Raw genomic sequence first — 144,179 nt, 5'->3', positions numbered from 1 at the left:
CGACCGGATTCTGTGGTATCCTGGATTGGAGCAAAACCCGGACCGGATTCTCAGGACGACCGGATTTGGACTTTTTTTTTTTTTTTTTTTTAAGCCCTAACCCTGTTTAAGATGGACATTTTCATAAATCGTTGTCATAAACCATATATTTCAGATGGAAATTGTTTTCAAAAATAATGTGTTTCAGATGGACATTTTCATGAATCATGTATTTCAGATGGAATTTTTTTTTGAAATCATGTGTTTTAGATGGACATTATCATAAATCATGTATTTCAGATGGATTTTTTTTTTTAAATCATGTGTTTCAGGTGGGCATTTTCATAAATCATGTATTTCACATTGAAAATTGTTTTAAAAAATCATGTATTTCAGAAGGAAATAATTTTCAAAAATCATGTATTTCAAATTGAAAATGTTTTAAAAAATCATGTGTTTCAGATGGACATTTTCATAAATCATGTCTTGAAGCAAAACCCGGACCGGATTCTCAGGACGACCGGATTCTGCGGTATCCTGGATTGGAGCAAAACCCGGACCGGATTCCGAGGATGACCGGATTCTGCGGTATCCTGGATTGGAGCAAAACCCGGACCGGATTCTCAGGACGACCGGATTCTGCGGTATCCTGGATTGGAGCAAAACCCGGACCGGATTATCAGGACGACCGGATTCTGCGGTATCCTGGATTGGAGCAAAACCCGGACCGGATTCTGAGGACGACCGGATTTGGACTTTTTTTTATTTATTTATTTTTTTTAAGCCCTAACCCTGTTTCAGATGGACATTTTCATAAATCGTTGTCATAAACCATATATTTCAGATGGAAATTGTTTTCAAAAATAATGTGTTTCAGATGGACATTTTCATGAATCATGTATTTCAGATGGAATTTTTTTTTGAAATCATGTGTTTTAGATGGACATTTTCATAAATCATGTATTTTAGATGGATTTTTTTTTTTAAATCTTGTGTTTCAGATGGACATTTTCATAAATCATGTCTTGGAGCAAAACCCGGACCGGATTCTCAGGACGACCGGATTCTGCGGTATACTGGATTGGAGCAAAACCCGGACCGGATTCTCAGGACGACCGGATTCTGCGGTATCCTGGATTGGAGCAAAACCCGGACCGGATTCTCAGGACGACGGATTCTGCGGTATCCTGGATTGGAGCAAAACCCGGACCGGATTCTCAGGACGACCGGATTCTGCGGTATCCTGGATTGGAGCAAAACCCGGACCGGATTCCGAGGATGACCGGATTCTGCGGTATCCTGGATTGGAGCAAAACCCGGACCGGATTCTCAGGACGACCGGATTCTGCGGTATCCTGGATTGGAGCAAAACCCGGACCGGATTATCAGGACGACCGGATTCTGCGGTATCCTGGATTGGAGCAAAACCCGGACCGGATTCTGAGGACGACCGGATTTGGACTTTTTTTTATTTATTTATTTTTTTTAAGCCCTAACCCTGTTTCAGATGGACATTTTCATAAATCGTTGTCATAAACCATATATTTCAGATGGAAATTGTTTTCAAAAATAATGTGTTTCAGATGGACATTTTCATGAATCATGTATTTCAGATGGAATTTTTTTTTGAAATCATGTGTTTTAGATGGACATTTTCATAAATCATGTATTTTAGATGGATTTTTTTTTTTAAATCTTGTGTTTCAGATGGACATTTTCATAAATCATGTATTTCAGATGGATTTTTTTTTTTAAATCATGTGTTTCAGGTGGGCATTTTCATAAATCATGTATTTCACATTGGAAATTGTTTTAAAAAATCATGTATTTCAGAAGGAAATAATTTTCAAAAATCATGTATTTCAAATTGAAAATGTTTTTAAAAATCATGTGTTTCAGATGGACATTTTCATAAATCATGTATTTTAGATGGATTTTTTTTTTTTAATCTTGTGTTTCAGATGGACATTTTCATAAATCATGTATTTCAGATGGATTTTTTTTTTTAAATCATGTGTTTCAGGTGGGCATTTTCATAAATCATGTATTTCACATTGGAAATTGTTTTAAAAAATCATGTATTTCAGAAGGAAATGATTTTAAAAAATCATGTATTTCAAATTGAAAATGTTTTTAAAATCATGTGTTTCAGATGGACATTTTCATAAATCATGTCTTGGAGCAAAACCCGGACCGGATTCTCAGGACGACTGGATTCTGCGGTATACTGGATTGGAGCAAAACCCGGACCGGATTCTCAGGACGACCGGATTTGGACTTTTTTTTTTTTTTTTTTTTTAAGCCCTAACCCTGTTTAAGATGGACATTTTCATAAATCGTTGTCATAAACCATATATTTCAGATGGAAATTGTTTTCAAAAATAATGTGTTTCAGATGGACATTTTCATGAATCATGTATTTCAGATGGAATTTTTTTTTGAAATCATGTGTTTTAGATGGACATTATCATAAATCATGTATTTCAGATGGATTTTTTTTTTAAAATCATGTGTTTCAGGTGGGCATTTTCATAAATCATGTATTTCACATTGAAAATTGTTTTAAAAAATCATGTATTTCAGAAGGAAATAATTTTCAAAAATCATGTATTTCAAATTGAAAATGTTTTAAAAAATCATGTGTTTCAGATGGACATTTTCATAAATCATGTCTTGGAGCAAAACCCGGACCGGATTCTCAGGACGACCGGATTCTGCGGTATACTGGATTGGAGCAAAACCCGGACCGGATTCTCAGGACGACCGGATTCTGCGGTATCCTGGATTGGAGCAAAACCCGGACCGGATTCTCAGGACGACGGATTCTGCGGTATCCTGGATTGGAGCAAAACCCAGACCGGATTCTCAGGACGACCGGATTCTGCGGTATCCTGGATTGGAGCAAAACCCGGACCGGATTCCGAGGATGACCGGATTCTGCGGTATCCTGGATTGGAGCAAAACCCGGACCGGATTCTCAGGACGACCGGATTCTGCGGTATCCTGGATTGGCGCAAAACCCGGACCGGATTCTCAGGACGACCGGATTCTGCGGTATCCTGGATTGGAGCAAAACCCGGACCGGATTCTGAGGACGACCGGATTTGGACTTTTTTTTATTTATTTTTTTTTTTTAAGCCCTAACCCTGTTTCAGATGGACATTTTCATAAATCGTTGTCATAAACCATATATTTCAGATGGAAATTGTTTTCAAAAATAATGTGTTTCAGATGGACATTTTCATGAATCATGTATTTCAGATGGAATTTTTTTTTGAAATCATGTGTTTTAGATGGACATTTTCATAAATCATGTATTTTACATGGATTTTTTTTTTTAAATCTTGTGTTTCAGATGGACATTTTCATAAATCATGTATTTCAGATGGATTTTTTTTTTTAAATCATGTGTTTCAGGTGGGCATTTTCATAAATCATGTATTTCACATTGGAAATTGTTTTAAAAAATCATGTATTTCAGAAGGAAATAATTTTCAAAAATCATGTATTTCAAATTGAAATTGTTTTAAAATATCATGTGTTTCAGATGGACATTTTCATAAATCATGTCTTGGAGCAAAACCCGGACCGGATTCTCAGGACGACCGGATTCTATGGTATCCTGGATTGGAGCAAAACCCGGACCGGATTCTCAGGACGACCGGATTCTGCGGTATACTGGATTGGAGCAAAACCCGGACCGGATTCTCAGGACGACCGGATTCTGCGGTATCCTGGATTGGAGCAAAACCCGGACCGGATTCTTAGGACGACCGGATTCTACGGTATCCTGGATTGGAGCAAAACCCGGACCGGATTCTCAGGACGACCGGATTCTGCGGTATCCTGGATTGGAGCAAAACCCGGACCGGATTCTCAGGACGACCGGATTCTGCGGTATACTGGATTGGAGCAAAACCCGGATCGGATTCTCAGGACGACCGGATTCTGCGGTATACTGGATTGGAGCAAAACCCGGACCGGATTCTCAGGATGACCGGATTCTGCGGTATCCTGGATTGGAGCAAAACCCGGACCGGATTCTTAGGACGACCGGATTCTACGGTATCCTGGATTGGAGCAAAACCCGGACCGGATTCTCAGGACGACCGGATTCTGCGGTATCCTGGATAGGAGCAAAACCCGGACCGGATTCTCAGGACGACCGGATTCTGCGGTATCCTGGATTGGAGCAAAACCCGGACCGGATTCTCAGGACGACCGGATTCTATGGTATCCTGGATTGGAGCAAAACCCGGACCGGATTCCGAGGACGACCGGATTCTGCGGTATCCTGGATTGGAGCAAAACCCGGACCGGATTCTCAGGACGACCGGATTCTGCGGTATCCTGGATTGGAGCAAAACCCGGACCGGATTCTCAGGACGACCGGATTCTGCGGTATCCTGGATTGGAGCAAAACCCGGACCGGATTCTCAGGACGACCGGATTCTGCGGTATCCTGGATTGGAGCAAAACCCGGACCGGATTCCGAGGACGACCGGATTCTGCGGTATCCTGGATTGGAGCAAAACTCGGACCGGATTCTCAGGACGACCGGATTCTGCGGTATACTGGAATGGAGCAAAACCCGGACCGGATTCTAAGGACGACCGGATTCTACGTTATCCTGGATTGGAGCAAAACCCGGACCGGATTCTCAGGACGACCGGATTCTGCGGTATCCTGGATTGGAGCAAAACCCGGACCGGATTCTCAGGACGACCGGATTCTACGTTATCCTGGATTGGAGCAAAACCCGGACCGGATTCTCAGGACGACCGGATTCTGTGGTATCCTGGATTGGAGCAAAACCCGGACCGGATTCTCAGGACGACCGGATTCTATGGTATCCTGGATTGGAGCAAAACCCGGACCGGATTCCGAGGACGACCGGATTCTGCGGTATCCTGGATTGGAGCAAAACCCGGACCGGATTCTCAGGACGACCGGATTCTGCGGTCTCCTGGATTGGAGCAAAACCCGGACCGGATTCCGAGGAAAACCGGATTCTGCGGTCTCCTGGATTGGAGCAAAACCCGGACCGGATTCCGAGGATGACCGGATTCTGCGGTATCCTGGATTGGAGCAAAACCCGGACCGGAATCCGAAGAAGACCGGATTCTGCGGTATCCTGGAATGGAGCAAAACCCGGACCGGATTCTGAGGACGACCGGATTCTGCGGTATCCTGGATTGGAGCAAAACCCGGACCGGATTCTCAGGACGACCGGATTCTGCGGTATCCTGGATTGGAGCAAAACCCGGACCGGATTCTGAGGACGACCGGATTTGGACTTTTTTTTTTTTTTTTTTTTTTTTAAGCCCTAACCCTGTTTCAGATGGATATTTTCATAAATCGTTGTCATAAACCATATATTTCAGATGGAATTTTTTTTCAAAAATCATGTGTTTCAGAGTGACATTTTCATGAATCATGTATTTCAGATGGAATTTTTTTTTTAATCATGTGTTTCAGATGGACATTTTTATAAATCATGTATTTCACATTGGAAATTGTTTTAAAAAATTATGTATTTCAGAAGGAAATAATTCTCAAAAATCATGTATTTCAAATTGAAATTGTTTTAAAAAATCATGTGTTTCAGATGGACATTTTCATAAATCATGTATTGGAACAAATCCTGGACCGGATTCTCTGGACGACCGGATTCTACGGTCTCCTGGATTGGAGCAAAACCCGGACTGGATTCCGAGGACGACCAGATTCTGCGGTATCCTGGATTGGAGCAAAACCCGGACCGGATTCTGAGGACGACCGGATTCTGCGGTATCCTGGATTGGAGCAAAACCCGGACCGGATTCTGAGGACAAGCGGATTTGGACTTTTTTTTTTTTTTTTTTTTTTTTTTTAAGCCCTAACCCTGTTTCAGATGGACATTTTCATAAATCGTTGTCATAAACCATATATTTAAGATGGAAATTCTTTTCAAAAATCATGTTTCAGATGGAATTTGTTTTTTTTAAATCATGTGTTTCAGATGGACATTTTCATAAATCATGTATTTCAGATGGAATTTTTTTTTTTTTAAATCGTGTTTCAGATGGACATTATCATAAATCATGTATTGCAGATGGAACTTTTTTGTTAAAATGTGTTTCAGAAGGACATTTTCATAAATCATGTATTTCACATTGGAAATTGTTTTCATAAATCATGTATTTCAGAAGAAAATCATTTTCAAAAATCATTTATTTCAAATGGAAATTGTTTTAAAAAATCATGTGTTTCAGATGAACATTTTCATAAATCCTGTATTGGAGCAAGACCCGGACCGGATTCGGAGCATGACCGGATTCTGCGGTCTCCTGGATTGGAGCAAAACCCGGACAGGATTCCATGGACGATCGGAATTTGACTTTGTTTACATTTTTTTTTAACCCTAACCCTGTTTCAGATGGACATTTTCATAAATCTTTGTCATAAGCCATATATTTAAGATGGAAATTATTTTTAAAAATCATGTGTTTCAGATGGAATTTTTTTTTTAAATCATGTATTTCAGATGGAATTTTTTTTTAAATCGTGTTTCAGATGGATATTTTCATAAATCATGTATTTCAGATGGAATTTTTTTTTTAAATCTTGTTTCAGATGGACATTTTCATAAATCATGTGTTTCAGATGGACATTTTCATAAATCATGTATTTCACAATGGAAATTGTTTTCATAATGTTTTTCAGAAGGAAATCATTTTCAAAAATCATGTATTTCAAATGGAAATTGTTTTTAAAAATCATGTGTTTCAGATGGACATTTTCATAAATCATGTATTGGAGCAAAAGCCGGACCGGATTCCGAGGACGACCGGATTCTGCGGTCTCCTGGATTGGAGCAAAACTCGGACCGGATTCCGATGACGACTGGATTCTGCGGTCTCCTGGATTGAAGCAAAACCCGGACCGGATTCCGATGAGGACCGGATTCTGCGGTCTCCTGGATTGGAGCAAATCCCGGACCGGATTCCGAGGACTACCGGATTCTGCGGTCTCCTGGATTGGAGCAAAACCCGGACCGGATTCCGAGGACGACTGGATCCGATCAAATCCTGAACTGGATTATGATGGGTCACCCATGATTCTTTGTTCTCAATGAAAAGTAATTACGAAGCATATCTTAAAATCTAACCCTTTGAAGAATACCCCTCATAAAACACCATTAGAAATGTAGTAGATTAATAAATACAATTCATAAAACACATTTTGGAAATCTATTTTAGACATGATACATTAATGTCAGTATGGGTAGATGAAATAGAGATTCTACAAAGTACAAATGAGGCCTTCACAGATTCATGATAAGATCTTGTCTACATGCTGAAAGCAAATAAATGATTAAAGAGGAGAATGTGTGAATTTAACCAGAAATAATTAAATTTGCTGAAAGTCAAGGAACTCGGATGGGTGGTGGGCCCTGGGCGTGGGACCAGGCCTGAGTGGGACTGGAAAGTGGCCAGAAGGAGTGGAAGGACAGTGCACAACTAAAATTGGACTTTGTTTTAATTTTTTTTAACCCCTAACACTGTTTCAGATGGACATTTTCATAAATCGTTGTCATAAACCATATATTTCAGATGGAAATTGTTTTCAAAAATCATGTGTTTCAGATGAACATTTTCAAAAATCATGTATTTCAGAGGATTTTTTTTTTTTTTTAAATCATGTGTTTCAGATGGACGATTTGAACCTTGCTAAGGCACTTCCACTAATGCCAACAAAGTGTTCTAGTCTATTTAAGAGAAAGTTGTGGTCGATAGTGTTGAACGCAGCACTAAGATCCAGTAGAACTAATAAAGAGATACAACCATGATCAGATGATAGAAGCAGGTCATTTGTAACTCTAATGAGAGCAGTCTCAGTACTATAATACGGTCTAAATCCTGAATGGAATTCCTCACAGATACCATTTTTCTCCAAGAATGAATATAATTGTGAGGATACTACCTTTACTAGTATCTTTGACAGAAAAGGGAGATTTGAGATCGGTCTGTAATTAACTAGATCCTTGGGGTCAAGTTGTGTTTTTTTAATGAGAGGCTTAATAACAGCCAATTTTAAGGTTTTGGGGACATATCCTAATGACAATGATGAATTAATAATAGCCAAAAGAGGATCTATGACTTCTGGAAGTAGTTCTTTAGATAGAATAGGGTCTAACATACATGTTGTTGGTTTAGATGATTTAACAAGTTTATACAATTCTTCCTCTCCTATAGTAGAGAATGAGTGGAATTGTTCCTCAGGGGATCTATCTGATGCTATACTGTAGCTGACGGCTGAATGGTTACAATTTTATTTCTGATAGTATCGATCTTGGAAGTAAAGTAGTTCATAAAATCATTACTGCTGTGCTCTTGGGAAAAGCCTGTTGATGCTTTATTTTTCGTTAATTTAGTGACTGTATTGAATAAATACCGGGGGTTATGTTTGTTTTCTTCTAGAAGAGACGAAAAGTAATCAGATCTAGCAGTTTTTAATGCTTTTCTGTAGGATAGGGTACTTTCCCGCCAAGCTATGCGAAATACCTCTAGTTTTGTTTTCCTCCAGCTGCGCTCCATTTTCCGGGCTGCTCTCTTTAGGGTGCGAGTGTGCTCATTATACCACAGAGTCAGACTGTTTTCTTTGATCTTCCTTATGCGTAAAGTAGCAACTGTATCTAAAGTGCTAAAAAAGAGAGAGTCCATAGTTTCTGTTACATCATCAAGTTTTTCTGTGCTGTTGGATATGCTGAGGAATGGAGATAAATCAGGAAGATTACTTACAAAGCAGTCTTCTGTCGTTGAAGTGATGGTTCTACCATACTTGTAACAAGGAGTAGAATTTACAGTTTTAGCTATATGGAGTTTACACAAGACTAGATAATGGTCTGAGATATCATCGCTTTGCTTCTGTTGCAGAGAGCGTCCCTCTGGCTCCCTCTTCGGGCCATCAGAGGGAACTTTCTCCCGAATATTAGATTTCACTACATTTCCCATCTCTCCCCCGTACCTGTCACTGATCACTTGCTGCCCCACCTGCAGCTCATTACCTGGGCTATTTAACCAGCCAGCTTTTGGTGCCTCACTGCGAAGTCTTGTTTTGCCCCGGTGAACATTTCCGAGAGTTTTTTGATTGTTTTGACTACCCTGTGTGTGGCCTAGTTTAGTTTAACGTCTCCTGATAGATAGCCGCCTGCCTTTCTGACCTCCGCCTTGGATTAAGACCTCTCTCTCTCGGATTGCCGCCTGCCCTGACTCTTTGCATGTTCATGACCACGTATGTACGCTGCCTGACCCGATCTTGGAACTGTTTGACCATCCTGACCATCCTGATTCTGTCTCTGCCCCTATACTGCTCGTGTATATTTTCCTGTTTAATAAACAAGCTACAAATGGATCCCAGTGCTAGCAGTGAATCATTACAGAAGACTTCGCCACAACACGATCCAGCAGCGATTTATCAGCTCACAACCGAACTTTCTGCTCAGGCTCAAAAGTTGGCCGCTCACCATCATCAGTTACAGAAACTCACCTCGCTCGCCGAGGATCTAGTAAAGTCTCTTCAGAGCTTGCAATTACCCGCCTCTGCTCCTTCTGCTTCACCAACTCCTGCTGTCATGGCAGCTGCTCCCACACCACCCACGAGCGTTAATCCACGACTGGCATTCCCGGAAAGATTCGATGGGAGTCCAAGTCAATGCCGGGGGTTCCTTCTTCAGTGTACCTTGTTTGTTAATCAGCAGCCAGCCTTATACCCCACAGAGGAGGGGAAAATCTTGTTTGTGTGCTCACTACTCACCGGAAGAGCGCTTGAGTGGATAACTGCGGTTTGGAGCGGTAACAGATCTCCTTTCCTTTCTTTTGAGGAGTTCTTACAGCGGTTCCGTGAGGTGTTTGACCACCCAAGGGATGGACGGGGCGCGGATGAACTTTTGCTTACCCTGTCTCAGGGCAAGAGAACAGCTGCTGATTATGCCCTCACATTCCGCACTCTCGCCGCCCAAACTACTTGGACGGAGGACCCGCTCAAGGTTCACTTTCGACGGGGCCTGAGTCAGGAATTGCAGGCTGAACACGCTTATCGCGACGAGGGGAGGACCCTCAATCAATTCATTGAACTCACCATACAAATTGACAACCTTCTCAGAGCTCGACGATCAACCACTCGTGTCACGACCAGAGCCTTACCCGAGAGTCACGAACCCATGAAAGTAGACACCTACCATCTCTCAGCCGACGAACGAGACCGCCGCATTGCACAACGTCTGTGCTTGTATTGCGGTGAGCCCGGCCATCTACTTAACACCTGTCCCTCTCGTCCACCAGCCAACACAACCACCCGGGTGAGTGTGACTCTTGACTCCTTGAATACTGATCATTGTTTCACAGTACCAGTTACTTTAAAAACTGAATCTGAGATATTTAATATCACAGCCATAATCGATTCAGGGGCCACAGGGAATTTTATGTCTGTAGATTTTGCCCATAAGAACAGCATACCACTCATTCGTTGTCTCTCTTCCTTGGCAGTCGAGGCGGTAGATGGGCGCCTTTTGGGCTCAGGGAGAATAACTCATCTGACCTCCCGCCTCACACTCGTCACTGGAGCTCTTCATCAGGAAATCATTCAGTTCTACATCATATCAACCCTTCACGCACCCGTCATCCTGGGGTTGCCGTGGCTCCGCAAGCATAACCCAAGTATATCCTGGCTGGACTCACAGATCACGAGCTGGGGATCCAGGTGTTTTATACACTGTCTGCCGCAAATCCATCCTCTTCCCGTCCGTGTCGTCGAGATGACAGAACCAACCCCTGATACCCAAGGACTGCCAGTCACTTATCATGACCTCAGGGAGGCTTTTAGCGAGACCAAAGCTTCCCAACTGCCTCCTCACAGACCTTCTGACTGCGCCATAGAACTAATGCCAGGCACTAGTCCTCCCAAGGGCCGTATTTTCCTCCTCTCTCAACCCGAATCGGAAGCCATGGAACACTACATTCAGGAGGAGCTTGCGAAGGGATTCATTCAACCCTCCATATCGCCAGCTTCGGCCGGGTTCTTTTTTGTAAAGAAGAAAGGAGGAGATCTCCGGCCTTGCATTGACTACCGAGGCCTTAATGAGATAACTGTCAAATTTCGCTACCCTCTTCCGCTAGTGCCTTCAGCCCTGGAACAACTCAGAAAGGCTCGGTTCTTCACCAAATTAGATCTGTGGAGCGCCTACAATCTCATCAGGATTAGAGCGGGTGATGAGTGGAAAACCGCTTTCTCAACGACCACAGGGCACTATGAATACCGGGTTATGTCGTTCGGCCTGGTCAACAGTCCATCCATCTTTCAATCATTTATCAACGACATCTTCAGGGACATGCTCAACAGATTCGTCATAGTCTACATCGATGATATCCTCGTTTACTCCAAGACTCTAGAGGAACACATTCACCAGGTCAGGTCTGTGCTCCGCCGTCTCATCAAACATCAATTGTATGCCAAACTTGAGAAATGTGAATTCCATACCACTTCTGTCGCCTATCTGGGTTACATTATCAGTCCTGAGGGTATTGCAATGGACAACAGCAAGGTTAATGCTGTAGTAAACTGGCCTGTCCCAAGAACCTCAAAGAACTTCAACGCTTCCTGGGTTTTGCCAATTTCTATCGTCGCTTCATCAAGGGTTTCAGCTCAGTTGCAGCTCCTCTCACTAGTATGACAAAGAGGACCTCCCATCGGCTTCACTGGACTTCCTCCGCTGTGGAGGCGTTCGATCAGCTGAAGCATCGCTTTACCACTGCGCCCATCCTGCATCACCCAGACCCCGATCTGCCCTTCATCGTGGAAGTGGATGCTTCCAACATCGGGATTGGTGCTATTCTCTCACAACGTCAGGGGGCCCCCGCTAAGATGTACCCGTGTGCTTACTATTCACGCAAACTAACACCTTCTGAACGGAATTATGATGTTGGTGATCGAGAGTTGCTAGCCATGAAATCGGCACTGGAGGAGTGGCGGCACTGGTTGGAGGGGGCCAATCATCCATTTACTGTCCTTACAGACCATCGCAACTTGGAATATCTAAAAACTGCTCGCAGACTCAATCCCAGACAAGCCAGATGGTCATTATTCTTTACCCGATTTGATTTTAAAGTCACGTATCGACCCGGCACGAAGAATGTCAAGGCGGATGCACTATCTCGGCAATTCGCTGAGATCTTAGAACCCAACCCGCCTGAGAATATTATTCCCCCAACTGTCGTCATCACATCCAGTCAGTGGGACATCATTTCAGAGATCGAACAGGCTAATTCTGACCAAGATATTCCTCCAGACTGCCATGAAAATAGGTTATTTATTCCTGAAACTCTCTGCAACAAAACCATAGCACTGGTTCACACAGCCCTCAGTTCCGGTCACCCAGGTATCAACGCGACAGTACAATTGCTTCAGAATCGTTTCTGGTGGCCTACCCTAAGAAAGGACACTATCTCTCACATCAATCGTTGTCAAATCTGCAACACCCAGAAACCCTCACGACACTTACCTGCCGGCCTTCTTCATCCTCTCCCCATACCTGATTGTCCTTAGTCCCACATAGCCATTGATTTCATCACCGATCTTCCCAATTCTAATAGCCATAGCACCATTCTCACTGTGGTGGATCGTTTTTCGAAAGCCTGTCACCTCATCCCACTGCCCAAATTGCCTACGGCTTTGGAGACTGCTGAACTCTTGTGTAACCAGGTTTTTTGTTACTATGGCCTGCCCGAAGACATCCTATCGGATCGGGGTCCCCAATTCACCTCCCGCCTTTGGTCTGCCTTCTTCAAGGCTCTAGAGATCAACGTGAGTCTCACTTCAGGATACCATCCTCAATCTAATGGGCAAGCTGAGAGGCTGAATCAAGAGTTGGTGAGGTTTCTGCGTTCTTACTGCAGTAGTAATCGAATGGACTGGAGTCGATACCTGAGATGGGCTGAATACGCCCAAAACTCCCTTCGAAAACCAGCTACCGGGTTAACCCCCTTTCAGTGCATACTAGGCTTTCAACCTCCGCTATTCCCCTGGTCAGGCGAACCCACCAACATCCCTTCAGTTAACGACTGGATTCAACGCAGTGAGGAAACCTGGGACCAGGCCCACCAACATCTGCGTCAAGCCGTAAGATATCAGCAGACTCAGGCTGATAGACATTGGCGTCAGAACTCAGAGTATCACGCCGGCCAATGGGTGTGGCTATCCACACGTGATCTTCGCCTGCACCTTCCCTGTCGCAAACTCAGTCCCAGGTACGTGGGTCCTTATCAAATCAGACGTCAAATTACACCAGTGTGTTTTGAATTGGCTCTCCCAAGCATGTTGGGATTGGAGGTTTCTGACTTATGGCTGAGTAACGCGAGAACCCACGAGACCTGGTGCGTGATCTAAAATGGCGGCTCCCGTCTGCTAGATTGTAAACCTCCTTCTTTCTCTCGTCTTTTCATAAACTTCTTTCAACTCGTTTCAAAACTGGACTATACTGTTTACAACCTGGATTATCTCGAGGAGTATATCGACGCACACTACAACACACTCTGCTGCACCATGAACAGGGACAAACCAGATCACAACAAAAAAAGCAAAGGTAACCCCACTCCAATCTCCAAGAGACCTCGTCCCGATTCACCTTCCAGTCCAAGCAAAACACCATCCACATCACCTAAACCGCCGTGCTGCACTGAGGTAAGCGACATTCTACTCTCCATCGAAAATAAACTTTCCGGACTTGACACCAGGATCGCACTGATAGAAGTCATACACAAGGATCTCCAGGAATTGCGGCACAGTTTAGAATTCAGCCAAGAACAGATAGACACTCTCACTAAAGACAGAAAACAAAATCATGAAAGAAAACATTTTGGATTTGCAAACGCGCAGCATGAAGGACAATTTAATCTTCACAGGCATCCCGGAACAAACTCCAGACGACCCCGAGAAATCAGTCAAGGACTTTATGATAAAACAACTCAAATTAGCAGCCAAATCTGTACAGATCATCACCTTTCACCGTGTTCACCATATCCGATCTCAAAACAACAACAATAGACCACGACCTATCATCACAAAATTCGAACACTACAAACACAAATAACTGGTTCAGAGACAAGGCAGACAACTTAAAGGAACAAACTATGGTCTCAATGAGCAGTATCCAAAGGACATTCTCGACCGTCAAAAACAACTTTTCCCAATCCGAAAACAGAAAATAAATGAAGGAAAAAGAGCAATCATTACAGTGGACAAATTATACATAGATGGTCAACTATATTGCGATAAGGACATTACTCCCTGGCTTTTCTGAACATTTTACTCCCGATAACTGTCATTAGGACAATCTCTCTCTCTCTCTCTCTCTAATATATAAGATGTGATCTTGTTTTTGCACCTAGGTCTCGTGCCCCCCTCCCATATTCCACCTTATGTTTGTATTTAATGGTTTTTGTTTTGTTAGTGTTGTCCTGCTATGTACATTCTGTCAATTATGTATCTGTAGTTTTGTCAGTTTGCCAACAACATTGCACTGTTATACACACATACATATGTACTGCTGTATCCTTTCAAATACATACACACACATTTATACATATACAGTACTAACAGGCCCACACATTAATATTTATTTCTGTTTACTCTCTATTAAAACATGTCAACTATCAATTTTGTAACCTGGAACGTTCGTGGTTTTGGCTCTCAGACAAAGAGGATTAAAGTTTTGAATCATCTAAACAAACTACAAGCCGACATATGCCTTCTGCAAGAAACACATCTATCAGAATCTGATCATAACAAAATTAAATCATCAAAGTACAGTCATTTATTCTCGGCTCACTACAACACAAAACAGAGAGGAGTATGCATTTTAATAAGTAAAAAAAATCTAATTTGTTCATAACACTACCATTATAGACCCCGAGGGACGTTTCATTATCATAAACATCTCAATTAATAATAGCCCAGTTACAATTGGCAATTTATACGGCCCAAACATAGATGACCCATCTTTGTTTCAGACATTTTTTTCCACCATTTCAAACTTTTCTAGCTGCCCAGTCATAATAGCAGGTGATTTCAACACAGTTCTAGACCCTACAATAGATAGATTTAACAGTTCAGACAATACACGTATCTGGAAATCTGCAGAAACCATAAAACAGTTCATGAGTGATTTTGGTCTCTGCGATAGTTGGCGTACACAGCATCCTAACGTTAAAGAATATTCTTTTTTCTCACCAGTCCACCGATCGTATTCCCACATTGAATTCTTTCTCACCAGTAACTCTATCATATCAAATATTTCTGAATCAAAGATCCATCCAATAGTTATTAGTGATCATGCCCCAGTAACATTAAAATGGAACATAAATAGTCCACATAAACCCATTACTAGATGGCGATTTAACATATCCCTTCTGAGAGACCATGACTTCGACAGTTATTTTAGAAGAGAGTGGGCATGCTTTCTAGAGATGAATGACTCCCCAGAATTATCTCCTTCTGTTCTGTGGGAAGCAGGAAAAGCAGTACTAAGAGGAAAAATCATTTCATTCTCCGTTCACAAAAAAAAGAAAGAGAAGGAACAACAAGCAGAATTGGAACAAAAAAATCAAAGAACTAGAAGACTCCAATATAAATAATCCAACAGAAAAAACACAGGACACATTAAGAAAATATAAATTTCAGTTAAACGAATTAATCAATAAACACACCCAATTCTTAATACAAAGGCTAAGACAAGAAAACTTCCATCACAGTAACAAATCTGGTAAATATTTGGCAAATCAAATCAAACAAAATAAGGAAAAAACAACAATAGCAGTTATTACAGACACAGCAGGGAAGTCCACCAATTCACCAGAAGAAATAAATAAAATTTTTCACAATTTTTACAGTAAATTATACTCTTCAGAAAAACTCAGAAAGACATTATTTCATTTCTCAACAATATCAACCTACCTCAACTTAGTAAACATCAAATAAATACTCTTGAATCTCCGTTAACAGAACATGAATTTTTTAATGCCCTCAAACTTATGCCGAATAATAAAGCACCAGGTCCTGATGGATACCCTGCTGAGTTCTACAAACACTTTTGGTCCATCTTATCACCACTCTTTATCCGAATGACAAATGAATCAAAACAAAAATCAAAACTCCCAGATAACAAAATAAGATGGCGCCGCTGTGTTTGGACGCCGTCCGGGTCGCTCCACTGAGATTTTGCTTAAACTTACTTCTTTACCTACTTTTACTTTCTCTTTTTACACATTTCACGTCGGCACTGATCACCTACAACATAGAAACACTTTTGGACATTGGAAACCGCTACACCAACCTGCTTCAGGACACTTTATCCACGAATCCTGCGTGGCCTCTGGAGATTCTTCGGAACGCGGGGACGAACAATAACCCCCCGAGGCGACGGATCAAGAAACACCGCGGGAAGCGCGCTGGAATTCGAGTCAGACTCAGGAAAAGGGCTCACAGTCCTCCTCTTCCAAGCATTCTCCTTGCTAATGTCCAATCCTTGGAGAATAAGATGGACGATCTTAGAGCCAGGATTAGTTTCCAATGGGACATTAGGGACTGTAACATCCTTTGTTTGTCAGAAACGTGGCTTTCGTCCTCGGTTCCGGACACTGCTGTAATGCCGAGTGATAACTTCTCTGTCTTTCGGACGGACAGAACAGCAGAGGCCGGCAAATCCAGGGGTGGAGGAGTATGTTTCATGATCAACAAGAAATGGTGTGATCCCAGGAATATCTCCATTCTGTCGCGTTCCTGCTCGCCTCATCTGGAACATCTTTCCATTATTTGCCGCCCATTTTATCTGCCCCGGGAGTTTTCATCGATCATTGTTACTGCTGTGTACATTCCACCACAGGCGGACACCGGCTTGGCTTTGTCTAAGCTTCACAATGTGCTCAGCGGCTACATTAACAAACATCCTGACGCTGCCTTTATCATCGCGGGGGACTTTAACAAAGCCAACCTCAAGCAGGTCATGCCGAACTTTTATCAACATGTATCCTGTCCAACTAGAGGACCAAACACACTGGATCATTGCTACACTCAGTTCAAGGATGCCTACAAAGCCCGCTCACTACCGGCTTTTGGCAAATCGGACCATGCCACAATTTTTCTAACACCGGAATACAAACAAAGGCTCGTTCAGGAACCTCCGGTGCAGAGAGTAGTGACGCGCTGGTCCTCCCACTCAGAGACTATGCTGCAGGCGGCGCTTGATGACGTCGACTGGGACATGTTCCGGGCGAGTTCCTCTGACGTCAGCGAGTTCACGGATGTAGCATTAAGTTTTGTAAACACGCTAACCGAGCAAGCTACAGAAACAATAACGATAAAGACATTCTCCAATCAGAAACCGTGGGTGGACAGATCAATCCATGCCGCGGTTAACACACGCACTGCCGCTTACAATGAGGCTCTTCTGAGCGGGAATACGAGCGAGTACAAAGCATCGTGCTATGCTCTCCGTCGTGCAGTAAGAGCCGCTAAACACAGATACAGAGAGAGAATTGAGTCTCATTTCCAGCTCAACGACTCTCGACGGATGTGGCAGGGACTGAGGACCATCTGTGACTTCGGAAACAAATCCTCCGCGGAGGTGAGAGCAGATCCGTTGCTGGCCGACGAGTTAAACATCTTCTACAGCTGCTTCGATGGCAACGGCGGCGGTGCGTCAGGAAGCAGCAGGCAGAGCAGCGATGATCCTGTAATCACCGTATCGGAGGACGAGGTTCGGAGGGCGTTAAAGAGAGTGAACGTCAGGAAAGCAGCCGGTCCTGATGGGATAACCGGCCGTGTTCTGAGGTCCTGCGCCGATCAGCTCGCTGGTTTGTTCACTTCCATCTTTAATGAGTCCCTTGCTACCTCCGTGGTTCCCACTTCATTCAAAAAATCCATCATTATCCCTGTGCCAAAGAACAATAAACCCTCTTGCCTGAATGACTATCGCCCAGTTGCCCTCACATCTATAGTCATGAAGGTTTTTGAGAGACTTGTAAAGAGCCACATCTGCTCATCCATCCCTGATACTTTGGACCCTCTTCAGTTTGCCTATCGCCCAAATAGATCCACGGACGATGCCATTTCTCACGTTCTCCACTCTTCCCTCACACACTTGGACAGCAACAATGGGAATTATGTAAGGCTGCTATTCATTGACTATAGCTCAGCTTTCAACACTATAGTCCCCATCAAGCTCGCATCTAAACTCACAGACCTCGGCCTAAACTCCTCACTCTGTGACTGGATTCAAGACTTCCTCACCGGCAGACCTCAAGTGGTGAAAGTTGGCCAGTTCACCTCAAACTCCATCACTCTGAACATAGGAGCCCCACAGGGCTGTGTCCTGAGTCCCCTGCTCTACTCTCTCTACACGCACGACTGCGTGTCCTCTCACAGCTCCACATCCATTGTCAAATTCGCTGATGACACTGTGGTTCTGGGCCTCATCTCCAACAACGATGAGACCGCATACTTGAATGAGGTAGAGAGACTCTCATCATGGTGCCAGGACAACTGTCTCTCTCTGAATGTGGGGAAAACTAAAGAGACAGAGAGGGTCAACGGATTCATAATTGATGTCTGAAGCCACCCTCAACAACACACCATTCATCAATATCTACATAAGATTTTGGGGGAGGGGGGTTAGGAAGAGGTAGCAACAAAGGCTAATATCAAACTAAATCAAAAACTTAAAATATTTTTCTATTATTAATATTATTATTATTTATTTTTTATCTTTCTCTATCCTTTCTTACGGTCGCTTTCTGCTCTCTGTACTTTTTTTTTTTCTTTTTTTTTTTTCTTTTCTTCTCTCTCTTTTCTTTTCTCTTTCTCTTTTCACGCCTCTGGGCCTCGGTTGGCTGTGGCCCTGTGTGGTTGGGTTTAGTGGTTGGTGGGTGTGCTGTGGGGCCGGGGGCCTTGTATCTCCAACCTGTACCAGCTTTGGCCTGGTTTTCTTGCCTCTGGCAGGTTCAGCACTACATGCCTTGTTTCTTTTAATGCATCACTAGACGGTATACATACATCTATTTTAAAACAAGCAAGGGAAGAGGAGAGAGGAGGAAGGAGAAGAGGGGAAGGGAAAAAGAAAAAAAAGGGGAAAAAGAGAAAAAAAAAATAATGCATACATGTATATCAGACACACACAGGGTAAGTGGGACGTGAGCATGGGGGCCTGGGCTTTGCACTGGGCTGGCTCCACACTGCACGTCACACTTTTTTAATGCATCATACACTTAACAATACATATACAGTACATATGTGAGGTAAACATGGCATGTGAGTGGCGGCCGGGGGTGAGACTTTGGTCCTTGTGCCCTGCAGGTCCTCTCCTAGATGGCTCGTCCTGGGCCTAAACTATGCCTTGCCCACGGAGGGCCCAGAGGCAGCCTTACAATATCTTACTCTTTTTAGCTTTATTATTATTATTATTATTATTTTCTCTCTATTATTAATATTATTATTATTTTGTTATTAATACTATGATTACTACTCTTATTATTATTATTATTACTATTTTGTCCTCTTTCTAATCCTCCAACGTTCCCCACATTTATTTATTTTATTTATTTTTTTATTAATTACTATCCTCTAATTTTTGTTATTAATGTTACTATTATTATTATTATTATTATTACTGTTATCATTACTGTTGTACTTTCTTGGATTAAATTATTTAATTTTTTATTATTTTGTTTAGTTATAATTCCAAACCCAACACCCAGTCTCTCTCACACACACACACACACACACACACTCACACTCACACTCACACTCACACTCACACACACACTCACACACACACTCATACTCACACACACACTCATACTCACACACACACTCATACTCACACAAACCATGTTGGCTGTCATGTATGTTTTGTTGACCCTGGTTACTCTGTATCTGATTTGTCACCTGTAAATAGCATGTTTGTTTGCATAAAAAAAAATAATAATAATAATAAAAAAAAATAAAATAAAATAAAAAAAATGAATTGGCTCTCCCTAATCATTTCCGTGTTTCTCCTACCTTTCATGTGTCCCTCCTGAAACCTGCCGATGGTCCTGAGGAGGATTCAGAGGAACCGCCGGAGGATGAGGGCCCCCTACCCGTATCAATGGAGGGTGAGGAGATATACCAGGTCCGAGAACTTCTCGATTCCAGGCGCCGGGGGCGCGCTCTCCTGTACTTGGTCGACTGGGAGGGTTACGGCCCGGAGGAAAGGTCTTGAGTCAACGCAGAGGATATTCTGGACCCCAGCGTGGTGGAGGATTTCCACCGAGACCACCCGGGAAGACCGGCCCCCAGACCACACGGTAGACGCGGCGCCTACCACCTCCTTGCTTCCGGAGCTGCTCGCAGGGGGGGGGGCTCTGTTGCAGAGAGCGTCCCTCTGGCTCCCTCTTCGGGCCATCAGAGGGAACTTTCTCCCGAATATTAGATTTCACTACATTTCCCATCTCTCCCCCGTACCTGTCACTGATCACTTGCTGCCCCACCTGCAGCTTATTACCTGGGCGATTTAACCAGCCAGCTTTTGGTGCCTCACTGCGAAGTCTTGTTTTGCCCCGGTGAACATTTCCGAGCGGTTTTTTATTGTTTTGACTACCCTGTGTGTGACCTAGTTTAGTTTAACGTCTCCTGATAGATAGCCGCCTGCCTTTCTGACCTCCGCCTTGGATTACGACCTCTCTCTCTCTCGGATTGCCGCCTGCCCTGACTCTTTGCATATTCATGACCACGTATGTACGCTGCCTGACCCGATCTTGGAACTGTTTGACCATCCTGATTCTGTCTGTGCCCCTATACTGCTCGTGCAGTGTTCTGAATTGTGAGTGTATGTTTTCCTGTTTAATAAACAAGCTGCAAATGGATCCCAGTGCTAGCAGTGAATCATTACAGCTGCAGAATTTCAACACCACTAACATCAATTCCATGTGACAGTATTAAATCTAGAGTATGATTTCGACAATGAGTAGGTCATGACATTTGTTGTCTAACCCCAATAGAGTTCAGAATGTCTATGAATGCTGATCCTAATACATCTTTTTCATTATCGACATGGATATTAAAATCGCCAACAATTAAGACTTTATCTGCAGCCAGTACTAACTCAGATAGAAAATCAGCAAATTCTTTAATAAAGTCTGTATGGTGCCATGGTGGCCTGTATACAGTAGTCAGTACAAACATCACAGGGGATTTATCATTAACAATTGTTTCTCTAGAATCTAGATGATGTTATACGCAGCACCATAACTTCAAACGAGTTATACTTAAAGCCTTCCCTCTGAGAAATACTGAGAATATTTCTATAATAGAATATGGGGAAGTCGTGGCCTAATGGTTAGAGAGTCGGACTCGTAATCCAAAGGTTGCGGGTTCGAGTCTCGGGCCAGCAGGGGTTGTAGGTGGGGGGAGTGAATGTCCAGCGCTCTCTCCACCCTCAATACCACGACTGAGGTGCCCTTGAGCAAGGCACCGAACCCCCAACTGCTCCCCGGGCGCCGCAGCATAAATGGCTGCCCACTGCTCCGGGTGTGTGTTCACGGTGTATGTGTGTTCACTGCTGTGTGTGTGTGCACGTTGGATGGGTTAAATGCAGAGCACGAATTCCGAGTATGGGTCACCATACTTGGCAGTATGTCACTTCACTTTTCACTTTTTAAATAGTAGCAACACCTCCTCCTTTACCTTTTGGATGTGGCTCATTTTTATAGCAGTAATCTTGGGGGGTAGACTCATTTAAAGTAATGTATTCATCTGGTTTTAGCCATGTTTCTGTCAAACAGAGCAAATCTAGGTTATGATCACTGATGAAATCATTTACAAAAAGTGCTTTTGTAGAAAGGGACCTGATATTCAGTAAGTCAAGTTTTATCAATTGTTTCTCTGTATTGTAAATATTTTTTATTTGTTGACCATCAATTAAATTGTTACTCCTAATTTGGTTTGGACGTTTTATGTATTTTCTAGTTCGGCGAACAGACACAGTCTCTATAGTGTGATATCTGGGTGAAGGAGTCTTTATGTGCTGAGAATTAACTGACTTCTGTGACATGAGGCAGCTAGCAGACGGTCGGTTTAGCCAGTCTGTCTGCTTCCTGACCTGGGCCCCAGTTAGTCAAGTACCAACTCTAAGACTATGTGCCATATTTCTAGAGAGAAGAGCGGCACCACCCCAGGAGGGGGGAACACCATCTCTTTTAAACAGGTCAGGTCTGCCCCAAAAACTCGTCCAATTGTCTATAAAGTCTATGTTATTCTGCGGGCACCACTTAGACATCCAGCCATTGAGTGACAGCAGTCTGCTATGAATCTCATCGCCATGGTAAGCAGGGAGCGGACCAGAGCATATTACAGTGTCTGACATCGTACTTGCAAGTTCACACACCTCTTTAACATTATTTTTAGTGATCTCCGACTGGCGAAGTTGAACATCATTAGCGCTGACGTGGATAACAATCTTACTGAATTTACGTTTAGCATTAGCCAGCACTTTTAAATTTGCCAAGATGTCAGGTGCTCTGGCTCCCGGTAAACATTGGACTATGGTGGCTGGTGTCTCTATTTTCACGTTCCGTACAATAGAATCGCCAATTACTAGAGCACTTTCATCAGGTTTCTCAGTGGGTGCCTCACTGAGTGGGGAGAACCTGTTTGATGTTCTGATCGGAACGGAAGCACGGTGTTTTGACCAGCGACTAGGCCGCTTCACAGTCACCCAGCTGCCCTGCTGCACGGGCTCTAATGGAACCGAACAATGTACAGGACTCCCTGAGCTAGTCGCATCCAAGGCCGTATCTACAGTCCTCACATTCTTACTATCCTCAACTAAAGTTTGGATGCATGTTTCTAGTTCTAAAATCTTCTCTGTCAGCCTAACTATTTCCCTGCATTTATCACATGTGAATCCCTCATCGCTGACAGAGAGAGATAAACTGTACATGTGGCAAATAGTGCAAACAATAGCAGGAGAAGAAGCCATTACTCACCGTGACTGATGAATGATACCAACTTAACTTACCACTTACCACTGTTGTTTGATGAAAAATGGAGCGAGAAAAAAGAAAACAATAATAGGCGCGAATAGAAATGCGAATGGAACCACGAGTAGCAAGCTAACCGGCTAATGAATGCTAACGTGCTACACTCGCGGTTTTAAAAGTGAACGATCAAATTAGTTAGATTAGTTTGATAGTAAATACCAGAAATATGGTGGGAATTTAGTTATATATTATCACTTTAAACAATAGAAAGTGAAAGTAGGGTAAAAAGAAGAGCTACAATCGCAAACCTCTCAGCAGCACAACAGACAGGAACAGACTGAAGCAATCGATCAGGCAGGAGCAAAGTGGCACAGCAAAGTGTCGTGAATCATCTCTAATACTGACACTTAAGATGTAGTCCTAAACTTCGCTTAAATTACAACTGAGATGCTTAAAGTGTGTAACGGCTCCTATCTGCGTTGTGTGTAATAATTGCGACAACCGACATCTCACGCCTCGGGTGGATCATTTAATTCTGTTAAAACACATTCAAATGAAGTGATCAGTTTCACAGCATTCGTACACAACGTCGCACCACAGCCACTCTCTTGACTGGTGCGAATATTAATGACTTGTTCAAGAGTAAATATACAACACAGTTTGAAAAATACATGAATATGTAGTAAAGCATGTACCTTTTAAAACACATTCAAATTTAGTGATCAGTTTCACAGCATTCGTACACAACGTCCTGCAATGACGGGTGCACATTAACCATTGCAATATCATTTGGTAACAAGAAAGTAGAAAATATATAAAAAGAGCAACAAAAGAAATACTTTTTTTCAAGAGCACTCACCCACCACAAGCACTCTCTTGACTGGCGCGAATATTAATGACTTAACCGGAACCAGTTTCCAACATGGCGGGAGCCAATGAACACAGAGTGAGGGTCGATTATAATTAAAGGGCCATACACATGTAAAAATTAAAGCAAGTGGAAGCACCTTTTTTAACCTGTTACACTCCCCCCTACTGAATTCCACTTGCTTCCGCATAAAACACAAATGCTAGTACTACCACTGACCACAACATAACATCAGGTACATAAACACAACCATATACAGTAATAAGAAAAAAAAATGCATTAAGTGTTCAAAACTTCATGAAATTGTCAGTTCAATTCAGTGTAGACACTATTCCCCTCAGGAATTAAAGTGAAAAGAGGGTGGCCAATCCCCTGGACACTCATAGACAAACATGCCCATTACATGACAATTCATACATTTGGACACCAGAAAAGAGACTTAATTCCTGTCTCAAGTCAATACCGCACATTACACTTATTTGAAATATTCAAAACACGACAATAGAAACATTGGAGCAACATATTCATTAACTAATACAGCAAATATCATAGAAAGAAAACTGAAAAATGAGTTACCATGTAAAACTCAAGCAGCATATTCATGTTAACCCCAAAACATTTTGCTGGTTCATTATTTCAATAGATCTCGTAACTGGTTTAAACAGTCTACCAGCTCTGGATCTTACACGACTTAGTGAACTTTCAACTGGAATGTTGCGAACACTAATATTAGACACTGAATTGGCTTCAACAAAGTGACCACCATTAGGCAATGCAGCAATCAAGGGATCAGGTGCAGATAGTTAAATTTGCTCTGCAGTCGATTCAGGTACGCTCCTGTCTGTACCCTCAATATCATCATGACCCTCAGGTCCCAGCTGGACTGTATCAGAGCTGTTAAGCACATCATGCTCCAATTCATTAAACTGAGTCATGTCCACAGCCTGTATAGGCCCAAGAACATCTGTAGCTTCTTCCACATCATCCGTATCTGCGTCATTCATGCCATTAGAAGGAAGCTGAGACACCCACTCTTGTGTCCTGTAATTAGAAGCATCCTCAGACACATCAGCAACCACAGAATCAATGCTCTCTGAGTCACTCAGGTGATTTTCGTTTGTATCACCTTCCAAGTAATCATCAGGAAGTGGAAGAAAGTTGACTGGCATTATAAGGTTACGATGTACAGTTTTCACAACACCAGTACGACTGTGCTGAATTCTGTAGGTATGACTGTCTTTGTTAAGTCCAACGACAGTGTAGATCGTATCCTACCAAAGGTCAGCAAGCTTGTGTTTCCCACGTGCTCCCTTGTTGGCAAGCAAAACTCGATCACCAACATCAATTGGTCCACCTCTGACCCTCCTATTGTACAAGTCAGTATGTCTCTTCAGCTGTTTCATGGCAGATGCCTGTGCGACGTGCATTGCTTCCTTCATATCTCTCCGAAGGGCTTGGATATAACTGTCATAGTTCACAACATCAGGATTGTCCAGAACAGTTTCAAATATCAGGTCCACAGGCAGCCGCGGAACTCTCCTAAACATCAACAGGAAAGGAGCATATCCTGTAGTCTCGTGGATGGTGCAATTATAAGCAAAAGTTACAGATTTAAGTACTTGGGGTCATTTGTGCTTGGTTTTTGCTGGCAGTGCACGTATCATATTTCCCAGAGTCCTGTTCATCCTCTCACATGATCCATTACCCATCGGGTGATAGGGAGTAGTCCTTGATTTTTGAATTCCAGTGACATTTAACAGTTCAGCAATCAGGGCGCTTTCGAAGTTAGCTCCTCTATCCGAGTGAATTCGGACTGGAAAGCCATAAACACAGAAGTAGTTATGCCACAGTTGATGCACCACAGCTTTGGCAGACTGATTTGGACACAAGAATGCACTGGCCATCTTGGTGAAATGGTCGGTCACAACAAGTACATCCAGGGATCGGTTGGCAGAGTCCTCCGCCGACCAAAAGTCTATGCAGACGAGTTCAAGGGGCTCCGTCGTAATGATGTTCTCCAACGGTGCACAACCCTCTGGTTCTGGTGCCTTGCTGATCATGCATCGGCGACAGCACTTCACATACTCCTTTACATCCTTCTCCAGGCCATGCCAAAAGAACCTTTGCCGAGCAAGGTACAGGGTCCGATGCTGACCTTGATGTCCGGCTTGGTCATGCACACCTTTTAACACCACATGTTTCACTGCATCAGGCATGACATACAGGTAGGTCTTCCTTTTGGTGACACTATTTTTCGAAACCTTGTATAACACACCATTCTTCATCACTAGTTTGCCCCAGTGTTTCATAAATTTCAAGACAATTGTCAGTTCGTTCATTCGTTCCCTCCTGTTAGGTCTCCGTCCTCTCTCGACAAAGCAAATCACTCTGCTTAAAATATTGCCTTCCTGTTGTCTCTTCATTAGATAGTCATGGGACATCACATCAATGTCAGGCAATTCAGATGGCATTACTGCTTGTGGAAGATGAGGCAGCAACAAGGCATGTGATTTGATGTTTGTATCACTATGCTTACATGAGTGCAGAACCGCTTCCACTTCCTGCAACGGCCATGCCCTCAGTATCAGGAGTACTGTCAAAGGGGTGAGTAGACCAAAGAAAGACATCTTGGACATGGTCTGTGCGCACATCAGCAGCTTCTGCCAACAATTCATTATAAGGAACGTCTCAGTTACGTATGTAACCCTCGTTCCCTGAAGAAGGGAACGGAGACGTCACGTCGGTGACCGACGAATTGGGATCTCGCTTAGAGAGACCAATCCCCTACGAGAGTATCTAAACGAGCCAATGCACATTGGCATGCGATTATTGCATCCAGCTGCCGCTAATCACAGCGTGAGTATAATTAGGCAGCGGGTGCAGCGCATATTCAGGTTTTCGCTGAGGAGCCGAGCCGGTGACCCGGCCGCTCAGCGGTGGTACAGCAGCCGTGGCGACGGGACGTGACGTCTCCGTTCCCTTCTTCAGGGAACGAGGGTTACATACGTAACTGAGACGTTCCCTATCAGTCGGTCACTCCGAGTCACGTCGGTGACCGACGAATTGGGATCCCTACCAAAAGGCCACGGGTACTGCCCCTTCCAGTGTCTTGTGGAAGCCTCCTGAGCCCCTATTTTTTGGCGCAGGTCAGGACTACCACAGAAGACCAGCTACTGCTGCCATGGCACTACCCACTCAGTAAGACTGGATAACACTGGGAAAACGTACCCATTCCAGTTGGAACCGGACGCTACGGAAGCTCGCCCTTCCCGTAGGAGGTTCGGAGCAATTACGCATATGATCAACCTTAGGCGCATATGGAGAATTAGAGGAATTTGTACCTCATGGAGATTGGCAGAAGACCTGCCGGGGAAACACGGGCTCTCAGGCTATACCGTGGACTATACACATATGGGGTCCAAAAAGGCCTTTCATATGGAACCCAGCCCTCTACCGGTTCTCATGGATTCAGCGAGTGAGGGCCTGGCGTCAGATGCTCCGCCACATCTGACTGCCGAGGGGACGGAGGAACTCGACAGGGTCTACCGTACGGACTCTCTGGAGCAGTTTTAGCAAGCCGACCCGAAAACGGGACCTCTCAGTGCTTCTACCCGTTTGAGGTGAGAACACAGGAGGAAACCGGTTCCACACGAAGGCTATAGAACCTAGCGAACGTGTTAGGGGTCGCCCAGCCCGCAGCTCTACAAATATCTGCCAGCGAGGCGCCACGAGCCAATGCCCAGGAGGATGCAACAGCTCTAGTAGAGTGAGCTCTCAACCTGAACGGGCAGGGCACACCCTGTACCTGATAAGCCAGGGTGATGGCATCCACTATCCAGTGGGCCATCCTCTGCTTGGAGACGGCCTTCCCCTTCTGCCGGCCTCCGTGACAGACAAAGAGATGGTCTGAGGTCCTGAAGCTTTGTGTCCTGTCAACGTAGCATCTCCGCGCTCGGACGGGACAAAGCAAAGCAAGGGCTGGGTCTGACTCCTCCGAGGGCAGCGCTTGCAGGCTCACCACCTGGTCCCTGAAGGGAGTAGTGGGAACCTTGGGCACGTAGCCAGGCCGGGGCCTCAGGATTACCTGGGAGTCAGCCGGCCCAAACTCTAGGCACGAATCGTCGACCGAAAATGCGTGCAGGTCCCCTACCCTCTTGATGGAGGCCAATGCAAGCAGGAGCAGAGTCTTCATTGAAATAAACTGCAGCTCAACTGACTGCAAAGGCTCAAATGGGGCCTGCTGTAGTGCTTTCAGCACTAGAGACAGGTCCCAAGAGGGTATAGAGGGGGGCCGTGGAGGATTTAACCTTCTCGCCCCCCTAAGGAACCTGATGACCAAGTCATGCTTACCCACCGACTTCCCTTCCACGGGGTCATGGTTGGCAGCAATCGCAGCCACATAGACTTTAAGGGTGGAGGGAGACAGCCTTAGCTCCAACCCCTGCTGCAAAAAGGAAAGCACGACTCTGATCGGGCACTTTCGGGGGTCTTCTCGGTGAGAAGAACACCACTCGACGAACAGGTTCCATTTCAAGGCATAGGCCTGTCTCGTGGACGGCGCTCTAGCCGAAGTGATGGTGTCAACTACCCCTTGGGGTAGGTCACCTAGAACCTCCGCGTCCCGTCCAGGGACCAGACATGAAGTTTCCAGCTTCTTAGGTCTGGACGCGGGTGCAAAACGGTGCCCCGTCTCTGAGCCCGATCCTTCCTCAGAGGAATCTGTCAGGGAGGGGCTGTCACGAGGAGCATCAGTTCTGAGAACCAAGTCCGAGTGGGCCAGTACGGCGCCACGAGCAGGACCTGCTGCTCGTCCCCCCTGATCTTGCATAGTATCTGTTTTTGCGAGAAGGCTCACTGGGGGAGACGCATACTTGCGAAGGCCCCGCGGCCAGCTGAGCTGGACCGTCTGGGGATGGAGTCTCCATTCTCCGTGGAGCGCAGCTCGTGACAGCTCGTCGGCTGCCCGGTTGAGCAAGCCCGGAATATGAATGGCACGAAGCGACCTCAGATGCTTCTGACTCCAGACGAGGAGGTGGCGGGCGAGTTGCGACATGCGACGGGAGCGCAGACCACCTTGTCGGTTGATGTACGCAACGGTCGCAGTGTTGTCCGTGCGGACCAGTACGTGTTTGCCTCGTAAACGCCTTCTGAGACGGACCAAGGCCAGACGTACCGCTAGCAACTCTAGGCAATTGATGTGCCAGTGCAGTTGGGGGCCCGTCCAAACCCCCGACACCGCAAGCCCGTTGAACGTGGCACCTCAGCCGGTGGTGGAGGCATCCGTGAAAATCACAGCATGCCTGGAGACCTGTTCCAGGGGCACTCCTGCCTGCAGAAACGAAAGGTCTGACCACGGGGTGAGGGTTCGGCGGCAGGCCGGTGTGACTTGGACCTGGTGAGTGCCGCGCTGCCACGCCCACCTCGGGACTCGGCCATGGAGCCAGTGTTGAAGCGGCCTCATATGAAGCAGCCCCAGCGGCGTGACTGCCGCTGCAGCTGTCATATGCCCCAGGAGCCTCTGAAATTGTTTCAGTGGGGCCGCTGTCCTGCTCTTGAACGCATTCAAGCAGTTCAACACCGACTGAGCACGTTCCTACGTGAGGCGTGTTGTCTGACTGACCGAATCCAACTCCATACCGAGAAAAGAGATCCTCTGCGTCGGGGAGAGTTTGCTCTTTTCCCAGTTGACCTGAAGGCCCAACTGGCTGAGGTGTGACACCAAATCCCTGTGTTCGCACAACTGGTCCTGAGACTGAGCCAGTATGGGCCAGTCGTTGAGGTAGTTGAAAATGCGAACGCCCTGTTCTCTCATGGGAACAAGGGCTGCCTCCGCAACTTTCGTGAAGACACGGGGTAACAGGGACAGCCCGAAGGGCAGGACCTTGTACTGATATGCCCGTCCTTCAACGCAAACTGCAGGAATGGCCTGTGGCGCGGAAGGAATCGACACATGGACATACACGTCCTTCAGGTCGACCGCTGCAAACCAATCTCAGGGACGGATGCACCCAAAGATGCGTTTCTGCGTGAGCGTCTTGAACGAAAGCCTGTGAAGGGCCCAGTTCCAGACACGCAGATCCAAGATTGGTCGTAACCCACCGCTTTCTTGGGCACAATGAAGTAAGGGTTGCAAGCCCTGTCTTCATATCGGCTGGAGGGACCGGCTCCATCGCGTCCTCCGCCAGTAGGACAGCGATCTCTCCACACAAAACATGAGCATCAGCTGCCTTCACTGCTGTGAGGTGGATGCCCCTGAACTTGGGAGGAAACTGAACCGCATAGCCGAGTCAGATGGTCCACTGGAGCCAGCAAGACGGGCTGGGTAGACAGGCACCCAGACACCGTACAAGCGGAGCAGCGGGACCACCGACGTACCCGCGGTGGGGCAGCGAGGTGGAACACAGGAACACGGCCCGTGACGGACCAAGGGGTCTGAGTGTGCGGTGCGCGCTTACCTGGTTCCGAGGTTTGGCAGAGGGTGCGTGAGTAGGGCCTTTGATGACGCTCTCGAACCGCCCACTGCTGCCAGCTGGCGAAGAGGAGGATGAGCGCGGTCCGGAGTTGGTCCGTCCGCGACTCTCCATGCCCTCTTGGGACCCAGGGCAGAGACAACCGCTTCTTGTCGAGATTTTTGAAATAGGAGAATCTCCACCCGGCCCTCCACCGGGGGAGGGGGAGGCGCATCCGCCACCTCCCAAAGCAGTCCTCTCTCTCTCTCTGGGTCGCCCGTCCTGTGCCTCTTGCTCTTCCGCTCACCGCCAGGTTTGACGGGGGCCAGGACGGGCGGGGCGGCCTGCCTACGCCCAGCTCAACGGCACCGCTTCTGGAAGCTGCTGCGGATGCGGTGCGGGAGCAGGGACGGACGCAGGGGCCGCCCTCGGCGACAAGCAGGCTGGGGCGCTGCAGCCGGCGGACGGGTGGAGGCAGCAGCTGCCCGCCGGGGCAGGAGGTGTTGGATCGCCTCAACCTGCTCGTGAGCAGCCGAGAACTGCTGGGCCATGTTCTCGACTGCGTTGCCGCAGAGGCCAGTCTGGGACACAGGGCCCTTGAGGAACCGATACTTTGTCGGTGTCCCCATGTCGACCAGACACAGCCAGAGATGGCGCTCCTGGACCACCATAGTGGACATCGCACGACCCAGAGACCGTGTCACCTTCGTCGCTCGTAGCGCGAGGCCCGAGGTACAAGCTCTCAGAGCTTCCGGATCGTAACCACCCCCGTGCATGTCCTCAGTGCTTTTAGCCTGAGGACCCTGCAGTAACGCCGTAGCGAAAGGTGGAGGCAGCTTCCCCACAGGCCATATAAGCCCCGCCGGACAGACCAGACGAGTACCTACAGGCCCGGAAGGGGAGGCACAGTTCGCCCCGCCGAGTGGAGACGGTATTAGGACACAACTGCATCGCAACCGACCGCTCCACCGGGGGGACCCCCGTATACCCCCTAGCTGCGCCACCACCGAGGGTGGTGAGGGGGAGGAGCTAGCAGGGTGGTTTCTGGCAGTAAAAGGTGCCGTCCACGACCTGGTAAGCTCCCCATGCACCTCCGGGAGAGAGGCACTGGGGCAGGGCGCTGAGAACCAGCGCAAACTACCCCGAGAAACCAGTCGTCCAACCTCGAGGGCTCGGGACACGGTGGGATCTCCACTCGAGCCCTACCCTCTCAGTGGCCCGGGAAAGCATAGCCGTGATTTCTAGATCCGACTCAGGCACTGCTACTGCCGGAGCAGCAGCAGCTGAATCTTCTTGCCCAGAAATCTCCAGCTCACCCTCCGATGCAGCAGTCGACGTCTGGTCATCGGGAGGAGCGCCAGGGTAACTGCTGGTGCTCCCCTTGTAGAGGGCCCAGCACGCTCCACTGACAGCTCAACTGGTTTTGGAGCGCAAGAGGGGCGATGGTCCCTCAACGGTTGGTTCCCTGGAAGGTTTGCCACCATGCCACCGCCTGAAATGGTCCCCGTCTGTCTGCAGCCAGAACGAGAGCCAAATCAAGGCAGGGGTAACAGAGCTCCGTCCCTTTGTCGAGGTATCGGAGCCAGGCCCGCAACTCCAAGATGATCATCTTCCCACCATGAGAAGATGCCTCATCCACGAACGCCACCTCAGCATGCTTACTGCCCAGGCATGTGAGGCAGTGATCATGACCATCACCCGGCACCAGGTAACGACCGCATCCAGAAACGCACGGGTGACACGTTGTCTGAAGCAAGCCCCAACTCGTCTTTACAAAGACGCAACGTCGAGTTTGCCAGATGCAACGTCGTCTTTAAAAAGACGCACCCGTGAATGCTCTTTTAGAGAAATCACTCTTTCAGTGTGCTGAAGCGCACAGGGGAGATGGCCACTTGCAACACAATCAGGGGGTAGTGCAGCCTGATGTGTGCAATCCACTCGACACAGGAAGAACCACCGCCGCTGAAGCGCCGTACCGCCAGCACGAGAGTCTCCCAAAGAGCGTGCTTAACTCGTTGAATTCACTCGTCAGCAGAGGTCAGGAGCAGAACAATGTAACCGCTCGGCTCCGAAGCGAAAAGCTGAATATGCGCTGCACCCGCTGCCTAATTATACTCACGCTGTGATTAGCGGCAGCTGGATGCAATAATCGCATGCCAATGTGCATTGGCTCGTTTAGATACTCTCGTAGGGGATTGGTCTCTCTAAGCGAGATCCCAATTCGTCGGTCACCGACGTGACTCGGAGTGACCGACTGATAGGGAACTCTCGTGAGGCGATGGAGTAAACTAGGGTGCACAAAGGGCTCTCGACTCAGGGTGTCAGCAACTACGTTTTTGGACCAGGAACATACTTAATGTCAAACTGGTATGGTGCTAGTTTAGCAACCCATCTGTGTTCACAAGCATCCAATTTTGCTTTGGACAGAATATATGTTAATGGGTTGTTGTCTGTCCAAACTGTACATTTCTGACCCCTGAGCCAGTGATGGAATTTATCACAGATAGCCCATTGCATAGCAAAAAACTCCAATCGATGTGCCGGGTATCGCTACTGGGCATAGGTAAGCGACTTGCTTGCGAAAGCAACAGGTCTAGCTATTGTTCCTGGTGGTGGACGAGGAGACACCACCCCTCACAATGTAGAGCGCTTTGAGTGCTTAGAAAAGCAGAAAAGCGCTATATAAAATGTAATGAATTATTATTATTATTATTATTGTTTCACCAGTTGGAAGTTGGGACAAAATGGCCCCAAGCCCATTACCTGAAGCATCTACTGAAAGCAAGAAAGCCTCATCAAAATTTGGGTGAGCCAACAAGACTTGATCAAGCAAAGCCTGCTTCAATTTGTGAAATGCTTGACTGCATTCCTCAGTCCAGTCTGAAGCGGACAACTCTCTCTGACAGATTCGACGCTTCCACTTTCCACGTGGTGTCTTTCTTCTAGTAGTAAGATTGAACAATGGCTTGGCAATAGACGAACAGTCTTCAATGCTGGTAAAACACTACCATACCGAGGAAAGACCGTATTTTCTGTTGACTGGGGACATTGGTACCCTCAACCATAAGATCTTCCTCGGTGACAGAAGTAATGGCTTTGACTTTTTCTGGATCAGTTGCAATACCATCCTCACTGATTACACTGATTATGTGGCCCAGAAATTTTACAGAACTCCGCAAGAGATGACACTTCTTTGGAGCAAGCTTGAGATTATGAGTCTTCAAACGCTTGAACACCATTTCCAGGCGCTCTAATGCCAGCTCTTCAGTGGGTGCAAACACTAGGACATCATCCAGATAGCATGATAGGCTGATGAAATTCTGATCCCCGAATATAGTCAACATCATTCGCATGAAAGTGGCTGGACTGTTACACAGGCCCTGCGGTAAACGATTATATTCATATAATCCAACGGGTGATGTAAACGCTGTGTACTTCCGATCATCTTCATGAACTTCTACATTATAGTAGCCAGATGTGAGGTCCATGGTAGAAAAATAGGCATTTCCACCCATCACAGCAAGAGCATCTGCTTGATGGGGAAGTGGATGCGCATCCTTGATTGTGCGAGCATTAATCCAGCGAAAGTCCGTACATATTCTTAAATCTCCTGACTTCTTCCAGACTAGGACAAGAGGTGATGCAAACTCGCTACTAGATTTTCGTATGATTTCACGTTCTTCCATCTCATCCAAAGCTTGACGAATCCTTTCATACTGATTTGGAGCAAGACGTCGATACGGCAACCGAAAGGGCTTGTCGTCACTCAGGCGAATGCGATGAACAAAACGAGCTGCCTTTCCACAGTCCAACTTGTGTCTGGAAAAGATAGAATGGTACTGAGAGATAAGTTGAACAAGTTTTACCTTGTAGTCCGCAGATACATTGCAAGACTCCACATCCAAGTCAGCTAAGCCTAAATCACGTAAGACTGTCATGCCATCAGCAGCACACGAGTCGTTTGGTCCAGACTTGGTTGGTAAGCTTAGAGCATTTGTTACACTCATCTCATCCTGTCTGTCAGTTAACACATCAGCTATTCTCTGAACTTTTTGTTCAAGGTCGAATGAGCAACCATCAGGAAATTCAGAGCAGTCAAAATCCTGCAACACCATGCAAGGGAAAGCATCTGCAAGCGTAGAATTTATTTTCAAAGTAATTGCTTTCTCAGAAGGATTTATCACTTTTAGCGGAACCCATCCATCTTTATGTATCAAAGCTACTGTCTTTCCAACCAGCACTGACCTTGGCCTTGATTTTAATCTGCTGGGCTCCAAAATGATAGCACTGCCAGCTGAGATGTCATGAGTGCTTTGCAGTCTGCCCCAAACTAAGTTTTCAGTCATAGGTTCGAGTGACACTGCCTTTTTGATCTACACTGTTCCTACTAAATCAGGGACAGTACCATTTCTCAATTTCTCCACATTGGCTAGTAGATCAAGGAGCTTGTTCTGTGCAATGTTATCGCACTCACGTTCAGACACACTTATTAGTAACTCTGAAGAACTTCTCAGCTGATGGATCAAATGCTTCAAGAGATTACTGCCAAGAATTAGATCATCACCCTGGCCTTCAACTACCAAAGTCGGAACAGTGACATGACAGCCGTACACATTCATCTCCAGCTCATTCACTCCTAAAGGTTTTGTTCTGGTGCCTCCACATCCGACCAAAACAACATCTGTTGGGGCAAGTGAAAGGCTTGACAACACACCAGAACTCAGCACTTGCGGTAAGATCTTGGAGCTCATGGTACAAGCCATTGACCCAGTATCAAGCACCACCAATAATCACTGTAGTGTAGAACAGTTCATCATAAGGCTCAAGTTTCTGTGTATTTTACAAGACAACTGTACATTCAGAACTATACTCTTCACACACACTCTTATATACTGATTCAAGATCATAATCCAACAATGATGAGGGATTATCATTTGGCTTTACACTCACCCTCTCCACATGCAGGCCTATTCGTTTCCCGTACGTGGAACAGCATCTGACTCAGGTATCATACTGGCAGTGCAGGCTTTAGCTTTAGGACACTCTACACGTGCATGACCTGCTTTGTAACAAAGAAAACACAGATGATTTGCTCTGCAGTGAAAATGGGTGGTGTGGCCAACATCTCCACACACTTCACATGGTAGAGTAGGCCGTACTCTATTTCTTTGTGATTTAGGCAGATGATGCTCTGTACTGGCCTGATTTCTTGATTGCCCGTTCTCCAATACAAGTTCCAACATTGCTAAGATTTGTTCCATTGGTTCAATGGGCTCTTTAGGTGGAGTTTGATGTACAACAGATTCTGGTATAACAGTTGTCTTAACCTTTGTTTCAGAAGGCTGAACAGAGACTTCCTGTTTTAAAAGAGTGATGGTTGGGGGCACTCTAGGCACAGAGTTACATCGTTTCTCTCTACCATACTCTTCCAAACATGCATGGACATCGGCTGCTGTCCATTGCTCCACAGGTCTGCACTTGAATATAAGGGAAAGCTCAGGCTCCGGACAATGTCTGATAAACATTACGGTGAGCTCACGGGACAGATCATCAGTCTTCTTATTCTGTCTCTTTAAACAGTCCTCGGCCATGTCCATGGCTCTATTTAGCCTCAGCCAATAATAAAAGGGGTCCACACCAGCATGTGGGAGTGTGCCATAAAAAACAGCTAATGGCATGCTAGAATACGCTGTGTCACTGAAATGCTGTTACAGCAAATCAAAAATTGGGCCCTTGCACAAATCAATGGAGGGGTTACTGCACAAGCCCACACTCACAACTTCTCATGCCCGCCCCATAAGTCTACTCATGACTTCATCAGCTTGTTCGTCAATTGGCGTCCCGATCTTGCGCAAATATGACAGCACTATACCTTCCCACTCATGTATTGTGTATGAGTAAGCTCAGTCACCCCTAAAACAAACAGGTTCTTTGATTTTGGATTTTAGAACTCTGTTTAAGACAGATGAGTCCACAACACTAGGCCCGCACACTTTAGACTCCAAACAGGAAACAATGCTCTCCCCAATAGAGCATCCTATCTGTTCTACCATCTCCACTAGTAATTCCATTGACTCATTGCCTTCCTTTAAACTTGCTTGTTTCAATTCACCTTCACTTAACTGAGGTGGTGGATGACCTAAGCGATTGTTTACATCCTGTACAGTCTCTAAATCAAACATGGGAGTGGATGTGACTGGAGTACAATATAATCTACCTCTCCCCACTGCTGGCATTGTTGAAAACATGAAAAGCCCTCTACCTCTCCCAAAACTGTTCTCTGACTCCATTTCCAACACTGACAATAGCAAAGAACAAAAAAATAATTAAAATAAAAATGCTTACTCAAAAAAAAAAAAAAATGTTCTCTCCTTTTTGTAAAGAAAAATTGTAAATGTGTTGTCTCAAAACTTTAGAATAACACTTTCAGAGGGCAAAAGGAAAAAAAATTGAAATATATCTTAGTTTCATAGCTCAAAGATCAATCAAAATATATTTGAGCAAAATTTCAGTCCCTTTCATACAACTTTTCAATAAACCTGTCATCAAAAATCTTTTTTTGTTTTTCAAAAAAAATATATGTGCTTCAAATTTAAATGTTCAACTGCTATTTTTGTAAATGTCGCGCTCAAATTGATGCCTCAGTACCAGAAACTTTGTTCCTGTCAGCGGTGAAACACACTCCTCTACTCCTCCTTGTGGTTAAAAGTTGTACTGCACCAAACAGCTCCTCGCATGAAAAGCTTTCATCACCCACAGTACGAATACCTCCAGAAACCTCCGATCAGTCGTTCCAGCACGCTGCTTCCAGAGTCATGGTCACGGCACCATTGTAACGGCTCCTATCTGCGTTGTGTGTAATAATTGCGACAACCAACACCATCTCACGCCTTGGGTGGATAATTTAATTCTGTTAAAACACATTCAAATGAATTGATCAGTTTCACAGCATTCGTACACAATGTCCCACCACAACCACTCTCTTGACTGGTGCGAATATTAATGACTTGTTCACGATAAAATATACAACACAGTTTGAAAAATACATGAATATGTAGTAAAACATGCACCTGTTAAAACACATTCAAATGAAGTGATCAGTTTCACAGCATTCGTACACAACGTCCTGCAATGACGGGTGCACATTAGCCATTGCAATATCATTTGGTAACAAGAAAGTAGAAAATACATAAAAAGAGCAACAAAAGAAATACATTTTTCAAGAGCACTCACCCACCACAAGCACTCTCTTGACTGGCGCGAATATTAATGACTTAACCGGAATCAGTTTCCAACATGGTGCGAGCCAATGAACAGAGAGTGAGAGTCGATTATAATTAAAGGGCCATACACATGTAAAAATGAAAGCAAGTGGAAGCACCTTTTTTAACCTGTTACACGATTTCTTCTGACGTCAGCGAGTTCATGGATGTAGCATTAAGCTTTGTAAACACGCTAACCGAGCAAGCTACAGAAACAATAACGATAAGGACATTCTCCAACCAGAAACCGTGGGTGAACAGAACAATCCGTGCTGCGGTTAACACACGCACTGCGCTTACAATGAGGCTCTTCTGACCGGGAATATGAGCGAGTACAAAGCATCGTGCTATGCTCTCCGACGCGCAGTAAGAGCCACCAAACACAGATACAGAGAGAGAATTGAGTCTCATTTCCAGCTCAATGACTCTCGACGGATGTGGCAGGGACAGAGGACCATCTGTGCCTTCGGAAACAAATCCTCCGCGGAGGTGAGAGCAGATCCGTTGCTGGCCGACAAGTTAAACATCTTCTACGGCCGCTTCGATTGCAACGGCGGCGGCGCGTCTCTTCTGTCCAGCGCGTCAGGAAGCAGCAGGCAGAGCAGCGATGATCCTGTAATCACCGTGTCGGAGGATGAGGTTCGGAGGGCGCTAAAGAAAGTGAATGTCAGGAAAGCAGCGGGACGTGATGGGATAACCGGCCGTGTTCTGAGGTCCTGCACCGATCAGCTCGCTGGTTTGTTCACTTCTATCTTTAATGAGTCCCTTGCTACCTCCGTGGTTCCCACCTCATTCAAAAAATCCATCATTATCCCTGTGCCAAAGAACAATAAACCCTCTTGCCTGAATGACTATCGCCCAGTTGCCCTCACATCAATAGTCATGAAGGTTTTTGAGAGACTTGTAAAGAGTCACATCTGCTCCTCCATCCCTGATAATTTGGACCCTCTTCAGTTTGCCTATCACCCAAATAGATCCACTGACAATGCCATCTCTCACGTCCTCCACTCTTCCCTCACACGCTTGGACAGCAACAATGGGAATTATGTAAGGCTGCTATAAATTGACTATAGCTCAGCTTTCAACACTATAGTCCCCATCAAGCTGGCATCTAAACTCACAGACCTCGGCCTAAACTCCTCACTGTGTGACTGGATTCAAGACTTCCTCACCGGCAGACCTCAAGTGGTGAAAGTTGGCCAGTTCACCTCAAACTCCATCACCCTGAATGTAGGAGCCCCACAGGGCTGTGTCCTGAGTCCCCTGCTCTACTCTCTCTACACGCATGACTGCGTGTCCCCTCACAGCTCCACATCAATCATCAAATTCACTGATGATTCTGTGGTTCTGGGCCTCATCTCCAACAATGATGAGTCCGCATACTTGGATGAGGTAGAGAGACTCACATCATGGTGCCAGGACAACGGTCTCTCTCTGAATGTGAGCAAAACTAAAGAGCTGATCATGGACTTTAGGACTTTAATAGACAGCAGCAGCCCTACACTCCTCTTATGATCAGTGAGACCCCTGTGGAGAGGGTGAGTAGCTTCAAGTACCTCGGTGTAAACATCTCCGAGAACCTGACTTGGACTACACACATCCAAACACAGGTTAAGAAAGCCAGGCAAAGACTGTACCATCTGCGACAGCTGAGGAAATTCAGGGTCTCACCAGCAATCCTGAAAACTTTCTATTCAGGGACCATAGAAAGTGTATTGACTCTCAGTGTGGTATGGAATTGGATTGGCATCTCAGTGTGGTATGTAAACAGCTCCAATCAGGACTGCAAAGCACTACAGAGAGTTGTGCGCTTAGCTGAGCGCATCTCAGGGTCTGCTCTCCCCTCTCTGCAGGACATCTACCTCAAACGCTGCAAAATTAGAGCTGTCAAAATCATCAAGGACTCAAATCACCCTGGTAACCCTCTATTCACTTTGCTTCCATCTGGTAAGCGCTTCCATAGCCTGATGGCAAAAACTGAGAGACTTAGGAGGAGCTTCTTCCCCCAGGCCATCAGGCTCCTAAACTCTAACGCCGGTTTCACACTGCAAGCGTAAGCAGGGCGTACGCAGCGCGCAAGCAGGATGGAAGCAGAGCAGAAGCAGCGCGTATCCATTTTGCATTCACACCGGCAGCGTTTGCAGTGCGCACCTGAACCGCGGATTTTGTACAGATTTCTCAATAATGGGTAATAAGTTAGCTTTGTTTTATTTCTATTTAAAATACATTACAGAGGGAAAACCTGGTCACGACCAGGAAGTATATAAGCACGTGCGGCAGAGCCGGCGTCAGCTTTCTGTCATTCAGCGAGCGCTCTGTGTGTTGTCAGTCTGATTTTGTGTCTTGTGAGTCTTATTTAGTGTTGTCTGTCCTAAAAAGATGCCTAAAGCAAAGGCCAAGACAATGGGCGATCCCAGATCGCGTTTCAGGTTGTGTGTTAGTCCCTGCCCTCGCTACATCACGAGTGGGGACACACACAACCTGTGCGTGGTCTGCCTGGGTGCGGAGCATGCGGCGTCGGCTCTCGAGGGAGCCGATTGCCCGCACTGTGAGCGGCTCTCGCTGCGCACACTCCGCACCCGGAGGGCTCTCTTCGAGGAGGGAGCCTTCGTGAGCGTCCCGCGCGGTGCTGGTCCCGCTGCTGCCGAGGCAGAGCGGCGGCTGCACTCGTGGGGCTCACAGGCTGATCTGGCGGGCGAGAGTGAGACGGGCATGTCCCTATCTCCTCCCGTATCCGCCAGATCTGGCGTCCCGTCTCTCGGGGAAGCGGTTCCTTCCCCCCGAGATGAGGACTCAGCGCTTCGTCTCTCTTCCTCCGAGGAGGTTGACGCGACGAGCGTTGACGAGGTTTCGCCGCCTCTCTCGCCCCAATATGAGGAGTTACTAGAGGTGGTGACTCGGGCAGTGGCCAAGCTCGACATCAGTTGGCCCCCCGAGAAAGCAGCTGTGCCGCAGTCCAGCTTGCTGGACGAGCGCTTCCTGCGCTCGCGGCCACCACCTCTACGCAGGAGCCTTTCATTTTTCCCCGATCTCCACACCGAGGTGTCGAGATCGTGGGTTAAACCTTATTCATCCCGCCCTTTCGTTCCCGCTTCTGATTACTACGGTAATGTGCGGGAGCTGGATGGGCGTGGATACAGGGCGATGCCCCGGATCGAACAGACGCTTGCAAGCTATCTGTCTCTGTCCGCGGCGTCGTCCTTGAAGGCTCCCACTCTGCCCACTAAGCCTCTGCGCACCACATCATCGTTAGTGGGCAGGGGGTATGCGGCAGCAGGACAGGCTGGTGCGTGTCTGCACACTATGACAGTGCTGCAGGCGTACCAGGCTGAACTGCTGAAGGAGTTGGATGAGTGCGGGGATATCAGAGCTGACGATATTTTAGAGCTCAGGAGGACCGCCGGTTTGGCTCTCCGCGCCACCAAGGAGTCGGCCCGCGCTATCGGCCGCTCCATGTCAGCTTTGGTGGCAGCGGAGAGACATCTGTGGCTGACCCTGTCCGACATCAAAGAGAAGGACAGGGCCTGCCTCCTGGACGCCCCGCTGCAGCCTTCTGGCCTGTTCGGCGACGCTGTGAGCACCGTCGTCGACAGGTTTCAGGAGGCTCGTAAGCAAGTGGAGGCGTTCCGGCGGTTCCTCCCCCGTCGCTCTCTAACTCTGGAGGCTGCTGGGCGGGAGCAGCCTCCTCCGCATACCAGCTCCTCACATAAGGCTGCGCAGAAAGAGAGCGTCGCCTCTCGTGCTCCCCCGAGGCGGGGCCGAGGGCAGCGGCGCTCCGCGCTGGGGACTTCGAGGCCAAGGGCAGACCTGAGGGATGTCTTGTCGGCCAAGAGGTCCTCGGCGAAAAAGTCCTGATGGGCGAGCCCCAGGACTTCGGAGGACGGCCCCTACTGGGGTGGAGCGGCTTACACCGCGGCACACGGTGACCGTCTCCCCTCGGTGCCCTCCGGGGATTTGTCTGTCAATCCTGCAGTTCCAGGGCACAGCAGGTCCCAGCGAGTGGTACTCTCAGGTTCTTCCGCCTGTGATTTCAGCGGGCCTGAGAAACTCGCCTCAGCCGCCAGATCATGCGTCTCCTGCCGGTGCGCCGCAGCGAGGCAGCGGTCTGGCCGCTTCTCTGACACCAGAGGTCAGTCTCGAGAGACTGATTCCCTTAGTAGATCGTTTGGCAGCTTGGTAGCGGCTGCCGAATGTGTCTCCTTGGGTCCTGCGGACGGTAGAGGCTGGTTATTCCATCCTGTTCGATGGGCCACCTCCGCTGTTCAACGGGGTTTGCGTGACTACGGTCCGCCCCGAGCAGGCTCTGGTCTTGGAACAGGAAGTCGGTACTCTGCTGAGGAAGGAAGCCATCGAGTTGGTTCCGCCTCACGAGGCCCACACCGGCTTCTACAGCCGGTACTTCATTGTTCCAAAGAAGGATGGGGGGGCTGAGGCCCATACTGGTTTTGCGTCTCTTGAACCGCTCAGTCAGTTTGCTGAAGTTCAAGATGCTGACGATCAGTCAGATCGTGTCTCAAATCAGGTCCGAGGACTGGTTTGTCACGATAGACCTCAAAGACGCCTATTTCCATGTGTCCATCCTTCCTGCTCACAGGAAGTTCCTGAGGTTCGCTTTTGGGGGCAAAGCGTACCAGTATCGGGTTCTTCCCTTCGGCCTAGCACTCTCACCCCGCACTTTCACCAAGTGTGTGGATGCGGCTCTGGTCCCGTTTCGACTGCAGGGCATCCGCATACTAAACTATATCGACGATTGGTTGATTCTCGCTCAATCAGAGCGGTTGGCAGTTCGGCATCGAGATGTCGTTCTTGCCCACATGAAAGAACTGGGGTTAAGACTAAACGCCAAAAAGAGTGTGCTTTCTCCAGTTCAGAGAACCACTTATCTAGGCGTAGTGTGGGATTCGACCACGATGCAGGCGCGGTTATCTCCTGCTCGGATCGAATCGATCCTCACGGCAGTCAAGAGTAGGGATGGGTACCGAAACTCGGTATTTAATCGGTCTCGGGACTAAATTATGAAAGACCAGAGTATCGATAAGCTCTGACGTTATCGGTACTTCTGTCGGTATTGGAGAAGTTAAGAAAACACACATTGTTGCTCTCTCTCTCTCTCTCTCTTTCTTTCTCTCTCTCTCTCTCTCTCTCTCTCTCTATATATATATATATATATATAATGTCGCCAGCTGTTTTTATGTGCAATAATATTCAAACATTTGTCTATGATGCATTTTTGCTATGCGCAATTCAGAAGCCAGATCGCGCTCACGCGGGGAACTTCAGCACACGCAACATGAAAGTCCTGTTTAATTATGATAGAGGAGAGAACCAACTATTCAAACATTTGCTCACACTTTAGGCCTGTGGCTGTTATATTAAGCTAAATATTATAATTTTTTTTTTTCGATTTTGGCTTCCAAGGATTATAGCCGCATTTCTTCTAGCACAACTCCCTCATAGCGGCGTGGATTCGTTCCTCCGAACCAAAACTTAACATCTGAATCAGCTCAATCAGTGATTGTTATAAAATGCCGTCTTTACTGTTGCTACATTGCAGGACATATTTGATAGTAAAACGTTGAAAGTACAATCTACTGTTCCCCAAGCTGAAATGTGTGTGCGCGCGTGTTCCTGCGCGGTGGCGTGCTCCAAAACGGACAAGCAAAGTACACTTTGAGCTTCGGGCGCGTCGAAATAACACACAAAAATATGCCAAAAAATACACACACAATGTGTCAAAATGGCCGGTTATGAGAGTCTTCACTTTTGTTTTAAGTGGACGAGAACAGTTGGGAGAAAATCCGATGCGTGTCAGTATATTGTCTTAAAGTATCAGACTGGAGCTTGAGCCATCAATGTTAATCAAAGAACAAAATGCAAAGAGAAAATCACCCACAGCTCTTAATCTGAACAACGTTATAGCTTTAATAAACATAAATCTATCAGTACATACAGTGAAAACTATGCAGTGCTCATTTACATTTGATTACTTTTGTAACTATTACTTACCTGAACATTAATATTAGTAGACCTTCATGGAAAAATGAAAGCACTGTTTATTTCATTTCGTTTGTGTGTTTGTTTTATTGTATTTGTCAGTTTGTTTTACTTTGTTTCTTTGTTCATGTTGTTACTGTATCTTATCTTATGTATATAAAACTCTAAAAATACCTGCACACTGGTGCATTTACAAATTGATGAAGTGCAGGCATTTTTAGTGTTTTATATACATAAGATAAGATACTGTAAGAATATGAACAAAGAAACAAAGTAAAACAAAAAGTACCGATAAGAATACCGTTAAAGTACCGGATCGATAAGCAGTATCGATAAGAGTAGTAATACCGTTAAAACCTTAACGATACCCATCCCTAGTCAAGAGAGTGCGAGAGGGCCAGCCATTCACTGTCAAGCAGTTTCAGAGGCTGCTTGGGCTCATGGCAGCTGCGTCCAGCGTGATTCCTTCTGGCCTGCTGTACATGAGGCCCCTACAGTGGTGGCTCAGGAACAAGGGGGTCTCCCTGAGGGGAAACTTGCTCCGCGCTGTCAAAGTGTCACGGCGCTGCATCCGTGCCTTAGACATGTGGAGGAAACCTTGGTTCTTGTCTCAGGGCCCGGTGCTGGGAGCTCCTTGTCGCCGCGTCTAGCTAGCGACGGACGCTTCCCTCACCGGTTGGGGTGCGGTCATGAGTGGCCACCCTGCCCGCGGTCTGTGGAGTGGTCGCCACCTGGCGTGTCATATCAACTGGCTAGAGATCCTAGCTGTGTTCCGTGCTCTCAAGCACTTCCTCCCGGACCTAAGAGGTCACCACGTGCTGGTGCGCACTGACAGCACGGCAGTGGTCTCTTACATCAACCACCAAGGAGGTCTGCGGTCGCGCCCCTTCTACAAGCTGGCACACCAGATCCTTGTGTGGTCCCAGGGCAAGCTCCTATCACTGAGAGCTGTGCACATTCCTGGGCATCTCAATGTGTGAGCAGACGTCCTGTCGAGACAGGGGCCGAGGCCTGGGGAATGGATGCTTCACCCCGAGGTGGTGAAGCAGATTTGGAAGGTTTTTGGCCAGGCTCAGGTGGACCTATTTGCGACTCGAGAGTCAGCGCAATGTCCCCTCTGGTTCTCTCTAGCTCCCCCAGCCCCCCTGGGACTGGATGCTATGGTGCAGACGTGGCCGAGGCTCCGTCTGTACGCCTTCCTCCCGATCGCTCTGCTCCCGGGAGTTTTGGCGAGAGTGCGCCGGGACGCGGTAAGCCTACTGTTAGTAGCGCCGTTCTGGCCGGGCCGAGTATGGTTCTCGGACCTGATTTCGCTCCTCGACGGCGCCCCGTGGCCGGTGCCGATCAGGAGCGATCTCCTCTCACAGGCAGGGGGCACCTTTGTGCATCCCCGCCCGGAGATGTGGAAGCTGTGGGTATGGCCCCTGAGGGGGCGCAACTCATAGTGTCCGGTCTGTCAACCGAGGTTGTCGAGACCCTCCTCCAATCCAGAGCTCCCTCCACGAGGAAACTGTACGCCTTGAAGTGGAAACTCTTCACTTCTTGGTGCGGGGACCGCCAGCTCGACCCAGTCAACTGCCCGATTCGCGCAGTTCTGGAGTTCCTGCAGGCCCGTTTCTCAGCAGGGTTAACCCACTCCACTATTAAGGTCTACGTGGCAGCTATCTCGTCGTACCACGCCCTTGTTGGTGGCCAGTCAGTGGGCAGACACCCCCTGGTTACACGTTTCCTCCGCGGTGCGCTGAGGCTGAGGCCGCCTGTACGACCCCGTGTCCCTACGTGGGACCTGGCTGTGGTACTGGAGGCTCTGTGCAGAGCACCTTTTAAGCCTCTCGAGGAGATAACAGACAGACTTCTCACCATCAAGACCGTCTTCTTGTTGGCCATCACCTCTCTGAGGAGGGTGAGTGACCTTCAGGCCCTTTCTGTGGCCCCTTCGTATATTGACTTTGCGCCCGGTTTGGCGAAAGTCTTTCTCTACCCCCGAGCGGGGTATGTACCGAAGGTTCCGACGGTCGTACCACAGCCTGTCGTACTCCAGGCCTTCTGTCCTCCTCCCTTCAGGGAGCCCGACCAGGAAAGGCACAACGGTATGTGTCCAGTGCGAGCACTGGACGCATACATCCACAGAGCTGCCCTGTGGAGAAAGTCGGACCAACTGCTCGTGTGCTTTGGTCCGCCTAGGAGGGGTCTTCCGGCTTCGAAGCCCACCCTTAGTAGGTGGATTGTGGATGCCATCAATCTGGCGTACGAGGCCTCTGAGCGTCCCCCGCCACTGGGAGTCAGAGCGCACTCTACCCGAGGTGTGGCGGCCTCCAAGGCCTTCTGGGCAGGTGTCTCAATCCAAGACATCTGCAACGCTGCGGGATGGTCCACGCCCCTGACGTTTGCCAGGTTCTATAACCTCGACATCAGAGCCAATCCAGGCTCTTCCGTCCTCTCAGCCTGACACCAGGCAGGGACTTGTCAGTCTGGCAGCGTTGGTATTGCGTTCCCATAGCGTCTTCGGACGTAGCTCGAAGTTCCTGGAAGGGAACGACCCAGGTTACGTATATAACCCAGGTTCCCTGAAGGGAACGAGAGCTACGTCCCGAGCCACACTTCCTGAGAAACGGGCCTGCAGGAACTCTGCCGCACGTGCTTATATACTTCCTGGTCGTGACGTCACCCCGCCCGTGACGCCTCGCCCATCCATTAGACTGGTTGTAAAAAATATTCAGAGCGTCGGTCACGCTGATGGCGTTCCCATAGCGTCTTCGGACGTAGCTCTCGTTCCCTTCAGGGACCCTGGGTTACATACGTAACCTGGGTCGTTTGTTTTCAACTTTCTTTTATGCTTTGCTTGCGTGTAGTGAGAGTTGTTGACAGAAGGAAGGCAATCGCGCTATATATGTTGTTAAGAAGACTACGAAAAAGGATGAGACGCAGACTTTGGGTACACTCTATGCAGTTTACACACAATGTAAGATGAAGGAAGAATAGCCTACCTTCCTCCTCAACTTGAAACTTGAAACATTTAATTGTAGGCTATACGTATGCATCTCATATTTCTTATATATGTGTGATTATTGTGTGAAAAGTATCCATTTTTAAATAAATGTTTTTATTTCATCAGTGTTGTTTCTTTACTGATTGTAATACTTCAGAAACTGTACTGATTGGATTTGCATGGCTGAGGCCAACACAATGCTTTATCCTGAACATTACATTGTAGTATTGACAGTGCTTTTGAGGTTGTCATTAACCTTGCACAGTAATTGCTTTTACATATTTTATATATGTGTAGAATAATTTAAATGCTAATATTTTGATATATGAATTATGGTATAAATTTCATTACAAAAAAAACATTACTAAGAAAATCATTTGTAGTTTTTATCTATCTTATAAATAGAAAATGTACATACATTACCCATCAAAAACATAGAAAATCAAAAAAATGTCTGTAATAAGTAACCTTAAACTTCTTAATAGACACGTTTTGTAATGATCAATTTATCGAGAATTAAGTCTGAAATAGACATACTGTCACGAATCTGGTCCATGCTCTCCCGATTAACCACCACTAGAGGTCACCCGTTCACCACTATGACTTTTTCACTCACAACACATTGGACTCAATTTCCCATAATCCTTTTCACTGACGACATGCACAGCTGTTCACTATTTCGCTCACACCTGATCACCATTTCTCAATCAGTATCACACTATTTAACCTGGGACTTCCTCTTGCTCTCAACCGAGTATTGTTAGCGTTTATCACTCACCCAGCGATAGCAACTTTACAGAGACGTGAGAACAGTGGTAATAAATAAATAAATACAGCTGGATGAGTGTGTGCAAGTATTGATAGAACAATGTATTCTATGCAAAATAACAGTAGTGCAATATTTTATAGAAATAGTTCATATTGAAATATGAATAGTTCATATTGAAATATAAATAGCTGTACTTCATATTGCTGCTATTTAAATACCCTGTACATTCTTTTTGCACATTCCTCTTATATTACTATTTAAGTCAACAACATACTGACCTGCACATTTATATTTATATCTATATTTTTAATCTTTTATTTTATTTTATTTTATTTTATTTTATTATTTTCTTTTTCTACTTTTCTTTTTCTTAATATTTGTATTCTATATAATTGCACTGTCCTTGGAGCGGACCTGACCTACATTTCACTGCTGGTTATACTCTGTATAATTGTGTATGTGACAAATAAAAATCTTAAATCTTGAATCTTGAATCCTGAATGGATTGTCTCTGAATGAAGGCGTTGCATCTGCAGCTCCTCATGATGAACACTAGATGGAGCCCTTTCTCAGCGTTCACTGTTATTGATCTGCCCTTTCTCAAACACACAGGAGTTACAATAATAGGTCTATTACAGCAGTGAAGTTCAGTAGTGTGTGTTTTCCTCGTGTAACGGTAATAGTGATCAGTGAGAAGAGTTTTCCGTATCCCAAACCTCTGTGCCACAGACTCGATTTTCCTGCAGTTCTGCACCTGTGCATCTTTCTTGCATTTACAATAAATCAAAACGCACCTCCTCACTATTCAATTTCCAGAGTTCTCACCTTGTTCGACGTGATTTACCGCATTCTCCTCCGGTAATCGGCTCGAGCACGGCGCTTTGCTCTTATGGGACATTTACATACGACTTTCTTTCCAAGACCTCTAATAGATATCCAATACAATTTGCATTTATATAGCCCACTTCATAGCTACATGATTTGAGTGTTTTGCCATGATGACAACCCAACAGCCCAGCCTTGACTTGTGTGACTCAAGGTGAATCAGCAGCATTCAGACACTCACACACACAGACACACGCACGCACACACACACGCGCACACACACACACACACACACACCACACACCACACACCACATACACACACACCCACACACCCACACACCACACACACAGACACACACACCACACACCACACACACACACACACCCACACACCACACACACAGACACACACACCACAGACACACGCACACACACCACACACACACGCACACACACCCTACACACACACGCACACACACCCTACACACACACACACAGACACACATGCACTGCTAGGTGGTTGTCCTGCATCTTCAATAAACAAGCTACAGATAGTCCAAAAGGCAGCGGCTAGAGTTCTTACCAGATCAAGAAAATATGATCATATTACTCCAATTTTACAGTCTCTGCACTGGCTACCTATTAAGTTCCGTATCATTTACAAATTATTATTACTTGCCTATAAGGCCCTAAATGGTTTAGCACCTGCGTACCTAACTTGTCTTCTACCACGCTATAATCCAACCCGCTCTCTAAGGTCGCAAAACTCTGTACTTTTGGTGGTACCTAGGATAGCAAAGTCCACTAAAGGAGGTAGAGCTTTTTCACATTTGGCTCCCAAACTCTGGAATAGCCTTCCTGATAACATTCGGGGTTCAGATACACTCTCTCTGTTTAAATCTAGACACATCTCTTTAGCCAAGCATTCACATAATGCATCTTATAATCTTGTACTGCAGTTATATCTGATCAGACGTACGTTATTATTATTCTTTAGCTTGGGTTGAACCATTTATTTTTGCTTAGATGGAACAGCAGCTACGCTAATCATGTCTCTGCTTGTCTCTCCGTTTCTGCTAGGAATTACAGAACTTCACTCTGGATCCAACCATTACATGATCTGAGATGACCGAATACCTGAGATGGAGGATCAGTGCCGGGAGATGACGTATGTGTCTCTGATCGTAGGCAGAGGCCAGACACCTGGATGAACGCCAGAGACAGATCCCCATTGAGGACCCCGCCACTTAGACAGCCATCGGAAAAGACCACTGGAACCAGCTGAGCCCATTCAATCTGACTTGCTGCAGTTTGGAACTGAACCGCTGGTTTGTTTGGCCAGAGGAGAATTGGCCCCCCGACTGAGCCTGGTTTCTCCCAAGGTTTTTTCTCCATTCTGTCACCGATGGAGTTTTGGTTCCTTGCCGCTGTCGCCTCTGGCTTGCTTAGTTGGGGACGCTTCATTTCCAGCGATATCGTCGACCTGATTGCAAAGACACTAGTTAAACTTATTGACACATTATTTTCCTTTTTTGATATTGTGCAGTGCTTTGACACAATTTGCATTGTAAAAAGCGCTATATAAATAAAGGTGACTTGACTTGACTTGACTTGATACACGCACACACACATACACACACATGCACACGCACACACACACAGAGAGACACACACACACCCACACACACAGCATTCAGACAGATGGAGTGGCGAGGAGTTCTGCTGAGCACACAGATCCAGAGAAGAACAGAAGTATACGCTCCAGTCTAATTTATGTTATACTTTTAATGAATTATTGTTAAATTTTATATATGTTTCATGATTACTTACTTTCCTGTAGCTCAAATAGTAGAGCATGGCGCTAGCAACGCCAAGGTCATGGGTTTGATTCCCAGGGAAAGCAAGAGCTGATAAAATGTAAAAACTGTAACTTGAATGCAATGTAAGTCGCTTTGGATAAAAGCGTCTGCTAAATGCATAAATGTAAATGTACTTAGTCATATTTTTGATGACTACAGTTTACAGTTTTTTACAATCACTTTGCTACTATTTTCAGAACCTTGATGTCCTTTTCACAATTCTAGACACAAAACTCAAAACAGTTATCACTTGTAACACAGGCTGTCTAATGTTCAAAACATTGCATTGTGCATTCACATCTTTAAAGAAATCTTGCACTTGCACAATCATTGGTTCAAAAAACAAATTTACTGTGAAATGTTGACCAAGGTGGCGGCGCGAACACATCGCGAGGCTCAGCGTCTCTCCAGTTTTTACAATTTTGCAGTATTTTTCCTGCTCATCTCGGGTCTGTTCGCACTGAACAGCTTACACCCGACAGGAGCTTTTGGATATCAGTCTACACTTTTCCAACAGTTTTATAACCAATCATCGACTCATCCCTGAGATCTCCAGAACACCCGAGGCTACGCACTCTGCTCGGCCGGGCGGAAGTGCTCACAGGCGGCGCCGAGATCGTAAACAAAGGCGGGGGAAGCGCGGAGGGCTAAGAGCTAAGCTAAAGCTAACACCACACCGGCTCTCCTTACCCAGCATTTTCCTCACTAATGTGCGGTCATTGGAGAACAAAATGGATGAGATACGATTTCGCATCACCCATAGTAAGAAACTTTTGGACTGCAATGTCATGGTTTTCACTGAAACATGGCTACATAGCGACATACCCAATAATGTTATTGATCTAACCGGATGCTACACGCTCCGAGCAGATAGAACGGCAGATGACTCCGGCAAGACCAGAGGCGGAGGATTGTGCATTTATGTAAACAAAGCTTGGTGTACGAGCTCTGACATTGTTGGAAAACACTGCTCACCTAACCTAGAGTTTCTCATGGTTAAGTGTAAACCTTTCTATCTGCCGCGGGAGTTCACTTCCTCCATCATAACTGCAGCCTATATTCCCCCGGATACTAATGCCAAGTTTGCTATGAACGGACTGCATGCGGCCATTAGTAAACAACAGACTGTACACCCGGAAGCTGCATTTATTGTTATGGGTGATTCTAATCACTCCAACTTAAAGACAGTGCTCCCCAAATTGCATCAGCATGTCTCCTGCCACACTAGAGGAGAAAAAACTTTGGATCATGTTTACACAAACATCGCAAGAGCTTACATTGCGACTCCCCTCCCCCACCTGGGACAGTTTCTCACCCCCAAGTATTCACCCCTCATCAACCGTGTGAAGCCATCAGTGAAGACCATCAAAGTGTGGCCAATGGGAGCAGAGTCTGTACTTCAGGACAAGTTTCAACACACGGACTGGAGTATGTTTGCTTCTCAGGCTGCCAGTGGCTCTCACACGGACATTGATATCTATACAACCTCTGTACTGGATTACATCAATACCTCCATTGATAGTGTTACAACAGAGAAACAGATCACAACGTACCCTAATCAGAAGCCATGGATGAACAAGGAAGTGCGGTTCTTGCTGAAAGCCCGCAACACTGCTTTCAGATCAGATGATGCTCAGGCCTACAGCATATCCAGGGCTAACCTGAAGAGGGGCATCAAGAAGGCCAAGCACTGCTACAAGCTAAAGGTAGAGGAGCATTTTTCCAACTCTGACCCCCGGCGCATGTGGCAGGGCATCCAGGTCATCAATGACTACAAGCCATGCAACTCCACTCCGACGGTCACAGACATCTCCTTCCTTAATGAGCTAAATGACTTTTATGCTCGCTTTGACAACAACAACAAGGAGACAGCCACCAAGATCACACTCTCAGGAGACCTTCAGACCCTCAAACTCACCTCCACAGATGTCTACACAGCATTGAGCTGGATCAATGATTGCAAGGCTGCTGGTCCCGACGGCATTCCTGGACATGTACTCAGGACATGTGCAGAGCAGCTCACAGGGGTCTTCACAGACGTTAGACCAAAATGGCGCCACTGTGCTCGGACGCTGTTCAGGCCGCTCCGCTGAGATTTTTCTTTAACTTACTTTTTTACTTACTTTTACTTTCTCTTTTTACACATTCCACGTCGGCACTGATCACCTACAACATAGAAACACTTTTGGACATTGGAAACCGCTACACTAATCTGTTCCAGGAAACTTTATCCAGGAATCCTTCATGGCCTCTGGAGATTCTTCGGAACGCAGAGACGAACAATACCCCCCCGAGGCGACGGATCAAGAAACACTGCGGGAAACGCGCTGGGATTCGAGATAGACTCTGGAAAAGGGCTCACTGTCCTCCTATCCCGAACATTCTGCTAGCAAATGTCCAATCCTTGGAAAATAAAATGGACGATCTTAGAACCAGGATTAGTTTCCAACAGGACATAAGGGACTGCAACATCCTTTGTTTGTCAGAAACGTGGCTTTCGTCCATGGTCCCGGACACTGCTGTAATGCCGAGTGAGTACTTCTTTGTTTTTCGGACGGACAGAACAGCAGAGGCCGGTAAATCCAGGGGTGGAGGAGTGTGTTTCATGATTAACAAGAAATGGTGTGATCCCAGGAATATCTCCATTCTGTCGCGTTCCTGCTCGCCTCATCTGGAACATCTTTCCATTACTTGCTGCCCATTTTATCTGCCCCGGGAGTTTTCATCAAACATAGTTACTGCTGTGTACATTCCACCACAGACAGACACCGGCTTGGCTTTGTCTAAGCTTCACGATGTGCTCAGCGGCTACATCAACAAACATCCTGACGCTGCCTTTATCATCGCGGGGGACTTCAACAAAGCCAACCTCAAGCAGGTTATGCCGAACATTCATCAACACGTATCCTGTCCAACTAGAGGACCAAACACACTGGATCACTGCTACACTCAGTTCAAGAATGCCTACAAAGCCCGCTCACTATCGGCTTTTGGCAAATCGGACCATGCCGCCATTTTTCTAACACCGGGATACAAACAAAGGCTCGTTCAGGAACCTCCGGTGCAGAGAGTAGTGACGCGCTGGTCCTCCCACTCAGAGGCTATGCTGCAGGCGGCTCTTGATGACGTCGACTGGGACATGTTCCGGGCGAGTTCTTCTGACGTCAGCAAGTTCACGGATGTAGCAGTAAGCTTTGTAAACACGCTAACCCATAGTAAGCTACAGAAACAATAACGATAAGGACATTCTCCAACCAGAAACCGTGGGTGGACAGAACAATCCGTGCTGCGGTTAACACACGCACTGCCGCTTACAATGAGGCTCTTCTGACCGGGAATATGAGCGAGTACAAAGCATCGTGCTATGCTCTCCAACGCGCAGTAAGAGCCGTTAAACACAGATACAGAGAGATAATTGAGTCTCATTTCCAGCTCAATGACTCTCGACGGATGTGGCAGGGACTGAGGACCATCTGTGCCTTTGGAAACAAATCCTCCCCGGAGGTGAGAGCAGATCCGTTGCTGGCCGACGAGTTAAACATCTTCTACGGCCGCTTCGATTGCAACGGCGGTTGCAACATCTCTGCCGACCAGCGCGTCAGGAAGCAGCAGGCAGAGCAGCGATGAACCTGTAATCACCGTGTTGGAGGATGAGGTTCGGAGGGCGCTAAAGAAAGTGAACGTCAGGAAAGCAGCCGGACCTGATGGGATAACCGGCTGTATTCTGAGGTCCTGCGCTGGTCAGCTCGCTGGTTTGTTCACTTCAGTTGCCCTCACATCAATAGTCATGAAGGTTTTTGAGAGACTTGTAAAGAGCCACATCTGCTCCTCCATCCCTGATACTTTGGACCCTCTTCAGTTTGCCTATCGCCCAAACAGATCCACTGACGATGCCATCTCTCACGTCCTCCACTCTTCCCTCACACACTTGGACAGCAACAATGGGAATTATGTAAGGCTGCTATTCATTGACTATAGCTCAGCTTTCAACACTATAGTCCCCATCAAGCTGGCTTCTAAATTCACAGACCTCGGCCTAAACTCCTCACTCTGTGACTGGATTCAAGACTTCCTCACCGGCAGACCTCAAGTGGTGAAAGTTGGCCAGTTCACCTCAAATTCCATCACCCTCAACGTAGGAGCCCCACAGGGCTGTGCCCTGAGTCCCCTGCACTACTCTCTCTACACGCATGACTGCGTGTCCTCTCACAGCTCCACATCTATTGTCAAATTCGCTGATGATACTGTGGTTCTGGGCCTCATCTCCAACAACGATGAGACCGCATACTTGGATGAGGTAGAGAGACTCACATCATGGTGCCAGGACAACTGTCTCTCTCTGAATGTGAGCAAAACTAAAGAGCTGATCATGGACTTTAGGAAGAGACAGCAGCAGCCCTACACTCCTCTTATGATCAGTGGGACCCCTGTGGAGAGGGTGAGCAACTTCAAGTTCCTCGGTGTAAACATCTCCGAGAACCTGACTTGGACTACACACATCCAATCACAGGTTAAGAAAGCCAGGCAAAGTCTGTACCATCTGCGACAGCTGAGGAAATTCAGGGTCTCACCAGCAATCCTGAAAACTTTCTATTCAGGGACCATAGAAAGTGTATTGACTCAGTGCATCTCAGTGTGGTATGGAAACAGTTCCAATCAGGACTGCAAAGCACTACAGAGAGTTGTGCGCTTAGCTGAGCGCATCTCAGAGTCTGCTCTCCCCTCTCTGCAGGACATCTACCTCAAACGCTGCAAAAGTAGAGCTGTTAAAATCATCAATGACTCTAATCACCCTGGTAACCATCTATTCACTTTGCTTCCATCTGGTAAGCGTTTCCGTAGCCTGATGGCAAAAACTGAGAGACTTAGAAGGAGCTTCTTCCCCCAGGCCATCAGGCTCCTAAACTCTAACTCCGTGTCATAACATCACATGACTCCATGTAAATATCGCTATATCAATAAGCTTCAGAATTTTTTCTACCTCATACTGCTGCTATTTACATACCCTGTACAACTTTTTGCACATTCCTCTTATTATTATCTAAGTCAACAACATGCTGACCTGCACATTTATATTTATATTTTTTATCTTTATTTTATTTTATTTTTTTCTACTTTTCTTTTTCTTAATATTTGTATTCTTTTTCTTAATATTTGTATACTTTATAATTGCACTGTCCTTGGAGCGGACCTGACCTACATTTCACTGCTGGTTATACTCTGTCTAATTGTGTATGTGACAAATAAAAATCTTGAATCTTGAATCTTGAATCTTGAATCTTTTCAACCTGTCACTCACCCAAGCAATGGTGCCAACATGCTTTAAGTCCAGAGGGCGTACCACAGGGCTGTGTGCTGAGCCCATTTCTCTACTCCCTCTACACCCATGACTGCAGGCCTGTGCATGGATCCAACTCCATCATCAAGTTTGCTGACGACACCACCGTGATTGGCCTCATTAGAGACAACGATGAGACTGCCTATGGGGAGGAGGTACAGCACCTGGCTGCATGGTGTGCTGACAATAGCCTGCTCCTCAACACCAACAAGACAAAGGAGCTTATTGTGGACTTCAGGAAGAAGAAAATTGGAACGCATGACCCCATCCACATTAACGGGATGGTTGTTGAACGTGTCTCCAGCTTCAAGTTCCTGGGAACCCACATCTCGGAGGACCTGACCTGGACCACCAACACATCCAGCCTAGTCAAGAAGGCTCACCAACGCCTCTTCTTCCTTAGGACACTGAAGAAGAACCACCTGTCTCCAGCCATCCTGGTGAACTTCTACCGGTGTGCGATTGAAAGCATCCTGACCAACTGTATCACAGTCTGGTATGGGAACTGCTCAGTTGCTGACCGCAAGGCACTGCAGAGGGTGGTGAAAACCGCCCAACGCATCACAGGGACACCACTTCCTGCCATTGAGGACGTCCAGAGAAAACGCTGTTTACGTCGAGCTCGCGGCATTCTTAAGGACTCCTCTCACCCTGCCCATAGACTGTTTAACTTACTGCCCTCTGGGAGGCGCTTCAGGAGCCTCCGAACAAGGACAAGCAGACTCAGGAACAGCTGTTTCCCTACTAAACTCTGCCCAATGATACCCCCCTCACACACCACTACAAACTCTTCACCCCTCCTCATCAGTTTAAAAAAATAAAAAAATAAAAATAAACCATCTAAACACTGAGTACTATGTACTGGAAATTTTAATTTCTATGCTCTTTCAATGTTCATTGCACTAGTGTTTATATATCTTAATGTATAGCTTATTCATATCCATTTGTAATTATATTCATAGTTTTTGCTCATAGTGTACATACATTTACTGCACAATCCGTCTGCATAGTATGTTCATATCACCCATCTGTATATCATACTGATAGTATTTAAAAAAATTATAAATGATGTCCATAGTACTACTGCCTTATCTGTATATTCTGTACATATGTAACATTGTAGGCACTGTATATCCTGTACCTCTGCTTATTGCACTTCTGGTTAGATGCTAACTGCATTTCGTTGCCCTGTACCTTACATGTGCAATGAAAATAAAGTTGAATCTAATCTAATCTAATCTAAATAACATTGAAACATAACTATAGATCACCCACACACAAGCAACCGATAGTTTCACTGTGTCATTATTCATACAATCATTAAATATTGTAGAACAAAATAGGTGATACAGGTTTCATTATGGTACTACATGTACAGTAAATACATCTCTGTAAAAGTACTGCAGTAGTAGAGAGAATACTACAGACACAGTGGAATCATTGAACAAAGTTTGTAATATATTGATGCAAAACACTACAGTACAATCACAACATAGGTTTATTTGAATCAAAGCAAAAATACAGTAATTAGCTATGAAATAGAAAAGACAGTACTGTAAAACATCAAATGCAGTGTTCCTCAACTTGCTTGTACTGTAAGAAACAAAACAGGAGTGATTATTGTACTTCTACATTGTCATCAACTCTGTGTTGTGGATTTGGCCACAGGTTCTCATCTACATCACAATGGATGTTTTCATTAGCCAAACATCTTTGAAAAAACCTTCGGGCATGGAGAATCCAGGCCTGACACTGGTCTGCTGGGATGTCATTGCAGGCGTCATCCATGGCCTGGAGAAGAGTGACTTGTTCATGAGGGTGCCTATCATGAACCTTCCATCTCCATGCGGAGAAAAATTCCTCAATCGGGTTAAGGAAGGGAGAGTATGGGGTAAAAACATGGGTGGTAAATTGTGCATGGGCCTGAAACCATGCTTGCACCATATGAGCATGATGGAACCTGACATTGTCCCACACAATGACATAGGTCACACCTTCAGCTCTACAAACCTGATCGAGCTCATCAAGAAAGGTGACAAGGAGAGCTGCATTATATGGTCCAATATGAGGTCTGCGTCCCACCACACCATCTTCTGATATAGCCGCACACATGGTAATGTTGGCCCCACGTTGTCCAGGTACTTGGATGGTTGCCTGCTGGCCAATGAAATTCCGACCTCTCCTCCTTGTCTTGGCCAGATTAAAACCTGCCTCATCCAAATATATGAATTTGTGATGGTCGTCATCAGCATCCAGCTCCATCACCCTCTAAAAATACATTTTGGAAAGAGATTACTGTACAATGTAGAATTTTTGGGAATGTTTTTACAACAGCCATCTTAAAACTGAACTTACCTGAACATACTCAGTCCCCATTTGCTTCACTCGGTCTGCATTTCTTTCGAAAGGCACACGGTATAGTTGTTTTATGGATACCTGGTGCCTTTTCAGTATGCGTGCAATAGTCTGCAAACTTATGGATCCCACATTGTTGAACATGTCTTCATTGTCCAAGATATGCTGGCAATTTTTTGTAAGGCGAATATAATTTCTGGCCCAAACCAAATCGACCACAGCCTGCTCTTGTTGGTCAGTTCGAATTTTGCCTCTGCCTCCACTATTTGGCCTGGTCACAATTCTACAGGGAACATTACAGTAAGAAGACACTTGGTCACATCACCTATTCTGTGATACACATTGGTATGCAGTCATTTGACAATTGAGAGTAGCATAATGTTTAGTGCATGTTGATAACTTACCAGTGCTCATTGCGGAAAGTTCTGATTATTGAGGCCACGGTTGACCTTCTGAGGTTTGGTTGTATCATTGTAGCCGCCTCAGTCATTGTCATGCCATGATTTATGACATGGTCTACAACTATTGCCCAAATTTCATTGGACACTCTATGCTGTTGCTGCCGCTGTCTTGGTCCGTGGCCTTGTCCTCTACCACGTTCCCCCACACCTCTCAAACGAGGCCCACGACCACCTCTCAGAAGGGGTGCCTGTCCTCTACCACGTTCCCCCACACCTCTCAAACGAGGCCCACGACCACCTCTCAGAAGGGGTACCTGTCCTCTACCACGTTCCCCCACACCTCTCAAACGAGGCCCACAACCACCTCTCAGAAGGGGTGCCTGTCCTCTACCACGTTCCGCCACACCTCTCAAACGAGGCCCACGACCACCTCTCAGAAGGGGTGCCTGTCCCCTGCCATTCCTTTGACCAACACGTCTTCCTCCCACCACTGCTTGACCTTCATTGTGACCTGGATCACCTGCTGGCTCCATGTTACGTATCACTATGCTCTTGCAATTGGATCCCAATCAAATGCATTTTGTGCATTTTGATCATTGGTTGTGAGTTTTGTGTCTAGAGTTGTGAAAAATGACATCAAGGTTCTGAAAATAGTAGCAAAGTGATTGTAAAAAACTGTAACCATTCACAATGTTAGATGTTACACATGATTAACTTGAAACTGACTTTATCTTTTCATTTATTTAGATGGATTTTATTTAGTATTATTTATGTTGTTGATGATATGTATATGCTAATGCTTTGGCAACATTGTGTTACACAGTCATGCTAATAAAGCTGAATTGAATTGAATGTGTGGGTGTGTGCATGTTTATGTGCATAAATTTGTATAATGACATGGGTATGACAGAGGTGACATTTATTCATTTAGGTGACGCTTTTATCCAAAGCGACTTACAATTGCTATATATGTCAGAGGTCGCACGCCTCTGGAGCAACTAGGGGTTAAGTGTCTTGCTCAGGGACACATTGGTGTCGCACAGTGGAACCCGGGTCTCTCACACCAAAGGCATGTGTCTTATCCACTGTGCCATCACCACCCCGGGGTAGGTATTACAAGGGGTGCCTGTCGCCTGCCATTCCTTTGACCAACACGTCTTCCTCCCACCACTGCTTGACCTCCATTGTGACTTGGATCACCTGCTGTCTCCATGTTACGTATCACTATGCTCTTGCAATTGGATCCCAATCAACTCTTTATATACTCATTCCACAATGTGCACTCAATCATCAGTAAAGAGTTGGCAGAATTGGACAAGCAATTACAAGGGCCTGCATCTATACAGTGCAGTACTGTCAATACTGTAAATAGTCTGAAAAGGTGGTATAGTATTTGGGACCATAGACACAGTGCCTGATGAAGCATTATGATAAAATATTAGGCTACATCCATGGATATTGTAGTCTAATTGGTTCATGCTCCACGCTAATTGGTGACAATGAATCTCGTTACATTATCCTGAAACATTCATGATTTAAACATGGAAGATTGTTTGTCTGTTTCCATACAACTATGCATTAAGAGTAATGCAACAGTTACTTATAATTTTGAGCAGTTGTATCAATTGATAGTTAGATCATTGTAAGGAAATTAATAGACACTCATTTGAAATGTAATGTGTGAATTGCCTTTTGAAATAGTAGTACTTTGATGTTAAATTGTGTCATATTGAACAGGTGATTTTTGTTGAATGAACAAATGATCAAAGTTTTATGTGTATTGTATCCAAGCAATTGAGAAAAGGGTTAGAGTTTTGAAAAATGTGCATTTTGATCATTGGTTGTGAGTTTTGTGTCTAGAGTTGTGAAAAATGACATCAAGGTTCTGAAAATAGTAGCAAAGTGATAGTAAAAAACTGTAATGATGATTAACTTGAAACTGACTTACTTTATCTTTTCATTTATTTAGATGGATTTTATTTAGTATTATTTATGTTGTTGTTGTTGTTGTTGTTATGTATATGCTAATGCTTTGGCAACATTGTGTTACACAGTCATGCTAATAAAGCTGAATTTAATTGAATGTGTGTGTGTGTGTATGTGTGTGTGTGTGTGTGTGTGTGTGTGTGTGTGTGTGTGTGAGAGAGAGAGAGAGAGAGAGAGAGTGAGAGAGTGAGAGAGTCAGTGGATATAGAATATCTATGGATATATTCTCAGATATGTATCATAATATTTAAAATATTCTACTTGATCTGTCAATTCATCATACTGATGTTTGTCTTGTTTTTGAAATAACAAAGGTGATTAATGGGCTCATATTCCTTAAAAATCCCCTGTTGGAATATTCAAGGACCATTTTTGGTGTTAAGAGCCAACATTCAGATTTCAAAAGAGAAATTCAGAATTCTGACATTATAATACTACAAGAAACATGGAATGTAAGAGATTTGTCCACTGGCTGCCCAATTGGGTTTAGAGAAATCATTTTACCATCAACCAAACTGAGAGGGGTGACACAGGGCAGAGACTCAGGGGGATGCTGATATGGTACAGAACACAACTCATAGACTCAATCAAATCTATAAAAATCGGAAAAATCAAATCTATAAAATTCACAAAAACCTGTGGGTAGAGTACCCAAAAACTGTACTCAAGTAAAAGTAAAAGTACTTCTAGAAATATTTACTCAAGTAAAAGTAAAAGTAATAGTCTGAATAGTTACTTGAGTAAGAGTAAAAAAGTATCGGATAAAAAACTACTCAAGTAGTTAGCTACTAGTTACTTTGGATCATATAGGTACTGAATATAGTCTATTTTTATTTAGATATATAGATTACATTTATGTAATGTGTATGTGTATACACACACACACACACACACACACACTGCTGTTCAAAAAAAAAAATAATATATATATATCTTAATGTAATTTATTTCAGTGATGCAAATCAGAATTTTCATCAGCCTTTACCCCATCTTCAGAGTCACATAATCCTTCAGAAATCATGTTGATTTATTATCAGTGCTGCTCTTTTTAGCTTTCTATTCATCAAAGAATACTGAACAAAATGTCACAGGTTCCACAAAATATTATGCAGCAAAACTGTTTCTAACACTGGTAATAAATCGATATATTATAATGCTTTCTGAAGGATCATATGACTCCGAAAACTGGAGTAACAGCTGATGAAAATTCTGATTTGCATCACTGAATTAAATTATATTTTAAAGTAAATTTATTATGTTTTATCCTATAACCTCTGACACTGAAACCTCTGAAAACGCCTCACATGACTGCTCTGAACATAACGAAACAAATGCATATTGACGGATCTTCTGTTCTGCAAAATGTAAACAAATGTAGCCTATATTTTTGCAAGTGTAAATATTGTAAAAATATGAATATTAATTGTGTCTCTTCTGCGCAGAGCTAACGCGGGTTCCGCGGGTGTTCATTTCAAACTCTGTGACAGCTTATTTAATGTATAAATTATACATTGTATTTAATGTAAGGTACATGTACAACAAACTGGTAATATCATAGTGGTATCGTGGCCTATACCTGTGGAACAGTAGACAGCACACGCGGTGTTCATCTAATAAAAGATCTTTATATAGCTCTAGCAAACAAGCCTTTGCAGATTTGCTTTCAACTGACTGTAGATCCAAAGCCACGTCTTCATCGCTCTTGATGTTCTTAAACTCTCTGTTATCTGAGAGAGAACCGCTTCAGAGACTCAGCGCGTGCGGCAGGGAACTGAACGAATCATTCAAACTGATTCGCGCACCGATTCACTGGTTTGCCAACTGGTTTGATAAAGCCTTTAAACAGAATCGACTCAAAAGAATGAATCATTCGCGAATGGGCATCGTTCATTGGCCCAGAGAAAAGTAGACGGCACGTTTGGAATAAACTGAAGCATTTTTAACTTGTATTGCATTAAGATACAGTAACGAGAGGAGAGTCGCCCACAGTAACGAAGTAAAAGTACCGTTTTTTCTCTAAAAATATACTTGAGTAAGAGTAAAAGTACCCATTTTAAAATATACTCTAAAAGTATTAGTTACCCAAAAAATGTACTCAAGTAAATGTAACGAAGTAAATGTAACTCGTTACTACCCACCTCTGGTGGCGACTTAAATGCCAGAACTGGAAATGAACCCAACTTTGTCAACACACAAGGAGACAAATATATTACAAACACCTGCCACTCTCTGCCCTCATATCACCTCAGAAAAAATTATGACAACTTCACAAACAGAAGTGGGAAAAGCCTACTACAGCTCTGTCAATCACTGGGTCTGTATATAATGAACGGTCGCATACGAGGAGACTCTTTTGGTTGTTATACCTTTAATTCTTTTCTTGGTAACAGTACTGTAGATTATTTCATCACAGACATTGATCAAGTGCATCTCAGAGCATTCACAGTCAGTCCTCAAACACCTCGGTCAGACCACTGTAAAATTACACTATCTAAAACAAACTCAAAACAATCAAATATGCAGACAGCCCTCTCATTTACTAAGACTACATCAATCCTACAAATGGACAAAAAACAGCAAAAAAAACTATCAAAGTGCACTAGAAAGTCAAACTATTATTAGACAAATTTATAATTAACACATATCCACAAAATAAAGTAGGCATAAATCTGGCACTAAAGGACATTACAGATATATTCCACCAATCAGGATCCATGTGCAATTTGAAAAAGAAATAAAAAAGAAAACCAAAAAACTCAAATGAAAAGTGGTTTGACGATGAGTGTAAAAGAATTAGAAGGACAGTACGAAATCAAATAAAAAACACAACCAAGAACTCCTCCTTCAATATCATGAAGCTCTTAAACTGTACAAACAAACTCTAAAAGCAAAAAAGGAAGAGCATACAGAACAATTATTTCAAACAATGGGGAATCAATAAATACCAATAACTTTTGGAACAATTGGAACACGCTCTATAGACTACAAAAGGAAGAATTGGCCATTCAAAATGAAAACATATGGAGGACACACTTTGAAAATCTGTACAAAACAATTGAAACAAATCCTGCTCAAAATTAAATAAAAACCAAATTAGAAATCCTGACAGAAAAAATTAAAGACAATCAGAATCCCCTGGATTTCCCGATCACAGTAAATGAGCTAACAGCCAGACTACATGCACTGAAACCCAACAAGGCATGTGGCATTGATGGAATATTAAATGAAATGATCAAATACACAAATGACAAATTCAAAACTGCAATAACCAAATTATTCAACATTGTTTTGAGTGTAGGATATTTTCCAGACACCTGGAATCAAGGCCTAATTACACCCATCTTTAAACAAGGAGCCCACATAGAAATTTTTCTCTGGCCCAGCTCCGGCCCACAAAATCAGTTTTTGCTTGGCCCACATACCGCAATGACTTGGTTTGCAGACAAGGGCCACACATGGGCCATAACTGGCCCATGTGTGGCCCAGTTATGGCCCATGTGTGGGCCAGTTATGGCCCATGTGTGGCCCTTGTCTGCAAACCAGACCTGGTCCACACTAGGACCGTAAGTCATTGTGGTATGTGGGCCAAGTGAAAGCTGATTTTGTGGGCCGGAGCTGGGCCAGAGAAAAATATATACATTCACCTAAAGGATTATTAGGAACACCTGTTCAATTTCTCATTAATGCAATTATCTAATCAACCAATCACATCGCAGTTGCTTCAATGCATTTAGGGGTGTGGTCCTGGTCAAGACAATCTCCTGAACTCCAAACTGAATGTCAGAATGGGAAAGAAAGGTGATTTAAGCATTTTTGAATCGAGTCCCGGCCCTAATATATATATATATATATATATATATTAGTGCTGTCAATCGATTAAAAAAATTAACTAATTAATCACACATTTTTCTAAAATTAATCGTGATTAATCACGCTTAACCCCACCTAACATTCAAGTTTTTAAATAAACAATCTTCAAATGTACAATGTACAAACAACATAAAGACAGTATATTTTTTAAATGCAGTATATTTCTTTAATGGTATCTTTTTCATGATTGAAGGCCAGCATCACTGATATCAATACTACTGATGTCTCTATAAAAAAAATTTTTTTGTCCCCTGAATATTTAACCATTGACTGTAGCCATTCAGCATTACAGTATAATTGAGAGCTATCAATTTTAACATTTATTAGACTTAACGTCAAATTTATTAAGTGAACTTAAAACAATCTTCACATGAACCCATTATAATAAATGACATATTTAGCTAGCTGTGCCCTTCAGCAGAAATATACAGAAAATTAATACTTACCAAACACTAAATTCTAAATTAAATATAGATGAACCCCTTAAAACTATAAAAGTGATTGATTTCCTCTTTTTTTCTTTTGTTCTTGGATTAATAGACATCACAGCAGCTGGTTATTAACTTATTTGCCTGCTATTGTTTAAAAGCTGCTGCTGCTGAAGGTGATGGGGATCTGACATGCATCTTATTTTCTCATAAATCTCTTTACATTTTCTGACTCACTTCAGGTCTGAAAGTCTCAACTAATGAGCGGATGAGTTGAATTGGGTATTTTAGATGAGAGAGACAGTGCTAGGGTGCCTCAGGACAGTTTTTAAAACCATTTCAGAGACATGTACTTAAATGTGACGCATATATAACATATTGCATGCATGCACACAGTTTAAGGCAGCTTTAATCGCCTTTTTGGTAACTTCATGCCTTAACTGATGGCATAACTACGACATTGCATGCACATAGTTTCTTTCGCTGTATGATATGAAATTATATAGGCTACAGCGCGCACCGGCACCTTTGTGCGTGTATTTGAAGAGTGCGCGCTACGAGCACAGTATCTTTTACGCGCTTGTTTGACTCGCGTCTGGCGTGGAGGCGACGTATAGGGCACGTTTCTGAAACTGCTCCCGTTTGATGTGGTCATAAAGACATTCTGCATCTAAATAAACACAATCCTTTGCAAGAAAAAAAAGAGACAGATGCAGCAGTTGTGAATGGTGTGGCCAACCCTAGCCCCGCCCCTGCGTTAATTGCATTAAATATTTTTAACGCGTTAATCTAAAAAATATTTGAAATGGATTTTACATGTGGGTCAAGATCGGCCATACTTATGTGGCCCACATATCTATATTTGACATTTGGGCCAAATACTACATTTGACATCTGGCCCAAGTCTTGTGTGCTGTCTTAAACCCGGTACCATCTCTGCCAAACCCAGGCCATGTTTGGCCCACATACTGTATGCCAGTGCCGGATAAATGGCAGATGAATATATATATATATATATATATATATATATATATATATATATATATATATATATATAAACACAGCAGGATATACTATTCTATAATATAAAATATAATATCATATATCATAATATCATGAGACATGAATATAATTTTGCATATATGTAAACACAATTAAACATGCAACATGAGCTTTATGTTATGCATTTTCAAAATATATTTAAATATATTTAACAGTGTTTCACATATATGCAAATATATTACCTTTCTTTATGGGAAAACATTGGGATTTTAGTCAAAAATATTTGAAATGGATTTTACATGTGGGTCAAGATCGGTCATACTTATGTGGCCCACATATCTATATTTGACATCTGGGCCAAATACTACATTTGACATCTGGCCCATGTCTTGTGTGCCGTCTTAAACCCGGTACCACCTCTGCCAAACCTGGGCCATGTTTGGCCCACATACTGTATGCCAGTGCCGGATGAATGCCAGTTGTGCCAGATGCAGGCCAAATCTGGGCCAAGTTTGTTTGCTGACTGGGAGACAAGTTCGAGCCAAGCAGTTACAGAGGCATATGTGTCAATAGCAAACTGGGGAAAATATTCTGTTCAATTCTTAACATACGATTACAAAACCTTCTCAAAACCCACAAAATCTTGGAGAAACGTCAAATTGGATTTCTGCCCAATCACAGAACATCTGACCACATTTATGCCCTCCACACTACCATTGATAAGCACGTACACCAAAACAAAACCAAAATCTTTGCTTGCTTTATTGACTTTGAAAAAGCTTTTGATTCAATCTGGCAATCTGACTCTTTCTAAAACTACTGGAAAACGGGATTGGAGGGAAAACTTTCGATCTAATCAGTACCATGTATAAAAACAATAAATGTGCTGTAAAAATAGGGAACAAACAAACATAATTTTTCTCTCAACGATGAGGAGTTAGACAAGGTTGCCCATTGAGCCCCACTCTGTTTAACATTTATATAAATGAATTAGCCAAAGAATTAAACAATTCGTCTGCCCCCGGCCCAACCCTAACTCAATCAGAAATGAAATGTCTCCGATTTAGTCATTCTGTCAAAAACAAAAGAGGGACTACAACAGCTCCTCGACATTATAGAGACATTCAGTCAAACATGGGCTCTTAAAATGAATCTAACAAAAACAAAAATAATGATTTTTCAAAAGAGACCCAGGTGTAAGGAAAATAAATACACTTTCAGAGCAGGAAACCAGGTCCTCCAGCACACCCATGAATACACCTATCTGGGACTAAAAACCAGCTCAACAGGAAACTTCAATCTGGCTTTGAATGCACTGAAAGCAAAGGCACTGAGAGTCTTCTATATGATCAAAAATACAATTCAGTTCGAAACAATTCAGTTCCAATTCAAACCTGGCTAAAAATCCTAAAAGCAATAATCAAACCAATTGCACTATTGTCAGTCCTCTGTTGTGTGTGTCTTGTGTTTTCACGTGCTCCCTGTGTTTCTATGCCCATATTTGGTTTGTTTCCTGTCCTCGTTATGTCATTAGTAGTTTATTCTTGTCCAGCCCTGTTTTCCTTGATTATGCCTAGTATTTAAGTCCTGTCTGTGTAGTGCCATTTCGTCTGGTCTACTCGTTACTCCCCGGTGTTCCTGTTTGTAAGCCTTGCCTTGTCCTGCCATGTCTTGCCGTGATGTCATCAGTAAAGTCCTTTGTTTTGAGTTACATCCTCGTCTCCATGTTCCTTAATCCTCCCTCGTGTGTACACCGTGACAGAAGACCAGACCACACAGTAAGCGTCGTCCCTTCACTTCGTTTTGTTTTTCGAAGTTTTTCTAGTGTTTTTTTGTTCCTGTCTTTTGTGTTTTGCCCGCCGTTCGCGGGAGATCATGCCGCGGTCTGTGGGGAAAGCCCACCCACCGTCTGCGGCTCCCCCAAGTCATGCCGGCCGCTCACTCCAGCCTGCCGTTCGCGGGATGTGAGGCCGCCGTTCGCGGATCACCGAGCCCGCCGGTCGCTGGAGAGGAGGCTGCCGTTCCCGGGGAATCTACGCCGCGGTCGGTGGGGAAAGCCCACCCACCGTCCGCGGCTCCCTGAGTCAAGCCCGCCGGATCGCCGCTGACTCAATGCCCGCCGGATCGCCGCTGACTCAATGCCCGCCGGATCGCCGCTGACTCAATGCCCGCCGGATCGCCGCTGAGTCAAGCCCGCCAGATCGCCGCTGAGTCAAGCCCTCCAGATCGCCGCTAACTTATCCCCGCCGCTCGCGGGGTATCACGCTGCCGTCCGCGGCTCACGGACCCCGCCGCTCGCGGGGTATCACGCCGCCGTTCGCGGCTCACCGACCTCGCCGTTCGCAGGGTATCACGCCGCCGTCTGCGGCCCCTCTAGTTGCTGTTTCGCGGGGAAGGCCAACCCGCCGTCCGCGGTCACTCGGCCCGTCGCCGGTGGTGGCTTCCTACAGCCCACCGGTCCCCGCCGTTGGGATGGTCAGCCGGCCGGCTGCCGCCGTATTGACCAGTGACCAAGGTCTTTTTAATAAATTCCATTTCGTTTGGTCCCGGGACCCTGATACCCCTGAGCTGCCCCATGGAAATTTTGGGGGGGCCTGTGGCCTTCTGGTCCGCGCTGGAGGCCCCGTTCGGTGTATGTTTCTGTGTCTGTTCTGTATGGCCTCCAGAGCGCCCACCCTGATGGAACTGATTAGGCTCGGGACGAGCCTTTCGGGAGGGGGGAGTTATGTCAGTCCTCTGTTGTGTGTGTCTTGTGTTTCCACGTGCTCCCTGTGTTTCTATGCCCATATTTGGTTTGTTTCCTGTCCTCGTCATGTCATTAGTAGTTTATTCTTGTCCAGCCCTGTTTTCCTTGATTATGCCTAGTATTTAAGTCCTGTCTGTGTAGTGCCATTTCGTCTGGTCTACTCGTTACTCCCCGGTGTTCCTGTTTGTAAGCCTCGCCTTGTCCTGCCATGTCTTGCCGTGATGTCATCAGTAAAGTCCTTTGTTTTGAGTTACATCCTCGTCTCCGTGTTCCTTGATCCTCCCTCGTGTGTACACCGTGACAACTATATGGCAGTGAGATATGGGGACCTCTAAAACCCAAGATTGATCTAAATGGGAAAAAGAAGAAATTGAGATTATGCACACCCAAATTTGTAAAAACAACTTCAAAGTTAACAGAGCGACCCCAAACCACTCGTGCAGAGCTTAGGACAATTCTTAGGACAATACGTCCCGAGCCTAATGATGGTGATGGCGCAGTGGATAAGACACATGCCTTTGGTGTGAGAGACCTGGGTTCGAATCCACTGTGAGACACCAATGTGTCCCTGAGCAAGACACTTAACCCCTAGTTGCTCCAGAGGCGTGCAACCTCTGACATATATAGCAATTGTAAGTCGCTTTGGATAAAAGTGTCAGCTAAATGAATAAATGTAAATGTAAATGTAAATACCCACTATTAATTAATATTCAATAGAGATGTGAAATTCCAGCAGCACCTGAAATGCAGTGATCCAAGCTCTTACCAGGCTGAAGCCCTGCAGAAGAGTGGTACTCAGCTGGTACTCACACTACACCCAAACCAGCACAGCACAATCAGACCCAACCAAATCACACAGCTACAAAAACAAAACTACATCACCTACTGGAAAGATGCTTCTAAAATACAAAAGAAGATGGAGCTGTATTTACACCTGAAAAGAGACTACAAACCAGCAGAATACCTGAGCTGTGTAAAAGATCACAAATTAAGAAAGACACTAACGAAGTACAGCCTGAGTGATCACTGTCTGGATATAGAGAGAGGACGACAGCCACGAGAACAGAGACTGTGTTCACTGTGCTCGCAGAAAGAGGTGGAAACAGAACAACATTTCTCATTACACTGTGATTACTATCACAACATTAGAGCTGCATATTTCCCCAAATTCCAACAAATTAAACCACATTTTATGACATTACCAAATGCAGAAAAATTAAGTCACATTTTAGGGGAAGATTCCAAAATGATCACAACAGCAAGATATGTACCAGCCTGCCACAAACTAAGATTATCAGCCAGTGGACAAAACTGAAGCAAGATCATTTCTTGCATGTCGTACAAAGGTGTATACTTTTTTTTTTTTTAAAGCAATGTCTTAAATGGGGAAGTCGTGGCCTAATGGTTAGAGAGTCGGCCTTGTAATCCAAAGGTTGCAGGTTCGAGTCTCGGTCCGGCAGGAATTGTAGGTGGGGGGAGTGAATGTCCAGCGCTCTCTCCACCCTCAATACCACGACTGAGGTGCCCTTGAGCAAGACACCGAACCCCCAACTGCTCCCCGGGCGCTGCAGCATAAAATGGCTGCCCACTGCTCCGGGTGTGTGTTCACGGTGTGTGTGTGTTCACTGCTGTGTGTGTGCACTTTGGATGGGTTAAATGCAGAGCACGAATTCGGAGTATGGGTCACCATACTTGGCTGAATGTCACTTCACTTCAAATATTTTTCTTGTTTGTGGGAAAAAGAAAAAAAAGAAGAAAGAATGCATGTACTTATTTACTTAATTATTTCACAGATCTATTCTTGTTTTATGTATTATATAATCATTTGTTCCTTATTCATGTAATGGACAATGCTTTGGCAATACTGTGCAAGTCATACCAATAAAGCTCATTTGAATTTGTAAGTGAGTGAGTGTGTGTGTGTGAGAGTGAGTGAGTGAGTGAGTGAGTGAGTGAGTGAGAGAGAGAGAGAGAGAGAGAGAGTGAGAGAGAGAGTGAGTGAGTGTGTATGTAATGAACACAAGAGGACAGTGTGGGTTCATCCGTCTCTCTCACTCTCTCATTAAATCACACTATTCTCAGATGTATTGTACATCCACACTATTATACTTAGCTAAAATGTAAATTCAGTAATATTGTTCGTTAGACTACTCTGCATACCTGAGTCTAATTAGTCATGAGGCGCTGCAGTATTATTCCTTCATAGCTGTGCTCAGATGATAATGTGATTTCAGCTCAAATCAGTAGTTCATCTGTGGAATCATTTGTAAAGAAGCTGTAGTAAGTGGAATAATGTTCAGTTACTCTGACACAATAAACTCTTTGAGGCTGAAGATCTTCATGCGCTCTCCTGATCTCCTCATCAAGGTTTACACTGAGAGAATGACTGGCTCGCTTACATTACCCTGTACTTCTTTTTTCGTCCCTTTGTCTGTGAAGAATAAAGAAAGTGTTGGGTAAATTGCACACAACAGCATAACAACGGGCCCAAGCTCTCTTTTATGCACATACTGTTTTTATGCGCTACTCAGAGTACTGTTAAGACATGTGCCATAAATATCAAGTTCACTTTATGTGCTGCTGAAGTTCTGCTTAGTGCTTTGAGAAATCCTCCAATGGCAACTGAATTTATTTCTCAGTAAACAAGCAGATTTCCTTCAACATCAAGTAAAGTAAGTAACTGCACCCAGACTCCTTCACACCATCCAGAGCTGTAAAGTGTGTTCAATCAAACTCTGCTCCATTTATAGTGTCATAACAGTCCCACTGAGAGACAATCCCACAATCCCCATCATCGTCCGCTGATAAAAGCAGAGTGCTGCCCGGACCGTAAACGCTGCGTGGGAGGCCAGAGATCGCACCTCAGCGTGGGTAAGGGGACGGTCCGGCGGGCCCAGCGGGGCTCCAGCGGGGCCCCAGCGCTCTGTTTGAAGGCCTGAGATACAGACAGATGAGGAGATAGCAGCTGGATGGAGAGGATTCGGATGGGGGAGCGAGAAGAGCATTTAAAACAGAATACACAGAATATACAGAATAACAGAATGTCCCCGGGGCTCATCCAGGTGTCCGGCCTCCGCCGATGATCAGGGCCACATACATCATCTCCCGGCGCCGATCCACCATCTGATCCGGACACGGACTGAGAAACAGAATAGAAACAGACAAATATTAGCGTAGATGCCCTTCTTCTTATGATGTAACGAGTACATCATGTGTTATGGGGAGTGTTCCCGGTTACGGTTGATCTAATTAACGGGATGTTAATTCCAGGGATCAATGGGATGTTTTTCTTCACCTTTCTGCAGTTTTGTCCATTTGTTTTAAACGGTTTTGTCTTTGAGAGTTTCTGAGTGGAGTGTGTGTCAATAAAAACTGATCAGTGCAGATCAAAATTCTTCACATTTAGCCGTTTGATGAGTGAAAAGAGCAGTCGTTGTTGCAGTAAATGAACAGGAAAGAACGAAATATGAATTTTGTTTTCCACTCAAACATGTTTTTCACATCATAATTACGACTTCCAAACTCCCAGGAACCTGCTTGAGGACAGATGAAGAATCAATGGGCCTGCTGCAGGTCAAAGGTCACGATCTTGACTCCTCTCTGACCTCTGACTCCAGATTTCACTCACGCCAGCCGAGAGACAGCAGCCATCGCTCACGGAGTCCTGTTCTCTGACTGATCGTCCTCATTTTTGAAAGGATCTTTTTCCATTTCTCTCGCCGTGTGTCGGTCTGTCTGTCTGCGCTTTGACTCTTTATCACCTCCGCCGCGAGAGAGAAGCGCCGCCATCCGTCATTACGGCACGCGATGACAGCTCCTCACGCATGCATGAAAGAAATAGATTTTTACATTTGGCCAAATCTGGGGGGTTACTTTAGTGTAACCGATTCGATATTCTCCAAACGAGCTGGGCGATATATTTATATACGAACACGCCGAGACATATGTGATGATCTATAGCTCGCTCTTAATGGATTCTGTCAACTTTAGAGAAAAGACAGACCTTCCACTTTTAGGGAGAAAAAGACAATGTGTGCAATAAAAAAAATATTATTCAATTGATTAGGCCTATAATTTATGCCATTCACATTTGTCGCCGTCTGAATAAGACGGGAGCGTCAAACATGGCCTAAGTAGGAAATGAAGCGACAAAAAAGAGGCACTTTGATAAAATAGCGCCACGCATGAGTCCTGTGGCCAGAGAATCACGTCATCACATAAACACACAGTCATCAGATCAGATGAACAATCAGCTCAAACACGTCTGATAGAGAGCACATCGGTCACCGGCAGCTAAAGAAAGAGCTTCAGCTCACATTCAGACACCAGAGGCTCTTGACTAAAAGTTTGCTTTGCTTTGATGCACAATTCAATCCCAGATCACATAATTCACTAGTAAAAATGCCATCATTTTTTAAAATACATTTATTTCATACTAAGTATATTTCAAATCCATTAACATTTATTAACATCTTACTTAAGACTTGCTGTTATAAAATTATAATTAAACTTTATTTAGCGTATTTCTTTATTGCACACACATTCCTTAATTTTATGCTTAAAATGTGTTTTAATGTCACTATTAATAATGATTGCATGATTTCTGTATAATGTCAGTCTATAAATCCAAGATATATAAAGTGTACCTGAAATATACTTGCAAGTTGTGGCCTAATGGTTAGAGAATTGGACTTGTAATCCAAAGGTTGCGGGTTCGAGTCTCAGGCCGGCAGGGATTGTAGGTGGGGGGAGTGAATGTACAGCGCTCAAATATTTCCTTTCAAAAACAGCTTGAGCTCAGCAAGCCGACTGCTCTCTCACAGCTATGCCATCCGTTCCTGTTTCATGCAGAATATGAATGTGTTCAGATGTGGACTTTGTCCTCGGGAGGATCATAATCAACACAGAAACAAATACTGGCAAAAACAACTGCAGTCTGAACAGAATAAATCTGATCTGCAGTTTGGACGGTCATGAATCAGGTTTCTCCTGCAGCATGAACAAAGACAAAGTGCTCCAATAACCTGTCATTCAGAGGATCTCAGGTGGATCTTGTGCTGTTGTTCATTACTGAATTACCTGATCACTAAACTTGCTAAACTAGTCTGCGCCGACAGCAAGTGCGCTGACATATAAAGCTTTTGTGTGCCGGACGTCCCGAGTTCGAATCCCGAAAACTTGCTAAACTAAAAGAATTCACAAGCCTATTTTATATACACACACTGGTGGTTAAAAGTTTGAAATAATTAAGGCTTTTTATTTATTAATTTGAAAGAAGATTGAATTTATTTGATCAAACATACAGAAAAACAACAATATTATGAAATATTAGCCTACACTTAAAATAGTGGTTTTCTATTTAGGATGTTTTAAAATGTAATTTATTTCTGTGATTATTCAGAAATTATTCTAATGGTGCTTAATCTGCTGCTTAATTATTATCAGTTATTATTTGTAATCAATTATTAATAATGGGTTTATTATTAATAATTGATTACAAATAATAACTGATAATAATTAAGCAGCAGATTAAGCACCATTAGAATAATTTCTGAATAATGATGCTGAAAATTCAGCATTGATCACAGAAATAAATTACATTTTCTCATTTTCTAATTTTTCTCATTTAAAGAACAGCATTTATTTGAAATATAAGTACTTTGTAATAAGTGTAAATATCGTTACTGTCACTTAAATCAATTTAATCAAAGTCCCTTTTTGTAATCTAAAATCTTTGATTTAATGCAACCTTGTTGAAGAAAAATATTAATTTACATTTTTTAATCTTACCCAAGACTGAATGGTATCACATTTTCCACAAAAATATGAAGCAGCACAACAGTTTTCAACATTGATAATAACCAGAAATGTTTCTTGAGCAGCAAATCTGTATATTAGAAGGATTTCTGAAGATCATGTGACACTGAAGACTGGAGTAATGATGCTGAAAATACAGCTTTGATCACAGAAATAAATTACAGTTTACTATATATTTGCATAGAAGACAGCTGCTTTAAATTATAACATTATATATTGCAAAGTACTGTTTACTGTATTTTCCATCATCAAAATTATTTGTATACTCTTTTCCACAATTGGAGCTCTATTCCTTAAAATGATAGATGTCAAGCTCCTGCAAAAGGACAAATACTGTATATGATGACCGACAATAAAGGCACCATAAAAAAACAGTCCCCATTCTGCACTATTCAAGTCGATTAGACGATACCAGAGCATTGTGTCATATGGACTGATTATGTAGGTATTTAACTTTAGTGATATTAAACTGTCCCTCGTAAAAATTCTTAAAAATTATTTACTATTTGCCATATACACCAAGACAAATTATAATGTAAAGAAGCATGCCACTCATGTATGGTGTTGCGGACTGGGTTTGGTGGGCCGCTCTGTGCCAAAAAGTCCAGGGCCACTTTCTGGTCCCAGTCCGCCCCTGGAGACGAGCACAGCGTGTGTGTTCGGGTAAATATCTCTCTCTTCTAATGGTTTGTGCTGTGCGTTTCTGCGAGCATGTGTGACGTGGAGCGAGGGAAAGCAGGAGTCGAAAGAAAGAGAGAGAGAGTATTCTCAATTTCCCTCTAAAAAGAAAATTCATTTGCGCTTGCTAATGTAATGTCATCGTTGTGTTTACTGAGCGTGGATGATGTATAGGGGATGTTGCATTGAGTGAGACTGTTTAATGATGCATAGAATTAAGTCTGCAGCTTTCAGCTGAGCTCCTCCCGCTCCTGCTCTCTCTGTGTGTCTCGGACCGCTGGCCACACGCCGCTCCGCGCTCCTGCTTCACTCCATCAATCACCGGGGAGAGAGGGCTACGAGAGTAAAAGAGATATTGTTAAAAACAGGCCCAGAGCTCCACACTACAAACAGACACAAAAACACATAGAAAGGCGCGGTATTTACGCGCAATATGGTCTCCGACGAACACGAGCCACTAAAACCACCGGATTGCCTTCAGCAAACATGCACGATTATAACACTTATTGTGATGATGGCGATTATCATCCCGTTTATGATGATGATGATGATGTCATATCCTCTGTGCTAATGCGTGTTTGCAGTGAAAACTGTTCATTGTTGCAGGACAAACGGTCATAACAAAACTGAACAGACATCACAGTTACAGACAGACAGATGATGATGGGGAAAAAAAGAATCGCAACCTTCAAAGAGTGCTTGTTTTAATTGTTAGTCTATATCAGGGCTGAAGGTTTAAGCGTGTTTGGTTCTGGGAGCTCAGTTTGGGGGAACTACTTCAGAGCGGGGTCTAAAACAGTTCTATAGGAACTATCAGGGACTTAAGTGTTCGCTGATTGGCCAAACGCATACGAAACACCGGCTACCCGGCCTTTTTAAAAAGCCACGGACAACGAAAACATTGATAACAGCATTTACCTGTTGTGTTCTTTTCTCAGCCTCGATTATATGTAACACTGCAACTATCATATGAGATTTAGACAGATTGTAATGCTCTTTTAGTCGCGTAAATTGTGTTTAAATTCTATCCGTTATCACCAAACCCACGAAACACAACAAAACAGCTCCGATCACTGGTTTTTAACATCTGTTAATGCTGCGAATAAAGTAGGTAGTAGGCTACAGTTAGACAACGAAAACTGCTACCTCTTAAATTGTGTTTTAATAACGTCTACACCTACCCTTACAGTAGGCTAATGCAAATACAGTAATTATAGTTGTTCAGCGTGAGAGAAATTATGCAATATTGATGTGCGCATGCGCAGTAAACCCAGGTAGGGAAATTGACCGGTAGGAAAGAATGTCAGGATACTGGTGCGAATGCAACCAGGAAAACGGCCGGAGGGAGAACCTGGTTCTCTAGGAATGACCCTGCTGGTTAGTTCCCAGAACTCTGTGGTGCAAAAGCGCTTTTGTCTGTTTAGCATGGGTCAGTTAGCTCCTGCTGGTCATTACTGCAGCATTGTGATTAGCACGATTAGATGAACAAGCTCCTCCAGAAGTCCAGCAGAAGTTTGAAAGGCAGATTATCACACAGCTAAACGCATCTTCAGCCAATGGTCGCATGTTCCGTTTTTAACAACATAATTCAACAGTTTGGTGTTTTCTGAATCCACAACTCCAACAAACATTGCCAACAGCAAGCGAACATGTAGTGCAGTTTCTTTCATCTTTCATTTTACGACTTTTAGTTCATTAAGAGAATAAGCACTGTTTTTGAAGAGTGTGCATTTGTTTACCACGGGGAACCCACAAAATAAAGCAAAATATCGGAGAACAAAAAGAGCAAAGCAGTCCTCAGATGCCATGTGCCTTATATATAGCAATAATCTGACATTAATTTTAACTCTGATTAATTAGCATAAGTTATCACTCCACCACCCGCTTGACGTCATTAAGAACAGTTCCATCAATTTCAGGAAACAGACATGACTAGCTAGTTTCTCCAACAATGCATGGTAGTTAAGCAGCGAGTTATACTGATGTTTGGGAATCACAGCCCTGGTCAGTATATTCAAGATTCAAGATTCAAGATTTTTATTTGTCACATACACAATAATACAGGGTATAACCAGCAGTGAAATGTATATGAGTTGTTTTACAACATGTCTGATCAAACTTTAGAGCCAAACATCGCATTTTTGAGCAGGTTCATGCAATGTGACGGTTTGTGTGCATTTTCATGAAAATCACAGATTTGACCTGCTAACGCAACTGCAGAAATAAGATGAATACGTTTAGATAAAGTCTAGAGTTAATTTGATAAAGTCCTGCCATCTGAACGAGGAGTGTGTGGACTCTTCATTACTGATAAAACTGTGAATCCTCATCTCTCCATCAGGACTGGTGTGAGTTACTGAACTAGCAAACAACTGTTGATTATTTCCACAGCGTTTATAGTAACAGCACAATGTGTCTCTACAGCTCCATCCATCATACGCCACAATCCCACTCTGGAATTATTGTTGCTTTGATGTGCTGAAAACAAATCCATTTTACTGGCCATCAATTCATCATCTGGGACAGAGAGTCACAGCATAGCCCTTCACTGTACCTCAGCCGGACAGCCGGACAGATGGACAGGTGTGAGGTGGACTCAGCATTGCTCTTAAATAAAGAAAAGAGGAAGACGAGGACAGAGAGGAGAGAGAACTGCTCCAGTGCTGATGTCTCTCTCTCTAGCTTTCTGTCTCTCTCTCCAAATGTCTGTGATAATTTATCACTTCTTCTAGCTCAACTGACAAACTATTTGCAGGAAAATGAGTTTTTCCGCTACGGATTTGTCCTCTGGGAATGAAAAGGGAAGCAGTTGTGTTTTTATCCTCTTTTATGCACACACACACACACACACACACACACACACAAACGTGAGCATATGAGGCACTTTGAGCATCTCTCACACGCACACACACACACACACTCTGATACTGTGAGTATGTATGTGGAGTTTAAGATAAATGAGGTAAATTAATAGAGTCACTGAAGGAAAAGATTCAGCCTTCACTTCACTGAAAAGACGTCTCGCTCGCTCTTGCTGTGTCTATATATGTACACACACACACACACACACACTCTCAGTCTAGTCCACAACGGTCCACTATGATCCCCGTGAGACTATGGAAGAACTGGTGATTTAATGATTTAACGCTTTTCACTGACTGTAGTCGTGTCAAATGTGTTGCATTTCACTGATGTTCTGCATGCAAACTTGTCTCTAATTCAATTTGTTTCAGTCTCATTTGCTGTGTTTCTGAAGTCGAGAATAAAGTCTGAGCTTCATCATCTGATGTTTGATCAGTTTTAGCCCAAACCCTTGCTGAAGTGATAAGCCAACCCCAAAGAGTGTGAGCGATCTGCTCGTAAAACTCTCTCTAAAACCCTCGTCACACATTGACCTGACATTCTTGAGGAGCTGCGAATGAGGGTTTACATAATCACAGGGCTCGACCAAGGTCAGTGAATCCAATTTTCTCTTTTGCCCTCAACAAACAACACACTGACAAGCATTTGATGGAGAGTTACGGGACTATAAAGGCCTAATTGCGCTGAATTTACACGAGAGTGTTTGTAAAGCTCAGTGGATTTCTCCACAGGGTTTCCTGGCAGTAAATCTCCTGCAGACGCTCGTGTGACGGGGAAAAACTCCCTTGTTATAACTTAACGACTCTGAAATGCATCGACCGCTAATTGGAATATAAAGCACAGCTCAGTTTTACTGCGTAGAGGTGATAAATATATTTGACTGAAGCAGAGAGAGAATGAGATGCTCATGTTTCTCACTGTAAACACATGTAATGGGGATTTTATCAGCCAGAATCTTCAAGCATGAAGTGCTTGTTTAAACTCTCTGAACTAAAGTTCAGGGTTGTGTTACTTTTAATTTTTATGGAGATGGAAGCCTATCTTACTGCAGGAGTCTTCATCTGTGTTTATTTTCCTGTCAGTTAAGCTGCAAACAGATTTGCTCTCCTTCAGTTTCTACAGCGATGGTATGTTTATGCTCTGTATTTTACAGACGGCCAGCAGTTACACTGACCCACATCTCTTCAATGCTTCACACATTTAACAGCTCGACCTCACAAGTTTGTAATATTCCCTAAGAACAGGTTTTGAGCTCTAATCTCCATTTTAGATGCTCTTATTGCACCTTTCAGAGCTCTTTCCATGTTCATACAAAAATTCCACATTATAAGATCTGCTCATGTTAGGAGCATTCGAAGCACAGATCAAGAAGTGAACATCGAAGTGTGATGCACAATTATGTTTGAATCAAGCTGACATCCAAATGCAAAATGACACTGAATAGTTTCTTGTTTCTGTAAAGATGATTTGCTAGTGAAAAGTCAATCAGCAGAGCAGAAACAGATCTAGATCTTCTCAGTTTTATCAGTCACAATATAAAACTGAATCGCTTTACATTCCTTTGATACTGAACTTGTCAATGCACCAAAACTCTTTACTGCACAAACTAACGTATATGTCAGAATGATTTCCTCTGCTGTACTTCTCTGCTGAACTCTGCATGTGGACAGTGACGTTTCTTTAGCGATGACAGTCTAAGACTGACTAACTCTTCTGTGTTGACGTTTCTGTACTTCTATCATGACCTCTGTAAACTCACCTGGACTCCTCGAACCCTGATGAAGCTCTTAAACACCCCACATGCTCTGCCCTGCGCCGCTCAGGCCTCCTGCTAATGGGCTTTAAACGCCTTTGCATTACTGTGGCACGTACAATGGCCGGCCTGCTGAGGTTTTGTCACGGCTCCTCTAAAACAGTTATTAGACCCCCAAACTTTAGGGGCGAGCGACCAATAAAGGAAGGAGCAGGTCTAGGAAACGGGGGGGGGGGGGGGGGGGTGGGGGATGGGTGCGATCGGAACAGGGTTTGGGGTCAGAGGTCGCAGGCCGAAGCGGAAATGGGAGACAGAGACCAAACAATGCTGAGGGCTGGACCAGCAGACAGAGATGGAGGGGGGCAATGGCGCACAAAACACCAGGAAGACAGGGATGAGCAGAGAACAGAGAGAGCTGAAAACAGATGGTTAAAGAAGAGAAAGAGAAAAGAAGAAAAACCACAATGAGGAGAGAATCTGTCTGCCAGAAATGCATATGCTCCACTGTAAAGACAAGTCTCACAAACAGTGGAATAGACTCATAATTACATATCAAGTATTACCATTTTGTAGAACAACAACAACAAAAAAGAAAGAAAGAAATTAGTGTTGTGGGTCATGTGTGGATGAAACGGTTTTGAAACATGAGCTGTTCACTGGAGCAAATGCTTAAAGCACGACGTGTCTGTCAGATGATGAAGAATAACACATATTTACGAAAAACGAATGGGATTGGGGCGTTTACTATATAAGCTTTAAAATCGAATTATTATGATCTTATAGCCTAAATAAAGGTTCAGGTAAACGCAAACTCAAATGTACGAAGCTAAACACGATCACTCAACAATTTACTCCTAAATTGCATAGCTTTTTGTTGCTCTTTTTAAAACCATATTTTAAACCATTGTAAACTACAGAATTTGCAGATGATTGTTGGCAGTCTTTCTTGCGGATGAGAAAACACGTTACAGAGCAGATAATGAAACGAATAATTATTTAAATGACATGTGAACATTGTTTAGTTTGAGTTTCAGCATCAACCAGAAACCAGGCGTATTCTTCGAATTAGGTTTAGGCTGCATATTTTTCAAACATTCGTAAAACACCACAGGAAGGATTTGTTTAAAAATAAAATAAAATGAAATGAAATGAAATGGCCCTAAACCCGCGGTCACTTGCATTACTGATGTAATGAGGTAAAGTGGATGACAGCATGACAACAGTCGCATTGTTTCGGATCTTCTGATCGGTTTGGACTTGAAAGATGCAACAACATGAACCTTCGCCCTCTGATTTCCATACGGACACACCCGAGCCATGCACTTTATCTTGATCGCCGTGGGAAGGAGAAAAAAGGGCGAGAGGAAACGGATTTAGCAGCTTTACAAGGTTTTCAGTTAGGCTATTTCATAATGTGAACATCTATGAAAACTAAATAATAATAATAATAATTATGTCACACAAAGTTCTATCAAACAATTAATCTTTAAAAATAAAATGCTACACGTTTGTAGGCTTGAGGTTTTATTATAGGCCTTCCTGCAGGATATGCAAATAGTTTAAAGGTAAACACGAGGGTTATTTTAAGAATTTGTATGCGTTCATCAGGTTTTCTTTGAGTGTCGATATTTCCAGTGTTATCATTGATCGATGTATGTTTCACAGAAACTTTCTCCCAGTAAACCATAAACTGACCTTGCTGATATTTCTTTAACCGTAATCGCACCGATATCTGTCCATTAAAATAAATGCAATAAATCAGCCGTCGAGAGATGTAAATCAGTGCAGAATGTGAGTGAAACTCAGCCTTTTAAAATATTTAATTACATACTAACTGTGATATAATGACACAACAGTTCGAGGATGAAAGTGAAATATTTTTACACTGTAATGCAATATATCTTGTCTCTGTCTAAGAATTCCCGTGAATTGTTTAACCATAACTGCTCTTTGTTGAACAGGCCAGCTTTACTCTTGATATCTGAACAGCACTGATCGGTGTAAGGGTTGTTTTGGTCGAAAATCGTTAACTCTTTCAAATGCGTTTATTTGATATAGGCTTATATGGAATGTGCCACCCAACATAAAGCCCTACATTAACACTGCAAACACACACAACAGGACACATAAATCACTTCAGAGTATCCTGCTTTTCTTTGTTTGGCTTCAAATCATTTCTCATAAGTGGTTAGTCTATCAAAGAAATAACTAACTACTTTTAGGCGTTTAATGCATCATTAATTCAGTACATCTTTTACTTTATTAAAAGGCAGATAATATCGCTCGTGGGTTAAATCCCTTGTTAAACTTTCGGTAACCTCTGTTTCTGTCTCTTTCTCCTGTTCTCTGCCCTCTCCTCAGGCGTTTGTTCTTCATTCGCTCTTTTTGCACTTAAGAAAGGAATTTTCTGCTTCCATTTACTGTGATTCTCTGTATTTACACGAGGCACCGGGCGAAGGCATGCATGCGAATGAAATGAAAGAAGCTTCAGAGGAATAACAAGATAATATGGAGTGCGTTTGACCCGTCTCATGTTTCTTTTCAGCCGTTTAATGTGGTTTGATTACCTGCTAGCAAAATCGTACCACAGCCATGTAAAGAATCCAACGAAAGCACAAAACATTGTATTAACACTCGTTCACCTTTAGCTCTTCTTCATTAATGTTTGGTGTCAAAATGTGCTAATAAAGTATTCTGCACTGCCACGCGCCATATGGCAAAGGCCAAACATCGGGTGTCATAAATGAGTAATTCGGGTTGTTCTGTTTGTTTTAAAGTTGTGAGAACAACATAAACCGTGTGAAGATGCAGTTCCCTGCTGAGAGTTAGTTTATTCGCGGGGAGCCGCTCTCAAGTGTCAAAACAGCCCAATAAAAGACCAATTTCATGCAGGACTAAAGATTTAACTGCAAGCGATTAGAGAGGACTACTATAACATTATTATTACTATTAATAATAATAATAATAATAATAAACAATAATATTCATAATAATAATAAACAATAATATTAATAATAATAATAATAATAATGTACAATAATAAAAACAGCAACAACAAATAGCCTAAAATAAATGGATAGAGTCCAGTAATTATTATTATTTGTCGCCGGCTCTGTGAGCAGAGAGCTGAGGTAAACCAATGTAAAGTGCTGGTATCCATCAAGTGAAGGATCAGGTATTTGTCACGACATAATAACAGATTACAGCAAATCATGAGTCCAATTGTGTGTGAACGATGCCCCAGGAGGCGCGTCGCATCTAATCACTGAGGGGGTGAACGAAAACAAGCCCGATCCTTGACAAATATTTCCGCAAACGTTGACGTATCGCTCGGTGTTTTGTTGTGTTCTGGAAGCGCTCGGTCCCCCAGAATCATCCATCCGTGCTCTTTGATCTGGGCCACACCCCGATACACTCGTCACGCTGCACGCCCCGCCCCCCGATCCGCCGCGTCCAATGATCGACGCGCGTCCCGATAAAACCCCCGCCGGCCGCCAGCCGCTCTTACCGCTCCGTTATAACGGAGAAACTCTAACCCATCCCAGCGAGCAGACATACAGAATATGTGCCGTCATAACTGACTCTGTGGCGTTGGATAAAAGCCGTCGGATATTGCGTTTCTTCTCCAAAAGGTAAAACATGCCAAATATGCATTGAATATCATTTTTCCGCATGGATTTGATGGGGTCGGCAGCTGATAACTTATTGATAACTGCAGACTGTTCAGCCAACAACTTCTGAGCTCTACAGCAGGCCTGTAACACGCAGTATAACAAGCTAGATCTCTCAGTAATTCTTTAAAAACGAGGAGATTGTCGTTAATAACTCATCGACTAAACAGAGTGCTTAAGTTTCGAGGCTGTTTGATGCAAATAGTCATTAAGAAATATTAAAGAATAAATACAACAATAGCCGTAATTGTCAGGTTCACCATAAAATGTCCTTTTGCAGGGAATAAAACTATCCACGCAGGAATATTTTCACGCAAGACCTCATATGGACTAAAACACAGCAAATTAAGTGAGAGTGGACACTTGGACATATAACCAGGACATCAAGAGACCAAGAAATGTCCAACACAACTGGGCGAGGTAAAAACAATAAACGAGTTATTTTGAAATCTATAACGGAATCTGTAGAAATGTCTAAGAAATGAAAAGCAAATGCCGCAATAACGACATACATTAATTTAGGCCTAATATTTCACTACAGGTCACGTAATGCTCAGCATTGTGCTTTCAGTTCAAGAAACTATTCAGCGAATATCAGACAAACCTTTCATTTTATTTTATTAGTTTATTTTACAAATAGCTACTGTTAATTTACTATCAATTGTAAGAGAAATATAGAAATTATTATTATTTTAATAATAGATTTATTATAGGAAGCTATTGCAGAAACATTTATTTCCAGTGTAAGCGAAGGAATACTTGCTGATATATAACTTGACAAAATAAGATCCTCTCACATTCATAACAAATCCGATTGTGTGGAATCTGAAATGTAATTCTTATGAATCGGATTGTTGTTGTTTAATTAGTTTATCTACCGATTGCACTGCAGAGGAACAGTTGGACATGAAGTCTTTACTCGCACAGATATGGACTTTTCGTTTAGAGGTTAATGGTTTAGATCAGTTAAGAGCCAATAGCACCAGAAGAGTAAACCTGCTCCAGAAACCGCACTCGAACACTAATCTAGGGATTTCTGACGGTATTTTACTGATAGACATAGCCTATCGACATTTGGACACTGAGAATATATTGAAAATGCCGATATCAAGCACCAATATATATATCTATATATATGTGTGTGTGTGTGTGTGTGTGTGTTTATTTCTTTCCCAATTCACGGCTATATAGCTGCGAGCGGCGATGGAGAAACACATCATTCAGTTTTTGTGTTTGGCCCCGAAATCTGCTTTCCAGCTTTTCTCAGTTTTTCGTTTGTTTTTTTTTTTACATGTAAATTAATGTATTCATATCATTCATATTATTAAATGTGCGTTTTATAAGTTTGCTTTCACGTGCTGTTTTATTGTATACAATAGCCTATAGCACTTCTGTGGATAAACATTTTCCCCAACGATTTCGGTCTAATTATTTTTTAAGATCAACGTTTAATTTTCCATGTTTTTTTTTTTTTAACTAATTTACAATTTAAAATTTTTATATTCAGCTGATCATTGAAACGATTATTATCGTCCAAATTTGTTGGAATTTTGTCTCGTTTTCTTTACCCTCATTGCGTGCTGAAATAATTGTATGAAACGGATCAAGAGTCTATAATGTCAGAGCAAAATAGATTATCTAACATTTGCAATAACAAGTGAAGATCTCTGTAAATAATTACTTAAAAAGTTAACTTAAAAAGCAATGCGCTATAGATTTTTGTCTCTTTAAAACGCTATTAATAATCTGAATATACGATTAAAATCAATCAACAATACTAGGCTATACGATTTTGCCGCGGGAAAGTAAATGTAAAACTAATTTAATTTAGCAAAGCATTTTAGAACCTGTGAGTGTTAATCCTATTTTTCAATAGGCCTATTTTTAAATTGGCATGGTTGTGTTTTCATAAAATACTGCCATCGCATTATACAACAAGCATTTTGAAAACAAATTTGTACCCAGAAGTGAGTTAATGTCATGTGTCCTCATGTGTGAAAGTTTTCTGTTAGGTTAGGGTTTGGATTAGTATTTCGGCTATATAACTAACTGTTTATTTAAAAAAGAAGAAGAAGAAAAAAAATAAATCTATGAAAGGTAACCATTTAGATCTCTCTCTCTCTGTATGTGTGTGTGTGTGTGTGAGTGTGTGTGTGAGTGTGTATTCTCCTGGGGTTTCTCTGCTTTAATATCCTGTCGCTTGCTGACTCTTGGAGAGGAGGGTTTGACACACTCCGCTAACACCGTTAATAGCGCCGTTTGATGTGGAAATGAAAGCTGCAAAAGAGCAAAAGGGGAAGACGAGGCTGAATGGGTTAAATGAAAAGTGAGGCTCTTGTGAGAGTCGCTGGTGCGGAGCAGCACGAAACACAGCGCCGACAAATTTCGTCACAAAAGGGTGCAGAGCGAAAACACGAAGAAAGAGCATTACAATCTGCAGTTTATCATCAAATCCATTATCCAGACACTAAAAACAAAAACAATGGCAGTAGTAACAATGATTACTTATTACTGAGCAATGGGCCTAGTTTCCTCCATTATTTCGGTGCAAAGGATGAGTTTCATTTAAACATAATTCTTTTCCTTTGATAATTACCTTAGTAGAGTAAGAGTTATTTATACTCAAAGAAACAACATAGTTCCTGGCTAAAACTGGTAATAGCTGAAGGTATCATCAGTTCCTATATTATAACAATATTTTCTACATTTTAGCAGAATTGAATGGAGTAAAACCCAAATATTCTGCAGCACATCCCACTGGATCATAAGATACAGATCTGGAAGGTTTTCCAGAAAACTGGCACAGAGCGGTCTAGAGCAGAAGTTGTGGATATGCAGTACTAGTGAACTGTTATGTGACAGTGTTTGTTGGGTTTAGAGAAACTGAGAAAACATAGGAAATGCTGAAGACCTCATTGTGTAGCAGGTGATGTGATTCCTTTTCTGTTGAGTTTGTTGAATCTGGAAAGGCTTTATTCTCTACACTGTTGAGAATGTACCTTTCAAAAGAGTGTTCATGTGATTCGGTGATTTCACAAAGAAACCTGGATTTCTGTAAGGATGCAAATTAAACTCACCTGTGCTGACAGAGGGGTTTGTTTGTCTCACAAAGTTGGCGTGATGTTTATGTGTGTTCATGTCCTTTCTCCCCCAGGTCATGGGGGTCTTAATCAACTAGGTGGCATGTTTGTGAATGGACGCCCGCTCCCGGAGGTAATCCGGCAGAGGATCGTGGACATGGCACACCAGGGAGTGAGACCCTGCGACATCTCCCGCCAGCTGAGGGTCAGCCACGGCTGCGTCAGCAAGATCCTGGGCAGGTAACGAGTCCAGAGCGGCCTTGCTGGAACACATAACACACACACACACACACTCACGCACACACACACACACACACACACACACACACACACTCACACTCACACTCACACTCACACTCATGCACACACATGTCGGTTTTTATGGTTTATGGGGACTCTCCATAGCCGTAATATTATATATTGTACAAACTGTATTTTCTATCGCCCTACACCTAAACCTACCCCTTACAGGAAACTTTGTGCATTTTCACTTTCTCATGAAAAAAAAAAAAAACTCATTCTGTATGATTTATAAGCCTTTTGAATTATGGCGACACTGAAAATGTCCTCATAAATCACATTCTCCTTGTAATACCTATGCCATTATACAAATTTGTGTCCTCATAAACCACAGACACACACAGTCTCTAAACACTCTCACACACACTCAACATTCACACGCACACACACAGTCTAACAACAACAGAAACATATTTCTTAGTGCTTATTAGGTCTCCTCTGCTCCACTGTAGCAAAGGCTATACTGGTATGTTTTTTATCTTTTCAGTTGTTGTTTTTTTCCCCTCTGGATGCCAAAATGGGAATGACACAAGTAGGTTCAGCATGTTTGACATTCAATGAGAATCAGGATGTACATTTATTTACCGAGTTGCACTTGCAAGAACTTGGTGCTGGTCTGCTCTAAAGTAACCATGCCATATCAAGTTCTGATATAACGTTACACACAGTATCCACCTTATTGTTCATGTAAACGCGGACGCCGCCATTTTCGAACTATAATGTGTCAGATTTCCGGTAAAGCACTTCCGCTAATATTAGTTGTATTGCAATTACGTAGTTTTGCGTCGACTGTGTAGATTTTACAGGCTAGTTAACTTTTAATATGGACTACAGAAAGACTGGCGTACTTTGCGCAGTTAGGGGGTGTAATAATAGCTGGTTCAAACGTAAAAGATACCTGCAAGACATTTGTTTTGATCATAATCCACGCACAAGAGCTGAATGTGGATGTGGGGCACCCTATGATTTGCACGCACCTCCGAAGGGCGAAGAAGCTAATTTCAAGACCTTATATTACTTTTTTCTCCCTGTATATGCACACACACAAACACAAATCATAATGTCAAGATGCAATTTATTTTGATTCCCCCCCAACATACACTGAAAATGATACAGTTTAGCACTGCTAGGTAAATAAACATCAATTCGTCACTTTTTCAAAACTCATGGAACAAAAGGAAACACATATTTAAGTTATTTTATAACTTATTTTGGATGCTATTAATCCGACCTAATGCTGCACAGCACAGTAATCAGTTTACGGATAAGGACCAAACAATTTCATTACTAATTTAAAACTATCAACAAGTGCTTTCACAGATGAAAGAGATTAAACATGTCATCATTTACTCCCATCATTCCAATACTTTGAATACTTTCCTCAGTGGAACAAAAAAGGAGACATATGTTAGCCACAGTCACCATTCACTTTCATTGCATATTTCACTGCATATTTTGTCCATGAAATGAATGGTGAATGAAGCTAACATTCTGAATGCACATTTGCGCCACTTTGACTTGCATTCACGTCTGCTTTTAAAAACACGAAATCGCTGTCTATTTCATGTACCAGCACTCGACCGACTTTTCCGCTGTGCAGGTACTGATATGCCTCCGTGCTTTTATAATTCCGCATCGAATACCCGTCTACTCCGAGCGACAACACAAACAAATTTAAAATGTCCTCATAAGTTATGGCAGGCCACTTTTTCATTTCATCCTCCCACTGTGTTATACACCGCGGGTGTGGTAAATATTTACCATCACGGCGTTTAACAGTGTTCTCTGTGTGTTCTCCCCACATCGCTCCTTACCTACAAGTTAGCGAAACGGAAGTCTAACACATTATAAGGAAGTACGTCATCGTATTTACTTCCGCGTTGCAAAATAAGGTGAATACAGTCTATAAGATAATAGACAGCACAGCACATGATAAACACATGCAGATTGAATCTAGCAGAAATGAAGGAGGACTAAGTGAGAAGACGGGTGACAGAAGGAAGAGGTGAAAACAGTCAGAGAAACTCATGGGAGTTTTGTTTTAATGGTCGTTTCTCTTTTAGGTACTATGAGACGGGCAGCATTAAACCAGGAGTAATCGGGGGCTCCAAGCCGAAAGTGGCGACTCCTAAAGTGGTGGATAAGATAGCGGACTACAAGCGGCAGAACCCCACCATGTTTGCGTGGGAGATCCGAGACCGGCTGCTGGCCGAGGGCGTTTGTGACGGAGACACCGTGCCCAGCGTCAGCTCCATCAACAGGTAATGACCCCTGACCTCATCCACAGAACGCCAGTGTGCTGGAAAATCCTGAAATTCAGTCCTTCATTTTCTTTGGGCACCTTCCTTCTTGAGTAACTCTGCTAACCCGCTGTTTTCTTCTCTTAAAGGATTATTCGCACAAAAGTTCAACAGCCATTCAACCTTCCTCTGGACAGCAAAGGCCTCAGTCCTGGACATACGCTGAGTAAGAGCATCCGCTAACACTTCCTGATAATATGTTCAGTGAAGTAATAAAGTAATAAATTGTCTGTTTTATTGACAGTTCCCAGTTCAGCCGTCACTCCTCCAGAATCTCCTCAGTCAGACTCTCTGGGCTCCACCTACTCCATCAGCGGCCTGCTGGGAATCCCACAGACCAGCGCCGAGGGCAAGAGGAGCCACGATGACAGTGAGTCTCTCTCTATTAGCGTGCTGTAATGCACCGATTCAGATGGCAGATAAACATATCAAAGTTTAACAAATGAACCGTGACATAATGACTGATGCTGCTCCGGCGTTCCTTACTGATGTTTCCATGAGGTATAATTTTGATTTTGAAACATTAAATGAAATTCCCAGTAGCATTAGGAGACGGGTTTAGGCAGAATGCATGGTTGCAATGAGAACAAATGTATTGAAACGGAGTTAGATAATGTGTTTGTGAGAGTGAGAAAGTCTCTGACCGTCACCGGTGGAATCTGTATCTGCTGTGGCACATTTTCCGCTTTTGCAGAAATGTGACTCAAATGGTGTCAATAAAGAAATAATTTGCGTCCGTTGCTTAGTTGGGGACGCTTGACTGATTGCACAGACAGAAGAGAGCTATACTCAATGCAAGAGGACAATAACAAAGAGTCCTTTTCCAGCTAAAGCGATTATTGACTAACTATGTTCCTGTTGACACTGTAAAGCTGCTTTGACACAATCAGTATAGTATGAAGCGCTATATAAGTAAAGGTGACCTGCGTTGTGCCAGGCGATCAGGAGAGCTGTCGGCACAGCGTGGATTCTCAGGGCAGCGGCGGCGGGCCCCGGAAACAGCTGAGGGCCGAACACTTCTCAACCCAGCACCTGGACTGTGGCTTCGAGCGGCACCACTACAGCTCTGACACCTTCGGCCCGACCGCAGCCGGGAAAACAGAGCAGGTACTGGAGGAACATCTGTCCTGGACACTGCGCAGACTTCAGATACTGACTCTCTCTCTCCTGCAGGTGCTCTATCCTCTCTCGCTCATCAACGGCAGTCTGGACGAGGGGAAAGGAGCTTCGGCTGTCAGTCGAAACCTGGCGGCCCATCAGGGATACACAGTGGTTGCAGGTAATAACCATAATCCACATGTAAAGACCTTTAGTTCCTCGTTTATTCTCCTCATCAGAATGACATTTACAAGAAGAGAGACACATTTACTGCATAAAAAGACACTTCCAGAGTGCCGTGTCCAGCGACATTTAGCAAACTGCTCCATCCGGTATTCTCCAAATTCATAACTCATTTGATTGTTGTATTCACCATTACCGTCATCGTTTTGCATTTGTGTGATTATTGTAATCCATTCCGCTGCACGTCAATTAACATTCATACGTTAATTTTTCCATCTGTCTGTCAACCGTTGCTCCGCCCCAGAAGCTCTACAGCCCCTCCCACTCTGTCTGAAACAGGAAATGTCACCCGAGGTGAACAGCTCAAGCTCCTCCCCCAACATCATCGCTAACGCAGCTTTCCTGGAGCTCACTTCGTCATCAGTGTCCATCGGTAACAGCTGCAGCAACGTCACTCATTTATCTCATGGCTTCAACTCATTTTCCCATCATGCCCCAGTGCACGGGCAGTTCATCGCAGGTAAAGCGTCACGCGTCGCTCATGCATCCATCATGGCAGTGGCCCGGCCGTCTGGTGTGTTTGGCACTGATAGACTAACAGATGGATGGATTTGTTTCAGGCAGAGATGTGGCGAGCTCAATGCTGCCGGGTTATCCTCCACACATCCCCTCGGCCGCACAGACCGGCTTCTCCTCGTCCACCATCACTGGGATGGTAGCAGGTGAGTCAAATTTACAAATTCCCATGTGCTGTTTGATAAGGCAAGGGTCAGTATTTTTTTCTAAACAACACAATTATTCAAGCAACAATTTCTGTTCAGATGCGGATGGGTTACAGCTCAGGCCTTAGTCTCTGATCTGGATGAGGTGTAACAGGAGGTCCTGTGCTCGAAAACAACATTGACATCTAATAATATAATCCTTACATTAAATATATAATTAGGGAAGGAGTTAATTAAAGTGACACTGGCTGTTCAGAGAAAATGTTGCACTTGTAATCTCTTTATTTTTCAGATGGTGGATGTATCTGAACCACCAAACTTGAACCATTTCATTCTTAGAGTTCAACATTCACAGTGAATTGTTGTGAAATGTGTTCAGTTTAGACAATATTCAAATTACAAAGTATGTCTGTGAAGTGAATTTCATGCACAAACACAGGCCTACAGTCTAATGGAGGCACGGGCCAATGACCTCCTAGCAACCAGCCAGAACAGCCTAGCAACCACACAACAAATCCACAGCTATAAAGGCACTGACTGTGATTCCTAGTTATTAAAAGAATCATCTGTCTTCCTTTCTGCATTGCTTGGCTACTCGAGCTTAGACTTCAACTCGCCACTGTACGCTGTGAATCTGGCTCTGATGACAAATGGCTTGTGATGTTCCTTATTTGGATAAAACATCTGCTCAGGGAGCTCAAAGTAAAAATCTAGTTTTGTGATTCAGTGTTCACATCAGCGCAGTTTCTCTGAAAGCAGTCCGATGTGAGGAGTGCACAGAGCACGTGAGAGCCCCGGGAGGCCGGTTAGAGATTAACAGAGGGACGGGTGGGTTAATCAGTAGCCGGTTAGCTGCGGTAGAGCAGGTCCGGGCGAATGGAGGGAACGGAGCAGGAGTTCTATCACCCGACCGCTGGGGCCCCACAGAGGGATCGTGACCATCGGCCCCACAGAGACAGAGAGAAAGACAAGCCCTGTGAATGAATGCAAACTCTATATGGAAAGCGTACACAGAGAGTATATCCATTAAGGAGCAAACGGCACGAGTAGACGCAGCAGAGCTCGATGAAGCTGCTCAGACTCTGATGCACTTTTCTTTTTTCATTTGAAGTCTGCCCTGCCAAGCGCGAAATGAGAAGGTCTGATTTATTATTTTTCTGGTGGGCTCGCTGAGAGGAAGCGTTCATACACAATTACTCACTGAAGGGGGCATTCAATCCGGCTCCCATAATTACCAATTAGATATTGGAATGTTAAAAAAAAGAATGGCAGAGGGAGGCGGCGAGAGCATGAAAGGCTAAAGGAGGAAGTGAGGGATGGAGAGACGCTAAAGCAGTCTGACTGTATGCACCAGTGAGTCCACCTGCCCGGCCCGCCGGATTAATGCTTTACCAGCGCCTCTAACCGCGAGTGAATGATGAGCTCGAGCCGCCTCATGCAGGACGACAGTCTGAGTCTGAATCTGCTGTCAGGAGTTCAATGCTGTGTTTGTTGTTGCTGTTGTCTTGTTTTTGTGTTTGTAACAGATGCATGTTGATCTGCAGGTCCAGAATACACAGGCCAGACCTACAGCCACGCGCCCTACACGTCCTACAGCGACGCCTGGAGATTCACCAACTCCAGCATATTAGGTACGTCCAGCAGTGTCTCTGAGCACTTTCACTTCTCTCCGTTTGGCAAATGTGGGCATCCACACGTGGTTATGGTTGTCTAGTTGAGGGTTTTCACTATGTATGTGAGGAAAAAACCCACCTGCATACACCCAAATAGGAGCGCCGTGCCCTTCAACTATTGCACAAAGTTTCAGTCACATGTCCTCTGAGGTGAGTTTACCTTCTGCTGGTAACTCTTTGTGTCTTCAGGCTATCGAGCGTTTCTGTGGAAAGAAATAATGCCACAGTCACAAGACGGCCGTTAGCCCTCCAGCTCCTGATTTAATTAGAACTACAGTGCAGGCTAACTGAAGCTTCTACAATACAAAATAATATATGACCCTGGACCACAAAACCAGTCATAAGGGTCCATTTTTTGGAATAAATTTAGCTGAATAAATAATCTTTCCATTGATGTATGGTTTGTTATGATGGGACAATATTTGGCTGAGATACAACTATTTGAAAATCTGGAATCTGAGGGACCAAAAAAATCTAAATATTGAGAAAATCTCCTTTAAAGTTGTCCCTTAAAGTTTTTATATATTTACGGTAGGAAATTTACTAAATATCTTCATGGAAAATGATCTTAATATCCTAATGATTTTTGGCATAAAAGAGAAATGTATAATTTTGATCCATACAATGTATTGTTGGCTATTGCTACAAATATACCTGTGTTACTCATGACTGCTTTTGTGCTGCAGGGTCACATAAGAAATATCTGCTCACTGTACTCACTGATGCACTCACTGTCGCCCCTGCAGGTTCCCCGTATTACTACAGTTCCGCCGCACGCGCGCCGCCGCCCTCCGCCACCGCTTACGATCATCTCTAGTACCGGAGAACCGGAGAACTTTCTCTCTCTACTGTGGAGCGTCCAGTGAAAGACACAAGGAGTGAAGAAAAACGAAAACATTGACGGACGATACCTTTTATTGCCTGTAAATCTATTTATGTCCTTTGTTCACGGCCCGATTAAAGGCCATTTACAGCCACACGTTTACATCTTTATTTCTTCAGAGCATTTCTTGCCCGTGTTTTTATTTATCCGTAGCCAAAGACATTCCTGCAAACTGTTTGCATATATTCATGGCCAGAAACACTCGACTGGACACAAACGTTGTTTTTAGCAGCTGGAACATCTGAAGTGTTCACAAATACTACCAAACTCACAACTATATCCACATAACTGAACAAATAAACTATAGCAATCAAAGGCTGTAAAGGATGAGAAGCATCGCAGCTTCCTCGGGTTCACTGTTTGGGGAAAGGATAGACGTGACATTATTGAGTTTGCATCCGAGCTGAATGAACTGATCTCGGATGGGATCCATTGCTATTCATACAGCAGATATTTAAAGGAAATATAAATAACATGTTATCTCTAACAAACAGACATTTCTCTCTTCAATTTGCCGCATTTCACCATCGTCCAACTAATCAATATAAAGGACTATCAAAAACATTCAGAAACAGCATATTACAGAAGTTTGATGTTTTGAGGAAATGTGTAAATAATGTAGAGAAGGCAAAGCCCTATTAAAATGAAATTCATTATATTGAACCGTGTGGGGATTCATTCGTTTTAAAATGTTTATATTCTCGCTTCTGTTTTTTCCATCTTATTATCTTGCTTATATTTCTGTGATTAAACGAGTTTTGAGTTTCAGAGATTACGTTTTATTGTACTGTTAATTATATTATTCAAATGTAAATTAATAATTTCTACAGAATTATTTTGAATTAAATAAAGCATGACAAACTACAATCATGTGTTTTCCTATTTTTTCCTGTCTTGTACACTAATAATAATCGTAATTATTCTGAATTGTCAGAATACAAGAGCAAACAGATCGAATGATTATTCTTAAATTGATCCAACTTTTATATAGGCCTAATTACATAGGCTGCTGCTAGACTAGGGTAGCTGGCGGTGATGATTATGGTGTTTCTACTATGTTCCTGATGAAAACCATCATTTATTATGTTGCATATTTTTCGCCAGTCAGCGGTTTAACTGAACACATGAAAGGGACGAAAGCAATGATCCTGAAAACATGCGCATCTGTTTAATTTCCTTTTTTATTTTCTGCATCACGTACTTTTATTTGCAATTATTTCTCGCCTCTTTGTGGCCTCATTATAATGGCTCTTTAACGAGGCCACGGTTCGCCGGTGCCGCGGCCCACCTGGATCCCGTGATGAATGAGCGCAAACCGAGAATCCTGAGCGCTGCAGACCCGCGACATTCACTTCTTTCGTGTGATTTCTGAATATACTGCAGAGCGGGGAGTGTTAATAACATCAGTTTGGGAAACTACAGCTGTAAAACCACACACGAGCATCACCTGCCTCCCTGACAGCGCTCTGTCGCTTCTGGTTTTTCATTTATTTTGCGATCAGCCAAAGTTTTCATCCAAAGTTGGAACCACAAAGATAGACCAACAATTTACCAGCAGTGGGAGAGTAACACACACACACACACACACAATATATATATAAGGGGTGGTGATGGCGCAGTGGATAAGACACATGTCGTTGGTGTGAGAGACCCGGGTTCGAATCCACTGTGAGACACCAATGTGTCCTCTGAGCAAGACACTTAACCCCTAGTTGCTCCAGAGGCGTGCGACCTCTGACATATATAGCAATTGTAAGTCGCTTTGGATAAAAGCGTCAGCTAAATGAATAAATGTAAATAAATATATATATATATATTTATATTGACTTAAGTTTGAATTAAAACATTTCCCTTAAGCTATGTTTAGCATTTTGAATTACTGTGTGCACAGAAGAACTGGTGTTTATAGCAAAATAAATGTAGAACATATAGCCTACATTTTATTAGGCCTAGCACACTGATCGTGCTCGTACTTGGATGACTGTGAAGTGACATACTGCCAAGTATGGTGATCCATACTCAGAATTCGTGCTCTGCATTTAAACCATCCAACGTGCACACACAGCAGTGAACACACACACAGCAGTGCACACACACACACACACCGTGAACACACACCCGGAGCCATTTATGCTGCAGCTCCCGGGGAGCAGTTGGGGGTTCGGTTCCTTGCTCAAGGGCACCTCAGAGAGCGCTGGACATTCACTCCCGCCACCTACAATCCCTGCCGAGACTCAAACCCGCAACCTTTGGATTACGAGTCCGACTCTCTAACCATTAGGCCACGACTTCCCCCAAAAGTAACTGCAGCATGTATTACTCTCTGAAGATTATTACTAATAATAATGTAAATAATGGAAACATGAAATAATTAAAATAATATTTTAAAAATTGTTCCGGTACAGAGTCGTGTATCACACAGACACACACTCATCTGAACCTTTTCCCAACACACAAAATAAAAGACGACTTTACACGTTATAATCGCTGAAATAAGGACGTTTTAATTTGCAATAATAAATAAGCTGTAACCTATTTTTCAAATGTTGTTTTCGGCCGAATTCACTCTTTACCTTGTTCATCACATAAATAAATTATCCATAACCCGACGACATGTAAACTAAACGTTGTACTTTAATAACTAAAGTATAAACCGATCGCCACACATTTCATTGATTCCGCTCTGCACCTTCACCAGATTCTTCTGCGCATGTTTTCACGTCAAAACCGGAGGAAAAACTCTGTCATTTCAGCGTCCTCCCGTGAACGCTTTCTCAAGTTTATACAATGAGCTACTTTTTAGTGATGTTGTATTGTTGTGCATGTAAATGCACTCACTGAAAACATTTAAACTTCTGTGTTCAAGCAGAAACTAACAACCAGAAACAAAAATGTACAAGTGTGTGTATGTGTGTGTGTGTGTGCGCTTGCGTGCCTTTCATGGAGGCAAAAATGACACAAAATCCCCTCCTGTCATCAACCTCAAAAAATGTCTGCCAACTGGGCTCCTGCCCACTGCGTAATGACTGCAACTATCAAACCTTGATGCTGCTGAAATCCAAAGAGAGTGAGAAAAACAAGAATGTGTGGCCATAAAGGCAATGATAATATTTCCTCCCTGTCTCTTTTAACAGCCTCTTTCTGTATTTGTGCCTCATTCACACCGCTAGTCCTCCCTTCACTCGCCCCGGGCGACTTCAGGCCTATTAGCATGGCGCTCGGCTGTGGGTTTGCCAGTAATGAGTCCGGCAGCACAATACGGTCAGCGGGCTGGAACCGCTGAGAGAGGACAAGGCCTCTGGAAGACGATCATCACAGGAGCCAAAGCACAAGCAGACGGGGCCCTTCAGGAGCTCCGGCCAAAACGTCAGCTCGCTGTTGGTGTGCTAATTCACTTCACGTGTGTTTCAAAGAGAGACTAAACATTTACGCCTGGAAACCTATAGTCAACAACAAACTCCAAGTCCCCTCGAGAACGGCCGGCCTGCCAGAATGAATCAAGAGCCGTGTCAGCTGTCATCATGAGGCCGTTCTTCCTCAAGCGGGTCATTGTAGCTTTGACAGAGCACTTATCCCGGATCGGGTGAATGGACCCACCAACCTCATTAATTGATTTCAGCAGCAAACTCTGTCAGTTTATGACATCAAATTTGCAGCCTTTTCAATACCAATGAATTAGTGATCATTTCTTTTTTTGTTATCAACATTTGTTTATTTTTTTCATACATAACACAACATAAAAAAAAAAAAAACAATATATATATTAAGAAAATTAAATAAAATAATAAAATAAAACAACAGACACATACTCAACATCTCAAAGTCCAGTCAAAAGGAGGGAGAAAAGGAAGGACAGAAAAAAGAAACCCACGGAAGTCACTCCTCCATACAGTCACGTATTTCAAAGAGAAAGCACTGCCAAGCATCAATGGTAGAAGGCTTGGCTCCATTGATTCGTGCTGTTGTACAATCATAAGACACTATTTGCAGGAGGCTACGGATCCAATATGTTTTCCCACACATATGCGGTGTAAACCAGTTCTGTATTATTGTCTTCTTCGCAGCTGTAAAGCCAGCAAACAACATTCTCTTTTGCATCGAACTTATACAAAGACCAGAATCATCATTAAGAAGACACAAACTTGGGTTAACTGACCAATCAATTTGCAGTAAGGATGATAAAACCAGGTTTACATGTGTCCATAGACTGCTAGTGATAGGACATTCCCAAAACATATGCAGAAAAGTACCTGATGATGTAGTATTACATATATGGCAGTTGAAATTTGATTGTAGTTTCATTTTGAATCTTTTGTAAGGAGTTATGTATGCTCTATGAATGACTTTGAAGTGAATAAGACGATGCGCCAGATTTTTAGATGTTAAACTGAGATTAGACCACACCCTCTCCCAGTCCACAGATAAATTAAGGTCAGATAATTCCCTATTCCAAATAGTTTTAATAGAAAGAGGTTTTATAATGCAATCAAGAAATTAGTGATCATTTCTGTTGAGCTTATTGTCTTGGATAGTGTGTTTGCTTCATGTGGAGCAGACAGCATTCCTCAAGAACACACACCCAACCCTAATAAATGCCAACAGGTTCATCAAGCAAACGTGTGTAAAAGCAGCACAGGGATTTCCTCAGTTTCCATGTCATGCATCTTTCACTGGATTTACCCAATTTTTTTCATTTTCACACAGAAATCACTGTTCATTAAACAAACATTTCTATGAATTTAACTTAGGTTGACCAAAATAGAACAATCACTAATGAATCATCTGTATATTGAAACTTCAAAACAATTGCTCTTTTCTAAACTTTGTAAAATTACAGGAATAGTTTATTATGAAAAATAAATGAACCCCAGTCCTGTTTTCAGTGTGTACAGTAACATTTATACACACTGATCGTGTGGCATCAAACTGACCATTCAATCCACTGCCAGGACATGGATTAAACATCTTATATTGATTCAGATGTCTGATTTTGAGCAAGTAAGGAATTTATCCTTTTACATTTTCAGAAAAATAATAAAAAGTAAAAATAAAATAAAAAAATTATTTGTACACTAAATGCATCAAAATAAGAAAATCAGTCCACATAATCTATTGTATATTTTTTTATATATGGGCTGTGAGCTATTACAAGATGATTCTAAATTAGAACAAAGTAAATATATTGTAGATTGTGTACTTATTTTAAAAAAATTAAATCTTTTTCAAATGTGATTTTTTAAAATTAATATTTATAAAATAGCTGTAAATCAGTATTGATGTTGTTTTATTGTCAGGAGGAGCATACTGCATAAATATGTGCAGGAAAATATCCATTTCATAATGCATGAAGCATTGCTGACAAGTTTAGATGAAAGTTTGAAGTGGGATAACAGACATGATAGAGATCTTTACTGAATTTGTTGCATAAGTAAAAGTTCCTGTGTAATACAGTAAATGTAACTGAAATATGATTTGTTTTTATCGGTCAGCTTCACTTTACAGCAGTTAGTGCTGTTGTTGTATTTTAAGATCTTATAGTTAGAATATATTGCATATTTATCTACTTTGTGTCAGAGGCCATTATGCTCCATTTGGCACCAATGACACAAAAAGAAACGTGATTTCCAATGGCCTGGACGCCGGGTCTAAATTCATATATTCTTTTTCAGTTATAATGACAGATATACTACCTGATTTTAAAGACCTATTTAATATTTTAAGCAGAGCCGTCATTTTAAGAATCTGCCATTAAAAAAGTAATAATAATAAAAATATACTTTTTATTGAGAAATATGGCAGGTACAGATCTAGTACTATGTGTGTGTGTGTGTGTGTGTGTGTGGGGGGGTCAAACAAAACAGAAAAAAGAAGACATTTTCAGTCACAAATGGCACCATTATCTGAGAATGACCCAGAATCATTTTGATGAACAGAACAAATTTTGCTTTCATCTGAACACACAGGACGCATCTCGCAGACATTTAGTGAAGTGCGGCCAAGTATGGAGACCCATACTCACAATTTGTGCTCTGCATTTAACCCATCCAATTGCACACACACACACACCGTGAAAACACACACACACACACACACACACACACACAGGGAGCAGTTGGGGGTTAGGTTCTTACTCAGGGGTCTCACCTCAGTCGTGGTATTGAGGGTGGAAGATTTAGCTCGCTTCACTCCCCAGTATGAAGAACGGAGCCCATTATTGTCTTCAGGCCGTTGTGAGCGTGGCCCAGCGCTGAGGCCAAACTCAGGTCACCGGCCCCGGGCCACTTTAAAAGAAACCAACACAAATAAAAGTCTGCTTGAGAGGGACAGAATCATCAGCGTGTGTTCAGAATCTGTGAGTGAAATAAATACTCGTAGATATGAAAGAACCCAAACAAAGTTTTGCATTTAACCCACATATGAATCCTCATCTAAACTCTGATCAGTATGGATAATTTCTTAACATGACATACACAAGGCAACAAACCCACTGTAAAGTGTGAGGAGATGGATGGATGAATAGAAACGATACCTATGCCAACAGAACTGGCTCACAGAGGTAAACTGGCAAAATTACAGTGGTCTTTAAAACGGTCTTTGCTTTTACCGTCTCTAACATCTCTCCATCTGGGAAGAGAACCGAGCTCCAGCAAACATCAGGAGATGAACACAGGGGAGCGATGAGGAGCGCCGGAGCAGATGGAGAATGAGCGAAGAGAGCAGCCACCATCAAACCAGAGTTAACGCTTCATCCACCGCGTCTGAGCCTCGGCACAAAGAGGAATCCAGAGGAATGATGTCAGGAATTTCTGTGACGGATCAAGCGAGAAGGAGAGCGACGAGCGCTGCTTAGGACCCTTAATGAAGAAAAGCCTCCACTTGCCTTTTTAATTACTCAACCAGGCCTGACAAGCGGCCACAAAACCCTTCAGCCAGACAGACGTGCAGGAACAAAACCTCAGAGGAACTTTAGCTCAGTCCAGGAACAGCGCAGACGTCACGCTCCACAGCTCCAGCTCTGAGTTTGGTCATGACCTCACGCCACCGGCGGAGCAAACACAAGAGCTTCAGACGCAACGGTGAAAACAGCTCGACTGTGCATGCTTCAAAATAACACACCTTCTCAATTTCTGTAGTACTTCGTGAAACTCTGTGAGGAATGTGTGTTCATGTAGGTTTCTTAAACATAATTCTATCCAGCAGCCGCAGGATTTCAAATCGCTCAAGTATAAAATTAATCGTCTCGCCATATTTATGAGCACATTTATACTTACATAGGAGCTCAATAATGCGGTGTGAGAGCAGAAGTCTGGCTATAAGTGACGTTCAGTCATTTTCTGACTCACTGACAGTTTGATTGTTTTTCCTCACAATCTGTTTACGTGTCAACAGGCGGCTTTATCTGATATTGGCTTTTCAGATCTTTATCAAGCAACACATCCTGAGCATCCAGAGCCCGAAGGCACAATCCATCAAACACATCCTCAGCATCTGAGCTTAATGATGGGCTGTTGTTCAAATGAATGGATATCAGATATTCACAAACACTTGATACACAAGAGCCATTCAGCAGTGGTGCTTTCAGAGGAAAAGGTGGCTGGAGCAAGCGTGTTTCTGAATGACAGCACTAATGTGACGCTTTCCCACAGAGAATCACACACACAGTTACAATCTTCACTCTGTTTACTATGGTTCTGCTGATCTCACATTCATCCAGAAACTCTTTTGAGATGTGAGTTAAGAACTAATGACTTGGGTCTTGTCCTTCGTTTAAACATCTTGAGCAACATCTCCCTCTTGTGGACAGTATGAACAGGGTCAATTAATTAGTATTGTGCAAAAATTCTGTATATAAAAAGACTACAGTTGTTGCTATTTTTTACCTTGGACGGAACTGACTTTAAAAATACATTAAATGATGTAAAATCTTAAAGGATTTAAGTCCTCTGAGCGTTTCCGACAATTTGTGTGTAAGAGTCTGATTGTTCAAAGCTCTTCGTTCCGGTGGGGAATCACAATCTTTCAGTAGGTCCGTCTCTCGGAGATGTTGCGTCGGACTTTGACGACGGGCTGAGCAGGCGTTTCTAACTCCAGAGACGGACTGGAGTGAGATCGCTTCATCCCTGTGTCAGCCTCGTCCTGCTGCTCATCCATCGATCCGGTCCACAATCCCTCATCGAGTGCGTTCAGTCTGTCAGCGACCGATGAATCGGACTTCTCCAGCGCCTGCCAGGCCTCCAGAACTTTCAGATAGACTTCGTAACGAGACTTCTGTGAAAACCAGCAGAAAACACTCGTTACTCACACCATTTACAGTTCAATTAAACCGAGTTACAGCATGAAAAATGATACAACACATTAAAGGTTAAAAGCGTTCATCTCTAGACATGAAAATTATGAAAATTTATGAAAATGTTTGAAACTAAGTACGCCAGATCTGCACATGCACCAGAATAATGGTGGATATTAAAGCTCTATTCCCTATCCAGAAATGACCAGGAAATGCTGTTTTCTGCAACACACACACACACACACACACACACACACGTCACACCTTCCATGAGAGTCTGAGCAAAGGTTGGTCAAAAGTTCACAAACACACAGATTCATAACAAAACACTCTTCACTTCTAAATATTAATTTTATTCTATTCTAAATATTCACTTTAATACCTATAGTTTCGTCTTACATTATGACAATATTTATTAAAAAGTGAATCACAAACTGGGAAAAAAATTGGCGTTGGAACATTTTCACTCAGAAATTGCTAGTAAATTTCACAATTCATTACAAAGAGACAGCAACCAACACACTGAACTAAATATGAAATTATGGAGTAGAAAGACTGGTTTTTATTGTACATTTCTGCCATAGTCACCACTAATAACCTACTCCTAAATATAATGTAGAAACTTAAAATTTTCTGTAAAGCTGCTTTGCAACAATTTGTATCGTGAAAAGCGCTATACAAATAAACTTGAATTTAATTTTTATCATCTGCATATTATATCCAGACAGGTGTTACTTCTGCTTTCAACAGTACTAACAGCTAGCAAATCAAGAGATAATACTGACTGTAAATATTACACTGCTAAAAATGTCCATGATCTCTATCTAAAATATATAAACTAGATACTACAACCAAATAAGAAAACTCTGTCATCATGGAACAACGTGAGGGTGAGTAAATGATTAGAGCGTTTGTGATTCTCAGCCCATTAGCGATACTTTTATCTCACTAATCATGTGTGTGTGTGTCATTTATACATCCGTCCCCTGGTGTTTGTAAGTGACTTATGTGTTATGAGAAGGTTTTGACAAACATGCACCTCGTACTGTAAGTACTCCTCCCTCTGCCGGAGCTCCTCCAGCTCCCGGGCTTTGCTCCTCCTGCTCTCCGGCGCCTCCTGCTGGAGAGAGGTCAGGTCCTGCTGGAAACTGTGCAGCATGGCCGTGTGTGACTGCAGCTGTTTGTCCTGATGGAAACAATAACAGATGCAAATACACCGATCCACACCCTAACGAGACGCGGATGCTTGACGTGCTGAGTGAGCAGAGAAATGAAGCTACTGTCTCACTACACACTGACATTATTGTCCTTTGGTGTAGCCGGATGCTAATATAGTTAGGATCATATCTTTCGTGTATTCAGTGAGACTGTCCACCACAGACAAGTTTAAATTGTAGTAAATCATGGCCACCCACACATGCTGACCGATGGGTTAGATACTCTCGGACACAGAAAGCTCTTACCAGCATGAGGTTGGACTGTGTGGCGGGCAGGATCGGCCGACAGAACTTCCTCTGAGAGCCGACAGCAGCAGGGAACGGAGGCGAGGAGTACAGCGCAGACACCAGGTTGATCCGGCCGATCCAGGAGTTCATCTGCTCCGTGGAACTGAAGGAGACACAATGATCACTCAGACGGAATAGTTAAAGGGGTCATGAACTGCCTGTTTTTTATTTTGTACTGTTATAATGTTATTAATATTTTTTACATCAAAAAACATCATAATTTAGAAGTAATAGGCTATTTTCTGTGCTGTTTTTGATCCCCCTAATCAGAAAGCTCTGTTTGAATAGACGTGGCGGATTGTAGACAGTAGAAGTAAACACCCACTGCAGTGATTGGATAATAGTTGTGTGTGTTTGACAGCCTATAGCCTTCACAGATGGACGCTGCTGTGACTTAGGTCAAAAACACTTAAATACTCAGCACATATCAAACGATCTGTATAAAACAATAGTGATCATGTAATAAGCTCAGTTACTCACACTTGTGTGTTGCAACATTACTGTCGGATCCAATATAGTCGCACAGCATCATTAGCCAATGAATTAAACAATTGGACTGCCCCCGGCCCAACCCTAACTGAAGCAGAAATCAAATGTCTGAACAAAGCTCTTACTGAATCAAAGTTCTTACTGACATGGTCTGGAACTTCATTAAAAATAAAGTTCATCAAATAAAGTATATCGTTTGGTTTCTGCATAGACCTGCATTTGCCACTCTCGTTATTTACTTATATGCTCGAATCGGCGGGCGGGGCTAAACAGGCAGCGATGTGGGCGGGGCTAAACAGGCAGCGATGTGGGCGGGGCTAAACAGGCAGCGATGTGGGCGGGGCTAAACAGGCAGCGATGTGGATGGGGCTAAACAGGCAGCAATGAACATAATTGTTTTTAGACTAACAAGAAAGTTTTGAGTTCTGAAACTTACAGAATGTGTTTTTAGTATATTGACCTCTTGTATGTCAGAAGATCAAGGGAATGTTGATTTCTCAGTTTCTGGCCCCTTTAAATTATTTGGGTTTAAGGAGAATCTGCACACAAACTCACGCAGCCTCGAAGAGGAAGACTCTCCAGTCAGCCGTCTGCAGGCGAAACACATGCGGCCGTTTGGTGTAATTCAGAGCTTGCTCTGCCAGAGCGTGATGAACACTGACCACCTCCTCTGAGCTCTGGCAGTCCTTCACATAATCATCCTGGACAGACAGAGACACGGATCACTAAAGACCGCTTTTACTGATACTGGTATTGATGCTTTGGCAGGGTTCTATGAAAAGCAGACATGCTAAAACACTGTAAAACACTGGCTGTCCATATGCTTTTAGTTACATCTCACTAATATCCAGCATCAGTATCTGATAACAAACCTTCTGCAGGTAAAGCACCATTCCCTTCAGCATGGCATAAAACGTCTTCCAGCTTCGTTTCCCCCATGGAGCTGCAAATCAGTTCAGTTGGTTATCAGTGTGTGTCAAATGTTGCTTGTCCAGCGTTCGAGGGATCAGGATGCTCAACTCATTAACTAGACATTTAAATAATTTCTCAACAATGACTAATGATAAGTTAATTTGGGAGCTCTGCTAGATTTTTATAAAACAAGGAAAAGTACACTTTTAGATGAACAAGGCAATAACAGATGGCACTGATGGAGGTAGAAAAACAAAGTTCTTTATGACCCGCAGGATTGCTTGTAATGAAGATTTAAATGGCCGCGCACAGAAATGCATCTAAACGACTGGCTACTGAGCATCCCTAACTGTACAGCACACTTATCTTTATCCACACTGTGACTCACTGCGTTTGCCATCGATGTCTGCGTGAGCTTTGCGTTTTAAAAAGCCTCTCTGGAACACGGTGGCCTTGGTGTCGTGAGGGAGATCCTGGAACGGGTTACTCTTTGAGCGCATAAATCCATCCTGGTCCGAATCCTGCTCCGGCATCATGGATTTAGCCAGAACGCCCTCCTCTCTAGGAACAGAGATAAACATGATGAAACAACAGATCAAACTCAGATCATCGCTGCAGGTCAGTTTACTCACATGGCCCACTGCAGCGGATCGCTCTTGATGGAGCTGTAGAGACTCTGAAAGAGGCAGAAGAAACAGAGTTACTACTGAGTTAATAACATGACACGAAAACACTTCTGGGCCGAGACGATTTGGCTCTCACACCTTCAGATAGTCCTTGCTGAAGTTCTTGCCTCCATTCATGCCGTCCAGATTTGACACGAATTCAGCCGAGGACATGGGCTTCCCAACATTCTGATGACACAAAAGGGTTACTTTCACAAAGACTGTAGATGATGCAAGAGTTTGGGGTCTTAACAAAATCTTTTTCTGTGATTGTAAGAGACTCACTTGTCCATGCAGGTCAGAGTTAAGCAGCATTATGGCACACGTGAGCGTGAGCACGGATCCGGCGGAGGAGAACACATCAGGATTACACTGCTGGAAACGAGCAGAGAAGTGCTGCAGGACTCTCTCGCGCTCCTGAGTCTCACCGATCAAAACCACCTCCTTCAGAAATGACCTAAGAATCAGGAAGAGCACCTGGTTTGAAAAGCAACTCTCACTGACGAATCTCCTCAGTGTGTGCTCAGAGTTTGGAAATGAGGAGCCTACCGGACCGCTTGCTCCAGACTTTCGTTGGTGAAATCAAAGAACTTGAGGTACTCTTCCCCAGCAGCACGACTGAACTCGTTGCTGTCAAAAGAAACAGCAAATGGGAAGATTTGGTGGAAAAACAAATGCTACACTTAATCAATGGTAAGTAGAGACTTACTCTTTGTCCAGATGTCTAACCACATCTGTACGCTGAAAACCATCCAGTCTATAGAGCTTCTCAGCCAACCGTTGAGCCTCAGCTCTGTTTACGAGCTCAGCGCTGCCGTTGATGCAGGGACCAGTGGGTTCTGTGTCTATAACCGGCATACAGTGCTCTGATGTCTCATCTTGTACATGCTCTTCTGCGTCTGCCGGCTCTGTAGGCTGCTTCATGTCGCTGGACGTGTCTGAACACTCGGATGGCGGCGTCTGATCGCAGGGTTTCTCCTCATCTGAACATTGGATCTGCTCTGAGGATCCCTTCTCATCTGGACATCTGAAGCGCTCGCTCTGCTCTGCTTGCTCTGGCGGTTCATTTTCAGGGTCAGACTTTTGCTCGGCGCTTACAGGTCTTTCTACATGTTCTTGGTCTTGTGCGTTGAATTGCTCCGAGAGGTTCACGCCCTGAATCTCTTCTGCATGTTGTAAAGTGCCATTATTCTGGTTCATCTCTGCCACTGTAACAGATGTGCTTATGTTTTCTGGCTCTTGTGTCAGTATAAGTTCCTCAAGCTGCACCAAATTGTCCGTGAGGGCCGGTAGTTCTGTCGAGCCTGTAATGATGGCGTCCTGTGACTGATCAGACTGGATCTCTGGGGAACTTGACTCTTCTTTTTCCAGACATTCATCAGGTCTTTGAATCTGATCCTGAATATCGGCTCTTGCGTCTGATGATTCTCCGTTTGCCTCGGACTCAGTCCACTCTCTAGTTTGCTCTTCACTGCCTGAATCTGTGCTTTCCTCATGGGCAAAAGTCGTTTCGGGAAAGTCTAACATGTCAGGTTCCTTCTCTTCCTGCGACTGTGAGCTCTCAGGACCCGGTTGAATCTCTGAGTCCTGTGCGTCCATAAAGATCTGAACGCCATCAGAAGCTTCAAAATGCTCTTCAGTTGCATCTGCTCTGGAGTCTGATGGGAAAAGGCACAGATAAATACTTCCTCGCTATAATGATTTCTGACAACACCAAGTCCAAACCTCTAGGAATGTAATGGCTGATGGGAAACTGATGTGCATGCGGCCACATTTTAAAGTTTATGCAGCAAAACTCATGAAGAGGAAGCTAAGTCAGCAAACAGTTCCACATTCACAGCTGACAAACACATGGCCATTTAACAATTGTCACACAATTACAACCACACCCTAATATGATTTAATGCACTTCCATTATTTAAATCACATCACAAAAAACAGGATAGAATAATTAAGATTTAAAATGTTACTGTTGCCATCTGCAAATGATACAAGGGGCTCTTCATGTGAAAGTGCCAGCTGTGTTTGCATATCTGACTTCTGAGCATCACATGTCTATTGGAGAAAAAAAACATCAGAATACATGAGAATACATCAGAATACATTGTTCACTCAAACAAACAAACAAACAAACAAACATTAGCCATCTTTCTCTTCTGGTCAAAGTTATATTTTAATTAATTCAAACAAACTATATTGTACATTTTGCACAAAGTTGTTAAACTAACTCTATGTGAAAAGCTGTTCCTCTAAACTGTAACAATATATAAAAGCAGAATATAAAGCACTAAGAAAGCTGGTCCCCTGTTACTGACACAAGAACATGTCTACCAGAAAAACCACAAGGCCCTTCCGCTTTCACTGACATACCTGGGAAGATGCAAGCGTGACATCCACTTGTGACTCCTGGTCTGCGGACGGCAGATCCAGCGTCCAGTCGAACCTCGGGCTGGTGATGGAGGTCAGCTCTGCCTCAGACAATCCGGGAGGCTCTGCGGGCGTTTCTGGGGCGTCCCATTGAACAGCAGCGTAAGAGAGAGGAGCGCAAGGAATGGTGACGGGGTACAGAGACACCCCATGATCCTCGCAGCTCTTCATCGGGATGCTCTCGCTTTCCTTCTCCTGCTTCATCCTCTCTATGTACTGCATGGCCTCCAGATACGGCTCAGACTCCTGATAATCTACAATATCCTCCATAGTCTTCTCTTTCAGACAGTCATCATGAAGAGTTTAGGAAGAAGAGCTCATGTTTAGGCCTGGTCCTCCGTAATGAGCAGGGCATCCATTTTGAGACTGATGTTCAGAAACGCTGTTTCCTCCCACTCCGACCAACAAGCTCCAAAGTCTGAGATTTCAGAAAACAAACTACATCTATAACATGATCATTCAACACAGCATATGATCAAACATTTTGAGTATGTAAAAGTGCATCGGTAGAGAAAAAACCCTTTCACTAGCCATCATATCTACGCCACTGTGACACCACAAAACCACGAGAGTTTACAGCCATGTGCATGAGACAGCCGAAACATTCATTTCTGTCGTTTTAATAGACGATCCGTGGAACAGCTGCTTGTGTTCAGCATTTACACAACAACGGCAATATAAATAGAGACAATATAAACCATCGTGTTGACATGAAACACTGCATAGAGCATCAGTAGTGTCAGGTTTATTTGCTAGTTATACATTTCTCATGATATATACATCCGTGTTTGCAGATTTGAAACCACCCACAGAAATGAGCATTGAATTCATCTTTACGTGTCATTCATAAGGTAACGGAGCCCTCCTTAAGCCACATGCATGGTTTACAAGTTCACATTCTCCTAACAAGCAGCACATGATCAATGATGTGATTTATGATATCTAATGTGATGGTTTTTCAAACAAATGTAGAGAATGAAGCTCACCTCAGCCGTATCCTTCAGTGAAGACTTCTGCACTCTTTTAAAGACACACAGGCCGGATGTGCTCTGCAATGACTTTTGCTCAAGCAGCACTGAGGCACATTCACACTTCCTGACCACAAACAACCTCCACTGACAGAGAGAGAGAGAGAGAGAGAGAGAGAGAGAGAGACATAAGAAACACAAACAGAAGTGGGAAAAGCCTACTACAGCTCTGTCAATCACTGGGCCTGTATATAGTGAACGGTCGCATACAAGGAGACTCTTTTGGTTGTTATACCTTTAATTCTTTTCTTGGTAACAGTACTGTAGATTATTTCATCACAGACATTGATCAAGTGCATCTCAGAGCATTCACAGTCAGTCCTCAAACACCTCGGTCAGACCGCTGTAAATTACCCTCGAACTAAAACAAACTCAAAACAATCAAATATGCAGACAGCCCTCTCATTTACTAAGACTACATCAATCCTACAAATGGACAAAAAACAGCAAAAAAAACTATCAAACTGCACTAGAAAGTCAAACTATCAAATTATTATTGGACAAATTTATAATTAAAACATATCCACAAAATAATGTAGGCATAAATCTGGCACTAAAGGACATTACAGATATATTCCACCAATCAGCATCCATGTGCAATTTGAAAAAGAAATCAAAAAGAAAACCAAAAAACACCAATGAAAAGTGGTTTGACGATGAGTGTAAAAGAATTAGAAGGACATACGCAATCTATCAAATAAAAAACACAGCGATCCTGACAACCAATAACTCCTTCAATATCATGAAGCTCTTAAACTGTACAAACAAACTCTAAAAGCAAAAAGGGAAGAGCATACAGAACAATTATTTCAAACAATGGGGAATCAATAAATACCAATAACTTCTGGAACAATTGGAACACTCTCTATAGACCACAAAAGGAAGAATTGGCCATTCACAATGAAAACATATGGAGGACACACTTTGAAAATCTGTACAAAACAATTTAAACAAATCCTGCTCGAAATGAAATAAAAACCAAATTAGAAATCCTGAAAGAAAAAATGAAAGACAATCAGAATCCCCTGGATTTCCCGATCACAGTAAATGAGCTAACAGCCAGACTACATGCACTGAAACCCAACAAGGCATGTGGCATTGATGGAATATTAAATGAAATGATCAAATACACAAATGACAAATTCAAAACTGCAATAACCAAATTATTCAACATTGTTTTGAGTGTAGGATATTTTCCAGACACCTGGAATCAAGGCCTAATTACACCCATCTTTAAACAAGGAGACAAGTTCGAGCCAAGCAATTACAGAGGCATATGTGTCAATAGCAACCTGGGGAGAATATTCTGTTCAATTATTAATATGCGATTACAAAACTCTCAAAGCCCACAAAATCTTGGAGAAAAGTCAAATTTGGGATTTCTGCCCATCTGCCTATCATTGATAAGCACATACAGCAAAACTAAACCAAAATCTTTGCTTGCTTTATTGACTTTGAAAAAGCTTTTGATTCAATCTGGCAATCTGACTCTTTCTAAAACTACTGGAGAACGGGATTGGAGGGAAAACTTTTGATCTAATCAGTACCATGTATAAAAACAATACATGTCCTGTAAAAATAGGGAACAACCGAACAGAATTTCTCTCTCAACGATGAGGAGTTCGACAAGGTTGCCCATTGAGCCCCACTCTGTTTAACATATTGTGGCGGGAGGAGCCAACGACAGACACAGTGGGCGTGGCGTCAAGCCTCGGAGAGGTTTTTATTAAACAATAAAAAGGAAAATAAAGTGTCCAAAGGGGCAAAGTGTCCAAATAAACGGGGAATCTGGTGTCCTCGTTGTGCTGTGGGGCTTGTGCCGGAGGGTAGTGTTCGTCAGGGAAGGGGCGGAGTCCGGTGGCCGCACGCGCTCCCCTCTTGGGGCCGGGAGCGAGTGGCGGCGGCGTCTCTTGTGCGGCTTCGCTCATCTCCTGGGTTCCCGGCGCTTCTGGGGGATTCGGCGACCCGGCATCCTGGCCCGTCAGCCGCCTAACGGGTGCGGCAGTCCTCCTCGACGCACCCTTCCTGGACCCACGAGGACACCAGCGTGCATGCACGGGGAAGAGACCGGTCTCCCGAGGAGAGGCGCGCTCGGCGTTTAAACGCCGCCAGCCCTAGGTGTTCAGCGCCCCTCCTCTCTCACACACCCACTCCCGTCGGGAGCCTGGTGAAGGGCGGCGAATACGGGACGGGGTGGTGATGATGGACAGGGGGGAGGCAGCCGACTCGTCACAATATATATAAATGAATTAGCCAAAGAATTAAACAACTGGACTGCCCCCGGCCCAACCCTAACTGAAGCAGAAATCAAATGTCTCCTCTTTGCAGATGATTTAGTCATTCTGTCAAAAACAAAAGAGGGACTACAACAGCTCCTCGACATCATAGAGACATTCAGTCAAACATGGGCTCTTAGAATGAATCTAACAAAAACAAAAATAATGATTTTTCAATCATTTTCCAGGTGTGAGGAAAATAAATACACTTTCAGAGCAGGAAACCAGGTCCTCCAACACACCCATGAATACACCTATCTGGGACTAAAAATCAGCTCAACAGGAAACTTCAATCTGGCTGTGAATGCACTGAAGGCAAAGGCACTGAGAGTCTTCTATATGATCAAAAATACAATTCAGTATGAAATTCCAATTCAAACCTGGCTAAAAATCCTAAAAGCAATAATCGAACCAATTGTACTATATGCAGTGAGATATGGGGACCTCTAAAAACCCAAGATTTCTCTAAATGGGAAAAAGAAGAAATTTTAATTATGCACACTCAAATTTGTAAAAACATCTTAAAAGTTAACAGAGCGACCCCAAACAACTTGTGCAGAGCTGAATTAGGACAATACCCACTATTAATTAATATTGAAAAGAGAGCTGTGAAATTCCAGCAGCAGCTGAAATCCAGTGATCCGAGCTCTTACCAGACTGAAGCCCTGCATAAGAGAGCACTTTTACAGCTGGTACTCACACTACACCCAAACCAGCACAGCACAATCAGACCCAACCAAATCACACAACTACATCACCTACTGGAGAGATGCCACTGAAATACAGAAGAAGATGGAGCTGTATTTACACCTGAAAAGAGACTACAAACCAGCAGAATACCTGATCTGTGTGAAAGATCCCAAATGAAGAAAGACACTAACGAAGTACAGACTGAGTGATCACTGTCTGGCTATAGAGAGAGGACGACAGCCACGAGAACAGAGACTGTGTTCACTGTGCTGCAGAAAGAGCTGGAAACAGAGGAACATTTCTTACTGCACTGTGATTACTATCACAACATTAGAGCTGCACATTTCAACTAATTACAACTAATTAAACCACATTTTATGGCATTACCAAATGCAGAAAAATTAAGTCATATTTTAGGAGAAAATTCCAAAATGATCACAACAGCAGCAAGATATGTACCAGCCTGCCACAAACTAAGACTATCAGCCAGTGGACAAAACTGAAGCAAGATCATTTCTTACATGTTGTACAAAGGTGTTTTTTTATATATATATATTTATTTATTTATTTTTTTAACAATGTCTTAAATATTTTTCTTGTTTGTAAAAAAAAAGTATACATGTACATATTTACTTAATTATTTTACAGATCTATTCTTGTTCTATGTATTATATACAGGTCCTTCTCAAAAAATTTGCATACTGTGATAAAGTTCATTATTTTCTGTAATGTACTGATAAACATTAGACTTTCATATATTTTAGATTCATTACACACAACTGAAGTAGTTCAAGCCTTTTATTGTTTTAATATTGATGATTTTGGCATACAGCTCATGAAAACCCAAAATTCCTATCTCAAAAAATTAGCATATCATGAAAAGGTTCTCTAAACGAGCTATTAACCTAATCATCTGAATCAACTAATTAACTCTAAACACCTGCAAAAGATTCCTGAGGCTTTTAAAAACTCCCAGCCTGGTTCATTACTCAAAACCGCAATCATGGGTAAGACTGCCGACCTGACTGCTGTCCAGAAGGCCATCATTGACACCCTCAAGCAAGAGGGTAAGACACAGAAAGACATTTCTGAACGAATAGGCTGTTCCCAGAGTGCTGTATCAAGGCACCTCAGTGGGAAGTCTGTGGGAAGGAAAAAGTGTGGCAGAAAACGCAGCACAACGAGAAGAGGTGACCGGACCCTGAGGAAGATTGTGGAGAAGGACCGATTCCAGACCTTGGGGGACCTGCGGAAGCAGTGGACTGAGTCTGGAGTAGAAACATCCAGAGCCACCGTGTACAGGCGTGTGCAGGAAATGGGCTACAGGTGCCGCATTCCCCAGGTCAAGCCACTTTTGAACCAGAAACAGCGGCAGAAGCGCCTGACCTGGGCTACAGAGAAGCAGCACTGGACTGTTGCTCAGTGGTCCAAAGTACTTTTTTTGGATGAAAGCAAATTTTGCATGTCATTCGGAAATCAAGGTGCCAGAGTCTGGAGGAAGACTGGGGAGAGGGAAATGCCAAAATGCCTGAAGTCCAGTGTCAAGTACCCACAGTCAGTGATGCTGGTGTTGGTCCACTGTGTTTTATCAAGGGCAGGGTCAATGCAGCTAGCTATCAGGAGATTTTGGAGCACTTCATGCTTCCATCTGCTGAAAAGCTTTATGGAGATGAAGATTTCATTTTTTCAGCATGACCTGGGACCTGCTCACAGTGCCAAAACCACTGGTAAATGGTTTACTGACCATGGTATTACTGTGCTCAATTGGCCTGCCAACTCTCCTGACCTGAACCCCATAGAGAATCTGTGGGATATTGTGAAGAGAAAGTTGAGAGATGCAAGACCCAACACTCTGGATGAGCTTAAGGCCGCTATCGAAGCATCCTGGGCCTCCATAACACCTCAGCAGTGCCACAGGCTGATTGCCTCCATGCCACGCCGCATTGAAGCAGTCATTTCTGCAAAAGGATTCCCGACCAAGTATTGAGTGCATAACTGAACATAATTATTTGAAGGTTGACTTTTTTTTTTGTATTAAAAACACTTTTCTTTTATTGGTCGGATGAAATATGCTAATTTTTGGAGTTTTGGGTTTTCATGAGCTGTATGCCAAAATCATCAATATTAAAACAATAAAAGGCTTGAACTACTTCAGTTGTGTTGTAATGAATCTAAAATATATGAAAGTCTAATGTTTATCAGTACATTACAGAAAATAATGAACTTTATCACAATATGCTAATTCTTTGAGAAGGACCTGTAATTGTTTGTTCCTTATTCATGTAATGGACAATGCTTTGGCAATACTGTGCAGGTCATGCCAATAAAGCTTATTTGAATTTGAATTGAGAGAGAGACAATAGGGACTGTCCTATAACAGCCCCAACGCTCCAGCGGCTGAAGCCCGTCCACAGCAGAGCCCGGCCCAGCCAGACAGACCGAGCTACACCCAAGCTGTCAGCGGAGGAGCGAGCCGAGCTAACGTAACGTATCAACGAGCTGAGTATCATCTGCTCTCACTTACTCACACACAGTGGACAGTGGTTCTAAAAAAAAAAAAAAAAAAAAAAAAAAATTTCCTTATATATACCATTTACCAACCCACATTCTTAGTATAAGTGTACATGTAATTTAAAGTGGATTTGTTGATGTTTTTGAGTTCCTACCATAACATTACTTCCATCATTCATTATTTTCTTTTACTCTGTTGTATTTTTGTATCAATCTCTTTTCTCAAAATGGCAAACAAACTATACAGATTATTTTAAAAGTTTGTGATGAAATCACTTCGTTTTTCTACATGAATATTCAAGGTCTAAACTCATCAGTCTTTGGCCTAAAAAGTAGAAATTCTGACTTTATGAAAGAACTTGAAGACATAGATGTCATCATCTTACAGGAGACCTGGTGTAGAGGAGATGTGTTCACTGGCTGTCCCTCGGGATACAGAGAGATAATATTACCATCAGTCAAACTCACATCAGTCACACAGGGGAGAGACTCGGGAGGGATGATCATCTGGATTCAATCTGAACTGGCCATAGAATTAGTTAAGAGAGATCAATACCACCTGTGGCTGAAAATACAAAAAGGATTAATATCAGCATCTCAGCCTGTTTTCCTTTGTGCCATATATATACCCCCCCTCGAGTCTCCGTATTTCCAAGAGGAAACCTTTCAAAACATTGAACAAGAAATCAGCCATTTCCAGGCCCAGGGAAACGTGCTGCTTATGGGTGATTTAAACGCTAGAACCGGAGAACAATTAGATTTCTTAGAACCACACGGTACCAGATTCATCACTGGCAATAACGACTTGTACCCTTCTTACCCCGCCAGAGAAAACTGTGATCAGACAGTGAACGCTCACGGACGGCAGCTGCTGCAGCTCTGTACATCGCCAACGGAAGACTGCGAGGAGACTCGCTCGGCCGATACACCTACAGCTCAGCTCTCGGTAACAGCACTGTAGATTATACCATTACAGATCTCCACCTTTCCTCTTTGAGAGCATTCACAGTCAAACCCCTGAAACCTTTCTCAGACCACAGCCAAATCACACTCTATATAAAGCAATCTGAAACATCCCCCACACCAATTAGGACACTATATCAAATGATCAAAATTATGTCATTCAAATGGACAGAAAACAGCGCCACAAATTACATCAATGCTGCTGAATCTCCAGAAATACAGTCCCTCTTACACTCATTCCAAACACAGGCATACCCTAAAAATCAATTCGGCATCAATCAGGAAGTACAAGATCTAAACAACATATTATACAAAACAGCACAAAAGAGTCATTTGACCATTGTTAAACCAAAGAAAAAATGTTTAGATACTGACAAATGGTTTGATTTGGACTGTAAGACTCTGAGAAAAAACCTCAGAAATCTATCAAATCAGAAACACAGACAACCAGATAATCCTCCGCCTTCATTACTGTGAGGCACTAAAACTATATAAAGCCACACTCCGGCGGAAAAAAGCACAGTTTTTGCAAAACCAGTTTGAAGAAATTGAAAAATCTATAAATTCACACAAATTTTGGGACAAATGGAAATTATTATACAAACCAAATCAAGAAACTCTGGCCATCCAAGATGGGGAGACGTGGAAAACTAATTTCCAAGAATTATATAGCCCAACCCAAATAATTAATAAACTAGACAATTTAGAAAGATCGATTAAAGCGAATCAAAACCCCTTAGATTTCCCCATAACAATGAAAGAATTGGAAGATAAATTACGGGTCCTTGAGCCCAAGAAAGCCTGTGGTGTCGACAGCATCCTGAACGAGATGCTGAAACACACAGAGCAAAGCTTCAAACTGGCCATGCTCAAACTCTTCAATGATGTTCTGTGTGTCGGGTTCTTCCCTGAGATCTGGAACAAGGGCCTCATCAGCCCCATTCACAAGAACGCAGATAAACTAGACCCCAACAACTACCGAGGCATCTGTGTGAACAGTAACCTGGGGAAGGTGTTCTGTAGCATCTTAAACACCAGACTGTTACACTTCCTTACGAAGCACAATGCCTTGAGTAAATGCCAAACTGGCTTTCTTACAAAATGTCGCACATCCGATCACATTTTTACATTACAAACACTAATTGACAAATATGTACATCAAAACAAAGACATTTTTTTTGCTTGTTTCGTTGATTTCAAGAAAGCATTCGATTCAATCTGGCATGAAGGATTATACCTAAAACTTATCGACAGTGGAATAGGGGGAAAATTCTATGATTTGATCAAATCAATGTACACAGCCAGCCATTGTGCGGTTAAAATTGGGAACCAAAGAACCGAATTCTTCCCCCAGGGGCGTGGAGTGAGACAGGGATGCAGTTTAAGCCCCACCCTCTTCAACATCTACATCAACCAATTGGCCAACATATTAGAACACGCCCCCTTTCAAGGTCTCACTCTACTCGACACAGAGATAAAGTGTCTTCTCTACGCAGATGACCTGGTCCTCCTGTCGCCCACTGAAGAGGGGCTTCAGGACAGCCTGAATCTGCTGGAGGATTACTGTCAGACCTGGGCCCTGACGGTCAACCTCCAAAAAACTAGAGTAATGATGTTCCAGAAACGCTCCAGATCTCAGGGACCAACACACACATTCACACTATCACACAGAACCATTGAAACCACAAAAACATACACTTACCTCGGCCTGAAAATAACCCCAACCGGTAACTTTGCTTTGGCTGTGAATGAACTCAAAGAGAAAGCTCAAAGGGCTTTCTATGCCATAAAAAGATCCATTAAAATTGACATCCCAATCCAAATCTGGCTCAAACTTTTAAAATCTATAATTGAACCAATTGTTTTATATGGCAGTGAAGTGTGGGGTCCTTCTATAAAATTTGACTTCTTAAATTGGGAAAAACACCTGATCGAAACTCTACATTTAGATTTCTGTAAAAGAATACTTAAAGTTCAAAGAAAAACTCCAAACAACGGATGCAGAGCAGAATTAGGCCAATACCCTCTGCTTCTAAACATCCAAATAAGAGCCCTGAAATTCTGGAAACACCTAAAAACAAGCGACCCCAACACATACCATTACAAAGCCCTAAAACAGCAAGAGCTGAGCGTAAGTAAGAGTCCCCTCCTTCAGCTGGTGCTGAGACTGACTGAGCTCACACACACAGAGATCAGCCAGCCTCAGGACACACACACACACTCACACACACAGAGATCAGCCAGCCTCAGCACACACACACACTCACACACATTATAAACACAGAAAAACACAAGTACATCACCCATTGGACAAACACCATTAAAAACCAGCACAAACTGGAATGTTATTGGGCCCTAAATGGAGAATACACTGTTACGATCTACCTGAGCGCCGTGAGTGATGTGAGACTCAGGAAAACACTGACGATGTACAGACTCAGTGAACACAGTCTGGCCGTAGAGACGGGCCGGCGCAGACAGACCTGGCTCTCTCGTGAGGACAGACTCTGCTCGCACTGCATCCTGGGAGAGACCAATACTACCCCAAAATTAATAAAATATTCCCCCAATTCTTGGCGAAGAAGCCAAATGTTGTAATATAGCTGCAAGATTTGTAGCATCTTGTCATCTCCTGAGAGACAGCCAGAGAGAAACAAACAGCCAATAAACACACACTCACTCACACACACACACACACACATTACAGCTACACACATCTATATAATGTTAATATAAGTTCAGTTGTTACATGATGTCTGTAGTATAATCTTTTATTTATTATTATAATTCTTTATTTTATTAATATTATTTTATTAACACTATTAGCATTTTTATTTATTTTTTTATTTATTTTGCTATGTCTAGCCATGTGTTTATATAATAATGCCTTCATTTAGTTTCATTATTACTATTGTTTTATCTAAGCTTTACTAAATGTTCAGATATTCTAAATCATTTTCGATGTTGTTTTAATGCTTTGGCAATACAGAATGTATGTTTTTGTCATGCCAATAAAGCTTTCTGAATTTAATTGAACTGACACAGAGAGAGAGAGACACACACACACAGATTTTTTTGAGATTTGAAATCACCTTTATTTACAACATATAGGTAATGCCATACTGTGTTACTACTGCAATGTACATTTCACAAATCTTCAGTCTCTATTACAAAACCCCTATGAATAATAATAATACCAACAACAACTATTTTAAAAAAATACAATAAACAATGACCAAAACCAAAATAATAACAAAATAACTTTAAAAAGCTAACACCAAATCATCATTTTCATTGACTTCGCATAACACTCCATTTATGGCCCAAGTATTCACAAAAATTGTTAAACACCCAACAAGTTTATAATATCCATGTTCTATCCTGAGTCTTGATGCTACTAAACCAAAGAACATCAACAAGGGATCTAGTGTATCTTTACCAAGCATCTTATTTTTCCTTGTTTTCCAGATGGCAAGTTTAGCAGTTCCAAACAGAAAATTTAATAAAACCAAAACATTTTTTTGACCAACTAAATATTTTGGCGCCAAAATAAACAATTGATAAGAAAAATCTTCACCTAAAAGTGATACCCAATGTGATAAAAAAGAAAACAAATTACTCAAACGTACACATTGTACAAAAAGATGAAAAATAGTTTCATTTTCAGTACAAAAAAGACAACCCACCCCTACATTTGGATTGAGGTGCACCACATGTCTGTTCGTGGCTATCGCACCATGTACAATCCTCCACTGTAAGTCACCAGTCCGGTTGTCGATTGGACGTTTGTAAAGTGACCGCCAGCTTCCTTTGGGGGAGATGTCCATTCCAAAAAAATCTATCCATTTTGATGACATTACTCCAGATAGAAATTGTGCATTGGTCACTTTCACACAAGTCACATACAGAGCCTTTTTACTAGCAGACTCAAAATTATCCAGCTGAGGTGTTTTAAAGGACAATATAAGATTTTCCTCTTCATGCCAATCCCTTGAGTCAGCATTTATCATCAAGGATGGAAAATCATAATCGCACCCAATCATCCATTCTTTTATATAATTAGAATTGTTGATGAAAAGTCGTTGATCAAAATCCAGCTCTCCAAGCAATTCATCAATAACCTGTTTCAGGAACCGGATAGATTTTATCCCAGTTCTCTCACCCAAAGTCTCCAAACTGATGCTTAAAATGTGACCAAGTTTTACGCATCCAGCAGCTATTAGCCGCAATGACAGATTGGCAGAGCATAAATGTCTAGAAGGTAGAAAAAGATTCTGGAACAATGGCTCTTCCATCAGCCAAAAACCTGCACATATTCCAGCAGGTCTCGATACAGAAACGACTTTCCAGGCTTCCATCATAGATCTATAAAAAGGTGTCAAATCTGTTAAAACGGTTTCATTCAATTCCATTAAGAAAAGATGTTTATCAAGTCCCATGTTGCCTGCTTTCCTCAAGAGTGCAACCGCAGTGTTAAGCCATGCAATATCACTGTTATACAGCAGTCTCTGAGCAGCTTGCAGACGGAAAGCCATAAGTCTAGATCTAATATCCACAAGACCTTGCCCACCTTCTTGCACAGGCAAAAATAGGACAGCTGATCGAACCCAATGCTGTCCTGACCAAAAAAATTCACCAGCATCCTTTGAATATCTTGAAGTAATCCAGCGGGAGGCTGTAATACAGTAAATTTATGCCACAGAGCAGAAGCGACCAAATTGTTGACAACTAAAACTCTCCCCCTGTAGGATAACTGGGGTAGCAACCAGTTCCATCTAGACAATCGGGTGCACACTCTCTACAAAATTCCCTCCCAGTTTTTCTTTTGAAACTCAGCAGAACCCAAAAACACACCAAGTATTTTTATCCCTGTTCTGTTCCATTTTAGATTGCCTGGTAAATGTGGGAGATTTTCCAAATTCCTTTGACCTGACCAAAAAGCCTCAGTCTTATCCCAATTTACTTTTGCCGACGATGCCCCTTCATATATATCAATGACTTTAGACAGAGCTTTTATATCCTTATTGTCATTAACAAAGACTGTAACATCATCGGCATAAGCAGTAATTACAGTTCTTAAATATTGAGGCATTGTGGGTATTGACAAACCAGTTAGAGTTTTCCTTATATTAAAAAGTAATGGTTCAATGGCAATACTGTACAATTGACCTGATAGAGGGCATCCTTGTCTAATGCCCCTTGAAACCACAATGGGCCGACTTAGACCACCTCCCACTTTAACCATACAAGAAGCTCCAGTATATAACAATTGTATCCATTTGATAAAACCTTGACCAAACCCAAAAACAACAAGCAGATTAAAAAGATAATTATGATCAACACGATCAAATGCCTTTTCTTGGTCTAAAGCAATCAATCCGACCTCTGCATCAAACAATTTGCAGATATCCAAAGTATCTCTCACCAAAAAAAGGTTATCCATTATAGATCTCCTTGGAATGCAATAGGTTTGGTCTTGATGGATTATCAAATGTAAAAACTTCTTAAGTCTATTAGAGAGACATTTGGATAAAATTTTATAATCTGTTGTTAATAAAGCAACAGGCCTCCAGTTCTTTAACAAATTCAAGGTAGTAAAGTCAATACAGCACGCTGACATGTAACAGGTAAAATGCCATCTTTATAACTTTCACAAAAAACTTCATAGAGGTCCGTTCCAATAGATTTCCAAAAATGCTTGTAAAAATCAGAAGTCAACCCATCAATACCAGGAGAGCAACCAGGCTTTAACTGTCCAACAGCAATAGTAAGTTCTTGAAAAGTAATTTGCATATCCAAAGCAGTCCTAGATGTAGAGTCCATTTGAGGAAGTTCATGAAAAAGCTGTGCTTCACAAACAGAATTGCAGTGATCAGCTTTATAGAGAGAGGAATAAAAATCAACAGCATGACAACGCATTTCTGTAATGTCATTTGTAATCTTCCCATCTGGAAGACGTAAACATGTCATCTGCTTATATTGTGCCACTGAAAATAAGCACTTGGTGCATCCATATCAGTCACTGATGTAAATCGTGACCTCACCAAAGCTGCCTTCACCCTCTCATTCAAATGGTAACTTAACTGTTTCTATATCTGTTGTAAGTTATCAATAAAAGCTGGATCATTCCTTCTTAATATTTCTGTCTCTATAGACTCAATATCTCTTTCCAAAGCTTTAATAGTTTCTCTTTGAGTGGTAGTACAATATGCAGTGTACTGTTGACAGCAAAGTTTTATTTGCGTTTTACCAACCTCCCACCATTGTTTTAAATTTTCAAAATATTTTTTTTTTCTCTCCAATAGTTCCAGAAAACCACAAAATATTCAGAAAATGCAGCATCCTGCAACAATTTAGCATTAAAATGCCAATAAGAGGATTTTCTTGGAAACTGTTCCATATTTACTGAAATAAAAATCAAATGGTGATCAGAAAAACCTATAGGAGAAATGCAACAATCCACAACCCTATTATTACATTTTTTTGAAACATAAATTCTATCTAACCGAGCAGCACTCACTCTATTATCTAACATTTTTACCCATGTATATTGTTTGTCAAGTGGATGCTTAATTCTCCACATATCTAAAAGTTCAGCATCTTTCACTAATCTTGACAAATAGGTGGAGGAAAGCATATGAGGCTCTACATTGTTACGGTCAACATTAAAACACTCTGTACAATTCCAGTCTCCACCAATAATGATGTCTCCATCACTAAAACCTTGTCTTAAGACATTAGTTAATATACTAAAAAACTGTAATCGCTCATGTCCCACATTTGGTGCATCAACATTTATAAAATAAATTGTCATCCCTTCAATAATAGTTTTAACAAGAACAAGACGACCTTTTATAAATTCTTCTGTCTTTTCAATACTAACTTTTCTTTCTGGAGAAAAAAGGAGAGCAACTCCCGCGCTCAGATTTGTACCGTGACTAAGTATATGCTGACCTTTCCACCACTTCCCCCACTCTATTTCATTCTCAATATCACTATGAGTTTCCTGCAATAAAATGACATGTAACTTTTTATTCAACATAACTTCAGACACTAAAGCTAATTTATGTCTATCCCTCCCTCCATTAATATTTAATGAACCCACCCTCAAAAGATCCATATATGTATTTAGGAAGGATAGATTAAAAACAACAGAAAAAGAAACCAGCAGAAAAAAAGACAAGATCACCACGTGATGCATGGATAACCACTTACAAGAAAGCCTTTAGCCTCTTCTTTTTATCCACTCTTTTACCTTTTCGAATGACTGTAACATGTTTTTTTAAACGAAAACGTTTCTTTTCACTCAACTGATCAAGATTCACAGTCTTTTGCAGAAATGCCACTGACCTCTCAAATTTAACAACATCAGGAAAAAAATCCTTGATATTAACTTGTTTCCCAAATGTCTCATCAAGAAACCCATTAATTTCCTCTAATGTATACAGAGAGGAATCTTCAATGGATACATCCTGAGAATCACCTCCAGGTTCACAAACAGAACCTCCTTGTGAATCACATTCATAATCAATAGAACCATTCTCGTCTGATACAACATCTTCCATCGCACTAACATCATTGCTTAGGCACAGCTCTCTCTTTCTTGAACCCAACCAAATAGGCTCCTCACATCTACTTGAACTGGGCCCTGCAGCTACCACAATATTATCTCGCCGCTCCTCTGCGGCAGATGAGCAGCAAGACAGCACTGCGGCAGTTAGATGATCTGCCTTTATATTTTGTACAGTTACAGTGTTTGCAGTATTTTCATTCTGTTGACGTTCATTCACATTAGTATCTATATCATTACCAACATGCTCTTTTGCTTCTACAAAATCGCTTACCTCTGATGAACCTGCTTGTTCCACTTGAGCAGTATGCTCCGCCACTTCTCCTTCTCCCGAAACAGAAGGACTAACGTTATTCCCTGGTTCACGCTCTCGATTATGTGGACAAGCAAACTTTTTATGGCCCAATCCACCGCATTCGAAACACCTTAAACTACCAGTTGTTGCATAGACCATGTATGTTCTCTCTTCATATCGTACTCGAAATGAAACATCTAGCGTATTTTCAGCAGAGTCCAGAAACATAAAAGCCTGTCTTCTAAAAGATTTAACGTGCCTCAAAGACGGATGTTTACAGCCTAGCGTAATTATTTTGAAACCACTGGCAAATTTGCCAAACCGAACTAACTCCCGCTCCAACGCGTCATCAGGAATAAAAGGTGGAACATTCGATACCGTAATTTTCGCTGTTGGAGCTTGTAACGGAGTAACTTGAACAAAGTTATCATTTATAACAAGGCCGTTCTCAATTAGTTGGTTAACAAAATGTTGTTCTTTCAAGAACACGACTACAGCTCTATTCATACGAGAAGCGGATACAATATTCTCATGTCCTACTTCCCCGCCAGTCGAAATGAGCACGCTCTCCACTGTGACGCCCTCCTCCGGCACACACCTGAAACCATTGCGCAAGGACAAAGACAGCGTCTCCTCATGAGACGCCATCCCTCCCTGTACAATCTCTACAACAAAATCACCTAAGACTAAATCAACCTTAAACCATACAAAAAAGAAAAGGAAAAAGAAAGAGAAAAAACCGTGATTAAGACTAGGTGAATTCACACAGCTCAGATCTCACCCAACACCACTGTCATCCCACCTCCCAGCATGCACCTCGAAAGAGACAGAGAGAGAGACAGACAGATGAAGACACACTGTTAGAGCAGATCAACACAGTCTTGACACACAGACACTGACAGAGCATGCACTGACCCTCTCACAGACCAGCACATCACTTCCTGCTGCTCCTCTCATCACCTCACACTTCCTGTGCTGAAGAGAACATGATGAAAATACCTGTAATCTTCACCTGATCATCTGCGTTTAAACTTTAAAGAATAACAAAATGCTTTAAACGCTTTTATTCATGTCATTCGTATTGAAGTTCAAAAGTTAAAGGGGACTGAGAATATAACAAAAAGCAGGATATTAATATTTAGTTAGATGGAGAGTCTACGAACTGAAAGAAATTGTACATTATTTGAAAAGCGTTTGTTATGAGTCTACATACAACACCTGAGCAGTGTTCATTTTAGCAGGCATTTTTGATTTAGTCTTAGTCTTTATCTTGAGACGAAAATGCTTAATAGTCTTAGTCACATTTTAGTCATTTGAGTCTTTCATAGTTTTAGTCGACGAAAAGTCATTGCATTTTTGTCAAATTTTAGCCATTACTTTTAGTCAAACTGCAGTTACCAACATTTATTTTGGTAGCTATTTTATATGTAGTATTCAAACAAAAATAGTCATCAATACTTCTCTCTTTAGACCAAATCAATTAAGCTTAGTTATGAGAAATTTGAATCAAGGATTGAATTTGGAAAAACTGGCATAAATGTTAATTTTTTGGTAGAGATATAAATTAAACAGATTCAGATACAGTAGGTTTACTTAACAAGTATACATTTATTTAACATCTTTTGTTGGTTAACATTTATGACAGATAATTAGGAATGCTGTCCATTTAAGACGGAAGGTATGCATGTAATATCCTACTGACACACATTCAGTTTCACCCACCTGTTTAAGCTCACTTAAACCATAACGGACTGTATTTCCGTGAGATGCTCTACATGAGAGACATGTGGACTGCTGTGTGTGTATTTGAGCACTGAGAACTGATCGCGCGCTGTATGAGAACTGAAGAAGTGGAGCACTTCTATCGCACCTAGACGGACATTCCTCAGACAGCAGGTAAAACTGGTCCCTGCCCATCATCCATCAATCATCCGTCCACACACACACACACACACTCACCTGTCCTCTGAGCTCATCCCAGCGGCTCCTGAATGGCCAGTCCGTCTCATCATCAGCAACACATCATCCCGAATATCAGCAGCGTGTAACTCACTAACATGTTACGCACAGAAATTAATCACTGTGTAAACTGTGTCGTCATGTCACTGATCCAGAGACTAATAAAGGGATATTATTGGTTATTATCTGAGTAAAACGGTTCTCTTGAGCAGCGGCTGCGGTCCTCCTCCAGGCCGCGGGGGGCAGCGCTGAGTCCGGCGGCGCTCGCGGCTCTTCCGCGGTGTCTCTGCGGCTCCGAGTGTTTGTGGAAATGGCGAAGTTTGGCGATTTAAAAACCTTTCTTGAATCTTCATTAAATGAAATCTTTCGTGCGACTGTCAGTGACATTCTGGATTCAGTGGAGCAAACTGTCGGCCAATATCAGCGTAAAATTCAGCGAATTGAGTCAGAAAATGAAGATCTGAGAAAACGACTTTCTGCAAAAGAAACAAAGACAAATTATATCAAAACAGGTGCGTGCAATTTGTAAAATGATGTCATAGGAAGTATAAACTAAGCTGCTTTTTTGGTTAATATGTGCAAATGATAGTGTTGCCCATAAGAGATGTGCCTCTGATTTATTCCTGCTGTGATTATCTTCTGATAAAGGCATTAGACAAATAAATATAACCAACACCACGCGAGATGAGGGGTGAAATATCAGTTTCTTAATGTAAAGTTGTCATAATTCAGATCCGTGTCTGTTATCATCTGTTATGTATCTCAGCCGGGTATGGATTTATCTAAACTGCTTTATTCCTCTGCAAGAGTTTAACTCTCAGTCTGTTTTTGGAGATACAGTGGCCAGTAACGAGATGATTTTGTGTTTTTTGCAGAAGATGAAGACCGTGTTGTGGCTCAGCTTGACTTTTCAAGAAACACTTTTAGCCAGACTTTATCTGCTGAGACGAGCGAATACAGCGATCAGACCAAGACGGCTGAAGATTTACTGAGCAGCCGCGTAAAATCACAAGCCACAGACGCCACGTCTCTCCACTTAAACAAGAATTGTGTAACAACTGCATATTTATTTGTGAAGGCTGACCCAGACACAGAGGATGGATGTGCTGTCGACCTGTCAAAGCCTCACGCTTCTCCTAAACACACCAGTAAAGAAATCAAGACAGAGGATAGCGAGGAGAACTCTGACTCTGAACGTCACGCTGTATTTAAACGTCCTTCAGAGCCGGAGATCAGCTCAAACGAGTGTGACGTTAAAGTAACGGTAGTGACAGACAAACCCGATACCGTCTCCGATGAAGAGTCCAGTCCAGACGGTGTGTCTGACGAGGGGTTCTCCGGCTCGTTTCACACGATGCTGTCTCCAGACTCGAGACCGAGCGACTCCTGCGGTCAGTGCGACAGGAGCTTCGAGCGCGAGGTCAGGTCTCACGCCACGGAGAAGACGCACGTCTGCAGTCAGTGCGGGAAGGGCTTCGACCGCGCCGATCTGCTGAGGAACCACCAGCGCACGCACACCGGAGAGCGACCCTTCGCCTGCGGTCAGTGCGGGAAGAGCTACGGTCACCAGGGCCAGCTGCGCATACACCTGCGCACACACACGGGCGAACGGCCCTATGGCTGCAGCGTCTGCGGCAAGCGCTTCAACGAACACAACCAGCTCAAAGTGCACCTGCGCGTACACACCGGAGAGCGGCCGTATGCCTGCGCCGTCTGCGCTAAAACCTTCACCAATGCCGGCAACCTGCGCAGCCACAGCCGAGTGCACAGCGGCGAGAAGCCCTACGCCTGCGGTCAGTGCGGGAAGAGCTTCAGCGGCGCCGGCGACCTGAAGACGCACCTCCGCATTCACACCGGAGAGAAGCCCTACCGCTGCCAGCTCTGCACCAAGAGCTTCAGTCAGGCCGGGCACCTGAGCATCCACCGCCGCATGCACACCGGAGAGCGGCCCTACGGCTGCGCAGACTGCGGCAAGCGCTTCACGGTGGCCAGCAGCCTCAAGCTGCACCAGCTGACCCACAGCGGAGAGAAGCGGCACACCTGCGGTCAGTGCAGCAAGAGCTTCAGCCGCGCCGGACACCTGAAGAGACACGAGCTAGTGCACACTAGAGAGAAGCTGCACTGCTGCCCGCTCTGTGACCGCAGGTACAGCGACCAATCATCTCTGAAGAAGCACCAGAAGCTGCACGCCGCGGCCGAGAGCGAAGGCCAGTAACACCTCTGCATTCCTCTTTATGTTCCTCAGCATCACTTAAACATGTGCAATCCGCTGAGCTAATGACTGAAATATCATTTTGACTTGCACTGACATCAAATAGCTAAAGCATTGGTCTCAAACTCAATTCCTGGACTCTGCACAGTTTAGAGACCTCTGGGTTAAAGGATCCTGAGATCTGAATGGTTGTCATATTCATGTTGAAGGAATACTGTGGTATTATCATGGTAGTTTTGGTACAGCACACACATACTGTACTGATGTAGATGAGTCTTCATTCCTGTAGACAGCGTGTCTCCTGTCTGTGACTGTATGTATACGTTAATTAGAAATGAATGCTGTCGTCCTGTATGGTCTGGTTTGTTAGATGTCAGTCATGATGTGAGCACATCTTAGATGAAAAGCAATTAACTTGAGAATCTTGTATAAGATCTTCTCTATTGTATTGTGAATTTAATGTTAATAGTTTCAGCTCCTCTTGAATGTTATCTCAAAGCTTTACTGACAGAATAAAGCATTTTAAGTTGATCAGTGTGTTTAAATCTTATATTTATTCATTTGAGCTCCAGTGATCATTACTGAAGACCGTAAGATCTGTCACTGTCAATAATCTCAGTCATATTAACCCCATAAAGCTGCTGTATCATATGAGTGTCTAAGGAATGATCAAATATGATCAAACTGTTGTTAAACCTCTTTCGCACACAGTCTACTCAATGCCTTCTGTTGTCCGACTGATAGTTTAGAGTTTTTATCCAATAAAAGCTCTTTTAGTGTAATTGTACAAACATCCAGCTTCAGCGGCTGCTTCAGTGTCTTTCTGCTGTCAAATATTCTCTTTTTTTATCAAGTGATGTTTTATTAACAAATTTCGGGAGGAGCACGCGCAGATAATTAACACGGCCAATTCATCATCAGCAATCACACCACTTATCCAATCAGCACGAGAGAGAATCCCTATAAATAACCAAGCAGTCTTACCGTCATTATCTCTCGTCTTCCGACATCCCTCCACCACCCCGACTCCTCACCACAGCCGGTCCTACCCCAGCACGGGGGGGAGCACTCGGGGGGGCACTTTGGGTCCGGGCTAAATGCCGAGCTCGTACCCTCTCCCCGGTCGAGGGGAGTACCCCGGGCTCGGGAATGATTACCGAGCTCGGAGCCCTCCCCCTGGACAGCACGCCAAATACGCATAAACTTGCTCCATTATTATTATATGTAAGTGTGAACTCGTGAAGTAAACGTCAGAATAACTGTAGTAATATTTCCAGATGAACACTGGACTGAAGCGGCTCCGCTTTACTTGATTCTCCATCAATCTTTTTTTTTTTTAGTAAAATCAGTGCGTCTCAAATCTGATCATCAGGATCTTTTGAGGAGCGTTTGTTTCCAGAAGCTTTACTTTCTCTGTTCCTCAGCGGAGGAATGATCTTCATCTCACATCTTCTGAGGAGCGTTTATTTCTTCATCTCTCAATCAGCATCGCATTATATCTTTGGATCATTTACATCTCATCTTACTAATACATACTGGAAATAAAGAGGGACCGCTGATATTTAGATTGTTTTATGTATCTGCTATACTTTTATAAAGATCTCATTTTTGCACAGAAAACTTTTCTCCTGTCTTGGAATAAAACTCAGCTGTTTTTCCTCCATATTCTTACATTATCAGAGACTATATGAGCCATAAAAACCTCATTTATCTGATGCTAAAAAAAAAACAAAAGGTCTTTTTAAAGTTTTGTCTTATGAAAAATAAAAATCACAGCGCAAGGGATCCACACTTGCTCTATCTTCTTAACTTTTAATTTTGCAACAACGCAATCGACAGTCAGACGTTTTGGCAGAAAGCCTTCTTCAGTGAATCATATAGTGACGTTTCTCAAGAATAAAAAAAATTAAAAGTGAAGTCCAATAATCACCCGGTAGATCACAAACTCAACTGACCAATCAGTCAAGCAATTTCAGGACAAAGAAACAAAAATAATTCCAAAACACTCAATACACTAATATAACAATACAAGCAATTACAAATTTATGTCAAAACACTAATATGAATGACAGCGGGGAACGAGCCGACGCATCGGGCCGAAGAGTTAATGCTGCTGCATTCAAGTGCTATTGGAATGATCGTAAATACCAGTATATATAAGGCCTCTCATGTCCAATGTCCGACTAGGAAGCTCGTATTTACGATCATTCCAATAGCACTTGAATGCAGCATTAGTCCGTATCGTATAGCCCACTATAACCAATGTGTTAAACAACTTTATACTTAAAACAAAAAAGATCAAAGGCCTCATTTAAAACCAAGGGAAACAAGCTTTTTAATCAATAAATGTAATAAGCTTCTCGTAAAAGTTTTTCCTCTGTTACCAGCTCTTCTAGAAATTGTTACTTTTTCAATACATACAACTTAAGTCCTTAATGTCATGATTACAGTCATGAAAAGGTCTTGCTATTGGTCTCCTGATAGCAGATTTATGTTCAATAATGCACATTTTTAGCTGGCGACTGGTTTTTATTATATAAATAGATGGACAGGTATTTTAACATATAAATCAGATTAGATGTGGAACAGGTAATTAGTGATTTAATAAAGAACATTATTCCAGAACGTATGTCACTGAATTGTTTGGTTTTAATTATAGATGAGCAAACGGCACAATTCCTAGAAGGGAAACAACCTTTTATGAACGTTTTAGTTTTGTCAGTATAATTATCAGATTTTACAAGTCTATTTGCTGTATTATTTGATATTTTGTAAATAAACAAAGGAGATTGTTTTTAAGTTTTGTCTAAAGCAAAGGTATCAAATCCTGCTCCAACACACAAACCATGTAGTTTTCAAATAAGCCTGAAGAACTTGATTAGCTGGATCAGGCGTGTTTAATTAGTGTTCAATCTAAACTCTGCAGGGGCCAGTTGTTCAAAGTAATCTGATCGGATTTTGGCCATCGGATTAGATCAAATCCTGAAAATGAGTTGTTCAAGTGAAAAAAAAAGATAAATCACAAAATCCACTGTTGGTTTTGGTCTGAATTGAATCTTCAGTTTATGTTGTTCAATATGTTTTAGTAAGATTGGGATACTTTTTTTATATATATATATATATATAAATAAAAGGATTATTCTGATCCCAGCAGAACGGTGGATTTCTGGAACAAAAATGTAATAAAACTTTAAAACTGCTCCAAAAAAAATACAACATTTGAAACATGTAATATATCCTGAACATCTGTCAATATATATATATATATATATATATATATATATTATAATTAATTTAAAGTGTTTTTTTAAAATCACTGATTGTAAACTACATTGGCACAATCATCAGAGATGGACCAGTCAGAATGAGTTATTTGTGTAAATGCAATGCAAAACATTGACCCCACCCCATCCCATCTCATCTCATCAGCATGTCCCTTTAGGGGCTCCGTAGAGCACTAGTAATCCAGATTTGGAAATCTGAAAAAGTGAGTATCTGGATCAGGATGATCCAACCAATTTTGCTTAGAAAACCCGGCACAAAAGTAAGATGGGTTACCTGATTCTGGATAGCAAAACATGGGATTTCCAAATCCAGATCATTCTGATCCAGATTAAACTTTTTGAACAACTGGCCTGTGGTCTAAAGTGTCAAACTGTTTCTTTTCTAACAGAGTTTTCATACTATTATTTCATACGCTTTACATGAGCCGCTGATGTGGATTCTCGTGGTCATACAGCGCTCTCTAGTGTTCACTCGTGTAATAGCAGTGACTCCAGATCCTCCATCAGCTGCACTTCAGGAGTCATACTATGTTCATCCACTTACAAAGGTAAACTAACCTGTTAGATGACTAAGACTATAGGCAGCTGTGAGACAGGCCACAGGTGTACATCAGTGACTGAATAAAGTGTTCTGTGCTGAACAGGTGACCGGATCAGACGAGCTGTGAACAGGTGAAAGACACCGCATAATTAACAGAATAAAGCTGACTTTATTAAACTTCTCACACGCTAATAGCGAGACTTCTACTTATAAGCACATTTTATTGTATCACAGAAAAAATAGTTAATTATTAAAAATTGTTTAAACGTTCTTTCTCTAGTTTCATACAGTGTATGCGACAGCTGTCTTGAATAAACAGGATAATCCAGAATTTACAGAAAACAAATGCACAAGTGAAAAACTAAAATCCACTACAAGTAAATGTGTGATATAGTAATTAATAACATTTTATATGCACAAAATATGCAGTTGTCAGCAGGTTGGTGCTTCTGCTTAAAACAGCTGCAGATTCCTGTCAGAATGAGTCTAACGGTTCTAATATAGTTACATTACACACTGTTTAGGATAAGCATTTATTTATTTATATATTTATTCATAAAGCGCTTTACAACTGCACATGCAGACCAAAGTGCTGTACTAGAAACATACAAATACATAAAAATGTAAACCAAGAAAACCCAAAAATGGATCAATTAAAATACACACAATCTAGCCCAGGCTAATGACAAGGTAGTTATTAACACCAGTTTTAAAAGTGTTAATAGATGTGCACAAACCTACATTATTATGTGCATGCAGTGGTCAGTTCTAATCAAGGGAAATCCTCTGATAGCCGCCGCTCACCGACTGACGGTGTAAACGGGATCAGTGCTTTGTTCGGTGTTTTTCGAGCAGCAGCACAGGGTTTTGAGCAGCTTCTCCCGTGACAGATACAGAACCGGCTGGATGCTGCTGCTGACGTCCATGAAGCCGAAGGCGATGTAGTGGATATAACAACGGAAGACATCCGGAGAGAAATACTCTCGAAAGGGAAAGAGAGCCACCGGCGGGAAGTAGTTAAACACAATGATGGCCAAGATGATGAGGACCATCTTGAAGGCCCTCTTCTTGACCGGGTGTCTCTCGTCTCGACCTGGAGCCGACTGTCTCAGAGCCCAGAGAATGGAGACGTTACAGAAGAGCATGAACGCGAATGCCACCAGGATCATGACGGTGAACACCTTGTCGAAGTTGGGGATGTTTCCCACACACTTGGCTGCGGCGTAGACCAAAGTGAGGAACCAGACGCCGGCGGCGCAGGCGGAGCGATGCCGCTTGTCTTTGAGCTCTGTGAAGGTGATGGGATGCAGCACGGCCATATATCTGTCCAGACAGATGCAGGACAGAAAGAGCGGAGACGAGTCTTTGACACCATAGAAGAAGCGCAGGACGTACCAGGTGCTGCTGGTGCTCAGGTAGACGATGTTGGCCAGCTCCAGTGGAGGAATGAGGCAGAAGAACGCATCCAGCACGGCCAGATGGATGATGAAGATATCTGAGCTGGACGAGTCGCCCTTGTTCTTATAAATGAGCCACAGAACCATGATGTTGGCCGGGATGCCCAGGAACATGTTGATGAACTGCAGCACCAGGTAGAAGATGAGCACGGCGGGCATGTCTGCGCAGCTGCTGTAGACCGTCTGCTCGGCCGAGGCGTTCAGAGGCCGCTGACTGAGGAGCAGAGACGAGTTGATGAATCTGAAGAGCTGTAGGATTGCCATCGTCCTCTCAACGGCTGAAACACACAAACAGAGATCAAATACAACCGAACGCTTGCTTTGTGCTTCATCCAGAGTCACATCACTGTCTCAAACACCTGCTCCAGCTTTCACCTCAGTCCTGAAGATAACAATCATGAGGCGATTTCACCGCTTCTGCTGATCGAAGTCTTCAGTACGGCTGGGATTTAATAACTGAAGCTCTACTTCATCTACATGGACATCACCTCATACACTTTCATAATGCAATAACAGGCTTTCTGAATTTCTTCTTTTGAAGAATATTCATTTTCTACACTCATTCTCAGTCAAACCTTAAAGTCTTGACTAGGAAAAACATGATTGTTACGGTTCATTCATTACAGCAGGGCATGTTGTCAGAAATTCACTGTTGTTTTTTATGACACTGATTTCAGAAGAATATCTTTGAAATATGAAATAATATTTTAAAGAAACATCTTCGATTCAGTGAGAAACTCAAACAGTATAATTATAATGCACAAAATGTAAAACACATTCTTATATGACAGCTAGACCCAATCTTCTGCAAAATATGTATTAAACTATAAATGATAAAATTGTATATGTTGTGTATATACTTTGTGTGTGTGTGATGTGTATATATATATATATATATATTAGAGACAGTATTTGTCAAGGCACATTTATAGCACTTCATACATCACAGATATCAAAGCAGCTGCACAGAAATAAACAGCGTCAATGTCACAAATGTCATTTCAGAAATGTTTTAAATATCATTACAACTTCAAAATGAACTGTAAAGCAGCTCTACAGAACAACAGTTTAATTAATTGGAGTTCATCGGCAGCCTTAGTCTATAGTTTCTGCACAGCTGAACTCTTAATGTGTCTGTTGTGTCATTAATTCTGTCAGTAAAGCTGAACACAGACAGTTCTGTCAGCAGTTATTATAAGCAGCATCTCTTACCTTTCATGAGCTCCTGTGGTCTCAAAGATGCTCTTCAGCCGCAAGAGCTCGTGTGAAGTTAGTGGTGGGACTGACAGCGGACTTTAAACTGAAGACACAGACAACAGTTTCACTCCCATGATTCAACACCGCCGGGAGCTCCAGGAGCCAATCAGAGACAGGCGTTCTGGAGACTAAAGTCCAATATGGAAATGTGTGGTCTGAACAGTTCTCTTCGAGAAGAAACCTTTGCATATTATTGAGATTATAAAGCACATAACATGCTAATATCTTGACATATTTACTGGCTTTGTGAAGAACAAGTTTGTGGATAGTGGGATTCGTTCAGAAAACATGTAGTGGCAAGTCCTCATCATTAACAGCGATTGGCAATGATGCAACTCGCCATTGGCTCCTGACGGAAATTTGGTGGTAAACAACTGATGCAACCGTCCATTAGGATACTTCTGAAATTCAGTGTAACAAAGTGTCATTTGTTACATGAAGATGACATGGAGCTCTTCATCTATCTGGAAGAATAAGACAATACCTCTTTACCTCAAAACAGACACAGCTTTGTCATCTTTAGCTTCTCCGTTTTCTTCATCAGCATGAAACCTGTTGAATAAACACAAGAACTTACAAAAGGACTTCTTAAAGTACTTACATCATCCTATTTCACACAGCCTCATATTAAAGAAATGAGCTGCATATTAGTCATTGCAGATCATACCACAATATTCAGATATGTGACAATCTCTGCTCAGCTTACATGATCATTGATTGTAAAGTTAAGAGTAAAGTCAAATCAGATATAAGAGTTAAAACACTAGATTACATTAACTAATTACAAAAGAAGAGAGACAGAGAGACCGGTGATTCAGAAAGTGATTGTTACTGACATTTATATAAAAGTGTTATACAAACTTTACTCATGAGCATGCCAATGAGCTCTTCTGACTGTGTTTGTACGAGGAAAACGAAAAATCACATTATTACACTGTTATACTGGCGATTATCAATCCCACAATTAAATGTGGAATATATACAATATCACGTAAGTCTTAGGCATGTTTCAAGACATTATCTTTTGCATCTGTGTGCCACTAGGATATGAATATCAATGTAGTTTACCAAAAATTCATATTAGCTTTCCTTATAACAATCAAAAGTGATATTGGTGTAGGGTCCACACAGAGATCTGAGCATCATTCAGTCCGTCTGGATTCAGATGAAACACTCAAACTCTCTACTAAACCACTGATAAGTTACAGTTATCAATTAACAAATTAAAGTTTGGCGTCTTTAAAAATTATTAAAAACAGCTTTTGTCCTAAGTAGACGGGCAGTTATTTCAGAAAATGTAATTAAAAACCAAAAAGTATGTAATACACTAACCTATAAATCAACAAAAGAGAAAAGAAACACTTTATAGAAGCGAAATGTTAAAGGGACCGATTATGCTGAAATCACTTTTATAATGTGTTAGAACACAGTTGTGTGGCCGCAGTGTGTGAAAACAACCAGCCTATAATGGTAAAAACCCACCAACTCATTTATTTACAATCTAAAAAAAATGATAAACCGTCTCTCAGAACGATCTGTTTCAGATTCTCCGTCTGTTCACGTCACCGAGGGGAATAAGTCCCGCCCATTAGTGACGCTGAGTGAGAAGCTGTGGTCCGCCTCCGCCATAAACATTACTGATTACTGTAGCTGCTGGAGATATACAATGTCAGCACCAAAGAGGCTTTTCAAGTGTTGTGTTTTGGGATGCACTAACGAACAGTCTCCATAGACTCCCTCCATCTGAGCCTGCGGAAGCTGTGGTTAAGCTTCATTGTCTAAGGAAATGCCCCGGAAACAAATCGGTGAAGTCCCCAATACATGTAGGGATCAATACCAACACTTTGTGTGCAAACGTCAGCTCCAGACAAAGTGTCACGCGTTTGTTTTCCAAACTGCCCTTCTGAAAGAGCTTCTTGGCACTCTGTAAGGCTAATGATGCTAAAGCTACCACTGTCTCTGTCTGTTCTCACTGGTGCTGTCTTCATGAATGATTGTGAATAGGAATGTGGTCATTAAAAGTTGCATATGAAAGCAATGTGAGTCGATCGCTTGAGTTTGTTGAGCTCATAATCACTAGTGGGACTTATAAAGTTTGTGATAGCATGTCATGCACCATGAGACCAGCTATGTTGTCTCCTGGTGCCCTCTTCTCCGGGAGCACCAGCTCATTTGCATCAGAGGTGGGTAGAGTACTCAAAAACTGTACTCAAGTAAAAGTAAAAGTACTTCTAGAAATATTTACTCAAGTAAAAGTAAAAGTAATAGTCTGAATAGTTACTTGAGTAAGAGTAAAAAAGTATCGGATAAAAAACTACTCAAGTAGTTAGTTACTAGTTACTTTGGATCATATAGGTACTGAATATAGTCTATTTTTATTTAGATATATAGATTACATTTATGTAATGTGTATGTGTATACACACACACACACACACACACACACTGCCGTTCAAAATATATATATATCTTAATGTAATTTATTTCAGTGATGCAAATCAGAATTTTGATCAGCCTTTACCCCATCTTCAGAGTCACATAATCCTTCAGAAATCATGTTGATTTATTATCAGTGCTGCTCTTTTTAGCTTTCTATTCATCAATGAATACTGAACAAAATGTCACAGGTTCCACAAAATATTAAACAGCAAAACTGTTTCCAACACTGGTAATAAATCGATATATTATAATGATTTCTGAAGGATCATATGACTCCGAAAACTGGAGTAACAGCTGATGAAAATTCTGATTTGCATCACTGAATTAAATTATATTTTAAAGTAAATTAATTATGTATTATCCTATAACCTCTGACACTGAAACCTCTGAAAACGCCTCACATGACTGCTCTGAACATAACGAAACAAATGCATATTGACGGATCTTCTGTTCTGCAAAATGTAAACAAATGTAGCCTATATTTTTGCAAGAGTAAATATTGTAAAAATATGAATATTAATTGTGTCTCTGCTGCGCAGAGCTAACGCGGGTTCCGCGGGTGTTCATTGCATACTCTGTGACAGCTTATTTAATGTATAAATTATACATTGTATTTAATGTAAGGTACATGTACAACAAACTGGTAATATCATAGTGGTATCGTGGCCTATACCTGTGGAACAGTAGACAGCACACGCGGTGTTCATCTAATAAAAGATCTTTATATAGCTCTAGCAAACAAGCCTTTGCAGATGTGCTTTCAACTGACTGTAGATCCAAAACCACGTCTTCAGCGCTCTTGATGTTCTTAAACTCTCTGTTATCTGAGAGAGAACCGCTTCAGAGACTCAGCGCGTGCAGCAGGGAACTGAACAAATCATTCAAACTGATTCGCGAACCGATTCACTGGTTTGCCAACTGGTTTGATAAAGCCTTTAAACAGAATCGACTCAAAAGAATGAATCATTCGCGAATGGGCATCGTTCATTGGCCCAGAGACAAGTAGACGGCGCGTTTGGAATAAACTGAAGCATTTTTAACTTGTATTGCATTAAGATACAGTAACGAGAGGAGAGTCGCCCACAGTAACGAAGTAAAAGTACCGTTTTTTCTCTAAAAATATACTTGAGTAAGAGTAAAAGTACCCATTTTAAAATATACTCAAAGTATTAGTTACTCAAAAAAGTACTCAAGTAAATGTAACTCGTTACTACCCACCTCTGATTTGCATTAAAGCAACACACTCAGTATCAGAGTGTTTGGGCCCATACACTAAAAATGGCAATTTTAACAAGCTATAAAAAAAATATGTTGGGTATTTTGTGCTAAAACTTCACATACACACTCTGGGGATATCAGAGACTTATTTTACATCTTGTAAAAAGGAGCATAATAGGTCCCCTTTAATTGATTCTGAAGAAAATGTCACAAACAAAAACAGAATGTCAAGAATGAACGACTTCTTTTAATAATGGAAGAGTTTGTTGTGGATTACATCTGCAAAAGAAAGGGTAGTGTTGAGAATTAAATCAACAGTATGATGAGATTCACATGTAAAACACAGCTGCGGCAAATATAAAGCCTCTAATGACATTAGTGCTCTTCAGCTTCATTGATTGTTCTCCTGCAGAGTCTCTTAACGATCATTTAAGGATCCTTTTTCCAAAGCACCATCACGCAGTATCACTCCCTGCAGATTGAGGTCAAGCACTGCGTTCTTTCCAGTGAATGTTGCATTATCAGCTCAATGACAGGGAAAAACACTCTTCCACTGCTACTGTATGTCTGCAATCATCGTCTGGTGTTATTATTGTGAACATGGACACACACGTTCTGCTACTGCTAACTCTATAGCTTATTAATGCCATGTAATAACTGAAAACCATGATCATCAGGGCCTTACAGAGGCGAGGTTATTAGCAAATATCATTCAGCACATGGGTATAAATGCTTCAACGGTACTCAAAACTTGGAAAAGAAAACGCGTGGAAAGACTGAGAATTCACTGGATTGAAATGAATCATGTTTTTTAGTTACCCTTGTCAAGGTGTTGATGAACAAACGTTTCTCCACATTCACTGCGATCCGATGACGATCACAATAACACGTTCATCCTGCTGAGTGTAAAACACATCCACAAACATCCTTCCTTTCTCAGTTTGACCTTCAGGGCTGAAAATCACCCGTCCAGGTCTTGATCTTTCTGAAATCCACTTTCATGCCATGTTGTGCTTATATATAGCTGTATAATATAGTAAATATATTTTGGAAACATTTACAGAAATGATTCCCATGAAGTCACGGTAGTCGTTCATAAAATCACAAAATATCCAGCAGAGATTAATTTTATCTTAGAAGTCTTGTTTTATCGGTCAGGTGAAAAATAAAGCAGAAACTCGATGAAGAAACCATCGCTCACCGTATGAAACAGCGACACAGAGGGAAAATGACACAGAGCCAGTTTTAAAGGAATATTTCAGGTGAATATTTTCAACATACTATCTATAGAAGGTGTCTATGAGCGACTGTCAATCATTATGAGCCATTAACAGCTCAATTATCAATCGCTTTACTAATGAATAAATCCAAGAGTTTCTACAAAAACAAGCTTCACATTTATGCTTTTAAACCCTCCAGAATGATTTCCATTATTAAAAACATGTCCTCAAACTGGCGTATGAGTTCATTTTCTGTGGTATCAGAGCATGTCACAGATGCATTGACATTATTATTATTATTATTATTATGAGAGAAGCTTGATATGGTTTCTTAAAGATTCGAAACCAGATGGAGCACACCTGACTGGAACAGAATCAAATGCCCTTGAGGTGCGTTTATAACATTTTTTTGGACCTCATAATTTTTAATCAACATGTCATAACGTCTTCTCTCTAGGGGCCTATGCAGGATTTGTCTGATCATTTTGTTCACTCTTTTCTTACAATCTCCTGCAAGTTCACATTCACACCCGCCTCCATCCAATCGACAAGTAATGGACTGAACCAATCCCGCCCTACATTCAGTCTTTTTCGATCACGATACAGACGATCTGTCGCTGCTTGTGCTACATCACGTCTTTAAGAAGTCTTTTTACCTTTCATGTCCTTTAACTGAGAGGAATTTAAAAACACTACTCTTTCAGAAAAACAGCACACTACTTAAAGCACCAGAGCTAAAATAAACCAAATGAAACCAAACCAAAAGGAAAAGTCTACATAAGTACCTGCCCTAATCGACTGTTCAGATAAATGTTCCATTCATGTTGACTACACAGGAGGGAACTTTAACCGCAGCCTCCGTTCTGATGTGTTTATCTGTTCTGTCTGATCTAACCGCACTGGAATCCAGTTTTTTCTTCTGCTCGTCTCAGCTGACTGAGAGCAGGGGAGCTCCTCCGTGAATCATGTTTTGATGCGGTAGATTGGAGTGTTGAAACGGCTCTGAGAATCCGGTCCTCTCGGTCTCAGATGATTGAGTGTGTGGTGTGCTTGGAGATGATGGTGGTCAGATGAAGGTGGAGTCGAGAGTGCTGCTATCATGAGCGCTGCGAGCTCGAGCTTCAAACAGCTGCTTGATCAGAGCGGATTTCTCCTGCTCCAGCTGAGTGATGCGCTCACTCTTCTCTGTCACCTCCTGAAACGACAAACACCACGTCAGAACGCAAGACACGGACGCATTCTAACATCAAGAAACCTGACCACACTGAAGAGAATAACTGAGCTGAAATATTAAGCTAAATGCACATTTGTGTAATGATGCTCAAATAGAACAGAATGAGCTGCTGTAGAGAATATGACAAAAGATTATGCTTCTGTTAATAAGAAGATTGTTTCTATCACTTATGCGAGTGAGAGACACCTAATGTGTGTGAAGTGAGGATCTACTGATAGCCGTGCTGTACACGTTAAAAACAGTAGCACACTTACAGTGATCATATGTGCTTGAATTTATAAAAAGAGGCCTAGTGTAAATGACTGATGCAACTTTTCCTCAAAACAGTGAAAAACTTCCTGTGCAGTTCACCGACAGCCATTTAAAAAGAATATGACTGGCATATTTTTCAGAATATAAGTAGATTTTTTTCATTTTAAATGTGTTGTGACCTAAATAATGCATTTAATGTCAAGCATGCTAAATGCACACAATTTCCTTCACATGACAAAGTTTTAATCTATGTTTTATGTTACAATGTGATTATGAAAACATCTGTATTCCTGCTCAATGAGAGAGGCACATGAGCCCATAAATCTGGATTAGACCACATATTAGCTTTGTATTTGTCTGTTTTCTCACCCATGGTCTTTTCTTTTTTTTTTTTTTACAGGGGATTTATTTATACAAATGTTTATTTTTCTCTTTTCATTTACTTCCTATATTTACATGTGGTAAAGCAGAAAAACATTGGATCAGATTATATATATATATACACATACACACACATATACATACACACACACACACACACATATACATATATATATATATATATATATATATATATATATATATATATATATATATATATATATATATATATATATATATATATATATATATACACACACACACACACACACAGTCAGGTCCATAAATATTGGGACATCGACACAATTCTACCATTTTTGGCTCTATACACCACCACAATGGATTTCAAATGAAAGGAACAAGATGTGCTTTAACTGCAGACTGTCAGCTTTAATTTGAGGGTATTTACATCCAAATCAGGTGAACGGTGTAGAAATTACAACAGTTTGCATATGTGCCTCCCACTTGTTAAGGGACCAAAAGTAATGGGACAATTGGCTTCTCAGCTGTTCCATGGCCAGGTGTGTGTTATTCCCTCATTATCCCAATTACAATGAGCAGATAATAGGTCCAGAGTTCATTTCATGTGTGCTATTTGCATTTGGAATCTGTTGCGGTCAAGATGAGATCCAAAGAGCTGTCACTATCAGTGAAGCAAGCCATCATTAGGCTGAAAAAACAAAACAAACCCATCAGAGAGATAGCAAAAACATTAGGTGTGGCCAAAACAACTGTTTGGACCATTCATTTATTTTCGTGCATGTAATAAAGACACAATTCTCTCTCCATACTTCAGGAGCCTCCGAACAAGGACAAGCAGACTCAGGAACAGCTGTTTCCCTACTAAACTCTGCCCAATGATACCCCCTCACACACCACTACAAACTCTTCACCCCTCCCCATCATTAAATCGGTTTAAAAACAAAACAAAAAAAACCCATCTACACACTGAGTACTATGTACTGGAATTTTTTATTTCTATGCACTTTCAATGTTCATTGTACTAGTGTTTATATATCTTAATGTATAGCTTATTCATATCCATTTGTAATTATATTCATAGTTTTTGCTCATAGTGTACATACAGGGCTCCAAACTGCGACTAAAATGGTCGCATTTGCGACCAAAAATATTAATTTGCGAGTGAAGTTTTTGCTGAGGTCGCCACTGGCGACTATATATAATTTGCATGAAAGGACTTTTTTCCCGATTGTTTTGCGCTCACATCTTTTGTTATGTTCACGTATTAAACTTACATAAGACGATGCGCATCAAAGTTTTACTGAAAAGAGTTTCAAACAGTCCTGGTCTCTGCCGCACACAGTCTGCTGAACGCAGTGAGAGAGACCTGAAAGGGCCTGTTTACACCTGCTCACTTCATGCATTTTCTCTGATCGGATATCTATATGATTTGTTAAAACGTTTCCCCATTTACACTTGGCCACATAAATGTGTCTTCGCAAAACGGATATAAATCCGTTCTTCAATTCCCGCTTCATATGCAAATATAACGGAGCTCACGTCAATGAAAGCAATGGATAATTTTATTAATTATCAGCTAATTTCAATATCAAGAGAGCGCGCGGCATCAGCACTGGAAAGATAGGCTAGTCTCGCTACTTTTAATGAAGAAGATTGTGTGTTGAGCGTCTGCGGCTTACTTTCAGGTTCATTCAGTTTGCGCGTCGCTTGCTGAAGAAATACTCCGCTACTCATCCGCGGTGATGCGTGTTGCATTGCGCTGTCATATCTGACTATAACATGCCATATAGCCTATAAAACGCTCTCACACGTCTATTATTTTAATATTATGGGAGGAGTAAAATTACCATATGTGGTTTCAACAACCAGATGCATTTACACTTGTCCGGTCGATCTTCTTATCGAGATCTTAGTCTATATGCTGTGTTCTGTTAATGCATGGACTTCCTGTTATTTGAAGTGCACTTGCCATCCAGTAATCGCAAAAAGCTTTGTGCTGTCTTACCTTTTAATAAACAAAGTATCAGCTTTAAAATGCTAGGAAATTCAAATGATGCGGTTTGGGTGCTCTTTAATGCGGAGCACAAGCGCACACTTTGGGTAATATAAACACCAGTACCCCGCGTCCACACGGTCCGTGTATGCGTCCGGATCGCGCGAGCGGAGAGTAGCGCACTTAATGCTCAGGCGCCATCTCTTTAGCTCCTCAGTTAAAGCAGCAAGTGAACCCATTATATATTTCCATTTACTACTATAGTATGAAATGAACATGATCAAAAGGTAGGCAATAAGAAAGCCTATAGTACAACTTACTGAAATGTTTTATGTAAAAGCTCAGTGTTTCAAACTGAGGAAATGTATAAAGCTTGTAAACATTGCATTGTAATACATGTACCTCAGAATAACCACTCAGTGTCCATAAACTCATCAGTCAGCTAGAAAAATAACTATAAAGAGGAGTGTTTTGCTATATTCATGCGCTGTTGCATATTAATATTTTTACTTATTCTGTTGTACATGATTCAACTCCTCCTATAAAACTGCATTTTACTAATGAAGAAAAACAGACTGAATGTGTGAAAGACGTGACAACATTTATAGGATGCACTGCACTCAGTGGCCAAGTGATGCTTATGGTCCATGATATTGGTACAGATTCTGTGTAACGAACAATTCTTTGTGACTGTATATTTCAAGTTGTAAAAGACATTTAATTCACACTTTAAGTGAACCTTAGTCCCCCGGTCGACCTGATCATCTACAAGATGGATTAAAATGCTGATAAAGCCTAGAAAAGATAAGACATAAACGCATGACAAAATGATTGAAATGTTAAAATAGGGGGGAAAAATTAAATGATAATAATAAAATAAACCACTTTTATTCTGTGGCACCTAAAAAAATAATTTGGCGCCTAAGTTTTTGTTTTATAGGAGCCAATGGCTCCTTACTCGATTTTTTTGTCTGGAGCCCTGTTTATACATTTACTGCACAATCCATCTGTATAGTATGTTCATATCACCCATCTGTATATCATACTGATAGTATTTAAAAATTTGTAAATTATGTCCATAGTACTACTGCCTTATCTGTATATTCTGTACATATGTAACATATTGTAGCTTATTGCACTTCTGGTTAGATGCTAACTGCATTTCGTTGCCCTGTACCTTACATGTGCAATGACAATAAAGTTGAATCTAATCTAATCTAATCTGATAACGTTCGGGGTTCAGACACACTCTCTCTGTTTAAATCTAGATTAAAGACACATCTCTTTAGCCAAGCATTCACATAATGCATCTTATAATCTTGTACTGCAGTTATATCTGATCAAATGTACATTATTATTATTCTTTAGCTTGGGTTGAACACATCATTTTTGCTTAGATGGAACAGCAGCTACGCTAATTATGTCTCTATTTGTTTCTCTGTTGATTAACTAGGGCTGGGCGATATGGCTGAAAACTGTATCACGATATCAGTGTTTCATATCGGTCGATATCGATAATTATTGATATTTCTTTTAAGGTGGTACATCAAGTTCGTGGTATTACCAGTCTTGGCGGGGACGACGGTCTTGCATAATTTGCAGACGACATTTGGTCTGACTACGGTCAGACTTATAATATCCAAAAACTGCCATACTGGGAGCTGACTTTCTCTTTTATTTACAATTTCCTCGCTCGCTGCGGCACTCATTTTCTGCTTATGAAGAGGAATCCAGAAGACCAGCCAATAGGGTCTGGCTGCAGACGTGCACTCTCAGCCGTGCGTGCGCACTTTTTTTTTTTTTTTTGCGCGTGCGCACTTAGACACGAGACAACGATATGGCGCAACAAAACATGATACTGTTACATGATTGGCTGTTAGCGTGTCACTCCCTACGTTGCTAGGTTACCAGAGAGCGAGTGCCTTTGTTAATGCAACCAA

The 144,179-nt window shown here is 42.7% G+C and overlaps 5 protein-coding genes across 6 annotated transcripts in view; 2 read left to right on the top strand and 3 right to left on the bottom strand.

Annotated features, from left to right (window-relative positions):
- Positions 1-83,352: 83,352 nt before the first annotated feature.
- Positions 83,353-93,127, top strand: pax8 (paired box 8; the record flags this gene model as incomplete). The annotated part of the gene is made up of 11 exons (XM_079418612.1): positions 83,353-83,374; positions 86,109-86,274; positions 88,398-88,595; positions 88,724-88,800; positions 88,879-89,004; positions 89,572-89,741; positions 89,808-89,913; positions 90,220-90,435; positions 90,536-90,637; positions 92,182-92,268; positions 93,057-93,127. 11 exons carry the CDS (start codon positions 83,353-83,355, stop codon positions 93,125-93,127), a joined length of 1,341 nt encoding a protein of 446 aa, XP_079274738.1.
- A 7,473-nt stretch (positions 93,128-100,600) lies between these two features.
- Positions 100,601-108,555, bottom strand: LOC306871747 (PH and SEC7 domain-containing protein 3). Its single transcript, XM_079419879.1, has 14 exons — positions 108,465-108,555; positions 107,422-107,896; positions 107,022-107,106; positions 105,761-106,709; positions 105,601-105,681; positions 105,337-105,508; positions 105,151-105,240; positions 105,019-105,062; positions 104,775-104,947; positions 104,347-104,417; positions 104,030-104,175; positions 102,944-103,088; positions 102,520-102,666; positions 100,601-101,461 (listed from the first exon to the last, which is right to left on the bottom strand). The coding sequence occupies exons 2-14, from the start codon at positions 107,746-107,748 to the stop codon at positions 101,213-101,215; spliced, it is 2,679 nt and encodes an 892-aa protein (XP_079276005.1). The 5' UTR covers positions 107,749-107,896; positions 108,465-108,555; the 3' UTR covers positions 100,601-101,212.
- Positions 108,556-125,026: 16,471 nt separating this feature from the next.
- On the top strand, positions 125,027-127,770 carry LOC306870944 (uncharacterized protein). Its single transcript, XM_079418548.1, has 2 exons — positions 125,027-125,282; positions 125,646-127,770. Exons 1-2 carry the CDS (start codon positions 125,081-125,083, stop codon positions 126,983-126,985), a joined length of 1,542 nt encoding a protein of 513 aa, XP_079274674.1. The 5' UTR covers positions 125,027-125,080; the 3' UTR covers positions 126,986-127,770.
- Positions 127,771-130,959: 3,189 nt separating this feature from the next.
- Positions 130,960-136,847, bottom strand: hcar2 (hydroxycarboxylic acid receptor 2). Its single transcript, XM_079419560.1, has 4 exons — positions 136,633-136,847; positions 134,014-134,073; positions 133,477-133,922; positions 130,960-132,542 (listed from the first exon to the last, which is right to left on the bottom strand). Exons 3-4 carry the CDS (start codon positions 133,481-133,483, stop codon positions 131,608-131,610), a joined length of 942 nt encoding a protein of 313 aa, XP_079275686.1. The 5' UTR covers positions 133,484-133,922; positions 134,014-134,073; positions 136,633-136,847; the 3' UTR covers positions 130,960-131,607.
- Positions 136,848-137,399: 552 nt separating this feature from the next.
- Positions 137,400-144,179, bottom strand: part of sapcd2 (suppressor APC domain containing 2) — a 33,838-nt gene continuing 27,058 nt past the window's right edge. The window contains exon 6 of one of the 2 annotated variants that reach the window (XM_079419194.1): positions 137,400-139,592. In XM_079419194.1, coding sequence (XP_079275320.1) covers positions 139,464-139,592 — 129 coding nt within the window. In that variant the 3' untranslated portion in view covers positions 137,400-139,463. The remainder of the gene's footprint in view (positions 139,593-144,179) is intronic. The other variant, XM_079419193.1, reaches the window with a different exon arrangement.

This window comes from Barbus barbus (genome assembly GCF_936440315.1).
Source record: "Barbus barbus genome assembly, chromosome: 6".
NCBI classification, from domain to species: domain Eukaryota; kingdom Metazoa; phylum Chordata; class Actinopteri; order Cypriniformes; family Cyprinidae; genus Barbus; species Barbus barbus.
Note: the sequence above shows the minus strand (reverse complement) of the source record. Positions and strands in the feature narration are given on the sequence as shown.

Excerpts from the sequence above, each read along its gene's own strand:
- LOC306871747 (XM_079419879.1), bottom strand. The coding sequence starts at position 107,748 with ATGGAGGATATTGTAGATTATCAGGAGTCTGAGCCGTATCTGGAGGCC. Across the intron at positions 104,418-104,774 it reads AGACATCGATGGCAAACGCA|CTCCATGGGGGAAACGAAGC; the intron begins GTGAGTCACAGT and ends ACTGATTTGCAG. Across the intron at positions 104,176-104,346 it reads TGGTGCTTTACCTGCAGAAG|GATGATTATGTGAAGGACTG; the intron begins GTTTGTTATCAG and ends CTGTCTGTCCAG.
- LOC306870944 (XM_079418548.1), top strand. The coding sequence starts at position 125,081 with ATGGCGAAGTTTGGCGATTTAAAAACCTTTCTTGAATCTTCATTAAAT. Across the intron at positions 125,283-125,645 it reads GACAAATTATATCAAAACAG|AAGATGAAGACCGTGTTGTG; the intron begins GTGCGTGCAATT and ends TGTTTTTTGCAG.